Here is a 125,940-nt window from a genome sequence, read left to right on the forward strand (position 1 = left end):
TGAATATTCATTGGAAGGACTGATGCTGAAGCTGAAACTCCAATACTTTGGCCACCTGATATGAAGAACTGACTCATTGGAAAAGCCCCTGATGCTGGGAAAGATTGAAGGCAGGAGGAGAAGGGGATGACAGAGGATGAGATGGTTGGATGGCATTACCCACTCAATGGACATGAGTTTGAGCAAGATCCGGGAGTTGGCGATGGACAGGGAGGCCTGGCATGCTGCGATTCATGGGGTCGCAAAGAGTCGGATACGACTGAGTGACTGAACTGAACTAAACTGACCCTTCTGGTGCTGGAGGAGGCTGAAGTCTGTATGAACTGTATCAGCAGGCTTCTCAGCCCTCTACTCTCTGGGGGCATGGCCAATGGAAAGTACCAGTAGGAGATCTGAGAGAGGGAGGAGCATGAGGCAGAAGTACTTATTTCTCTGACTTTTTCTCCTCAAAGTCTTCTTGCGTTTGCTGATTCTTCTGACCAAAGCCATTGTCCTCTCAGAACAACCCTCTCCTGATTTCTGATAATTTCTGTCTTCTTCCAACCCTTTAAACCTACGGGGATTGTTCCACTGTTTTTTGCCCCCAGGGTACTCTACAATCCCGTTAGATTCCTGTATTGTATTAATAACTATCCCATTGTAAAGGATCCCTTCCTTGGATTAAACTAATGTGAGTGTGTCATCTATTTCCTACTGACTGACACACTCTTTCTCTCTAATGAATTCTTCTCATCAATATAGAAACAGGTTTAAGTATCTTAGCCTCACATCCTTAATCATTACTGTTATCTACTTTTTCTATCCTACATTCTTGATTACACCCCAGGTCTCATCAACAATTGGAATTGTTCTGTCTCTGAGCTTTTAAACTCCCATTATCTGAGCATCATCTTCTAACTTTATCAATGCATATTTTAAAATTGTATCAAAAGCACTAAGCCCCTTGACTCCTCCATCCCGCCTGCAATTTCTCAGTCTCGATTTGTTCTCACTACCTTCTCTAGGCAGTTTAAAAGACAAACATATATCCTTTCAGTCTCTCTCCTGCCCACTTAATACTCACAATTCTGTTTCTCCTCATTCTTTTACATATCCATCTAGGAAAAATCCCAGTCCTGGGTGAATTCAACTAACCACTTTCTCCACCCTATACTTAACACTGGTGGAGAGAAATTCCCATTTGTACTTATTGGAGTCACTATTATTTTAAGATCTCCAACCTCATTTCTGACCCTTCCAGGTGTCCATACTTAATATCTTCTCTTTTCTCCCCACAAAATGTAATTTCAAACCTTCTTAAACTGAAAGGAGGGATCTATGCTTGCCATTTTAACTTTCTCACTCCCTTTCTCTCCAATATCTTTCAGTCTCATACTGTCCACTGATGTTGCTTTTGCCATGGTCAACAATGCAATTCCTAATTTCTCAATACAATTGAATTTTCACTCTTTGCCTTATGTGGCATCTTGAAGAAAGTTGACCTTATTTTCAGTTTCCTTCTTGAAACTCTTCTCAGTCTTGCCTTCTCCTGCTCACCTCTTTTTCTTAAACGTTGACATGTTCCTAGGATTCCTTTTCCCTCTTCTCATCTCTCCAAGTATTCTTAGCCACTGCCAGTGTCACTAGCACAAGCAATCTGTACACTGATTGTTCCTAAGTCTAGAAATCAAATTTTGCTCCTAAATTCTAGATCTAATTGCTGAGGATTTTGACTGTATATCTGACCAGTACCCAGAACTTAATATACTACAAATTAAATGAGTAATATTTATCTCCATGTTACAGTCTGCTCAAGCCCTCCTTTATTGAATGTCACCACTTTCCATTGCAGAACTCAGCTTTCTGCAATCATCTTTGACTCCTAATACACCAATCCTTACTCATTCATTTGATCACCAAACCCTGATAGATCTTATTTCTTTCCCAATAGTTCTGAAATCCATTCTTCCTCTCTTTTCCTTTTGACCTCATTATTTCTTGCTCAGAATGTTACAGCAATCTTCTAGCCAATCTCTATAATTCTAATTTACCCATCTTCCATACCACCAAAAGAATGGTCATTCAAAAACAAAAGATTTATTATGTTACTTCCCTTCTCAGAAAGCTTCAGTGGTTATTCACTGTCTTGAGGGTAAAATCCAGACACAGTATCATGATATAATAATCTTTAATAGTACAAAGTCCTTTGGCTGCAAAGAATTTTATTTAAAATTTCTGTTAAGTCAACAAAAAAGGGGCTCCTTTATCGAAACAATATTGGAGAAGCTTGTGGAATGGGAGGATCTGAACAACCAAGTGCCAAGAAGAACCTGAACCAGGGATGCTCTGAGGATGTCAGCAGCAGAAGTTTGAAAACCTTAACCAGGGCTACAACTCATATTTGTGCACTGTTTATGGTAGCCCTTCTCTTTGCGGAACTGCCATTAACATGACTCAGCTTAAAGATTCCCAGCCTCTGTGTCCCTTGCTTCTAGTTTTAAAATTCCCACTAAAAATATTCTGATTAGCCCAGTATGGATGCATCAGTTAATCTCTATACTCTGAGAAGGAGCACACGCACAGGTATGACTCCTGCGGTTCCCACCTGTGTATAAGGCATTCACAAAGAACTGAGAATCACTGTGAGCTGAGAGAATATCTAATGGGTGTCTGTAATACTCTGTGTTTCTTACCTCTCAATTTTCTTTATCCACTATTCTTCAAATTGTACCTTACTTTCCCAATCATGGTGTGTGTTGTGGACTGAATGATTGTGCCTTCTCAAAATTCATATGTCGAAACCTTAACCCCAATGAAATTGTTAGAAAATAAATCACTGCTGTGTAAGCCACCGAGCCTGAGCTAAGACAGTGTGCTACTTGTCTCCTGGAACAAATCATGTTCTTTAAGACTATCCTGTCCTTGTGACCTGCCTAGCTTTTCACCTACTGTTCACTGGGGTTTGAATTAATTTCTCCTTCTCTCTACATGCCTTTGCTTCTTCATCTTGCAATACTCACTCATCTGTTAGGAATCAACTTAAGGATCACTTCCTGCAGAAAGGCTTCTTTGACTCTTTCAAACTGATTCCATATTCCTCCTCTATATACTTCCTGAGCTTAACTTTATCACAGCTCTTATTGTTTTCCTCCCTGGTGGCTCAGATGGTAAAGTGTCTGCCTGCAGTGCAGAAGACCTGGGTTTGATCCTTGGGTCGGGAAGATCCCCTGGAGAAGGAAATAGCAACCCACTCCAGTATTCTTGCCTGGAAAATCCCACTGATGGAGGAGCCTGGCAGGCTACAGTCCATGGGGTCGCAAAGAGTCAAACATGACTGAGCAACTTCACTCACTTATTGTTTTCAAATCTGTCTCTCCCACTAGCATAGAAGAGTGTTGAAGACTCTGAAGAGTGTTCAAATCCTATTCTGCCATCTTTCTCTTTCTCTTCTCTTTCATTCTTTACCAAGAATTAGCAAAATTGGATCATCACTTAAACCAATGGTTCCCAAACCTGTTGGATCACAGAAAGACCCATGGAACCTTTTTAGAAGGCTCCAGCACAGATCTAAATCAGACTTTTGGGGGTGGTAGGGCCTAAGAGTCTGTGTTTTTAAAGAGTTTCTTAGTGATTGTGATTATCTGCCAACTTTAGGAAGTAATAAGAGGCTTGTCAGGCTGTGGGTCACTATGATGTCTGCTTTTGGTAAAAGAACTGCACCTGGCCCTTAGATGATTTTGGCAATAGAGAGACAGAGTCAGATCCGTGCATCTCCTCCCCACCCTCAGGCCCCTCCCTCACATACGCCATCCTGTCATAGCTGCTGAGGAGTGCAAACCTATGCACCAAAGAATACTCCTTGGAGGGGCTGCAGTAACTGCATGTCCACCAACACAGCAGTCCTCAGCCATGATATCCCAGGGGGAAAAAACCCCCAGTAATGCTGACAACACTGCATACATAGCTCAGAACTGATTTTCACCAACCCTAACTGCTCTGTACAACACTTGTCGAAGAGTAGGCAGCTAGTCACTAGTTGATTTTATCCAGAACCCCCCTTTTTCCTTGAGTGCTTATAAGCAGAACCTGTGGCAGAAACCCATTTAAAAGGAAAGCCTGCGTGTGCATAATTCAGATTCTACATTCCCAGTGATAACACTATTATGTGTGATTGCAGTTCTCTAAATTCTTCCAGCTGATTTCCTGCCACCAGAGTGACGAATGCTTTGATACATTCCTGAATTTCTGTGATGCACTGCCGCGAAGTCCTGTAACTCATCTCACTGATGGTGTTGATCTCAGGGTTAGCTTTAAGTGCTGGGCTGTTTCCAGAAAGAGCAGCCTCTAACGTACCTCCTGCCTCGTCCTTGCCCAGAGAGATATGATACCACAGGGGCCTCAATTCCTTCCCTATCATGCTGTCATATTTGGCAAACATAAGGATTTAGGGTAACTTTAGAAAATTATAAATCTTTGCTTCAGAAAGTGTTTAAATGTGTATGCATATATATCTACATGAATATTTTGTGAATGTATATGTTTGGATACATGTGCATATGGGTGTGTAAATGTGCTATATGGTGCATGTGTATACTCATATAAGATTCAAATTTTCTGGGTTTTTTTTGTCTCTCAGAGAATAATACTATGACCATCTCTATATCTAATACTCACAGCAGAGTACAACTGTCAGCTGTGGAAATATGACTAACCCTTGAAGGGAGTTGAAATACTTCTATGTCACTGGAAGTCATTATTCAAAGTTGGGAAGTGATGCCTAGAAGTTCAGGATTGATGGAGGATGTGACACAGGAGATGGGAAGGGAGGACATCAGTGTTCTCTGCTTATCCTACTGCTATTCCATCTTTTAGGTAATTTGACAAAACCATCCCATCCTCCCAGTTAGGGAAGAGGAATGGGTAATGTAACTGCTGGAGACTGGATTGCAGTTTACGAAAAAGAGTCAAGATAAGCTCTAGGCTTTCTTTCTCTCCTTCCCAAAAAAACAACTCTCCTTCCGGCTAGTGCCTGCCCACCCCCAACCCCCACTGCCCCACCCACCCATCCCCTGTCACCGCTGCCACAAGTTGTCTTCTTTTATTCTTTAATTCCCTAACTTCAGCACAAAACATTTAGGGGAAAAATACAAATAACATAATATTTCTCATTGTAACCATTTGTAAGTATATAAATTCAGTGGCATTAAACTTAATGGTGAATTAAGTACGTGGTCATTGTACTTAATGACCATTGTACACAATGATCAGGCGTGCTCATTGTGATGAGTTTATATGACCCATGGGAGAGGTTAGCAAGAGTGTATAAGAACCATGGAAGCCTTCAACCTTCCCATATTCCTTTACAGATTCCTTAATGGTTTCTTCACTTTTCAATTCATGAGATTTCTTTTTTACTGTGGGAAAGTTACCTATAGAAGACAATGCCAAGTTGAGTCAGAAATACAACTTTGTAGACCATCTCCTGTCCTCCAAGAGCACCTCATTTGCTGAAGAAAGTAAACCAAAAAATTGATCATCAAACAAAACATAATTAAAAACAAACAAACCAAAAAAGACCCCCAGAAAAACAAGTGCTAAGAGGGAGAAGGAAAAATTAGGTCTAAGTAGGGGCAATTAGGGAATGAACAAAATTCCTAAAGGAGAAGGGTGGTCTTGGTCAAACACAGTAAGCAACAGTGCTTGGCATATGATAAGTACTTTTGCTGAATGAATAAATGAGATGCAAATCTATGTAAATGAATAATGTGAGTGAATAAGCGAATGAGGTCTAAATCTGAACCAAGGCTGGAAACTGTGAAACTGTAAGGGAACTTTGATGGATGGTGTGTAATAGCTGGATGTGGTCAAGATGTGTGGGAGAAGGTGGTATCAAAACGCTATGAGACAAAGTTAGAATCAAATTAGGGAAATCTTGACCAAAAGAGCAATTCTCACGAGACGTCCATCAGAATAAATGGAAAGAAAGACCCCCAAGGGAAAGACTACAAGTATAGTAGAAGTTCAAGTCAACACTACCCTTTAGCGTGCTCTCATGACACTGGGGTAGGAATGAGGGTGGAGGTTCAGTTTAGTTCAGTTCAGTTGCTCAGTCATGTCTGACTCTTCGAGACCCCATGGACCACAGCACACCAGGCCTCCCTGTCCATCACCAACTCCCAGAGTTTACTCAAACTCATCTCCATTGAGTCAGTGATGCCATCCAACCATCGCATCCTCTGTCGTCCCCTTCTCCTCTTGCCTTCAATCTTTCCCAGTATCAGGGTCTTTTCAAATGTGTCAGCTCTTCACATCAGATGGCCAAAGTATTGGAGTTTCAGCTTCAACAGGTGGAGGTGGGACCCAACAATTAAGAGAGAAATTTAGACCAGAGAAGAAATTCCATGAACACATTTACTGAGTGAGTCATAAACAATGAAGCAGTGGCATGCATTTGACAAGCATGGACTAAAGGCACAGGGCCCTGTGGACACAGAGGAAGATAGTCACTGACTCCCAGGCCTCCCATTCAACTTTTAAAGATAGGAAGGTTAGGGATTTTGTAAGTTCTAAAAGGTGCTATGAAAAGGTTATGTGTTGAAAGAAATGATGTAGAGTGGAAGGAGAAGTCTGTACCACTCCTCAAGGTCAGAAAAACCTCCTGGACAGGTGACATTCAACCCTAGTCTTTGAAGTACAGTGTAGAAGCTTATCAGTTAGACAAGCCAGTTAGGGCTCTCCAGGCAGAGGGTACAGCACAGTCAAAAGCAGGCATGAAATTGTATGGCAAGCAAAGCATTGCTTCATACCATAAGCAGCTGCCCACTAATCTTTGAAGAAATACTAAGACTGCTGGAGATTAGCCATCTGGAGGACCCTCACAGCTGCTCTTTGAGAGCAACAATGTTCAGACAAAAGGGAACCATAAGAAGCAGCAAACCTGGTCAAAACAATCAAAGAAGCTAGAAAGTAGGACACTATTGTCTGACACTCATAAGAATGTAGCTAGATTCATGACCTTGATTTCTTACAAATAAATGCACATTGTAATTAGTCTTCTTTGACTCCTTAACCAATATCACCACCATCTTATTCTCCTACGAGTTGGAGGTTAGTATTTCTCCTAATGCTCACATGTGCGCTTATCCAGTAAGACTACTGTCCTCATCACTTCCCTTCCTTTGAGGCCTGTAACAAACCCAGGCAGCCACAGAGTTTCTTCCAAGCAGGCAGCCTTCTGCTGTGGAGCTGCTAAGCATTTGCTTCTGTTTATTAACAGTCAGGTTGGTTCAAAACCCATCTTTCCAGGCTGGTATGTCTACTTAGCAATTAAAGTGAGGTTTTTATATGGCTTAAAATATTTTAATTTGACTGTGCCCACAGGGTCCTCAGCAAAGGGTTTGGTTTAATAAATTTAATGACTAATTAAGACACCCTTAATTTCAACCTCCATGAGGTTAATTTTTTAATGGGTTTCAGAATGTCTCTCAGAACTTTTCTCCCCTGGATGTGGTGAGAAACACATGCATGCACATGTGCCAGGCATGGTGGATTTTAGCCTTTGATGTACCAGGTACTAGCTGTGTAACCTTGGAAAGAATCACTGAACCTCTCTGGACTGCTTTTTCCTTATATAGAGAGAAAAACGTTAGGACAAGGTATTCAAAGTTCTTGGCTAGGAACGGAAATTAATAAACTATCTTTTATTAAGACAACAGTTGAATGGCTGTTCTCAGGACTTCATCTTTAGGGAGGCAGAGGATCCTAAATGGTACAAGATATACTGTGTGTGTGTGTGTGTGTGTGTGTGTGTGTGTGTGTGTGCGCTCATGCATGCTTCAGTGAATATCAAATAATCTGATGGCTTTGTGCAAGTAGAATTAGGACGGGGTATATTTTCAGTATGCAGAAAGATTTCTTGAAATATTTTATTAACTGGTTGATGTTCAGATAAAATTTGGAGACAATCTGGACTTACCAAGATATATTTATTGTCCCCAAACTACTTAATCTTTCCACTCCTGAGGGTTTGAATTGCTTTCCTTCTAGGAGATATATCCTGGAGGAAGACCCAGCAGCAATTGATGGAGAAGAAAAGCTCTAATCAACTTGTCTCCCTCCAGTAGGGATCTGATACTAAAAGCAAATCACCAGACTATTTTTTCTCTTTCTTTTCCCCTTCTTTTCCCTGTCACCATGTCAGGCAGCTCACACACTGTGCGATATTTACCTTAATCGCAGAAGGAGGAGAGGATTTCAGAGAAAAAGGAAGAAGAAAATTAAAATATTGACTATCTCATTGCTACAATGGAATTGTCCTTCTTCCCGGGTTGGGAAGTACAATCCCTTATTTTTTTCTCTTCCATTCTGAAGCAACACACACACACACACTCACACACACTCACACACACACTCACACACACGTACTCAGTTGCTAAGTCATGTCTGACTCTTTGCAACGGTATGGATGGTAGCCCACCAGGCTTCTCTGTTCATGACATTCTCTAGGCAAGAATACTGGAGTGGGTTGCCATGCCCTCCTCCAGGGGATCTTCAGAACCCAGGGATCGAACTGTGCCTTCTGTGGCTCTTGCATTTCAGGCAGATTCTTTACTGGTGAGCCCCTGGGGAAGCCCCTCTGCCCCCACAAGACCGAATCAAATGCTGAATTTGATCTACCTAGTGCCTACATAAATAATTGGTACTTTAAAAAAAACTATATTAATTGTTTAAAATCGTAGTCAAAATTAGCATTTTCTTCCACTTTGAGCAGTAATTTCCTCAGTAATCTGAGGAAAAACAAGGTCTGAATTGTCTCATTCAGTACAGTCAAATGTTGATGCCCTAAATCCATGACAAATCTGCCTTTCAGTTTCATTGTGACATTACTCCCTCCCCCTGCATATTTAACTCATCTTTAAGAATGAGAAGTTGGCTTGCTCTCCAGTTTCTTCAGAGCTGGATCTTCCCAGAAGGGCAACATTATTTTACTTAAAGTCCAGTGAATTCCCAGAATTCTAGAAACATCCCTATTCAAATGTTAGAATAAAAGCACATTCCAGAGTGAGATGAAAAACTGCACGCTGCTCCAAAGCATGGAAAATTAAGAGTTGACTATTTGGGAAAGTTCCTGCTGTGTCAAAACCGGATGAAAACATGTCTGTTTTCATTTTTCATATTCAAAAAGGCCGCAGTAACAACAATTTGGGGGCCATAGCTAAGACTCTTAAGACAATTATTCATTAAAGTTAGTTGGCTTTTTACAATGTCCAGGAGCAGCTTGACAAATATTACAAAAAAGAAGCTGAAAAGCATACCAGTTTTTTCCAATACATCAATAATAGGAACTACAATGACAACGTAGAATTCAGACTCATGAATTTCTAATACTTTTATGTTTAAAAATATCTAAAATTAGCTCTACACATGAACAATTAGAGCTTAATATGATCATTTGATGCCTTTATAAGCTTGTCCCTATGAGATTATATATTCACTATGTAAACAGTCTAACAAGATGCAATCTTCCCTATACACTCTGAAGAGACCAATGTTAAGTATTTAATGTCCACGATGTCTTCTAGAAATTTTTTTAGGTTGAAAACCCTCCTGCTGGGCTTGTGGCTTTGCTTCTACCCAAATGCTCTAATTTAAAATAGAAGCTTGGAATCCTAAGTCTTTGGAGTACCAGAAAACCCCAAACTCAATATTTGGACTAATGTTTAAAGCAGAATCAGGAAATAAAAGACTTTCTGAAAAAAAAAAAAAAAAAAAAGACTTTCTGCCACTCCAACATTGCTTTTCTTTCTCACTGCCTTCTAACACTCCCCTTCTTGTATGTTCCTTCTCCTCTACCCTTTTCGTTCCCCTGCTTTTAACTTTTGCCAACTGGCACTCATTGACCCTGTGGAACATTAAACCAATTTGGATGCTATTAACAAGACCTCTAATCTGGACCTGTCTAGAACCTGGAGGCAGGAAGAACCTTTCTTGTGCCTTACTGGGTTTGATTAAAACATAGGTGCTGCTTATTCACTATGTAAAGCATGCCTGAAATAAGCATGCAGGCACAATACATCCAAGATTCACATTTTCTCTGTAACCTAACAAAGAGGAACTCCTGGCCATTCTTCAGCATATTAGGGCGACAAAGTTGACTCCCACACAACAACCTATCACACAAACCACTGTCCCTATATGGCAGTGATAGGAAGGTAGAAACAGTGGTAAACATCCCCAAAACCAGTTAGAATTTTCCTTCCTTCTTGGTAGGATGTTTGTAAGGGTAGTCATGGCAATAAACACAGACTAGCTGGCTGGAAAGGTTAAGAGAAACTTTAGAAATCCGCCTGACCAGCAGTTTCCAAACATAGTTCATGCACATCAGAATCACTTGTGGCGCTTGTTCAAAGACTGGATTCTCAGACACTGAACCAAGACCTTCTAAGTCACAGTCTTTAGGGCCCTTGAAGTTTATTTCAAGTGAGTATTAATATCTTATAGATGGGCTTCCCAGGTGGTGCAGTGGTAAAGAGTCTACCTGCCAGCGCAGGAGACTCAAGAAATGTGGTTCGATCCCTAGGTCAGGAAGATTACCTGGAGAAGGAAATGGCAACCCAATCCAGTATTCTTGCCTGGAAAATTCCATAGACAGAGGAGCCTGGCGGACTGCAAAGACTTGGACATGACTGAGCTCTCTCTCCCTCCCTCTCTCTCTCTCTCTCTCTCTCTCTCTCTCTCACACACACACACACACACACACACACACATCTCATAGTCAAGAACCACTGGCAGGCCAATCCACAGCTGCCCATTTGGCTTATGTGCTATTCTCTGGGGAAGTGAACAACAACTGAGAGTGAGCACAAAGGCTTCTTAGGGTCAGGGTTCAAGGCAGCATTAGAGAAAACTAAGATCCTTAAAAATTAACTGGGGCTTCCTTTTACCTTCAGGTGATAATGTCAACCCCTAATGCATGGGACATTTATCCTCTGAAGAGCCTGAGACCACAGCAAACTAAAGCCGTGCTCCAGCTGTTTTATTCAAATAACCTTCACTCCTGGAGAATGGAGCTGAGTGGTGGGAGCATACAGATGGCGCTCTATTATTGGACCATTTTGCCAGAAGACCCCAATTCCCCAGGCCAGGTTAGTTGCCCTTCTTCTATAGTCCCTGGGGACCGTAATCACTGCCCCTATCACATAGTGCTTGTCACAGTCTATTAAAACAATAGTTGTCTATTTACTTGTCTTTTTCCCCCTGTACACTCCATCTAAGATATCACTGTATTACCAACGTCCCAACAGTAGCCACTTAGCAGGTATTTGCTGAATGAGTGGATTTATATTTTAGATAGCTTTAACTTGGTTAGAATTTTCTCTGCAAGACTCCAAATACATTTATTTTTAAAAACAATTGTGCCTCACAATTTTAAACACTGTTTCACCTGATAAAAAGAAACAACATTCACAGAGATTAGGCCCACCTGTCATATCCAGATGACCTTTTTCTGTAAAGTCCTACTGAAACACAGACATGCCCATTCATTTACATTGGCATTTATAGCCACTTTCATGAAGCAACAACAGAGCTGAGTAGTTGCAACAGAGAGACAGAGACTGTGTGGCCCACAAAGCCCCAAATATTTACCATCTGGCCCTTTACAGAAGGGTGTGCCAACTCCTGCTCTGGAGTTGTATAGATCTGATCGGACACATTGCTTAGTCTTTCTTAATTTCACTCTCATCTGACTACCGGGGTTTATCATGGAATTCTACCTTATAGGGTTCTTGTTTGGAATAAAAGGGACAATCCTTATAAACCTGCATGTAATAGGCATCCAGTAAATATTAGCTGTTATGTTTACAGCCTTAAAAAACTTGCCTATATTCACTCCTGTCCCTTTTCTGCTATTCCTCATCTACTTTTAAAAGTTTTAAATAAAAATAAAGCCAGAGCATTCTCTAGCTGTAACAGAGGCATTGCCATTTGAAAGAACTTTGGGTTCAACTACTTTTTTAGTGATAAACTACTCAGCTCCTGAGAACAAAGACTAAAATATTCATTAATTCTATAAAAAAAAAAATTCCAAGGCAAAATCATTGGCTGTTCAATAAACATGTTTTGATATGAGAGATTTGTTTTGAATAATTTTCAATCATAATAGACAGAGATGGGTCTTGTCTATCCCCTAATTTGGGATCTGTCCAACACATTTTTCCATTGCCTCTAAAACCAAACATTCACAGCCTTTCTATTAAATTTCTTCAAAAAGTGTGGAGGTGGGGGTGAGCAGTAAACATTATGAAAGGTTTTTTTTTTTTTTTTTTTTGCAGCAAGAAATGTTTGCAAGAATGATAAATAAAAGACCAAGCCAAGAATCCCCAAAGGCATCTTTTATTTAACTTGTAACCATCACTGCTGGAAAACCTGCTGACCACTCTTGTTAAAATAAATTGCTTAAGTCCTTTAATCAGACAGATGTCCTGCAGAGTGGATTATAGCTCATGCAAAGGAGGACAGCTCTCTGACTCAACCAACAACTTATTTATTAGTTTCTCTTTCTGATCATGAAGCTTGAATGGAATTTCAGTTTTTTCAGTTAGCAAGATTAGCAAGATTTCCAAAGTCTTGGCATTGACCAAGATTCTGCTCTACAGGAACTGACAACAACTGGACACTCCTCTCTTGACTCCAGTCAGTCAGTATAGTCATCTACCTGTCTGAGGAGTTACCTGCTTGGGCACTGTGTCCTAATCCCCATAGCAATGAGAATTTTACAGTTTTTGTTAATGTACAAATCTAAGCTCTGAAAGTTGGACTTGTATTTGGGACACTCACACATTGGATTAAAACTTCCCTAGATTAAGAAACTTATTTTTTAGAATTTTACCCAGAACCTGAAGGGATAAAGGTTTTCCTTGTGGCTCAGCTGGTAAAGAATCTGCCTGCAATGTGAGAGACCTGGGTTCAACTCCTGGGTTGGGAAGATCCTCTGGAGAAGGGAAAGGCTACCTACTCCAGTATTCTGGCTTGGAGAATTCCATGGGGTCTCAAAGAGTGGGACATGACAGAGTGACTTTCACAAGGGATAAAATCACTGCTCTGTGTCAGTCCTGGTGAGGACGTAGAAGAAACAGTCACTGAGAGGGAATTAGACATGTTCACAATCTCCTGAGGGCAAAGCCCATGAAGGATACAGGGGGCAAGAAAGAAGGAATAGGCAGGAAGAGACTTCAGACTAGGTTGTAGGTCTCTAACATAGGTGAAAGGAGAAAAGAAGAAGGAGAATTGGGTGGAAGGAACCTCCAACTGCAACATAACTCTGAGGAAGTCTCAGTCAGGCCAGTGGAGAGCTCAAGAGCTAAGACTATTCCTCGGAGGAGTCTCATGTTAGGTAGAAATAGCCCAGCTCCCGTACCCTGTCATCTCAGTCGCTGGTGGGGGACTGTGGCCTCAGAGTGAACACTGGAGTGCTTCCAAAGGCTGGAGTCTGCACTACACTCCTAGAACCTGGTTCTCTTAAAAAAGATCTGAGCCACCAAATTCCATGGTCACCACAGTCACCCCTCATGCCTCACAGACACACTTCTCCACACAAGGTCAAAGAATAGCTCCACCATGGTTCCCATAGTCCCCTCTTCCTGAGGAAAACTTAGAAGAAGAGGCTAGTGGGACAAACTGTAGTCACATCTCTGCAGTCAGTCTTAGAGTCAAAACTGGTACCCATCCTTTCCCATTTCTACTATCCATTCTGAATCTCCCTCATCCTCAGCCCTCATGCTGGCAGGTACTGATGGCTCTCACGTTGGTTGAATCCAAATCCCCATCCTTGAGGGATGTCCATATTCTTCCTGTGCCAGGGCTGCTCTATGTGACTGTTCACAGTTATAATCAGGTAACAGATTACCAAGAGGTGCCCAAGTGTATAATCTTAGTTCTACATCTGTTCATCCCTGCCCTCGTTGTGTAAAAGTAGCCATATCTTCTTGCTGATCAGGGTCAATTATTCCTGATTTTACTTTTTGTCTGTTGGTCTCCAGCTATAAGGGTTTCAAAGTGCCCAGGTGGGATCTATACCTTGAAATTCAATGGGACTCTTTGCTCTGTCCCCTGGCAAGAGGGCATTTCCTTTAAGGACCAGTACTTCTAACCTTGCAGAGCCTAGAATTACTAGGATGAGTCCTTGGGAGTAATGGTTAGTGAGACTATGCCTGCTTCTACTCTTTGTATTCTTTGTAGAGGGGATATAATCTCATTAAGAGGTCTCTAAAAGCTACTGTGTCCTGAAGAATGGCACTCCCACCTGTAGGGTATTGACACCAAATTGGCACTCCACTACATCTTCAGTAAGCCATTCAAATGCTTAGGTAGTTGTCCAGGAATCTATTGTGGAAAGCAATTTCTAAGAAGGCTCCTGATGATCTCCACCTATGGTATTCATGCCCTTATATAATCTCCTTTTGAGTGTGGGTAGGACATAGTGTGGGTAGGACACGTGGGGTGTGGGGGCGCTTCCCTGGTAGCTCAGTCAGTAAAGAATCTGCCTGCAGTACAGAAAATCTGGGTTCGATCCTTGGGTCGGGAAGATCCCACAGAGAAGGAAATGGCAACCCACTCCAGTATTCTTGCCTGGGAAATCCCATGAACAGAGGAGCCTGGTGGGCTACAGTCCACGGGATTACAAAAGTTGGACATGACTTAGCGACTAAATCACCACTACCAGGAGATAGTGACTTGCTTTTAGCAAACAGAACACAGCAAAAATGTGCTATCATTTCTAAGATGAATTTCAAAAATGCTGGTTTCCATGTTGCTAGCCTTCTCTTACTCTCTTACTTGCTCACCCTTATAGAAGCCGGCTGCCGTGTTGTTAATTATCTTGCAGAGAGACCCATGTGGCAAGGAACTGAGGGAATCTTCTGGCCAACAGGTGACCAGGACCCAAGGCCCTCTGTCTAACATCCTGTGAGAACCTGAGTCCTCTGAACAATCACGTGTGTGATCTTGGTTGTAGGTCCCTCTTCAGTCGAGTTTGGAGAGACTCAAGCTTGGCTGAAATGTTGGTTGGCACCATGTGGGAGACCCTAAGGCAAGGATCCAGCCAAACCACATCCCATTTCTAACCCACAAAACTGTGAGAGGTATGTTTTAAGTTGCTAAGTTTTAAAGTAATTTGTAATGTAGCAATAGATAACAAACATACTTTCTTATCTTGGGCCATTTCTTCTTCACAAAGTAGACAATTCAGGTGTGTTGTTTGCAGCTCAGCCTATTGGGAAGATTTTCTTTCTTCATTCTATTTGAAGTGTGTTCCTGAGGGTGGCTGTAATGTAGTTGCTGCCCATTTTCAGCTTGCTTCCATAAGCAAAGGGAACTCATCTATAACTCAAGCTCAAGATTTCCCCTCTACTTAAGCTGGTCATAGAGGGACCCCCCCCTCCCCTCTTAAGGCATAGGTAGGGGCACCTGGAGGAAGAAATGCTAGTATAACTGTGGTTGGTGACATGTGACTCTGGACTACCTGCTCAGGAAGCTTACTTGTATCTCATGGGGCTGCTTGGCCTTAATCCTGAATGCACCAGCCCTTTCTTTTAATGGACTACTCCCAGGTTTATCTGACTTTGTGACTTGGTGGGCCCCAAGTCATAAAGTCGGTATAGTCAAAGCTATGGTTTTTCCAGTAGTCATGTATGAATGTGAGAGTTAGATCATAAGGAAGGCTGAACATCAAAAAATTGATGCTTTTGAACTGTGGGGTTGGAGAAGACTCTTGAGAGTCCTTTGGACTGCAAGAAGATCCAATCAGTCAATCTGAAAGGAAATCAGTCCTGAATATTCATTGGAAGAACTAATGCTGAAGCTGAAGCTCCAATAATTTGGCCACCTGATGCAAAGAACAGACTCAGAAAAGACCCTAATGCTGGGAAAGACTGAAGGCAGGAGGAAAGAGAATGACAGAGGACGAATTGGTTGGATGGCATCACTGACTCAATGGACATGAGTTTGAGCAAGCTCTGGGAGGTGGTGAAGGACAGGGAAGCCTGGCATGCTGCAGTCCATCAGGTCACAAAGAGTCGGACACAACTGAGTGACTGAACAACAGCAACGACAAATAACCCAACTCATGGATAGTTCTGGTACCTGGTGTCCCAGGGTCAAGCGTTCTGTCCTCAGCAACATATCAAGACCTATTTTTTCAATTTTAAAAAGGTATATAATGTGTGGCTCCAGATGGCATGGCCATCTCCAGAACTCCAGGGGTCTGCACTGTGATTCTCCCACTGGGACTTAACCATAAACTCCTTTTTTCACCACTGACAACTTGACCAGCATGGGTTTGCTGGAGTGTACGGCCCAAGCAGCCAAGCTGCTTGCAGTGGACCTACTGCAGAGCCCCTTTACACTCAAAGCTGGTAATCTTCTGTGACACCAGTATATGGCCTGGCACAATATTTCTAGGTGGAGAATATGTTCCTTCCAGAATCCCAAAGGCTTCTTTCTTTGTAGTAGAGAATGTAAGATGCAGTAATGTTTCTTACTTTGGAGGCACATTCTAACACACTCTTGACCACTGGACCCTGAAAACTTTATTGATGTGGCAGATTTCTGAATCTTTGTAGGTTTTATTTCCCACCCTCTGGTGTGTATGTATCTGAACAAGATCTCCAGCATACTAACCATCTCTCTTTGTTGCCTTTTTTTTTTTTTGCCTGATCAGAATGACGTTATCAAGGTAATTATGTACTGAGAGAAGTCCAGCTCTCTTTTTCAGACCATATTATGACAAGTAGGGTAGTTAACAAAACGCTGGAGCAGAACTGTAACATTATGTTCATCCCCTTGACTTTCTTTATCTCCAACTTCCCTGTTTGTCAACATCAATCAAACACTTGAGGACAAGAGAAATGACCCTACTTAGATCCATGGATCCAACGGACCCACTGTAAACTGGGCTTCAGCTGTGACTTTAATTACAGTTATCTACCTATTATTTGTTCCTTTGTTTACGTCTCTGCTGTATCTCTTGTTGTTTATTCTGCAAAGAATATGAGCTCTTTGAGAGCCATGACTTTGCAGGCTTTAGTCTCTGTGGTATCTGCAGCACCTTTAACATGCCTGAAACACAGTAGGTACTCAATAATTGACTAAATCTATTGAATTATTATTTTAATTTGTATTGCTTTAATTATAGTAAGTTTTATTTCCTGTTCTGTAAACTGCCTTTTCTTCATAATTATCATTATCATTAAAAATGTAATATTACTAGTAATAGTAATAATGATAATAATAAAGTTTGCCCCCTCTATTCCCCGCCACAAGCAAATGCCATTCCAGAGCAGACAAACGGGCTGATCTAATCTCAAAATTTTGATTGTCTAAAGGTGAACTTGGCAGCAATCTGGGTTATTAGAGACTGTGAATATATCCTAACCTTTTGTGTTCCTTTAGCATCCTGTTTGTCAGCTGTACAGTGGCACTTATACTTCCTTATAACTGCCTTTTTAGCTGCCCGTTACTTTGCTTACATTATATTCCTTAAAGGAATGAACTGTCTCCTTTCATCATGTATTACATCATATATACATCATATATAACCAGGAACTAGCACAATGCCTGACCAATGGTGAGAATGAATAAGTTAATTAAATGAATGTTCATGAATAAATGAATCACTTTGGTCCACTAGGACTAAGCAGCAAGAAGCAGATTTATTTAGGTAAAAATCAATTCCTTCAGAGCTTTGCTCTAAAATGATGCTCCATACTCAAACACCAACATGGTAAATGATTCAGTTGTCTGACTGGATTATGGCCAAAACTGGACTCAATTCTGGGAGTTTTGCAAAGGAACTTTTTCTGAACTTTCACCCCAGGGTATTCATTGCTCTGTAGGATATTTGAAGAAATATCTATGTTTTTTGAAATAAACATTGCCTCAAAATAGAAAAAGAAAAAAAGAAAAAACAAATATACTCTGTTGCAGACTTAATAGTTACTGCAACAAAAATTATCTTCTTACATATGTGGATATGTGTGCATTTATGCATATCACCCATGCATACATATATGGGTTTCCCAGGTGGCGCTGGTGGTAAAGAATCTGCTTCCCTGGCTCGGGAAGATCCCCTGGAGTAGGAAATGGCAACCCACTCCAGTATTCTTGTCTGGAAAATCCCATGGACAGAGGAGCCTGGTGGGTTACAGTTCATGGGGTCTCGATGAGCTGGGCATGACTGAGCACACATGTACATGAAAAGACAAATAGAAATTAATGACTCAGGGATTTGTCTATATTTCTACTATAGAAGATAATCATTTGATAGTTTAAGTAGACCTACTTTAATTAAATATGCCAGTATATTTATTTAACAAACATTCAACTGATATTGCCTGTATTTGCTGATCATTTACTATATCCCAGGCACTGTTATAGGCACTTGGGACATATTAATGAGAGAGGGAACCCCCTATCCATGTGGAAACATACAATAAACATAGTTAAATTAAATAGTATGTTAGATGATAAGTGCTATGGAAAAATAATTGAGCAAGATAAAGTGGTGCGGGGTGGCCAGTGCATGTGTTGGTGGGAGGCGGGTGTGTGTGTGTGTGTGGCAGGATTGAGTGAAGGTGAAAACTTGCAGAATTAAATGCGATGATCAGGAAGTGCGCTCGGCGGCCCCGCGGATCTGTCTCTTGCTTCAGCAGTGCTTGGACGAACAGACCCAAGGACGCCCCTTGCTCCAGCCTCCGACTACCGTCCAACCTTTTTTCCAGTCTCAACCTCCAGAGTCACCCACTCAGCTGTCCGCGATCACCGGGACCAGCCACCATTTTTTAACTCCTTATTACCGACCAATCATGAGCTCCCAGATTCGTCAGAATTCTTCTACCGAGGTGGAGGCCGCCGTCAACCGCCTGGTTAACCTGCAACTGCAGGCCTCCTACACCTACCTCTCTCTGGGCTTCTATTTCCACCGCGACAATGTGGCTCTAGAGGGTGTGGGTCACTTTTTTCGCGAATTGGCCAAGGAGAAGCGCCAGGGCGCGGAGTCTCTTGAAACTGCAAAACCAGCGTGCCGGCCGCGCCCTCTTCCTGGACGTGCAGAAGCCATCTCAAGATGAGTGGGGTAAAACCCAGAACGCTATGGAAGCTGCTCTTCTCATAGAGAAGAACCTGAATCAAGCCTTGTTGGATCTGCATGGCCTGGCCTCTGCCCGCGGAGACCCCCACATCTGTGACTTCCTGGAGAACCACTTCCTAGATGAGGAAGTGAGGCTCATCAAGAAGATGGGTGACCACCTGACCAACCTCCGCAGGCTGGCCGGTCCCCAGGCTGGGTTGGGTGAGTATCTCTTCGAGAGGCTCACCCTCAAGCACGATTAGGAGCTTCTGGAGACCAGTGGCCTTTGAAGAACCCGCCTAGCATCAGGGCTGCCTGAAGCCCCTCTCTGCAGCCACTAGGCAGCTTTTTAACATCCTGGAGCCCTCTCTGAAGCCTTGGACCAGATGGAAACAATAAAGCTTTTTGCAGCATAAAATAAATAAATAAATAAATGGGATGATCAGAGTAAGCCCCGTTAATAAGGTGAGATTTGACCAGAAATTTAAAGAAAGGAGGGGAATTAGTAAAGTGGATATTTTTGAAATTAACATATCAAATGTTGCCTACAGGTCTTGCCATTTAATACAAATATTTTTAATTGAATTGAGAGTTTGAATGTTATATTCAAAATGAATATCTGAATTGATGGACATAACTAATTAAAAAAAACAAAGTATTAAACAAAACTATAATTTGTGAAATTTACTAATCATTCCTTTCTGTTTGTCAGAAGAATTTTATGTTTTACTGAAGCTTATACAGTGTAAAAATAATTAAAAGAGCTGGAGAAAGAAGGACAAAGTAACAGGACAAATATTAACATTGCCAATATGCCAAAGAAATGCAATGGTTTCATCTAATAACTTGAATTTTCAGGCTCTTATTGTATCATGAATTGAGGTAGTTTGAAGGAATACATTTTATTGGCCATACCCAGGGTTAATCCCTTTTCATGGATTATTTTTATAATTATTTCAAATAATACTTATTTTATGAAGAAGAAAATCAGATCCTGGAGAGATTATATAATTTACCCCAGGTCACACATTTAGTAAGTGGCCATGTCAAAATATAATCCCAGATTGGTTTGACTTCAGAATCCACCATTTCAGGCTTTACGCTGAACTGCCTCTCTACTACATTTAACTATTACATTCATGTCTATGATGGGAGATAAAAGGTAGGTGAGTTAAATATTCACAAGAAGAAGAAATGTACACAGGATTTGATAATCATACTGTACTTTTACCTCCTCCAAGAATTTAAGAAAGGGTTACTCAAGGTACATTGTAACCATAATCCACATTCAAGCACTGTGACATGACGGCCATTGGAAACCAAGGCTGTAGAGCTACAGCATAAGTGAGAACACACCAAAACACCCTTTACAGTTTGGGGATTATTAGCACAACCTTTCAGGATCTAAGATCCAGTCACAGACTTTAGCAGGCTTTATTCTGAGACCCCATTGCAGAAAGCCAGAAAGAAAATGCTAAACAGGCAACTGACCTATTTCTAAGCTATGGAAGTAATTTCAACTCAAGAGAGGGTTGTGTCAGCCAAAGATGAACAAAGTTTTAAGGAAGGCATGACAGCGTAATGGAAAGATTTCCTGGACTGAAGACAGAAGATCTGAGTTCTTGTCCTAGTTCTACCATTAACTCATGCAACCTTAGACAAGTCACATCACATTTATGAGACTCGGTTTCCTCATATGTTGGGTGCCCAGTGCTGTAAAGCCTAAAGGAGGCCGATGAGTGCACTTCCTCCAAGAGCTGATGATTGATTGTCACAAATAATTTATTTGTACATGTGTCTCTGGAACCACAAAGTTTGATTCAAAAAGCTTAGTATGGGAAACTCCACAGCATGGGAGGTTATGAATACTAAGAATAAGTTATTATGAACTTAGTAACTAAATGGCTAGCAGATACTCCATTGACTCCAAGAGTCCTCTTTTAAACCAGATTTATTTTATGGGAACGAGTTGGTTCTCCCAGACTGTTTTTGTGTTCTGTACCCTGAACCCCACCATAATGTAGATGAAAAGAAGCAAAGTCCGCAGCACTGAAGGGCACTCAGTCCATGAAGTGTGGAGGAGAGAAAAGTAGAGGGGAAAGAGAAGAGAGGCAAGGAGATATCATTAGCTCTTAGGTGGGCACAGTAAGCACAATATTCAGGAAAATTTAATCCCTCTCTAGCAGAAAGGATGAGAGACTCAGAATCCTATTTGAAGCTCTGATAATCCTCACCATAGTTTGGAAGGGAAAGAATATAAACTCTGTGGAGAGCAGTTTCTAGAGTAGCATGAGCTTCGGAAGTTCCTCGTCTCTGTATGGGGAGGAGGGAGCCCAGGAATAAGCATGCTGGAGAAGGAGGAGAATGACAATGACCAGTGTCCCTTTAGCCTGGCATTTGGGCCTGACTGACTTGCTCCCCTGGATGTGTCAGTCAATTTGCCTGAAGCCACTGCTCTGCTAGTTCACCTTAGAAGGGCCAACCCCTCCTCTTATTCCATTTGCCTGAACGCAGTAGGTTTTGGTTTCTTTTCATCAGAAGCAACTTGATCAGAGAGAATGCCACCATGTGCCTTTCCTGCGCTGTGCTTCGTTGCTCAGTCGTGTCCGACTCTTTGCAACCCCATGGACTGCAGCCCACCAGGCTCCTCTGTCCATGGGGATTCTCCAGGCAAGAATACTGGAGTGGGTTGCCATGCCCTCCTCCAGGGGATCTTCCCAACCAGGGATCGAACCCAGGTTTCCCACATAGCAGGTGGATTCTTTAATGACTTGAGCCTGCTGGCTCATAAAATAGGCCAGAAACAAGAACAATGATTCTCCCTAAAATCCCTACATGCACATTCCTGGTTCAGTGCCAAATCTCTAACAGCTGCTAGCATGGATAGAGAGGACCAGACTCTCCCCGTGGATTTGGATTTGGTTTCACAAACCAAGAGATATCACCCCAACCTCTTGGTTGAGGTGTTCCCCATTACTTCTGGTGAAACAGCCCGACTTGTTCCACTTACTAAGGACACCAGCCATTCCACCCCTGAAGCAGTGGAATTCAGTCAGTCTAAGGAAAGTCACTGTGACTTGGGGAACAGGCAGCAACAACAAGGAGAGGAGATGCCAGCTGTGTGCTGAAAGTGCTCTGGTAGCTCCCAGTAATTGATGATGTGGACTTGGGTAAGACTATCCCACAGGAGGATGATGAGGGCATTCTGGACAATGGCTGATGGTTGGTTTGTTAGAATTTCTTTAGATCTGAGGGGCTGCCCCTGTTTTCCACATTCCTTTCCAAGCCATGTCCCTGGAAAAGGTTTTCTATAAAAAAGCTGGTCTGAGCCTGAGCTGCCCATGGTCAAGTATTAGCCCTTAACTTTTAGGGAGGAAACTGAAGGGGTTAAAAGAGCCCATCTACATAACTTCGAGAGCAGGGTCAGAGCCAGGAAGAAGGCAGGGCCCTCAGGAATGCCAGGTCAGCCCTGCCCAGGCACCTTGTGAATACAGCCCATGGGGAAGCCAGACCAGGCCGGTAATGCCAAGGCAGGAGGGGAGAGCCAAGGAGGGAACAAGGATATCCTATGGTGGGCCAGGGGCCAGAGGGAAGGTTAACCAAGAAGCCGATGCCAGAGACAGACCTTTAACAAATGGGAGGCAGGAAGGACCACATAGAAGTTGAACAGGGAGGGGATAAGCCTGGGGAGCGAAATAAGGATTATTAAGAAGAAGCTGGCCAGCTGCCACAGCCCTTCAGTGCACATTTAGTACACTCCCTTAATATCCTGGAGCAAGGCCTTGAAGTGTCAGTTTCTCACTAGACTTGCAGTGCAAGGGCCAGAGCTTGCTGGAAACAGAGAAGAACCCCTGAGCCAAAGTGATAGAAAGTTGCCAGAGTCAGGGGCAAAAGTAGGGCAGAGGTGGCAATCCAGAGAAGATGATGGCAATAAGAGGCCAAGAGAGTATAAAAAATATTGCCCTACTTCCTAGAAGTCGAAGTCAAAGGGACAGCTAACACAGAAGGGCAGCTTAAGGGAATGGCCTCACAGGCTCCTGGCTGAGATCAGGAGTATGGAGGCGGGGAACAGAGGATTAGGGTTGGAGGACTGTGAGATGTAAAGCTAAAGCTTCAAGGGAAGTCTATCCAATAGAGGTAGAGAAGAGTGAGTGGCCCAGCCCCAGGAAATGGGACAGGCAAAACATAATGTAGGAGGAGTGGATCCCAGCTTGTTGGTGGGGTACAGGATGGGACTCCCTTGAGTGAACTCAAAAGCCCATGGGAAGCAAGTGGAAGGAACTACAGAGGGACATTAGGGAGAAACACTTCCCCAAACCCCTGAAGCCCCTGTATCACATGTTTCAGCCAGTAAGCCAAAGATCATTCCAGACCTCCACTGACTAGTCTAGCAAGGACCATTAATGTTCTTCCCAAATGGAGCCTTCTTAGTCTCGAGATGGAAGGGGTAGCTTTGGATGTCTGGGTACCAATTACAAATGTTGGAGATGAGATGAGGACGAGGATAGAACCTAACAAAGACAGACTCAGAGAGGAGCCAGCAAGAATTCCTGAGGCTCAAAGCAACTAATGTTAACACATGGGAGAAAGAACTCAAGGGCTGCTGTGGTAAGATGGCAATTCTGATATGCTGCTGCCAAGATTACGAACAGGTATATTCTTTCTGAAGCCCATTTGGCGATATGTAGAAAGATTCATAAAAATAGGCCCACCCTTTGACCCAAAACTCCACTTCTAGGGATTTACTCTAAGGAAAAGCTGATGTGGGCTCAGCTTTACATACAAGGATGTTCACCACTGTGACATTCATACTCAAGGAAAATTGGAAGAAATACAAACATTCAAAGATAGAGAACTGATCTGGCAAAAATAAAGAACTTCTGGAAAACGTACTATTATGTAGCCACACTACATCATGCTTCTGAGGAATCCAAAATGGCATGGGAAAATGAGTGTATTGTAAAATTTTAAGTGGAAAAATAAAAAACAAAATAAGTAAACAGACGTAGAAAGTTGTAAGTTTCTAGAACAGAGACCCACTTACCTTAGTTAATGGGGAGACTGGGGGTGGGGATACGAAGATGGTGTCTTCTAGGGATGTAGAATGTGAGAAAGGGAACACTCTTAACAGCGGCACAGCTGTGCTTCAGGGGCCAGACCGTCATCTAAGAACTCAAAGCCACTTTAGAATATAATGCGGTTTGGGTTATCCTATGTGCCTGCATACCTCTCAGCCTGACTCGAATGCTCTGCAAGCTTTAAAGTGATGCAGCTACTCTCGGTCTCTGTTTTTACTACTCCTGCCACATCCAACTTCCTGTTTTCTTTTCTTTGTCTCTTGGTTTCCGCTCACTAATGGCATCTGCTACCTCGTGGTTTCTGCTTTCTGTGTGTCTTTTCAACTTCTGTCCGTACTACCAACAGCAGGGCCTCTACAATGACCTCCTATTGAAACTATCCGACGTAGGTCTTCTTGGTGCTGTTGCTTACCTTTTCCCTCACTGGGTAGAGCTCACTTGCCAGATTGCTTTGTAGAACACTGATAGGCCTATGGATGGGCTGGTCTTGGATGAGACATCCAAATGTGGTTGAATCAGCTGAGATCAGGATGTAGGAGCTATGACTAGCTTTCCTCTGAAGGGAGCAATGGACATTTCAGTACTCAGAGTATAACAGTACTCTTATACTTCTTCCCAATGCAGAGAGTCCATCCAATTTGAGGTAGATCCCAGCCAGAGGTTAGAGTAAGGCAGAGATTTACCCTTGGAGAAATGAAAGCTGGTGATGTTGTCAGAATCCCAGGAGAGAAACTGAGTCAGACACCAATCAGATAAATAGAGTACACGTGGCAAAGAGTGGGAAGAGACTACTACATAATGCACATGCCAATGCCTGTGACTCACCTCAGCCATATCAGATTTCAGGCTAGCACAGTATGATTAATGGTATTAGATTGGTAGAGGGATTCCCTATCACAGCTAGTCTTGGTCAGGATTAGCTCAGAATTGAGCCATATTGAATCAACATACTGGACGCCTCTGGTCCTCTGTAGAAATTCCACAGATGCTTTTGCATTGTATAGGGAGGGAACTTTTACTCCCCGAATAGTTTGTTCTTTAACTAATAGTGAGTCATGAAATAGTTCTTGAACTTTTGACTTATGAACTCTGAATTTAAATATTCAACACAGATTCCTCCGTTGCATCCTGAAAGGGAATTACAGTATTCAAATAGTTTTCTTTATGTGTATTAGTTTCCTGTGGCTGTTGTAACAAATGACCACAAACTTGGATGGTTTAAAACAATAACTGTATTCTCTCACAGCTGCGGAGGCCAGAAGCCCCAAGTCAAGGCACTGGTGGGAACATGCTCTTTCTGAAAGCTCTAGAGAATAATTCTTCTTAGCCTTTTCCAGGGTCCGATGATTGCCTGAAGTCCTTGGTGTTCCATGGCTGACAGCTGCATTGCTCTAATTTCTACTTATCTTTATACAGCCACCTTCACTGTATATTAGTCTCTGTGTCTCTTTCTCTTCTTATGTGGATTCTAGTCATCAGATCAGGGTTCTCTCTAATCCAGTATGACCTCATTTTAACTAATTAGATCTGCAAATACCTTATTTCCAAATAAGGTCATGTTCTGAAGTTCCAAGCAGAAACGAATTTGGGGGAGGTGGTTATTCAATCCAGTATAACATATTAAGCATTTCCCAACCTCTGGTCAAATTAATAATGGAAAGAAAATCCTATGCTTTTCTTAGTCCCCATTAGATGAGGTCTGTTTGTTACTTGTATCTCTAAAATGGATACCAAATACAGAGATGACTGGGGTTATGAAACCTTAAAATCTTTGACCAGCTTCCTAGCACCACTATAGATTCTCAAAGGGTCTGAGTAGAAGGGCCATCTGGTAAATGAACAGTGCTTATGACTAAGTGGGACTTTGACTTTAAACTCCTTTGGGGTCCCCCATTCCCAGAGATTTTGGGTGAACCACTGGACCTCTGACCTAAAGCCCTAAATAAAAGCCAGAAATTGTCTTCTTACAAACCCAGTCAAGAGCATAATTTTCCATAGTGACAAGAGGTCAAAAAGGGTTTATTCAAATGAAAAATGTCCCAAGGGAAAGAGAAAGTTGATCTTTCCACCTTGGGAAAGCAGCAGACACAGAAAAAAGGCATGGCCTTTGGAGCTTCAGTGTTAAGTTTGTGAGAAGTTCAGACCCTGGTTTCACCACTTGCTAGTTGGGCGACCTTGTTCAGACTAGTCAGGCACTTAAGTCTCAGTTTCTTCATTAGAACAGTGGAGACAGTAGCATCTTCCTTACAGACTTACAGTAAGGAGTAAATGAGTAATGCATGCGGGGCTTCCTTGGTAGCTCAGTTGGCAAAGAATCTGCCTGCAATGCAAGAGACCCCAGTTTGATTCCTGGGTCAGGAAGATCCCCTGGAGAAGGGATAGGCTACCTACTCCAGTATTCTTGGGCTTCCCTGGTGGCTCAAATGGTAAAGAAGCTGCCTGCAATACAGGAAACCTGGGTTCTATCCCTGGGTTGGGAAGATCCGCTGGAGGAGGACATGGCAACCTACTCCAGTATTCTATCCTGGAGAATCCCCATGGACAAAGGAGCCTGGTGGGCTGAAGTCCATGGAGTCACAAAGTGTCAAACACAACTGAGCGACTAAGCATGCATGTAATGCCTATCAGTCAGTTCAGTTCAGTCGCTCAGTTGTGTCCGACTCTTTGCAACCCCATGAATTGCAGCACGCCAGGCCTCCCTGTCCATTACCAACTCCCAGAGCTTACTTAAACTCATGTCCATTGAGTCGGTGATGCCATCCAGCCATCTCATCCTCTGTTGTCCCCTTCTCCCCCTGCCCCTAATCCCTCCCAGCATCAGGGTTTTTCCAATGAGTCAACTCTTTGCATGAGTTGGCCAAAGTATTGGAGTTTCAGCTTCAGCATCAGTCCTTCCAATGAACATCCAGGACTGATCTCCTTCAGGATGGACTGGTTGGATCTCCTTGCAGTTCAAGGGACTCTCAAGAGTCTTTTCCAACACCACAGTTCAAAAGCATCAATTTTTCAGCACTCAGCTTTCTTCACAGTCCAACTCTCACATCCATACATGACCACTGGAAAAACCATAGCCTTGACTAGACAAACCTTTGTTGGCAAAAGTACAGGGGAAATGCTAGTTACAATCATTGCAAGGCCTAGAACAACAGATTTAAGGTGCTCACATCATATTTCCTGATCCCACACTGATTTCGATGGCCCTTCCTAGAGCAAGAAGGCCCTCTCTTGTGGGAAGCAACCTAAGACCATTTGTCACCAGCTGCAAGAGAGATATGTTCTCCAAATAGGCAAACCAAAGAACACTGTCATATCAGTCTGAGGTTTTAATCTAGAGGCTGCAAACTGGTAGCTCCCAGGTCAGATCCTGCTCCTAAGAAGTTTTCTTTGGTCTGAACAAAATGTTTAAACTTTTGGAATTTGTTGGCCACTTAAAAAAAAAAATCCAAAGATGTTCTTTAAAACGTAAATTTACGGCTTGAAAAATCAGAAGACCAGGCAATACTTTACCTAAATTTTCCTATGACCAGACTGCCCACATACTGTATTGCACAAACTGGCACATTTCTGATAGTGAGAAGAAGCTCTTTTAATAATTACAGCTGAATAACAGACATTGATTGAATCTGCCTGAGGCTTCCCTGGTGGCTCAGTTGGTAAAGAATCTGCCTGCAATGCAGGAGACTGCCTGCAAGAGACCTGGGTTTGATCCCTGGGTAGGAAGATCTCTTGGAGAAAATGGCAACCCACTCCAGTATTCTTGCCTGGGAAATCCCATGGACAAAGGAGCCTGGTGGGCTATAGCCCATGGGGTTGCAAGAGTCAGACATGACTTAGCCACTAAATCGTAGAGGCAAATCAGAATACAAGGTTGGTTACCCTACTTATGTAGGACCTCAGTGATCTGGAGCTAAGAGTGAATGCCTCTGTAGGGGATCTGTCTTTCTCAGTTGCCCCTACTTCTAGGGTTTTGAGTTTTAAAGTTTTATTTTAACTAACCTTTGTATATCACACCTAATAATTGGTTCAATATCTCTGACCTGGGCTTCTATCAACTTCCTTCTCTTTGAAGGAAAGAGTGTGGGGTGAGTCATCAGTCATTGTATATGCTGGACTTCATTCAGGTGCTATCATGGATTCTGAAAGAATTTCCAATAGCATAGCAACATCTATGTAATCTCATTTATGTCTTATCATCATCGGAAGTCTTATTAGTCAGTCCTCTGCATCTAAAGAGCATTTATCATTGGGGTATGGCACATGTGTCATAATAATCATTTGTAGACATTGTGAGATTCCTGAAATGTCTTCTGAATCATATAAGGAAATTCTTAATTTTCAAGGAGCTCCCATCTAAGGAATGGATTGCATTCCAAAAGTTTGCTTGTACATCTAGCATAAAGAATCAAAAGGTGCATCCTATAGAAACAATGTTGTTGCCCCCCACCTCACACACGTAAGCCCACCACCACGTGGATATCCCATGTGCCACAAGTGAGAACTGAACATAGCCAAAAAATAAATAAATAAATATTCTTTTAAAAAGTGCTCATTCTTTAGAAATTCTGAATCAAGGCCAATGGTGTGAGAAGTAACTTATAGGAAGTTTTGGTGACAGTCTCCTCTTATGCCCACTTACATGTGGCATGTAATTTAGTCATGTAGATTTGTAGGACAGGTACAATTTGTGTAAGAAATATCAAAAACTCTTTATTAACTAGAATACTTGATGAATACAGAATATGTCATTTTTTCAAATCAAAGTGGATTATTTGAAGCTTGCAGTGTGGAATAGGACTATTTAGAGCTGGTAGGGGTATTGGAAAGAGTCCTGCTTGAGGAGACAGGTGACCTCGCTTTGAGTTCAGTCTCTGCTCTTAGTTTGTGCAATTTTGGGTAAAAAGCTTACCTTTATTAAGATACAGCTTTCTTATGAGAAATCTGAATAAGAATGACAACAGTAACTCATATTTCACCAACTTATTTTGAAGATAAATTAAGATAATGTAGCTTTGTACACTGTGAAATGCTATAAACCAAAAACAATAGAAAAGTAAATGAACACTGATCAAGCTCTTTTTATGAACCAAGCATTGTGATGAAATTACTAGTATTAACTAGCCACTAACACTATCTACAGTGGCAGAAATCGTATCCTTAAAATTGTCACTCTCAAATCTTTCCCTACTGTATACAAATGAAGAGACCAGGGCAACCCTTCTACTCTGAGCTGAAACCAATCAGCTTCCTCCCACTGAAAATACTCACAAAACACCGGGCTTGTAAACATCCTGCCTTCTGATTTTAATGATAATATTACAATGGATAGGATGCTGCATCCTGGTCTACACCCCAGAGTAGGAGTGATATTGACTCATTGCATCTCTTGAGTATTACAAAGAAGATATGGCCCACTAAAAGAGTTAGATAATGGCAACTTCCAGCTAGACTTGGATTTGGTATTTCTATGGAGTAAAAGAAAGAAATGGTCTTGGGTCCAACTAGAATTCATTAATGGAATAATTAGTTAATTAATTAATTTCTAGAACTTTGTGTTGTCTTATATGTTGGTTATGGCTGCCATAACCAAGTACCCCAGACAGAGTGGCTTAACAGAAATATATTTTCTCACAATTCTGGAAACTAAAAGTCTGAGATCAAGGTGTTGGTATGATTGGGTTTTTTTTGAGATGCCTCTCAACTTGTAAATGACTGTCTTCTCTGTGTTTTTGCATGGTCTAGACCTGGTCTCCCTTCGTCTTCACATGGTCTGTGTCCTAATCTCTTACAAGGATGTAGTTATATTGGATTAGGGCCTAGACTAATGGCTTCATTGTTACTTAAATACTTCTTTGAAGACCCTATCTCCCAATACAGTCAGTTTCTGAAGTACTAGGGGTTAGGACTCCAACATATGAATTTTGAGAGGATAAAATTCAGCCTACAACTCTTTGATAAATCAGTGATCTACTCTGTTCTCAAGAAATTTCCCCAGTAATATCTCTATCTCCTTTATTTTTGCCTCCTTGGCACAGTCCTGCCTCACTCCCACTACCAGAGCCTCCTATCACCTACAAAACAATGAAAAGTCCCTTCAGTTTTCATTGTGCTTCAAACACTGCTTCACCAATACAACACTGCCATTGCCATTGGCAGCTCCATTTCACAGATGTGTTGGTGCTCCAGAAAGCTTGTGTAAATTGAAATACCAGTTCTCTGTGAAACACGTTCAAAGAGTCCTTCTAGAATCCACTGTTCCTTAGAATCCACATACTATGCTTCTAATTTTTTAGTCCCTAAGTAACTCCAAGTTTTATATCAAGACCTCTTGTCTATTGGTCTATTCACTTCCTTAGATTCCGGTCTCTTGGTAAACTTGTTTTATCTTTTCAAGAACTTTTTTTCCAGAATGGAACTCTCCCCCACCCCCCCACCCCCACTGATTCTTAGTTATTATCCAGATGGAAGATATTAGAAATCAGCCTGATACTGTTCATTCTAACCAAGAGGATTGTCTTCATCTATTTATAAGAGAGATCCAAACCATGTCTCACCTTGCAGCCCAGCTCGGGCTAATTCTTAAGCAAGGCAACTGGCTGTCTTGATGCTTGTTTGTCATTCCATCTGTTCTCCACCCTGCGTATGCTAAGCTAATGGTTTCAGTTATGTTACATAACAGATATTTCATCAGCTTTTTGGTTAGTAGGATATATGTTATGCTTGTGACCTCATGAAGTCTAATACCATGTAGCTCCTAGGAAAATTTAATTATACTGATGAACATCCTAAACTGAATATATCATTGAGCATAATAAGTATGTCAAATCTTATTATTTCTAATTTTTTAGTCCCTAAGTAACTCCAAGTTTTATATCAAGACCTCTTGTCTATTGGTCTATTCACTTCCTTAGATTCCGGTCTCTTGGTAAACTTGTTTTATCTTTTCAAGAACTTTTTTTTATTTATTTAAAAATTTATTTATTTAAAATATTAAATATTTAAATATGTTAAATGTTTAAATATTATTTATTTAAAAATTTATTTATTTAAAATAAATCTTATTATTTGACATACTTACCAGTGGCAAAGGATGCCAATCCATCAGTGATACTCAAGCACTATTTTTCAAAGTTTTTGACACAAAAGTTTACAGACATTTCGAGATGTAAATATTATAGGGTTAGTAAGTCATATAGTACTATTTTTCTCATATTTTATTTCTTCTAATTTAAGCCCTACCTGTCAGCTATTGAGATAGTTTCAAAATAAAATAATTTAAACCCAGATATCTACATGATTGGACAATAATAGTTCTTGTGATGCTATAGAATGTGAAAGTGTAACTAACCTGTTTTCAGCTTTTACAAGCAGTCCCTTCTCAATTCTCTGGCAAGCATGCCACAGGCAGTCACCCCTCTATAAATACGCAGTTAGAAAGATAAACACTCATTAAAGTCCCTAGTGGTTGCATTGTTTCTCAGGGTTCCGCAATATTTATTCAGTGTGTAGATAAAGAAAGAGATTAGCAATGTTTCCACTGGGCCCTACTCCTTCCTGAAGCCAGCCAGCCTTCTCCCCAGGAGAAAGGCAGTAATCTGTGCATGTGTTTCAGAATGCCTCAGGACAACTTTCTACTTCAAAAGCAAACTGAGCTCTTCATTGGTTCCATGCTAAGCCACCCACTTTTTCAAGGGACATAATTTTTAGTAACTTAATAAGCCAGACCTCTAAAATAATAGGAGTAAATTTGCAGAACAAATTTAATATTTAAACATGTGAGTATAGCTTAAATATTTACACATAAACTAAGAATGATTCAGGTAGGGGCTCTGATCTAATTTCATAGACTTACGGACATTTTAAAACCTTAATTTGTCAATTAGTGTAGAAAGAATCCTGGTCTTAGTTTCAGTCTAATTAGTCCAAGGACTAACCCTGTGATCTCTGGGAAAACTGAGCTGAGCTTTTTTTTTTTTTTAAAAAAAAAAAAAAAGCAAATAAAATTAAGGACAATGGAGTAGAGCTCTAACATCCTCTGACTCTGAAAATTACGATATTCTTTCAGGGAAAACAGATCTCATCTTCCCATCTCATAAAGGTTTTTGAGAATTGGATGACATGATCACTCCAAAGCACAGCATCATCCATTGAGTAGAATATGTAGATGAGGAGTAGCTGTATTTGTTTTCTTATCTAGCAAGCATTTAGGGGAATAGATGAAAGAAAAACAACTGCAGAAAAGGTTCACCCTTTCACTTTAAAGAAGGAAGGAAATAATTTAAGATTCTAGAGTTATTTATGGTTCTTTCAGACAAAGACTAGGTAAAATAATTAAACTTGGCATGTATTAGTATGTTGGATATAAGCAGCAAATGTAAAATCTTTGTCAAACAAAGTAATAAGGTCTTCTTATCTGATTAAAACTTTCAAAATGTTAAACTTATCTTTTTGAAAGATAAATCTAGTGTTTGGCCTGTTCAGTTCAGTTCAGTCACTTAGTCGTGTCTGACTCTTTGTGACCCCATGGACTGCACTGTTCTTTAAGCTATTTATTTATTGATTAATTCCAAGTACTTTTCCAAGGGCAAGAGATACAATGGTGAACAAAACAGTGTCCCTTTCATCACGGTGCTGACATTTCCACACTAGTGAGAGGAAATGAAAAATATACAAATAAGCTAATAAAGTTTACCAAATCAGTAGAGGGATATGTGCTATGGCATTTTCTAGTATTTAAAGCAGGGTAAGTGATGAGGTTGCCCCAATTCAAGAGACGTACAGACACCCTGTGCAACATCCAGAAGGACCTGAAGGACTGTGACTTCTGGCTGCTAGGCTGTAGAAACTTAAAAACTATAGTGTGATTAACCATGAGCCTTTAGTTTTCATCCATGTACATGGAGCGAAGTTTGCTTGTATCTTCCAAAGTATGTGCATCTTGGCTCCCAGAATTACAGCCCATGCTTGGTTTAATGCTTGCAAGATGAGTCCCTGAACAAATAAAGTTAACTACTGTAGTAATAAATAAGTAAATAAATAAAGCAGGGTAAGGAAGATAGGGAATGTCAAAGAAGGGAATGCTCTTTTCTATGAAATTGTCAGGGAACATGTCAATGATATGGAACATTTGAGGAGAGACTGAAAGAAAGCAAAGTCAGGTATATGGGGCAGGGGAGCCATTCCAGACAAAGGGAACAGCAGAGGCAAGAGGAGCTTGGGGTATCAGCGGAACAACAAAAACATCAGAGGAAGAATAGGAGGAGTGATTCCCCACCATCTTTTTCTAAGAAAAGTATGGTCAAATTTATCTTCATCCTAAGATCAGTTTTCATAAAATCCAATAAGAATCCTTTATGTAATCTCTTTTGTTCTGTGCCTCAATTTTTAATTGGAAAAATAGGGATGATAGTACCTCATAGGATTGTTGTAAGGACTAAATGAGTTACTAAATATAAAGAATAATTAAGACACTGTCTAGCACACAGTAAATCCTGCATGCTCATTCTCTAAGGTGTGTCTGACTCTTTGTGATCCCATGGGCTGTAGCCCACCAGACTCCTGTGTCCATGGGATTCTCCAGGCAAGAATGCTGTAATGGGTTGCCAGTTCCTACTCCAATGGATCTTCTCCACCCAGGGGTCAAACCCACATCTCCTGTGTCTCTAACATTGGCAGGCAGATTCTCTACCACTGAACCATGTAGAGCTACTTACTGCTATTATCATCATCATCATTATCTCTTATCCACAACTATATCAATAATTCAACTTCTTAGGCCAATAGTATAATTTTGCACCAGCCATTAATTATGTGGAGAGTTTCCTTACATATATCAGGATATTAGATAGGGTCATGGTACGTGGTGACTCAAGCACAGAGGTTTATGTCATCAAATGTCTTACAAAGAGCTTAAAATGACATAAACAAATTGGGGCTTGAAACTTAATACCTTAATCTAGACATAAAACAAGTATGGTATCATGTTCATGTACTTAAGTTTTATTTATTTATTTATTTATTTTGAGTCAGTCTTACTCAGTTCCCTCTCCTCACAACAACACAAAATTCTTGGATCTTTGCAATGTCTTTCACATTCATCTCCAGCATGTGGTCTGAATTGATTCCTTGTTTCTCAATTACAACCATCACAGAATCAAGATTAATAACCTGCTTGGTGAGTTTTGTCCACTTTGGAATCTGGGGCCTTTGTACTCACTGTGGCCCGGCGGGCTCTCCGTGGTTCTTTCTGAGGGCTCCCAGCAGTGAGGGGCAAAGACAGCTGCAGTGACTGGGAATCTGCCTGCCTTTGGACCACCCTGCCTGCTTCCACTATCTCCTTCCCTCTCCTAGGCGTTTAGCCATGATTGAGGAGAGTCTGAAGGTGGGTTCAAAGTTTACTAACATAATCCCTGTGCTTAACACAATGCCTGGCACAATGGAAGTACTCAGTAAGTGTTGTCTGTGGGTGATGTTGTGCTCCCCTAAACAGGTTGTCACTGAAGCATGACTGGCAGGAAAAGCACCTGGGCACTGGACTCTCCTTCGGGTTGGGCTCCCACCTCTATCACGTACCTGGAGCAGCTGCTTTCATTGTCAGCCCCTTCACCTCTGGCCACGGGGTACCTGCGACTGTCTTTGCTTTAGACATATGGTTTTTGTGGCCATTACACTTAACTTCACTAGTCATATCAGGCTGAATAGAATTTACAGTTAAAAAAAAAAAAACAAAACAGATCCTAGAATTTTTATTCCTGGGCCCATTGGTCAGTCCCTCAACAGTCCTCCAGAAAACACTTAGTACGGACCCATTGTGTACTGCACACAGACTAAGGTAACATAACACTGTAGACCTCTACAATCTAATTAGTATAAGTAAACATTGGTACTAGTATCCAATAAAAGAGGGCATGAGAATCACAAGTGCCCTAAGTATAGGGTTCCATGTACCATACTATGTTAAATAGGTTGACTGATTTTCAGTGAGAACAGGAAGGCTTCAGAGTAGAGGTTGTATCCTGTGTATCATAGAAAGAATGAAGCACACTTCAGTTGGCAGAATAGTCATGTGTTATTGATAAATTCTATAATTATAAATAGCAATACTACATCATCTGTCGTGTATGTTACATTATTGATCCAGCATCCTATTATGCCTCTGACTTGTGTTTGTCTCTGACTCCTTATGCTCCAAAGCAGTGACCCTGAGCCGCTTTAACCAAGAAACATTTAGAGATAAAAACTGATTGGCTTTAAAACAGCAAGTGCTGGGATACTGTTATCAAATTTGGTGGAGGTATTTGTTTCTTATTTTCTTTACCAAACATATGAACTACTTGTCCCAGATAACAGATTTTATTTCTTTTTTAAAAATTTATGCAAGTATAGTTGATTTACAGCAGATAACAGATTTTTGATGTTCACTCTTTCTGTTAATAGTTGTATTTATTTTATTGTGAAAGTGAATTACCATTTTTCTGAGAATGTTTTGGAATATATTACTCCCAACTAATGAAGAAGAGTGGAGATTATGGCAGATGCTTAATATATTTTGAAAAAGATTTAATGGGAGGAGGAGATTGAGGAACTTTTCCAAATTCCTTTCCCATAATTTTACTTATTTATTCAGTTAATATTCACAGAATGTCTGCTATGTCTTGGCATAGATGACAGGAAGGGTATTCTTGGTAGTTAAGTGTTACTAAGTATTTGAACTACTCAATAGAAACCCTGTATTTTTTCATTATGGTGTGTGATCCAAATCTAGATAAGTGGTTTAATTCTAGTTGTTCATTTTCCCTACAAGTGTTGATGAGTCCCATTAGTAAAGGAGCATTTAATGGTAAGAGCCAAGTAGAATGCTTAGGCAATCATGTATGTATTCAACTAGCATTTATTGAGCAACTTCCACGAGTCAGGTATTCTACATAATGGTTGATATTTTGTGTAGTTTTCCGAAAATGACAGTCAACAAAGAAAAGAGTGTGGCAATTTTAAAGTTAAACATAAAATGTATTTTTGTTCCTAAACGGATAAGGAGGATGTGAGAAGGAGTAGGATCAAACAAACTGAACACCAAATTTCTGACTGTAAATAATTCAGTGTCCACCTGAGAAATATGCACTTTAACAACAACAACCTGCTCCCTACTGGAGGGTGTAAAAGGTGACTGATTCCTAAGGTTCCTCCGTCCGTCCTGCCACAAGTCGCGCGGGGCTGCTAACACGTCCCACAGCTACTAAGACCGCCAGCAGGCCAAAGCGCGACTGACCGTCGGAGCCCGGCGCGCCAGAGCCGGAGGCCGCCCCCACCTGCCGCCCGCGTCCGGCCCCGCCCCCTGGGCACGCGGACCAATGAGCTGGGCCCCGGGGGGCGGGGGGCGCGAGGCCGGGGGCGGGGCGACCGGGGCCGGCGCGGTCGTGGCGGTAGCTGCAGGGGCGGCGGCGGCGACGGCGGCGGCTTGGCCGGGCGTCCGCGGGCCGTGGGGGATGGGGGCGGCGAGCTCCAGCCCTCGGCGGCGGCGGCGGCGGCCGTGAGTGTCCGGCGGGCGTCCGCGTTCGGGACGCGGGATGGAGCGCCGCGGTGAGTGTCGGGTGGCGGCGCTCTCACCAACCCTGGCGGCTGAGGCAGGGGTCTGGGGTCACCGGCGAGTTGCCGTCCAGGGTCCGGGCGGCCCAGGCGGCGGCCAGAACTGGAAGCGACTGCGGGCTGCGCTGAGGGTCGGCGGCGGCCCGGGCCGGTGTACCCAGAACTCCTGGTCCTCCGGGAGGGGTCCGAGCGGACGAGGGGCGCGGCAGGGGAAGGAGAGCGGGGAGAGCTAGAGAGGGCGTCTCGCGGACCCCGGTGCCCCCACTTAGGCCACGCCGTCCCAGTATCTGGGGAGAGATTCTCGGGGCGGACTTTCCTCCCTTTCCAGGTTCCCCTGGATGTCCTGCAGCCCCTCTCCCTTTTCTAACCACGTTCGCTCATCCGCCTTTAAGCGGAATTCTGGAAGGGGCTTCTTCACCCTTCCTGCCCCGCACTCTCTCTCCCCCCCGCACCCCCCACTTTTGGTTTCCTTAATCAGGTCTTCACTTTCGTGTTCCCTACTTGGGATCTTTTTGGAAGTTTAGTGCCTTCTTCTCAAATTTTTGTCTGACAAATACGAAAGCTGAGGTAAAATAACTAGACGTTTCGTGTTGCCTGTCCTGTCTTATCACATTTCGCCTCACCTAGGCCCGGCTGTTTATTTATTTATTTTTTGGCGTGGGGAGCGGTAATGAAAAGTAGAAAAACACTTCAGTTCCCGTCTACCCAAGTGCCCCGCTCCGGTGCGTCTCTGTCGCTCTTCACACTCCTCCCTCCCTCTCGCACCACTCCGACCCTTCTGTCACACCCCTGTAGCTGTTCCTTCGCACGCGCACACACGCACCCGCTATCCCAGCCTGGTCCTCGGGTGAGCCCTGTGCTTTGCAGAATAGGAGTTGACAGGCGGAGGCTTGCAGCTACCAGGAGGAGAGCAGGAGAGGGTATCCCTGTGAGTTTGTTTCCCGGGCTGTCGCAGGATCCCACAACCCAAACCTTGGCCCGAGGGAAGGCCTTCCTTTGCCTTGAACAAAGTAGCCAGGGAGTCTCCTTGTCTTTGAGCCCCTTCTGACATTTCCAGGGTCCATCTCTTTTTCATCACCACTCCTTTTTAGAGAGGAGGGTGAGGTTTGTTTACCAACTACCCTCATGGATTGTTTTCTTATTTTGTTTTTGGTCATTGACATCCTCTATCCACCTCTAATGGTGGATCTCTTAGGGAGTGTTAGGAGGTGAAAGCTGCAACACGGTAGTGGAGCCAAAATAACCAAAGAACTATTTGTTTGACATTTACATTTTCCTTTTCTTTTTGGGAATTAGCTTCGCCCCCTTGTTCAGTTTGAGGAATGGGGGGGGGGGGGTTGTAGTTTCCTGTTCAAGAAAAAGAATTCATAATTAAGTACCAAAGTGAATATTTAGAATGAGTAAAGAAATCGCAACAAATTATGGGTCTTGGAGATTTAAATCCCTTCAGAGATTTCTTTAGGCAGTTTGCCAGGAATGCATACTTAGAAATGCTTCCTGATTGTAGGACACTTAAGCTTCATTAGCTTTATGGTTCAAATAGCCTTAGTCTCCCGATTCTGAGAAAAAGTCTAGAGTGGATTTGAAGAGAAGTACGATAGGTCTGAATTGAATAATTTTCAGTTCCCAAATTGGCAGGAAGTAAAACTCTGGCTGAGATGAAGAAAGCACTGTTGGTGGAATCTATGGTGGCTGGTCATTCCTGCTCTACCCACCTCCCTAAAATAGAACATCCACTAAATTATCAGCACCTCTCTTCCCAGTGGTAAAAGCCCTTGATCTAGGAATGTGTGCTGCTTCAATCACTGCTGTTGGTCTCAGTCCTTAGTACTGCGTTGAACAAAGCTCATGACCAAAAGGTTCCCTGGAAAGATTTTCATTCCTGTACCATTGGTGATTGATTCAGCATTCGCTCAGAAACTTTAGTTTGAAACCACTTTATGTTACACAAGATCTTGTGGAAACTTTCAGTCTATTGGGTAGAAGCAGGTAATTTCAAATAAATAGGGCCCAAGGCATAAAATCTTGGGTTACCTGAGAAAAGTATGTTGAATGTCCTATGGGAAAGTAAAGGAATGACTTATTTTCAGTAGAGGAAATGAAAAGGCTTTTTGGAAGAAAGGATGTTTTTTGTGAGATTGAAGTCAATTAAGAGAATGATTTTCATAAGCACAGAAGGCCAAAGGATCTTTGGCAGAATTGCTGGTTATCCTAATGCACACATACAAGGATGTCATCAGTCAGCTTCATGATTCTGCTTTGAAGTCTACTTTCTTTGTTTTTGATTTCCCACCTCATCTCCAGTATAATGATGAGCCACAACACAGAAAGATACATCCCTGTATAAAGAAACAAGAAGGAGGGTTAGCAACACGTTTGGATATGATGAGGATTTTTGTGGACGGTTTGTACTTTCTGCTTTGTCTTTATCTTTTACTTTGATAAGCAGGAGCCCTTTGATGATACTGCCTCCCTGGGATAAGGTTTTTTCTTTTTCTTAAAAAATGCTCCAGTATTTATCCTTGAGAAAGTTTCCAAATACCATAGACTTTCTTTCTAAGGAAGAGTATGGAAAATATTTTGAAAAATATTAAGGGAGAGAGAAAGTTGAATTCAGGGATTATTTCAATAGAACTTCCTGCAATTTTGTGGGCTTCCCAGGTGGCGCTAGTGGAAAAGAATGCCTACCAATGCAGGAGATGTAAGATTCGTGGGTTCCATTCCTCGGTTAGGAAGATCCCCCGGAGGAGGGAATAGCAACCTTATAATTTTACTTTTAATTTATCTAATATTCCTTGAGTGCTAAAATAATAAGAGATTTTTATACACTGTGAGTGAGTTTTGACAATTGTATACACTCATGTAATCCCCATAATCAAGATATAGAACATTTCCATTATTTCAAAAAAGTTTCACATGCAGAACTCCCCCCATTTTCTACACTACAAGCTCAGTCACCAGGCAGCCATTCCTGCTTTTTTGTTACTAAGAATTAGGTTCATCTTTTCTAGAATTTCATGTAAAAGCAATCATACAGCATATATTCTTTTGTGCCTGACGTTCATTTAGCATGATGTTTTTGAGATTCACCCATGGTTTTTTGCTGTGTTATAGATATTTACTGTTGAGTAGTATTCCCTTGTAAGGCTGTTAGCATTTATCTGTTGACACTCGGATTGTTTCCAGTTTTTGACTATCATGAAAAAGGTTGTTGCATGCATTGGTGTAGTTTTTGGATGAATGTATTTTTCATTTTGGGGAGTTATATAAGGGAGTAGAGTTGCTAGGTTTTATGGTAAATGTATGTTCATGTGTATAAGGAACTGCCAGGCTGTTTTCCACAGTGGTGCGTACCTTATATAGTACCAATGTGTGGGAGTTTTAGTTGCTGTACATTCTTCTTATCCAGATTTCACTCTAGCTGAAATTGAGAATTCCAGTAGATATTTAGTGGTATCTCATTGTGGCTTAAATTTGTGTTTCCCTGATAATAATGATGTTGAGACTATTTCATGGGCTTATTCCCCAGTTGTGTATCTTCTTTTTTGAAGTATCTGTTCAGATCTTTTACTTATTAATTCCTTGTGCTGTTTGTTTTATTATTGAGCTAAGAGTTCTTGATGTAATTTGAATACAAGTCATTTGTCATGTATTTTCTCCCCATTTGTGGGCTTAACGATTGTCTTTCAAATAGCAGAAGCTTTAAATTTCAATGAAGTTTAGTTAACCAGTTGTTTGTTTGTTTGTTTGTTCCCTAGATTTTCTATCCAAGTTTTCTTAGAATAGAGATCCTCAAACATATTCTTAAAGGACCAGATCATAAATAGTTTAGACTTACAGGCTACAGTACCTCAACCACTCAACTTTGCTGTTGTAGGGCAAAAGCAGCTATTGACAGTACATAAACAATTGGGCGTGGCTGTGTTGCCCCATAATGTTTTCTTATAAAAACATGCAGTTGCCTCTTTCAGCTCCAGTATTTAAAAGGTTGATAGTTTTAGATTATGTATTTAGGTTTATGATACATGTTGAGTTAATTTTAGGGTATGCTCTGAAGTAAGGATCATTTTTTTTCTCATATGGCTATCAAGTTATTTCAGTACCATATATTGGAAAGAACACCTTTTCCCCTTTTGAATTACTTTAGCACCTTTTGAAAATATGTAGGTCTATCTGTAGACTATTCTGTTGGTCTATTTCACTCTCTGTAATAATATCATATTGTTTTGACGACTGTAGCTCTATAGTAAATCTTAAAATCAGACATTATGAATCTTCCAAATCTGTTCTTTTTTCAAAAATTTTTTGGCTGCTTAGATTTTTTACATATTATATACATTTCAGAGTCAGCCTATGAATTTCTACAAAAACCTAGGAGAGATTTTGTTTGGGATTGCTTGAAAGGACACATCGCTTTGAGGAAAATGAAAGTCTGTAACAGTTTTGAGTCTTCCAGTCTATGAGCATGGCATACTTACTGATCAAGTCACTTCTTTAATTTCTTGCCACTAAAGTTTTATAGTTTTAAATTTAGGATCTTAGACATATTTTGTTAAGTTTATTCCTAAAAATATCTTGTTTTTTGATGTTATTATAAATGGTATTTGTTTTTAAAATGTTACTGTCCAATTGTTTGTTGCTAGTATTTAGAAATAAAATTATAATATATTGACCCTACATTCTGTGGCCTTTCTAAATTCATTTATTAGTTGCAGTAACTCATTTGTAGGTTTCTTAGAGTTTTTGAGGTATGCAAACATGTCAATTTTTAATGAAGTGTTTTACTTCTTCCTTTTCAATCTGAATATGTTTTATGTTTTTTCTCTTGTTCTCTTGTACTGGCTAAGACCTTCAGTAGCAATAGTGTGTGTTAGTCCCTCAGTCATGTCCAACCCTTTGCGACTCCGTGGACTGTAGCCTGCCAGGCTCCTCTGTCCATGGAATTCTCCAGGCAAGAACATTGGAGTGGGTAGCCATTCCCATCTCCAGGGGATCTTCCTGACCCAGACATTGAACCCAGGTCTCCTGCATTGCAGACTGAGATTCTTTACCATCTGAGCCACTAGGGAAGCCTAGTAACAATATTGATCCTAATCTTAAAGTGGAAAACATAGATAGTCTTTCATTATTGACCAAGATGTTATCTGTAGATTTTTTGTAGATGCCTCTTAAAAGATTGAAAAAATTCCTTTCTATTCCTATTTTGCTGACTGCTTTAATCATGACAGTTTGCAGAATTTTGTCAGATGCTTTTTCTGCATCTATTAAGACAATCACATTTTTTTTTTTTGGTCTATTGACTATTAAACTAAGCTTGATTCTTGAGACAAACCTTTCTTGGTTCTAATGTGTTATTTCTTTTAAATATTGTTGGGTTTGACTTGCTAATACTGTGTTAGGAAATTTGATCTGTAGTTTTCTTGTTATATATTTGTCTGCTTTCAGCATCAGAGTAATACTGACCTCATAAAATGAGTTGGGAGGTTTTTCCAACTCTTCTATTTTATGAGAGTTTCTGTAGAACTATTTTATCTAGTTTGATACATTTCATTAGTGAGGCCATCTGGGTCTGCAGTTTTTTTTTGTGAGGTGTTTTAAATTATGAATCCATTTTTTTTTTAGTACATATAAAGTTACCCCAGATTTTCTATTTTGTGTGTTAGATCTGGTTATTTGTGTCTTTCAAGAAATTTTTCCATTTTATCAGAGTTGAATTTTTTGGCAAAGTTGTCTATAATAGTTTTGTTTCCCTTTTAATATCTGTAGGTTCTGTACTGATGTTGTTTATTTCACTCATGATATTAGTAATTTTGTGTTTTCTCACTTTATTTTTTGATCAGTTCAGCAAGATATATATCTATTTAATTGCTCTTTTCAAAGAACCAGCTTTTAGTTACATTGATTTTTCTGTTACCTGTCTTCCATATCACTGATTTCTTTTGTGTTCAGTTGCTCTGTTGTGTCCAACTCTTTGTGACCCTAGCTTTGACTATTCGGACCTTTGTTGGCAAAGCAATGTCTCTGCTTTTTAATACGCTGTCTAGGTTTGTCATTGCTTTTCTTCCAAGAAGCAAGCATCTTTTAATTTCATGGCTGTAGTCGCCGTCTACAGTGATCTTGGAGCCCAAGAAAATAAAGAAATTACTGATTTCTATTCTTACCATTATTTCCTTTGTTTTACTTACTTTCTGTTCAATTTGCACTTTGCTTTATAGCTTGAAGTAAAAGCTTAAATCACTGATTTTAGATCCTCCTTTCTTTATTATTCAAGTATTTTATTTATTTTTAAAAACCTTTTTATTTTATATTGGCATATAGCCAGTTAACAATGTTGTGATAGTTTCAGGTGGACAACGAGAGACTCAGCCATACAAATACATGTATCCATTCTCCCTCAAACTCTCCTCCTACCTAGCCTGCCACATAACATTGAGCAGAGTTCCATGTGCTATACAGTAGGACCTTGTTGATATCCATTTTAAATATAGCAGTGTGTACATGTGGATCCCAAGCTCGCTATCTCTTCCCCCCATCCTTCCTGCTTGCAGCCATAAGTTTGTTCTCTGTGAGTCTGATTCTGTTTTGTAAATAAGTTCAATTGTATCATTTCTTTTTAGATTCTGCATATAGGGGATGTCACAGGATAATTCTCCTCTGTCTGACTTTACTCAGTATGACAATCTCTAGATCCATCCATGTTGCTGCAGATGGACCCTCCTTTCTTTTTAATAAGATATCTAAAACAGTATATTTCTCTAACTACTGCTTTTACTGTGTAACTTACCCATTTTGAAATATTGTGTTTTCATTTTTATTCAGTTCAAACTATTTTCAGATTTGCCTTGTGAAAATGTGACCCATGGATTATTTTAAAATATATTTTATAATTTCCAAATATTTGGAGATTTTCCTACTGTTATTAATTCTATATTTAATTTTGTTTGGGTCAGAGAACATACACTGTATGATTTCAGGTCTCTTAAATTTATTGGGACTTGCTGTATGGTCCTACATATATCTTAGTGAATATTTTATGTGTATTTGAAAAGACTGCGTATTCTGTCATTTGGGTAGAATTTTCTATAAATGTGTGTCAGGCAAGTCAAGTTGATTGATAGTATTGTTTAAATTTTCTATATCCTTACAGATTTTCTCTTATTATTCTATCAGTTAATGAGAGAGAATTATTGAAATCTTAACTATCATTGGGACTTATCTATTTTTTCTTACATTTCTGTCAAGTTTTATCTTATATATTCTGACATATATTTTTCATCTATTTTTATGAAGCTCTATTTTTATGAGCATACACTTTAAGATCATGTCTTTAAGATGAATTGACTCTTACTATTATAAAATGTTACTCTTTATCCTTGTCTGATTAAAAACTACTTCTGCTTTCTTATGATTAGTATTTACTTGGTGTATCTTTTTGTGATGTTTTACTTTCAACCTACTTGTGTCTTTTGTATTTTAGGCAGTTTGTAATTGTGTGTGTGTGCTAAGTTACTTCAGTCATGTCCGACTCTTTGCGATCCTATGGGCTGCAGCCTGCCAGACTCCCCTCTGGTATTCTTCAGGCAAGAATACTGGAGTGGGTTGCCATGGGCTTCTCCAGGGGATCTTCCCCACCCAGGGATGGAAACCATGTCTCTTATGTCTCCTACATTGTCAGGCAGGTTCTTTACCACTAGTGCCACCTGGGAAGTTAGTATGTATTTGAGTCTTACTTTTTTAGAGATTGTCCAGTTGTCCAATTTGACCAGCTCTGCCTTTTTAATAGGGGTGTTTAGAGTATTTGTATTTAATGTAATTATTGATAGGATTGGGGTTTAAGCCTATTATCTTGCTGTTTGTCTTTAATTTTCCTCATCTGTTCTTTGTTTCTTTTCCTTCTTGTTCTGCCTTCTTTTGGATTGACTAACTTTTTGAAATTCCATTTATAACTACTGTTGGCTTATTAACTGTACCTCTGAAGATTTAATATACATTTTAAATTTATTATAATATGCCTTCAAATAATAATATGCTATTTCACATATAGTGTAAGAACCTTACTTGCATTTCCCTCCTCCCTTAGTTTTTGTTATTGTGATTCTTTTTGCTATTCTATGTATATTGTAAATGCCACACAAATTGCTATTACTTTTGTCAGTTTAAAAAAAAAAAAAAAGAAAAGAAATTTACAAAATAAGCCTTGTGTTGAAGCTTCATTTGAGGTGAGTCTAGAATATTATTTTATTAGGGCTGTTCTACATATACTACTAACACATGTCCTTCTGGAATCTCTCCTTAAGTATTCCATAGGTCTCTCTGCTCTGGCTGATGAAAACTCAGAGGTCTCCTAGCCTTGTGAGAGCCCTGGAAATTGTTCAGCTACAGCTCCTTGGAAATTCTTTGTCCATCCTTGTGGGGATTCACCTTATACATATACAGCTTTGAATTCAGCAAGAAAATTAAGGAGTTGCCTATGCAAATTTCTGGAGCTCTTTCTCTGCCTACCTTATAACTCTCTGGTACTCTGTTGTACAGATTCCAGAGCTATGATTGCTCTTTCCTCAACAAGAGCACCACACTCTGTTTGGCTTCCCTCTTCTGTTCCATGGTCTAGAATGTGCCTACAGGCAGAAAGTTGGGGTGACTGTAGGGATCACCTCATTTGTTAGTGATTCCATCTCTCCAGGATCATGGTCCTGTCCTGTTTATAGTCTGATGTCTGAAAATAATATAGTGGAAGGGCAAGTCTGATCTGTTATTCCTGCATTGATGTATTCAAAATTTTAAGACTTTTTTAAAATCTGGAAATTTTCTTTTCATCATTTTAGTGGCAATTTATTTAAGAAACTGTTGTTGCTCTATAAAATGGTGCACAGTCTAGACTTTACTGAGTGCATCCTGTGATATAATTTAACATATTCTGTTGTCTTCTATATTGCTTATAAAGTAATTGGATCTCGAGCAGAGTTTCTCAATCTTGACACTTTTTGACCATTTGGGGCTAGGTAATTCTTTGTTAGGGGTGGAGGTAGGAGGGTTGAGAGGTGCTCTCTTGTGCAGGTAGGATGTGTAGCGACATCCTTGGCCTCTATTCACTAGATGTCAGTACGATTCCTTCCCAGCTGTGAGAACCAGAGGTGTCTACAGACACTGTAAAACGTTTTTGGAACAATGTTCTGTTATGAAAAGTAGGCTACCTAAACTACAGAATCAATTTCAGGAATATGAAGATCCCTACCCAGCAAAAATAGGAACACTCATTATAAACGTTAACACTGGAGAGAAGGCATGGAAAAGATTTGAACAGTATGCAAGTTGAAGTTTCACAGAGCGACAGAAAAGCAACATCACAGAGGATAAGAATTTCTGTTTTAGAAGGGAAAAATACTTGAGACAATAATAATGTAAAATGGTAAAAACAATTTTAAGATATTGGACTTCTCCAATAAATATACAGATAGTTTTACTTTTTCTTTTTTTAAAAACAGTTTATGATTTAATTATAAACCAAAAATTTTGGAGTTGCAGAAAGGTATTGTTTCAATAGTGTACTTTTTCATACTAGAAACTCACTTGTGTGACATAAAATTTCTTTAAACAAAATGTAAATTAGGGGGAATTAATAAAATAACCCCTTTAATTTAAAAATGAACTACCATTTTCGCTAATGTTTCCAAATACCCTGTTCCTCCTTACTAAGGAAAAGGAGTAGAAAAGATGACAGATAATGAATTTATTTTTTAAAAAGATTTAAGAGAAGGATTGGGATTGAGAGACTTCTCAAAATTTCTCTCAGATAACAATACTTATAAGTTAATGGTCTAATATTCACTGAGGAGCCACTCTTTGTTGGTCCTGTGCACAATAGTTGGCTGTTTTGATATGGTTTAAAGGTAGATCTGGTGGGAAGGGTCTTGAGGTTAACCCAGAGCAGGTCCAGGGGGCAGACTTTGCTCTATTGAGCTCCCTAAGGGTTACCCTGCCTCTACCTTCCATGGCTTTAAAATGCTTTCCTATCTTCCCCATTGATGTCCTTCAGTTTAGTCCTCAGTGGTTTCCATAATGAGTGTCTGTGGTGCATCGTTCTCTTCCAGTAGGATTTGAAGGAACATTTGATTGTTAGATGTCCCCAGCATTGTTAATACTTTCTATCTTGACACAGTTATGTTTAAAGTTTAATGGGTATGTTTTCAAAAATTAAATCTGCAAATGATAGTAGGGCCCAAGTAATTGAGGATTCTGAGGTTCTTATATTTATCTTTTCCAGTAACAACCTAGGGGCTTAATTGGGATCACTTGCCCAGAATTGTTTGGGTGTGAGAAGTGTCTTTCTCCCCTTTCTTGCTAATGGGTAGTCCCCCTATTTCTCTTTTCGCTTTTTGTCTTCCCTATTTTGTCTCCATCTTATTTTTTCTGCCTTAACTTGTCCCTGAATCTTTCTTGGTCTTCTTTCTCTCCTCTCCACAATTGTTCCTCACCCTCCCACATCTCTCATGGCTTTTTTCCTCTCCCTCCCTCCCATGTGTTCCTTTCTGTCTTTTCACACTACTGCTTCTACCTCACACATAAGGACCTTGGGCACAACATTGTCAGTTCAACTTTAATAAGGAACGCAATCCTCTTTAAGGAAGTGGTGATAATGGAGTAAGAGAGTACAAAATTATTAATATACAGGTATTTTATTTTTTAAGTCAAAAAGCATTATATTAAGTATGATCCATATTTTGAAACCATGTATTATTGTTTAGTCCCTAAGTTGTGTCTGACTTTTTGTGACCCCATAGACTGTAGCCCTCCAGACTCTAGCCTTTCCCAGGCAAGAATACTGGAGTGGGTTGCCATTTCCTTCTGTATGCGGATATACAGGTATTTTAAAATAGATATAAAAGAGTGTTTGAGATTGAGTAACTTTCTATTTCTTCCCCAAACCTTTTCTTATGATTTAATTAGGGTTGCAATACTCCAGCCCCTTTTTGGCCTGGGATCCCTGACCATCTCATTAGTTTGTTTCAGTTCAGGGCATCATCAGTTTCCATGGTGAGAGTCCATGGCACATTGTTCTTTTTAAGTGTGGTCAGAAGGAGAGTTTAGATTTAGGATTTCCTTAGTATCTATGGCATGTCCTTGATACTGTTGTTTTTAAAGTTTGAAGGGGTAATTTTGTGTAAGTTGAGTCTGAAAATTCCAGTGTGGAGCTAAAGTAACCAAGAAGCTGAGCATTTTCAGATTTATCTTTTATAAAGTAGCACCTGAAGGGCCAAATTTGGTTTATTTCCCCAACATTGTTTTTAGTAAAAGAGTTCAAAGGTATGAGAGATGTTCCTCTTCTCTTTGCCAGTATTTTCTCGCTGTCTTGTTACTTCACTTGTTGGCTCTATCATGCTCACTTCCTTTTTCTGCTTCTGGAAGTAGGTGGTCGCTCTTTTCTCTTTTTTTCTCATTACCTTCTTTCTGCCCTCACTTATTTCTGTCTTCCTTGGTTTTGCCTTGTTCTATGAGTGCAGGCCCAGTTTCCTCCTACTCTTCTTCCTCACACTCACTTGTCTTTTTCTGCATTCTCCCCCTGTGGATCATTTTTTTTTTCTCTCTGTCTCCAACACTACCCATAGCCACCCTCCCCATGGGCCCTGTTTATCCATCAGTTCTTCATTTCTTTCTGAATGTTCCAGCATGAAAATAACTGATAAGGCATGTTTTCCTGAGTAGAATGATGTGGAAACCTATGTGCTTTCGGCCCCTGCTGCTTTCTTTAGTCATTCGATATTTCTCAGACAATTTTTTCTCATTCCAAGCGAGTTTGAGAGTGCAATTGAAGTAATATATAGGTCTAAGTGGAAAATAGGACCCTGTACAGAGGGTACAGTTAGTTGGTTGGTTTTGAAGAAGTTTATTTTTCTGAAAAGGAGTCAGGCTTGTGTTACACTTTTACCTGCTTTGGATCTTGTTTTTGTTTTCTTAAGAGTTGGAGAGAGAGGAACGAGGTCGTCAAAAGAAGTACCTCATAAAAAAACGTAGATTGCTCATCTAAGAAATTTCCGTTTGTCAGATGTAGTCATCAAGTGACCTATTCCTAAGGTTCCTCCGTCCGTTCTGCCGCAAGCCACACTGGGCTGCTAACACGTCCTGCAGCGCTCAGGACCGCCTGCCTGCTAAGTGCAGCTGACCGACAGTCCGAGCGCCGGAGCCAGAGGCCGCCCCCACCTGCCGCCCGCGTCCGGCCCCGCCCCCCCGGGCGTGCGGGCCAATGGGCTGGGCCCCGGGGGGCGGGAGGCGCGAGGCCGGGGGCTGGGCGGCCGGGGTTGGCGCGGTCGTGGCGGTAGCTGCTGGGGCCGCTGCGGCGGCGGCGGCTTTGGCCGGGCGTCCGCGAGCCGTGGGGGATGGGGGTGGCGGCGGCGGAGGCGGCCGCGGCCCTGAGTGTCGGGCGGTCGTCCGCGTCCGGCACGCGGGATGGAGCGCCGCGGTGAGTGTCGGGTGGCGGCGCTCGTTCCAGCTGCCGTGGCTGAGACTGGGGACTGGGGTCACCGGCGAGTTGTCGTCTACGGTCCAGGCGGCCCAGGTGGCGGCGGGGTGCGCTGATGACCGGCGGCGGCGGGCCGGGTCGGTGTCCCCAGGACTCCTGGTCCTCCGGGAGGGGTCGGACGGGTCGAGGGGCGCGGCAGCGGAGGGGGAGCCGGGAGGGCACGAGCGGCGGCCCTGAGCGGATGATGAAGATAATAAAAGCAAACACCTAGCGCATCCCACGTTCGGCATACTGTTTCCTAAGTGCGCTACACATTTTAACCTCCTGAGAGTTCCACGATTATTTAATTGATTTTTCAGATGGGAAAAAACTTGTCAGAACACACAGTAATTGGCAGTGTGACTTCAGCTCAGGCAGGTTTGCTCCAGAATCTGTGCTCTCTTTCGCTACAGAGTTGATCTGACCCCGTCCTACCCCACCTGCCCTGACAGCAGTCCTCTCTTCAGCTGGGTCTCATTCCCGATGTATTTTAGGATTTCCATGGTTGCATTGTTCTCGTCTCTCTCTTTTGGGCTGAGTGAGGGGTTTTTCGTTCCGAGGCCGCGTAAGCCTCAATGGTCTTTCCCAATTCTAGGGCTGGACTTCCCTCCACCCCTTTTGACGGCTGAATTTTTAAGCCTGAGACGTTTCATACTGCAACTGTAGTAATTCATGAACCTTGTGTCTCCATGTTCATCTTTCTTGACTTTCTTCCTCAAGAGGGAATTGGGCTTATAACTTTAAGGAGAGCAGGATTGTTAGTTGCTAAAGGCGGGAGCTGAGAGTGCACCTTCCACTTTGTCCAGGCGTCTCCGAGACGGTATCTCTTGTGCATCGCTGTCAATGCCGGCCACGCTTTTTGGTTGCTCCATTTTCCCACTCTATTTAAATCCTGGAATGGGGAACGTGGTCTTTGGCTTTGGGTAGTTTTGGCTTGTCTAGGGAGAGCCCTGCCCGTCAGGAATGCTAGACATTCTGGAGGCGTGGGAGGTTGGGCAGCTTCATCTTTAAACGTGCTGAGTTCTGACTGCACAGGAATGAAGTGTGTGAGTATTGCATGCCTTCCTTTAGAAATTAATTATTTGCATATTACTGATAAAAGTTTTCAACATTCCCCTCTTCTGTTTTAGTGAGGAGTGCATTTAAAAAACATAATCAAAGACCTCCAGGATGAATTTTACTGATTAAAAAAAAAAATCTCTTAAGTAGATTCTTACCAATCAGAAATTGTGTTGAAATAGCAGATTTCTAAAATATATAGCAATTTTTCCTAGGGTAGAAATAGTAAGATTGAGAATTAAATACAGATATTTGAGGTTGTTTCACTTTTCAATTAGGCAGCCCGGTGCCTGAAATGAAAATACTTCTGTAAGGAGACATTTGAGGCGGAGGAACATGGGGCAAGAACATTGGATAAACGCAGTCTACTGAAGTCTTGGAAAAAACACATTCCAGGGTACCAGAAGTTAGTATTCACATTTCTGATGCACATATTACTTAGAGTTTAGAACATACAGATAAAATAGTTTTGCACAGTAGTTTTCTCTTTGCTACACAGTTCTCTGTGAAGTGGATGACTTTATATTGATGACTTGGAGTTGGAAGAGATGCAAGAGACTTAGAAGAGTTTCACAAATATTTTGCTCAACAATCTGTTTGCACAGTTCAAACTTCACTTGGAAGTCATTTAGTAGGCTTCTACAAAGTCAGTGAAGTTTCTGGAATTGTTTCCAGTCCTGTATTTCATGGTCACAATTTACAGATATATTGTAATGAAGTCACATGTTGTTCATTACTTATGTATGTCTACAATCTCCTGCAGTAAAGTACTGCTAATGATAATGGCTAATAGTTATTGCATCTTCTTGATGAACCAAGCGTTGTGCTAAGTGTGCTTTCCGTATTAATATCTTGTGTAATTAATTTTACAATTACAGTATCTGGTAACTACATTTTATGTTCCCACCAACTAGAGGTTCATTTTGGGACATGAGAAAGTAATGTGGATGATCTTGGATCTTGGATCTCCAAACTTTCTCATGATCATAGTTCAGTTTTGTGAAAGTTTGGATTAACTTTATGTTAACTTTTTTTTCAAATGTATTGTTTCCTTTTTTTAGTTTTAAATATGAAAAGTAGTAAAGTTATATAGTAAAAGTAAAGTGTAGTACATTACTCACCATAATGCTGACTCCTCACATCACCGTCATTTTTGTTTGTTTACAGATAGTCTTGACTAAAAATGTTCAAGCATTTTTGAAACACTCTGTAACTTTGAGTTACTAATTTGACAGTTGAAGTAAATTAGTTTTACTGAGGTGGATGATTTGTTTTATTTGAAGCTTGTGACATACGCTTTAAACTTTATAACCATCTTTTTTACCAGTGACAATGACCAGTTTTCTAATTTGCTAAAGTAAAAACCATCAAAATTAATCAGAGTGGCTTTATTAAGTAAGCTGCAAAAGGTGATAAATTAGGCTAATAGTCTTCTAAATTAATGATTTGTAAAAGAGCTACCCAAACAAGACACTTGAGTGTTGTTTTGTTTTTTGTTGGAGGGGAGACTTCGGTATAATAGTGCCCCCTAAATTGTCCTAAGTTCATTTTAGAAGTTATTTAAACATTTAAGAATTAATGTTAGATAGGTTTGAAACTAGAGTAAATGTAGAAATTGTGTTTCCAGAAATGATTTGAGGATAACAATATAGAATGAAGGACTTTTAAATGTTATTAAAGAAGTGTCAGGACACCTTATTTAATAATCAGAAGTAGAGGAACAATAATAGAAATCCACCTTTGTACTCTTGTCTTTATGCAGCTTTATATGCCTTTTCTTGGAAAGATACTATTTTAGAGACAGATTGTTAAAAACAATTTCTATTTTCCATTCAAGACACTGCAGCAATCCAGGGTTAACCATTTTATTTCTATAAAAATTAATTGAAACTTTGTAAAATTATAAAATTTATAAATTCATTGTAAATTGCTTATTCATTATTATTCATTATCCATCCTGCAAAATCATTACTTATTCAGACAGTTTTGAGTTTTTCATCCCTCATACTGCTATAAGCAGAGAACACATGGTTAGCAAACATTGCTCATGATTTCCCTAAGATTATAGTCTGGATAGGGAAACATGAATCATCTATGGGAACTTGGATAAGTGCAGTGATGGAAAGCATAAGATGCTATAAAGCATCCAACAGGAAATTCTGTTCTAGTTTGGTGGCGGTGGTGGTTATGAGGCAGGGGAAGTCCAGGAAGGTTTCTTTGAACTGAGATCAGAGTGAGTAAACAAAGAGGAAGGACTAGTCCAGGCAAATAGAACTGTATAGACAGGACCCTGTTGAGTCCAACAATTGGTGTTTTTCAGGTTGTAGGGATAGAATCCATAGTAAGTATGAGAGCAATTTGATGGGTTGCAACTGGCATTTTAAAAAATGAAATGGAACAGGAAAGAAAACATCTGAGTACATCATCTGGCTCCTTAGCCAGAATCTGTTTTATGTTTACGCGTTCCTGCATGCGTACACCACACACAAACATAACATACTTAATGTGTATACTAGCTGCTGATATAAAATTATTTATCACTACAAGTCACGGTAAACAAATATTGGAAAAATGAGAAAGAGGTAAGTGGGTGGCCGGAGTGCTGAGAGTGTTGAGTAGGAATTTGACTTCAGATGACATTGCAGAGATAGGTAGGAGGCAGATCTCATGTTGAACCTTGTAATGCATGATAGCTTCTCATTGTCCTTTGGAAGAGTTTTGGGCAGAGAAATAACATGATGAGATTCATGTTTTGAAAATGAATACCTTTGTAGTGAGACACTACCTTTGGAATGAACAAGAATGAATGTGGAGAAATCATTAGGAAATTAACATCAGTAGCTCAGACAAGAAATCTCTGTTATTCACCTAGTGTGGTAGTAGAGATAGAATTAGATAGAGTAAAAGATGGGGGAGGGTAATCTATGGAGTTGGGCAATGTATAGGAAAGAGTAAATGATGCAATTTTATATCTTGCATGTAACCCAGAAATGAATATTACATAAAACTTTCTACTATAAATTTCACAGAAGTCCTTAGTCATTCTACCATTTTGAAAGTGTCCAAATATCCAAGACAAAACATTTGGTAAGTATTTCAGTGATAATGCTGGAGTTAATTTAATTCCTCTAGTCATTTCCTTTTAGATTTCAAGAGATAGAGACAAAATTAGGACTTTTAATTCCAGGAAGGTAAAATGTAAGGATGAAGCAGAAACATAGTAAGGTTTTCCCTGAGTTCCTGCTGTGTACCAGGTTTAGGCGTTTTAAGTGAAGTCTTTTAATTTTGTGTTCCCTTTTAATCTTCACACAGCCTGTAACCAAATTGTACAGGTTACTAAGTATTCAGCTAGGATTCAAATCTCAGTCTTTCTCATAACAAAGATTGTGTTTTTATTATAGCACCCTGAAATTACCAAAAATATTGCTCCAGTGATCATATATTTATTTGTTCAGTCCAAGTGTGTCATCATTGACTCCATGGACATGAGTTTGAATAAGCTCCTGGAGATGGTGAAGGACAGGGAAGCCTCGTGTGCTGCAGACCATGGGGTAGCAAAGAGGCGGACATGACTGAGCGACCAAATAACAACAAAATGTGTCAGATTTGTGGACATGCTTAGAACTTAATTTCAACAGAGAAATATTCTTGATGAAAAGTGATAATCCAGAGTGCATGTGTGTATTGTTGTTCAGTCCATGGAGTTGCAAAGAGTCAGACATGATTGAGCGACTAACACTTCACCAAAGTGAAGTAAGTAAGTGAAGTCGCTCAGTTGTGTCTGACTCTTTGTGACCCCATGGACTGTAGCCTGCCAGGCTTCTGCATCCATGGGATTTTCCAGGCAAGACTGCTGGAGTGGGCTGCCATTTCCTTTTCCAGGAGATCTTCCCAACCCAGGGATTGAACCTGGGTCTCCCACACTGCAGACAGACGCTTTACCATCTGAGCCACCAGGGAATCCCAGAAGAGATGATTAACAGTTTGTCAGGTCAAACATAGTAATGATGAAAGGGAGATTTTGAAAACAGGCCTTTCTATTTTCAAAGCTCATATTTCACCTTTATTTTTGAAGGTGATGTCATAGTGGGAAAATATGTTCTTCCACTAAGTGACATTTCAGAACAACTTTTATAGTTTAAAAAATTCTGTGCCCCAGAAACTAAGAGGAAGTTTATTAAGAGCATAGATTTTGGTCACAAGGCAGATGTGGTTTTAAGTACCAATTCATCTTGTATCAGCTGAAGTGAAGTGAAGTAAAGTGGCTCAGTTGTGTCTGACTCTGCAACGCCCATGGACTGTAGCCTACCAGGCTCCTCCCATGGGATTTTCCAGGCAAGAGTACTGGAGTGGGTTGTCACTGAGAGCTTAGACAAATCATTTAACCTCCAAATCACTTTCCTAACTTAGGAAATGAGAATTTGCATATCATAGACTTGTCGAGATTATTGGCACTTAATAAATGGAAGTTGCTATATTAGTAATACAGTTTGTTGTTGTTGTCTTAAATAGAATATTGAGGTGGGCTTTGAGCTGTTCGTGAACACCTGGTGTTATAATGTACCTTGGTTAATGAAATATTTGCGTTTCTCTCTTTTTTTCTTCCCCACTTAAGGAATTCCATTTTTTTGACTGTTATGTGAAAGGATGATTGCTTACAAACAGAAAAAGACAAAGAAAAAACGTGTTTTGTCAACAGGCCAGCTCTCAACTGATGTTACAACTTCTGAGATGGGGCTCAAGTCCATAAATTCCAACGCCATTTTGGATCCTGATTACATCAAGGAGTTGGTGCATGATATCAGGAAGTTCTCCCATATGTTACTATATTTGAAAGAAGCTATTCTTTCAGGTTTGTCAGCTCTTTTTCCCTTAACCTGCTTATTGGATGGTTTGTAGCATCTTAAATGCCAGCCTCGCTTTCATATAAGTATGTACACAGTAGCAGAAGCAGAATATTCTGCTTTAGATATTTTATATATGTTTTGCCAAATGTTTGATGTTTACAGTGTAAACTATGTTATAGTCAGATCCAATGCAATGCATAGTAAAAAGCTTGGGAAATGAGGGAACAAGACCTATTTGATATGGGAGATTTTTAGATATTTGGAATTTTAACCTTCTTGTTAATGGTAACAATGCACTGATTGGTCTTTAATAAGCACACTAATATTTTTAATTTATATTGTTAATACATCTGCCTAGATTCAGTTTTCTATGTTGTTCCTAAAACAGTCTAAAATCACTGATTTGAGTGAATTTTTTCCTCAGAAGTCAAACTTAATTCTGTTTTGCTGTTCTCTTCCTCAAAAGAGAGTCACAGAATTTATTTTCTGTCTAGTTAGAAATGGATACTGGAGCCTGAGACTTGATTGTCTTGAAATAAAGAGCTATATACATCTGTACTCCCTGATTTGATCTTAGTACCTGTCTTTCAACTTTCTGTGCTTTTTATATCTAATTTTGATGGCAGTGGTAATTAATAGTCATACAACTGATATTCTTTTGTAATAAGTAGCAGTTCAGTCTATATTCATAAAGGTATGTCTGGATGTAGAAAATTAAGTTTCCTGGTTATTTATATGAGACCTTCTGGGGTTTCATAGACATAAGATTTCAATAAATATTTTCTGTGAATATGTTAGATACTCATTTTCTGATAATGCATTCTGAAAAATAGAAACTAAAAAACCATGCCTTCTGTTTGTCATAAATACTGCTTTTAAGAGTTTATTTCTAACCTAACTGTAATTTTCCATTTGAAATGCCCAAAATACCTGGACTTGAATTGTAACCTCAAAATTTTAGTATTGGATTTACCCTTAAATGACAATCATGTAAGTCATTCTTTTGAGACTATATATATATTTTTAGAAGAGAATTTACCTACATTTCTGTTCATTTTAATAGCTTGATTTTGAAGTCTAACTTTGGATAATTAAATGGTAAAAAGTTACTTTGTTGTTGTGGAAAGATATTCTAAATACATTAAGCCTTATACCAGTAACAGATTCATTATTAAAATGACACATCTGCCATTTATTTAAAAAAGCATAGCTGTGTAATAAAGGTTTGTTCTTAACTGGGTTTTAATTTTTTTTTAGTTTATATATAGTAAAATTTTTTTATTTTTGATTTAACTGGGTTAACTTTTAACTCAAAATTTAAGATGATTTATTAATTGGCAATTCATTTACTTTAAGGTAAAATCTGATTTTATTTAATGTGTCAATTAAAATAGGTTTCATTAATATAAATAAAATTTTTAGTTAGAATATCTATTGTTTTTGTTTTCCATAGGAAATTTTACATCATTTGGAATCTTCATCTCGCATGTTTATCCCTTGTTTCACAGATTTAAAATGGCAGTAATTTAAAACAAGTTGGACCCACTCCTTATATCCATAATTTTTTTTAATGAGTTTTAATTTGTGAATAGACAGTTCATAGGTTAGGAAGGAAGAGGATTGAAAGTTGATCCTAAGTAAGAAGAAAAGAGGAAATTGGTAATAAGATAGCAAAAGGAAATGACCTTTTGAGGTAAAAAGATGTATATGGAAATATATTTTTTACAGAAATGTAATGTTAAAAATCTGTAAAGATGTTCTTTAAATAAGAAAACCAGTACTTCAAAATTTAGAACTTGAGTGTATTGCTAATAAAGTTTTCCGTTTATGGTTGGTAAATTAATGCAAAAAGCCATCTTTTGGGTAACCAGCTCTCATTAGTAAGCAGTAGCCAGAGAATTTCCATTAATTTATCTTTGGATTGATTTTAATGCTTGATTCTTTAGTCAGAGTTAAAAGGATTTACATATGCCATCTCAACATAAATCTTGGATTTAGCAAGAATTTATTTTCTCTGTCTTTGCATGGTTGTTATCACAATCTGGAAATATATTCTTTATGTGAATTGATAGAAACTTTTTGTTTGTTGTTTTCTTTAAAGGGAGTATGTATAAACAGTGTAAATCAACCTCATTATAAATGACAAATGCCATATAATAAAATGTTTGTTTAATTTTGATCATGATTTTCAACATGTTAGAGTGTCATACTATTTATTTAATAGAATTATTGCAAAAATCACATGAGATATAATCTTCAGGAAAGCAGGTTAAAAGTTTGAATTCTGTAGCTGTCTAAGGTGGTTTAATATATATATGTTAGTGGACATAGACATAGGTCACGCTTTTGTCTCTGAGCATTGAGAAATTTCCCTGGACTTCTGCTGTTCTGTATAGTTGTAAACTGGCCAGACAACAAAGAGCTGTTTCATGGTTTTCTTTTGGAGTGAAGAGACCATTGTCAGTATTTGATTGGTGGCTTTGCCACTCTTTTTTGTCTTTTGCCTCCTCAAGAGGAGGGATGCCAGATTTTTGGTGTTGTTTATTACCTTTCAGTTCATGTTGGTTAAGGCTATGAAAAAGCTAAAAAGTTGTCTTTTAAGAATGTAGCTGTGGGTATGCAGCTCACCTTTGGTGTTATCTGAATACCATTTTCTTTATGTACTTTACCTGTCGTGAAGCAGTGGTGTGCAAAATGATGTAACTGCTGCTTCAGGTGTTCTGTCATTGTTAAGGCTGGGTGTAAATCAATAGCTTTGTGATAGGTTTATAGCCACATTTGCCTTTCCTTGAACTAGTTATAGAGATTATTATAATTGTATATGATGCTTTACATTTTACAGAGTATTTTCACATGCAAACAGTATTTAATCACACAGTCCCACAAAGGCAAAGTTTAGCCCGTTTCATAGATGAGTTGTATGTATAATTTAGATTATGTGATTTCATCAACCTCTGATTGCTGATAAATAACTACTATTTTATTTGGAACCTAGAGATCATGAATGCAGAATGGTGTGTTCTTTTCTCATGCTTTATTAGCTGCTTCACATGGCAGTTTGATACTATAAAGACACTGCTCAGTTTTCATTATTTCTTTAACCAATTCTATTTCACGTGGTATTTATGTTGACCTACCCAATATGGTAGCCTCTAGAGATAGGGCTATTTAATTAGAATTTAAAATTCAGCTCCTCAGTTGCAGTAACTGCTTCAAGTGCTTATTACCCATCTCTGATTAGTTGCTACCATTTTGGATGGTGAAGATATAAAAATTACCATCATTACAGAGATTTCTATTGGACAGTGATGGTATTGACATTTGGTTTTCATCAATCTCTGGAATATTGAGATGAATTTTTAAGCTATAAGTATTTTTTATTTTTATAGCCTGAGAAGAAAACCTAGAAAAAGCTGTTATTAGAGCAAAATTTTACTTAGAAATAGGCATTCTAGGAATTCATTTGAATTCCCCTTCCTTGAATTGCCTTTGGAATGTCTAGCTTTCATGCAGTTCTTTGATTTGAACCAGCAGTTTCTAAGCAGTTTATACAAGTTGGTGAGATTGGTAATAAGGGATGGCAGAAAGAGCTCAGGAAAGAGAATCATACAATCTAAGTTCTAGACCCAGTTCTGCTATTGACTAGTTTTTTAATATGGCTTGAATCATTTAATAATTTGTTTAAAATGAGGTGCTTACACCAGATGCTATTGATATCATAATTCTGATTTTAAAATTGATTGGAGTTGGAAATTCTACATTGTTTGGAATATTGACAGTTCAGAGCTGAAGACACCTATATTCAAACTATATACAGCTGTATTCAAACTATATAACACATTTTAGAGGACATCTGACTCCCACCAATTTTTAGGGTTTTATAAAGTGAATTTTATGATAACTTTCTTAAGTGTGATGTTAATGAAAATTTCCCAAGTGAGGATGCTACGCTCATATTGCAGTAGGTATTGATGAACTGATTACAGAAAATTGTTGTTGTTAAGTCGCCAAGTTGTGTCTGACTCTTCACAGCCGTGTGGACTGCAGTACACTAGGCTTCCCTGTCCGTCACCATTTCTTGGAATTTGACCAAGTTCATGTAATGTCTGCCAAAGGACTCTTTGCCCCCTAACAGAGTTAAGATGTGTGTGCACTTTGTCTCTACTGTTTTTATTTACAAACAAAAGTAGAGAGCTTAATGTGGGAGATCATAGGACTGTGAACACACTTGCCTTTGATATAGGGTAAGTGATAGTTTATTGATTCTCTCTCCACTACTTATTTTCAAGAGGAGGTTACCCTGTGGGTTTTTTTTTTTTTGGCTGTGCCGGATCTTTGTTGCTACACAAGCTTTTATCTAGTTGACGTGAGTGGAGGCTACTCTCTAGTTGTGGTGCACAGGCTTCTCATTGCTGTGGCTTCTCTTGTTGCAGAGCGTGGGCTGTAGGGTGCTCAGGCTTCAGTAGTTGTGGCATGTGGCCTCAGTAATCATGGCTCCCGGGCTCTAGAGCACAGGCTCAATGGTTGTAGCACAGGGACTTAGTTGCGCCATGCATGTGGGATCTTCCTGGATCGGGGATCGAACCCATGTCTCCTGCATTGGCAGGCAAATTCTTTACCACTGAGCCATCAGGGAAGCCCCCATAGTCTTATGTAAGTAGCAGATGTGAAATTTGAAGTTTTAGATCTCTCTCCAGTGTCATTATGGTACATTATGAATAATTACAGGACAAAATTTGCATCTTACGTTAAAATGCTGAAGGCACACTGTTATACGTATATCCCCTGTGTTTAAATATAGCACTGCAGATTACTGTATGTGCAGGACCAATTCAGGTTTATGTTGCCCCATGGAGAAATAGTGTGTTCTGAATTCCAAAGATAAATGCTCTTCTAGTTTATACAGTAACCTTAAACTCTCCCTTTGTGATACACCTTCCCATTCCCAAGTGAACACCATGTGTGGAAGTTTGAAATCTGGAAATTTGAAAAAGTGAAAGGCTTATAATTGGGTTTGAAAGAATAGTGCACATTGCTTACTTTGTCTAGTACTTAGTGCTTGGAAGTGTCCATCGCCATTATAACATACATTTGAAGAAAAAAATTGGCAGTTAATTTAATACTTCTTATAGATTTTTGATTATATAACTTTTAAAAATGGATTTTAATAAAAGTTTACTGTTGTGACAACGGTGCCCTGTTTTTCTGTTTTGTTTAGGTTAGAAAGGAAGATAAAACTTCATCATCAGTTTCAGATAAAGTTCTCTAATTGTTAAAAATGATTTTTAGTTGAAGAGTGTATCACTTTTAATTTGTAAAAATGTAACTGATCTCATAAGTGACAGCTTTTGGTGAATTCTGAGTCCTAAATTTAACAGAACTGTAGTCAGAAGTGGTATGTTAACATTCTAAAGCAAACTTTACTGAAAGAAGGAATTAAGTAAAAATTTTAATGTCATTAAATACTATATTCTGTTGTGAGAGGGAAGTTCTGTATAAACTTCCAAAATCTGAATTGAAATCTTATCTTGTGGATTACCCCCATTTTTCACACAGGAGGATGTGTAAATTTATTTAGGCAAATTACAGTGAGTATTAATTTTACCATTGTTGGCTAGTATTTAACTTTCAACCTTTATAGTGTGCAAGAAATTTTGTGAAGTACTGGAAACATAAGTTGCTAGTCCTCCTATTGTGTTTTTCAGAAGTAAACCTCTCTAGAAGTGATTTCTAATCATTATCGTTTAGGAAAAGCTAATATGGATGTTAATAGGTTATGGCTTAGTGTCTAGAAGGTACAAAATGAATCTTTGAGGAATGAAGTATGAAATACAGGTAGCTCATTTATTACACACGTGTCAGCTTTAGGAGATTGCTTTCCTCTTCTGCACTTACTTAGTATGGCTTACTTAATTTAACCTCATTTGTAATAGTAACTGGCATATTCAACTGGAAGTTGAAGCCTGTTAAATCACAGATTGCAGAGTATACCTATCATTAAGCTATAACTTCTTTAACCATGTTGATTATCATGGTGACTAAGAACATAAATTCTAGAGCTAGAGCCCTGAGGTGGAATTCTCATTCTGCCACTATTTGTATATAACCCTGGGCAAGTTACAAGTATTCTCTTCCTCAGTTTCACATTTCCTGAAATAAGATAGTAGTACCTACATTACTGGGTCATTTTAAAAATTAAATGAGTTCATACTTCATATATGTAAGGCTCATAGAATAAGTCTTTCAAAATGTGAACTATAACTATTTTTACAATCCTCAAGTGATTGGATAATGAAAGTTGCTGTTAAAGCTTCACTTTTATCCTGTGCATTCAGAAGTCATTACAGAAAACACAAGTGAGTTTCCTTGTGATAAGTTTTGAAAACTTTTCCCCTCCTCCTTGTTTTCATTGCTTTCCCAGAGAGGTTAAACTGAATTAATAAGACTGAGTTAAAAAATTGTCAGTTTTTATTTTTTTAAATCAAGGAAAACACCATGGCCTTTTCACTTATTTATTTACCTAAGTATTTCCATGAAGTGTTTGCAATATAAACACTGTGGTATTGTGTTAATGTGTGAGAACCAAAAAGTGGAACTGGCTAATCTGTTCTCACTTGATAAGCTGAGTGAAGCAGAAAATAAATGGCACAAATGAAAGAAACAATAAATTAAAATTCAGATTACCATATAGGGATGGTAAATAAGCAAATGTTGGGATACAGGAATTTTACTCTTTTATATAGCTAGTATTAAAACTGATTGAACCTTATAGTATTTGCATATTTAATACCTTTGTACTGTAATTTAAATTTTATTACATTTACAATATGGCCACTATAAAACTTAAAAATTATCTTGTAATTATATGACTAAATTAAATACTATAATTTACTTGGTAGGTATAGAAATATTTTTATAAAATATATTCTTAATTATGATTTTATTTCTAAGTGGTTTACTAATTTAGATTTTACATATAAAATTAAATTGAAATTTAACTTTAATATCTCTTTTTCATTAACTAAAATATTGTGGAACCATACTGTAATTTGTTACTGAGTGTAATTCTGTGTGGGACAAATCTGTTTTCAAAGGTATTTAGTTAGAATGGCTTTCAGATTTAATAGTAATAATAGTTGCATATATTAAAACTATAAAGCACTTTTGTTTCTGTCAATTTATTTGATATTCACAACAAACTTATAAGGTAATTTGAATGAATTTTAAATGATGAATCTGAGGTTAGAGAAGCTGAGTTTTGTATATGGTCATTTCAAGGAAGTGGTAGATTAAGCATTGGAATGGAAGTTTCTTGATTTAAATCTATTGTTTTCTGCCACACCAATCAGCCGCATGCCTTTCTTCTGTATTGGAAAATAACTAAAGTAGTTCAGTCATGTCCAACTCTTTGCCATGGACTACCCATGGACTGTAGTCTGCCAGGCTCCTCTGTTGATGGAATTCTCCAGGCAAGAATACTGGAGTGGGTTGCCATTCCCTTCTCCAGAGGAATCTTCCCAACCCAGGGATCAAACTCAGGTCTCCCACATTGCAGGCAGATTCTTTTCCGTCTGAGCCACCAGGGAAGCCACTGGGGAAGAACAATTACTGTCTTTTTTTGCTTAGCTCATTGTTGCTGCTTTTGGTGGTTTGGAGATATTTAGTGTTGGTGAAGGAGCTGCCTAAACGTAAAACTTTATAAAAAAATAAAAGTTCAAGAAGCTTTTGCTTCATAAAAATAATTTGAGATAGCTTTATTCTTCTATAAGGAAAAAGAACATTGGAACATTTTTAAAATTATAAAACATAATTAAGGGCTTGCTATTTTATAATGTCCCAGCTGAAATATTATCAGAATATTCTGATGTCCTAGTAGTTAAACTTATCTACTCAAATACATAGGGGAGTTTATGAATCTTTGTACATAAGGCTTTTTAAATTATCGTGTTCATTTCTATTGATTTATATACTTCAGAGATGTGTTCCGTCACAGAAAATAGGAATTATTTATAGAGTCATTTGAGATATTTCTGAAATTTCTTACTAAATAACTCAGTTACTGTCTTTCAGTATTTTGCTTTAAAACAACTTCAGTGTCTGTTTATAAGGGCTTCCTTGTAGGAAAAAAGGAATTTCAAATTGGTAGAATGTTTATGTTGACAATTATTGGAATGTTCTGCAGTGATTTTTAAGAAAAACTATAGCCGTGATTCTCAGGACCCTCTATGCTGTTGAAGATTATTGAGAATCCTGAAGAGTTTCTGTTTCTGTGGGCTGTATCTGTTACTATATACTGTAAACTAAGAACATTGAAAAATATAAACACTAATAAATTTGAAATATATTAATAAACACATAATAATTTTGAAATATATTTATTTCCACATAGTTAATTTGCTTGACTCTGAGAAAGCCAGAATTTATTACCTTGGTTTATTTAGGCATTTAAACTATTAGTATTTTGTGCATACATGCTAAGTCGCCTCAGTTGTATCCAACTCTTTGCGACCCTATGGACTGTAGCCAACCAGGCTCCTCTGTCCATGGGCTTTCCTAGCAGGAATACTGGAGTGAGTTGCCATTTTCTTCTCTGGGGGATCTTCCTGACTTAGGGACAGAATTCGGATCTCCTGCATCGGCAGCAGGTTCTTTACCACTAGCGTCACCTGGGAAGCCTTCTTGTTTAATATCCAATATCCATTTTGAAAATTAAGGATTGTTGTTGACCCACAAAGATCAAGCTCTTTTTCCTGAGACCTCAAAATAAGACAAAGTATTTTTACCTCTATTTCCTAAGTATGTTAATATCTGTAGAAATTAATCTGAAACATCACAGTAGGAGATAGAAATGACTGGCTTTCCTTTCTCTCTTTTTTCCTGGGGTGGGGGGAGTGCCATGCTGGCTCCCACCATCCACCATCCAGTTATGCAGTTGTTCACTTTCAGGATACGTGTAGAGCAATATCAGCATTGTTAACCTGAAGTCTCATTGAAAACTTTATCAGCTAGAGTCCAGTGCTTATGTGCATTTCCTTTGCCGTTAACGTTATACACTCCACTCATTTCCAAAGCTACTTAAGCCAGCACCTAATCTCTTGGGTTTATCTGTTATTAAAATTTTTGGATGAATGAGTGGAATTTTTACTGAAGGCACTCTATTCTCTCTCCTCCCATCACTACCTGAACTATTCTTCTTCACCTCTACCTGGGATACTTTTTGCCCTAATATACCCAGCTCCCCACCTTGTCTACTCCTTTTATACTACTCATTTCTCGTTCTTGATAATGCTGTTAATGAATGGAATGTTTGATAGATAATAGTAGAATTTTCTTTTGTTTTTTCATCCTGTAGATTTTCTTTCTAGTGTCTGCCTTTTAATATTTCTGGGAAATTTGCATAAATATAAAACATGCCTTTAGAAATGTATTTTAAAGCTCTTAATATTTCAGTAGGGAGACAGTATAATGCTAAGAGCTTAGCTTTTAGAATTACACAACCTGGGTTCAAATTGTGACTTGGTTAACCTAGATGTGTCTCAGTTCTCTCATATGTACAATGGAAATTTTTAAAATTATCTATCTAATAGAATTGATATGAAAATTAAATGAGGTGATAGGCTTTAAGTGCTTTTAACAGTGCCTAGCACATAAGGACGGAGAAGGCAATGGCAACCCACTCCAGTACTCTTGCCTGGAAAATCCCATGGATGTAGGAGCCTGGTAGGCTGCAGTCCATGGGGTTGCTAAGAGTCAGACACGACTGGGTGACTTCACTTTCACTTTTCACTTTCATGCATTGGAGAAGGAAATGGCAACCCACTCCAGTGTTCTTGCCTGGAGAATCCCAGGGACGGGGGAGCCTGGTGGGCTGCCATCTCTGGGGTCACACAGAGTCGGACATGACTGAAGCGACTTAGCAGCAGCAGCACATGAAGAAGCATTTTATAAATGTGCCATTATTAAACACTAGTGCTATATATATATAAGGTTATAGAAATGAACATTACATCAGAGTATTGTATTTCAGGTGTTTGTCTTTTCAAAGTTTTGAGGATTACTTCAGGGGTTTTAAAGATTAGAGTATACTTTCTGGTTTGCCAGTAATGGTGATCCAGAAACATGTCTGTTTACTGGCAAGTGCCCCCCTTTTCACTTGCTAGAGTATTTCGGTTTGACAGATAAATTATATGGTCACCTTATTTCCAGGGGTTATAAAAGGTTGTCTCTATGTCTTTGACCAGGGCTACTATAAGTGTCAGAGCAGGCAGGTGGGTGCTGGGAAGGAAGCATGCCTAAAAGAGAGCAGTGCTGCTCTGTTTCAGCTGCTTGTGGCCAAGGAGGATGTGAGCCTGGTATAATCACAGTTTGATTTTTCAAGTGTAGGCATAAATCTGGAGTTTTTGTAATGATCCCCAAGTTTTTCATCATTGGCAGTTAATTCAGTTTTTCTAAAAGTATAAAATTTCATTGAACCATATAAATCTATGCATTTTATTGTATGTAAATTGTATCAGTTTTTAAAATATATAGGTGAAATGGTGGTACTTACATATATGCCTGTGAGTTGCTCATTTCTGATACCTGATAATAGCTTAATGATGAGTCAATTCTTATGTGGTAACTTAACATGTAAGTGCCATTTAATACGAGTTAATATTTCAGACATTTATAGGGCTTTAACTGTTACCGTATGTATTAAAAAGTATATTAATAGTAAAAACTGTAAGACAGGAAAAACTTATAAAGTTGCCTCAAGGGAAATCTGGAGAGTACATTTAGACTGAGAAAACTGCAAAAGGTAGTGCCTAAGTTGACTCTGACTATGAATGCCTTTGAAATCTTTAGTGAATTAAAATGATTATGGATTTTTTGAAAGCTAAATGAGTTACATGTAATTGCAATGGTGAAAATAAAAGTGACCATACTGTAGGCAAAAATTTTGGAGCCACTGCTTCTGCTTGAAATGTGCTACCAAAGGGTCTTTCATGGTTTATTTAGATTCTTGTAACATGGTTTGGGAAACAAATTAAAAAAATTTTTTTTCCTTTAAGAGTGTTTTAAAGAAGTCATTCATATACGTCTGGATGAACTTCTTCGTGTTTTAAAGTCTGTAATGAGTAAACATCAGAACCTCAATTCTGTCGATCTTCAAAATGCTGCAGAAATGCTTACCACAAAAGTGAAAGGTAAGGAAGACAATATTAACTGTGGGTTGGCATGAGTAAAAAGGATCCACATGATACATTTTGGTTCATAATGTCTGTGGAGCCGTCTCTCATGGCGCCTGTATGATGTGTATCAGTAGGAGTCATACACACTTTGATATTTAAATATTCCTACTAAGTCACCCTGGAGAAGGGAATGGCAATCCACTCCAGTGTTCTTGCCTGGAGAACTCCATGCACAGAAGAGCCTGGTGGGCTACAGTCCATGGAGTTGCAAAGAGTCAGACATGTCTGAGCAACTAACACACTAAGTCACACCTAAAACTCTCTTTGTCTTAAAAATCAAACTTTATTTGTCAGGAAACACTCTAAAAATACTAAGTGAAATTAACTAAACAACTGACGTTTAAAATTTTTGAGTTTTTTGAAAGTATGTATGCTCTTTTGAAATAAGTTACTGGTGCACAAAAAGTCTTTGTTATCTGAGGACAATTGATGCTGGAAAATGGCCATTTGTAGTGACTCCACTTAAAGGAGGGAAACAAATGGGAAAAAAGTAGACTTAATTGGTACCTTATTTTAAAATGTGAATAAATGAAACTAAAATTGTAGAATAAGTTATCATATATGTGTATATAAATATGTGTGTATATATTACATGTGCTAAAAGAAATAAGAATTAGGACATTATCCTTTGATGAAATAATTTGGACCAAAAATTGTTAAAATTGATTATTCTAGGCTGCATTATATAAATATTGAGAAAAATGACACCAGGGTCAAAGGAGTTCAGTTAGGAGATTATTGGAAATAATGGGCTAGATGAGGGTTGACGGTCTGAGCTAAGGCAGAAGCTGGGGTGTGGTAGAAGTAGAGTGTGGCTGTTACAGAAGAGGAGATGACTGTTGATTTGATGAAACATAGGACAGGTTGAGTGTAAGGGATTAAGCTGAAGTTTGAAGTTGAAGATGTAGTGGACTTGGATTGTTGTTGACCTGTGAGTGGTGATGGAAGAGGATGACACCAACTCAGAGTGTGCAGATTGAGTAGAGAGCTGAATGTGAGATCCCAGGGACAGAGAAGATGAGGTAGATTATCTGGTGAAAGATGTATGGAATTTTTAAAATGTTAGGTTCTAATCAGTGATTGTCAGTGTTAAATGTTAACCTGATAGGTAATGTGAACTCAAATAGTTTAACAGTTTAGTTTAACAATAGTTTAACTCACCGAAAGTGAGTCACCATAGGTTGAGTAATGAAATGAGAGGCTTTTTTGGGGAGAGGGATTACCTGTCCTGAGTCTCAAAGGTCAGGTGAATATTAACTGGTCTAGGGCAGGGATTGGAACTGCAATTCTGGATGCTTGTAGAACTCTGGATGTGAAGAACATGATGTGATTGATGTAGAGAGGGCAAAGGGCAAGTGTCAAGGGATTAGGCAGGAAGAGAAAATAAAAACATTGTCAGTACAATATAGTCCATGTACTTAAGAACTGCCTTCCCTACTTTTTATGTAGATTGATCCCATTTGCGTGGTTTTCTTTTCTCTATTTCAAGCACTGGAAAAATATAGATGGTTTCAAAGTGGATAGCTTCTGTTGTGACTCTTAAAAATGCATAGTAACCAAATATGTTTTTAAATAGATTGTTTATAAGCACAATTTAATGTAAGTTAGAGTAATTTGTGTCTATAGATAGTAAAATTTCCATGCTTGAAAATAACGACCACAGTTCATTCAATTGTTGTCAGTAGCTATTGTGTATAGTCAGGATGTCCTGGGGAAGGAGGGTGTCTGTGTATGGTTGATGTCCACATTCCAGAAACAGAAAGAAAGTGACCTCTCCACTGCTTTACAGATCTTTTTTCTTTGAGGTAAAGCAATTTTTTGAGTATTATTTCCAGCTAAGATTGTCTTTACCCTTGGAATTATTGTTACAGTCTTACTTTTGTGTTTGATGAAATTTAGAAGATTACTTTGTTGTTGGGGAATTTATTGTTTCAGTAGGACTCCACTTACTCTGTTTCAGTAGGACTCCATGAAGCTAGAAAACTAAAAATTGTGTTTTATTTGGTGTAAGTTTTAAGTTTCTAAATGACCCCCCTTATCTTATTGTTGAGGCCATCTAAAAATGTCATTGATAACTCAAATGAGAAATATTCAGTAACCTAGAAAATTGGTGTCATATTAGAGCTTATTTAATTCTTTCATTTAATCTTAATTTAGTTTTCAAACCCTGGAAAGGCCAGGGTTTGAAGTGTAGAAACCATTTTTTATTATTGTTGTTGTTGTTTAGTTGTTTAGTGGTCTCTGACTTGTTTATGACCCCATGAATTGTAGCATGCCAGGCTCCTCTCTTCATGGAATTTCCCAGGAAAGAATACTGGAGTGAGTTGCCATTTCCTCCTCCAGGGTATCTTCCCGATCCAGGAATTAACTCCAGTCTCCTGCTTGGCAGGAGGATTCTTCAGGTTTGAGCCACCTGGGAAGCCCTAAAGACAGTTAGATCAGGGAGGTATAATTTTGTTTGTGCTGCTCAGGGTGTGAATGCATGAAATCTATGCACTTCCTCTGCATAATAATAACAGTTGCATTGGAATAAAATTGAAATCCTTTAACTTCTCTTATTTTTTATTTTAAATGTGGAATTTACCTTTTAATAATCCTAAAAGAAAAATCCTTAGCTTTTCCCCATTCGTTCAAATAGTGGTTTGTATTTCCTGTGTCTTGTTTCCAAGCAGGAAGCTCAGTCTGACAAAATATTTGCAATATGGTAAGAGAGATACAGCTTATTTGTGAAGTAGATGAAGACATCGTATCACTCAGTAATTTATTGTGTATGTAGTAGTTGTGTTTTCATTTACAAGCATTTTGGTAAACCTCATTTGTAATATAAAAGGACCATTTTTAAGGTTTTTCATGATCTGTATTTTGCCCTGTATTTAAAAATTGGCAACAAAAGAAGAAAAATAAGTTTTAATTATGTATCCAAAATTGTAGAAGCCTCACATGTTTTCTTTGTTTTGAAACTTAATTTTTTAATAGGCAATTCATTCACATGATTCGTAGGGCAAACGTTATAAAAAGGTATTCAATCAGTGAAGTGTCTTTCCACCTCAGACCTTAGCTACCCATTCCTTTCCCTAGACAAGCAACAACTGTTACTGGTTTTTTATGTATCTTTCTGAAGACATATTACATATACAGAAGCAAATACAATATGTTCTCTTTATTATGCAAAGGGTAACATTCTGCTCTTTGCTTATTGTTCTGAGTTATCTGTATATAAAAGTCCTCTTTTGCTGTTATTTATTTTTTCAAAGCAACATGATATTCCATTATATTGATGTATTATAATTAATTTAACCAGTTCACTACTAATAGATGTTTGGATTGTTTCTAATTTTTTAATTACAAACAGTACTTCAATGAATAGCTTGTGTATATTCCTAGGTGAGTAGTTACTAGAACAGAGCACATGTGCATTTATGTTTTTTATATTGCTAACATCCTCCATAGAGTTTCTGTCTTTCTGATAGTCACGCTGAAGAAACTAATTTCATACACCTTTGCCAACAGAGCTGGTGACCAGACTTTATTATCCAATCTGATAGCAAAAACTGGTATCTCAGTATAGATTTGATTTGCTTTTCCCTCATTTTGGGTATAGTTGAGTATCTTTTCATATGTTTCAGAGCCATTTGCACATCATTTTATGTGACTTGACTATTGATTCAGATTTTTTTCTTGATGGTCGTTTTTTAGTACTGATTTACTACTGATTTATAGAAACTCTCTATAAGTGAAATTAGTCCTTAATCTTTGACATAAGTTGCAGGTTTTCTTCAGTTTGTTTTTATCTTTTAAGTTGCTTATTTTATTTTATTTTGCATCTATATCTCAATCTTTTGTATTTTTTTGAGTATAAGGGAAAGATTTCCCTGCTTGGAGATTATAATAGCATTCGCCATTGTTTTTTCTTCTAATGTTTTCATGGTGGTGTTTATTAAATTTAAATCTTTGGTACATTCCAGAATATCTATGTTTCTAGCTAGTTTATTGAATAATTCATATTTTCCCCATTGGTTTAAGATGCCATCTTTATCATAAATGTACTACATTGTCACCTATATTTAATACCTATTTCTAGAGTTTATTTTCTCCCCTTGATTTGTTTAGTTATGTGTCAATACCTTATTGTCTCCATTGTTTTATAGTATGTTTTAGTGTCTGGTAGGGGTAGCTCCTCTTTCCAGTACTCTTTTTGTTCAGGATTTTATTTTTCCATAAGCACTTTTGAATTGATTTGTCCTAGTTCCAAAAAATATGTGTTAATAGTTTGAAGGTGATTTGAATTAAATTTAAATTAATTTATAATTAAGTCTATAAACATAGATTATAGTTAATTTATAATTAACTTTATACATAAAATTAAGGAGCAATTTGTATACTTAGCATTTCTGAGAATATAGGATGCATGTAAGTTCTTCAAGTTGTCTTTTTGTTTCTCAGAAGCAATGTGAAGTTTTCATTTTATAAATCTTGTAGCTTTTGGTTTGTGTTTTTGCAATTTTCCCCATGCAACTGGTGAAAATTGTCTTCCATTGTATCTTTTAATTCAGCAGTTTTCAAACTTTGGCCTCTGATTTATGACATCACATTAATGAATCGTAGCCAGCATTTTTAAAATTTGAAAGAGAATAGAAAAGAAGTTTAAGGCTTAAGGATGTTTCAGAAACTTTAAAGGTGTTATATAACTGATGACTATTATATGTTTATGGTATACTTGGTCATGATGTGATGTGTATTTTTTACCAAAGGTTGGTTATTGTAAAATTGTTTCAGAGTTGCTGTTCTAGTAGAGTATATGTATGAAAATTATTCATGTGTTTTCTTAAAGAGATACTAAATGTGTTTTAGTGCTCCTTGTTGTGACTTAATAGGGAACTCAAGGGAGATATTTAAACTTTGCACAAAATTTTTTAAATTTGATTTTGAAGGTCAGCTAATAGGAGAGAGTGGAGACAGAGAGGCTAATTAGCAGGTTGTTAAATAGTCCAGACTGGAAGTAAAATGTCCTCTTTGAACTAAGTCAGTGTCAGTGGGAATGGGATGGAAGGAAAAAACTTCAGAGGCATTTTGGAAGCAAAACTAATGAGCTAGGAAATATATGGAAAAGAGTAGACTTGAGGGGCAGAGCATATGAGAAGATGAGGGTTTGGTTTCGTACATGCTGAGATCACAGTGCTGGTGGGTGAAGACTAGAAAGGAGGGGGAGGAACATATCAAACAGACCAGTGGAGCTCAGAGGAGAAACCTAGATAGGTAGTTTGAGGATTATTTCCTTAAAGATACTGAAAGTGGTGAGATTTTATGGGGATAATGTATAGAGAAGAAGGCCAAGATGAGAACTTTGGACTGAGTGTAAACAACTGTATGAAGCACAATTGTCTACAGATAGATGAAGAACATGAGGGTGCTCAGATTTACTAAATACCAAGTTCCACACCCTAGGTGCTTTACATTTGTTTTCTTAGTTCCTTTCAGTTTACACATGAGGAATTGTAACACACCATTTTAAATATGGAGAAATTGAAGTTAGGTGACATATCCAGAGTAAAACAGGAAGTGATATGGGTCAGATTTAAACTCAGGTTTGAACCTCTGAAGCTTTGCTTCCTCTAGTTAATTATAATGTATTGCTTCTAAGCGAAATGCTTCAAGACGATGAAAGTGGTTAATACTTATAGTAATAATAGCTGACATAATATATTGAGGATGTACATACTGTTAAGCTCTTTACATGGATTACCCATTAATCTCTATAGGAAATTATTATATCAGCTCCTGTTTTGCAGATAAGAAAGCTGAAACATAGAGAGATTTGTTCAGTTCCATATGTATTAAGTGGTAGGGTTGTTGAGAGTTGCAGAATGGTCAAATAGGATGAACACTTAAAAGGAAAAAAAGACTTCTAAGTTTGACTAATATAGTTGCAGATTACTGACAGTGTTGTTGAGTGGTATTGAGTGAGACATTGAGTATTTTCTATATAAAAAGCTCCCTTCTATGTTCATTCAGTCTTCACAGTGGTTCTCAAAATACGTATTATTATCCCCATTTTATAAATGAGGAAACTGAGGAACAGAGCAGTTAAGCTACCTGACCTCATAAGAGATGGACAGATTTAGGATTTAACCTAGGCATACTGGCTTTGGAACCCATCCTTTTAACCAGGGGTGCACAAACTATTAGTACTACCAGTGGGCCAAATCTGACCTGCTGCCAGTTTTTGTAAATAAAGTTTTATTAGAAACAACTACTCAAATTTATTTGTTTATGTTTGACTCCTTTATTGAATATAGTTGAATATAGTTGCAACAGATTGTATGGCCTGAAAAGTCTGAAATATTTACTATCTAGCCCCTTACAGAAAAAGTTTTCCAACCCCTGCTAACCATTAAACTGGATGAAAAGTCAAATCCTAGTGCATTCAGTCATTATCTATTTATAGAGGTTTGTCAGTAAAGAAATGCTGAATGAGGATGATAGCTTTAAGGAGAAATATGGTAAATTTAATTTTTCCCATAGAAAAGATTTGGGTGTGTTATTAGTATCATAAAAAGTGTCAGCTAGTGGGAACTAGGGGAGCCTTGAGGGAGGAGGACAGAGGAGCCTGGTGGACTACAGTCCATGGGGTTGCAAAGAGTTGGACGTGACTGAGCACAAGCAATGGTGGCCCAGGGTTTTGGAGAATGCAGGAGAGAATGGCAAGATTTATTTTTGGAAAGGAGCTGAAGATTATTCTTTGAAACCCTGGGCAGGAGCAAAAGAAGTTAAAGGAAATTAGATATAGAGCTGTTTTGAAGTGGAGGCAAAGGCAAGAAGAGGAATTTTCAGTAGATGGCTGTAACCTCATTTGAGTAGGGATGAAGATAAGGACTGAAGATGGTTTAAATAATTGTCTTTTCATTACTTACAATTATTTTTTGAAGTCTCCCAGTCCTGTTTTGTGATTTGAAAAATATATTTATAGGAAAGGAAGAATAATTACAGAATTCTGCCAAGTTTTATAGTTTTTTTTCTTTTCTTTAAAGTCTGAATGAATGAACGAAGTCGTTCAGTCGTTGCGACCCCGTGGACTGTAGCCTACCAGGCTCCTCGGTCCATGGGATTTTCCAGGCAAGAATACTGGAGTGGGTTGCCATTTCCTTCTCCAGATCTTCCCGACCCAGGGATTGAACCTAGGTCTCCCACATTGTAGGCAGATTCTTTACCGTCTAAGCCACCAGGGAAGTCCACCAGGAAGACTTCCACCAGGAAGTCTTTAAAGTCTAACATGTTAAAATTAGGAAATAGAAGTAGGTTTTACATTTTTTTCTGGTATTCCATTTTAAATTACGTTTGAAGTCTACTTTCCAGTGCAGTTTTTAAGACAGCATTATTGAGGTATAATTGACTTACAGTAAACTGCACATATTTAAATTAAGGGTACAATCTGATCAATTTTGGTATTCATATTCTTGTGGAACCATCACAGTCCAGGTGATGCATGCTCCTTGGTAATCCCTCCCTTCTGCACCTCTTTGCCCCCACCTTTACCAATATTGATACAGTGTCTTTTCATTGTGTTCAAAATACTTTCTAATTTCCCTTTTTCTTCTTTTACCCATGGGGTTAGTTAGAAGTGTGTTAGTTTCCTAATATTTGAGAATTTTTACAGAGATTTTTATTGTTTAATTCCATCTAGTCACAGAACATATTTTGCTGGCTAGAATCCCTTTAAACCCACTGAGACTGCTTTTATGGCCCATAATATGTTCCATCTTTGTAAATTTACATTGTATGCTTGAAAAGAATGTGTGTTTTGCTGTCATCGGGTAGAGGTTCCTTAAATGTCCATCTCATCCATGTGTCTGATAGTGTGGTTGAAGGCTTTCATATCCTCTACTGATTTTCTGTCTACAGGTTCTGTCAATTATTGAGAGAGGGTTTTTGAAATTTCTGACTATAGTTGTGAATTTGTCTATCTCTTTTCAGTTTTATTAATTTTTGTTTCATACATTTTGAAGCTGTTAATTGGGTACATAAATGTATAAAATTATGTCCTCCTGATGAACTGACTCCATCATTATAAAATGGCATTCTTTATCTCTGTTAGTTTCCTTTGCTCAGAAATCTGTGTGTGTTATGAGACAGTAAGCTTAGGGCAGTTGTAGAGCTTACCACGTTTGTTTATTGTTAAGTTTGGATTCTTCTTTGCTGCTTGATAGCTAGTGTCTTGAAAACTGTTGTTTCATATATTTTGTATGGATTTCTTTCAGCTGTTTAGGTTATGTAAGCTACAACCTAAATTTTGAGATATTTTAAAAATTATTTGTTGTGGTTCTTAAGTTTTTCTTCATCTTTGTATCAGGACTATTTAGAGGAATATGATGAAAGGTGTGGACCTTAGCCCCTCGTATCTATAAACTCTTGGTTGTAATTTCCTGAGGCTTCCAGGTTTGAGGTTTTAATTCATCCCTTCTTAGGAATCCTGGCTTTCTAGAAAGCATTTTCAATTCTTGTTGCACATTAGATTCACCTGGGAGAAATTTTGAATAAATATCTGTGCTTCCCCAGGCTTTTAAAATCTGAATCTTGGGTGGTGGGCCTCAGATTTTGTTTTTAAAGCTTCTAAAGTAAGTCTGATGTACAACCAAGCTTAAGAACAATTCTGTTTTTAAACAAAGTATAGCTTCGTCTCCACTTGGTTTCTCTTCTTCCAGTTATTGGCAGGGATCCTAGGAGGGTGATTGGCAGGGATCCTAGGGAGGGTGAATGGCAGGGATCCTAGGGAGGTTGATTGGAAGGGATCCTAGAGAGGGTGGGATACAAGGAGCCAGTTGCTCCTTAAACTCAGTCTGAGTAGAATGTGATGCTTCAAACAGTTTACCTATTCAACCCTCAAGTTTTGTCTCTGTAAATTGTATCTGGGCTTTTAACAAAGGTGTGTAAAGACAAAGTTATAATAAGAAACTTTTTCCAGTTATGTTTCATAATTTTCTTTAACAAAATGCAAAATGTTAGAATATCACTATGATAAACAAAAGACAGCTATATATCAATTTAAATGGACCTCAGAGCCTAAGGACCTTATAAGAAATAAGACTTTAAAAAGGAAGAAATAAGGAATTAAAATTTTTTAAAGTATTGGGTGTTGTTAATATGATAGACTTTGTGTATAGGTTTTATGCTAAGTCAGATGTATATATGACTTTAGATATTGGTAATTTGTAGTGGAAAATGTACTTCATATTGACTTAAGTGGGCCACGGTGCATTTAACTGTTTTTTAAAAATGCCATGAAGCAATAAGCAAGAGAAAATAGTACAGAGCTGTCTTACTGAGAGAGGGCTGATGTAACGTGGTCTCCATGACTCAAGATCCATTGATTTCACATTGAATCACTTTTTGGATGTGCCAAATAATGCAGTGTGTGGAGGAGTCAGTTTGGAATGCCAGCTACTTTTGTGCAAGGTGATTCTTTTGTATGATTTCTTTAATGAAGAACTTGAACATCATATTTATTTTGTTTATTAGGTTTTTTTAATTTCTGAATCTTCTAATGCTTCTAGAAAGTAATGGCGGATTTTTATGGGATTAAATGACTTTGTATAAATCTAGTTTATTTTCCCCCTCATTTATTGTAACCCCTTTTCCCTACAGCTGTGAACTTCACAGAAGTAAATGAAGAAAACAAAAATGATCTCTTCAGAGAAGTGTTTTCTTCTATTGAAACCTTGGCCTTTACCTTTGGAAATATGTAAGTAGAGGACTGTCATTTCAAGAATTTAGGGCCTGAGTGTCTCAGTGAGAGTATGTGTCACGATAATTCAGTATGTAAAGCAAAGTAAAGTATTAACCAACATAAAATATTATCACAGCTTTGGAAAAGCTATATCCTGTGTTGCTTTATTGCTGTATTTGGAAGTGTTTATGGCCATTCAGAAGCAGCATCCATTTGTGAGTGACTGCTTAGTTTATGTGGATAGAGTCTTAGGAGTTTATATCTAAGGCTCTTTTAATCTAGATGACATGTTGAATGTAAAGCTTGTAACAGAGCAATATAACGACTTGTGTTTTGTCTTTGTTTTTTTAATTTCTATTTCTTTTTTTTTAAACTTCCCCTGGATAGCTTGACAAACTTCCTTATGGGAGATGTAGGCAATGATTCATTATTGCGACTGCCTGTTTCTCAGGAAAGTAAGGTAGGCCAAGTTTGTATGAAAGCAAAGACTTTAATATTTTTAGCTTCCTATTTTAATAATATCCTAATCTTAATCTCAGCATTAGTCTTTGATAGTTTTTTAATGTAGCAAGAAAATGGCCAATTTGGGGGCCAAAAATTTAGTTGTACTTTTGAAGTGACACTATCATTTTAAAAGAATGTATCTGATAATTTTATAGTGTCTTATGTAATGAATCTATATGTCATATGATCCAAAATTTTAGTCAGTAGTTCTTAGCTGTTTTTCTTTCCTGACAGTGTCACAGGTCTTAAAGACTGGTGGAAACTTAGAAAAATGATACAGAAAGTGAAGAGGGTGTTAATCTTTTCACATACCCTACAGTTTGTTTGTTACCATGAAACACCTTATTAACAAAACTGTAGGTCTTAGTCCTCCCTAAGAGCATCCTTATAAGTATGTCAGAGAATTAGAGTTCTGATTCCTAGTTGCCGAAAAATGCCTATGAAATAATAGAATATTAGGAATGTATGTAGAATATTGCTTGAAAGATTTATAGTAATCGTAGTAGTAATATTTTCATTTGAGTAATATTTTTTCACCAAATTCAAGATATTTAAACAGACTGCATTAGGGACATATGTTGATCATTTCCTGTTAAGGATTTCCAGAAAGGATTGGAATTCCGATCCAAAAGGATTGCAGCACATATTTGGAAACATGCCAAGTACTTGTTATTATGTCAAAATAATAGAACTACAGGTCTTTCTTAAATAATACAAAATGTGAATGACCACTTAAAGGCCGTTTGTTATATGTACTACAGTATTTAGAAAAAAAATGTGACATTCTGAAGTCATCCATTTGATGACTGAAGGAGGACAGTGTAGAAACCATATCAGAATTATGAAGAATTTCAAGATCTTTAAATAATATGCTGTTATTTATGATTTTTCCTCAAATTATATGTTTCAAGCTTGCTGCTAATTTAGAAAGTGTAATAAAACATTCTGTTGGTGTAACAGGGGTGTAAACAGTTTAAATTTTAGGTGTGAATCATATGTCTTATTCACGTGCTCCTGTTGTGGCCCATGTTGCTGTGCGTGAGCGTCTCATTGCAGTGGCTCCTCTTACTTCGGAGCGCAGGCTCTAGGGCGTGCAGGCTACAGTAGTTGTGGGACACAGGCTTATTTGCTCCACATGGCATGTGGGATCCTCCTGGATTAGGAATCGAACGCATGTCTTCTGCATTGGCAGGTGGATTATTTACCACTGAGCCACCAAGGAAGCCCCAAACCTACATCATCTTAATCTTTAAAATAGTCTTATGAAGTGGTGTTCTTATCCTCATTTTATGAAGGGGCAAGCAAACTTAAGTGAGTATAAATATGTAGCTCAGTGTCATATAGCTACTAAGTGATAGAGCTTGACTTCAGATGTAGGTTTTACATGATTGCTTTTGCAGTGAATAATAAGCTCTCACAATTTTGATAGATAACCTTTTCCTGCACTGTCTATTAAGGTAGCTGCATGTCACATGCAGTGCATTAAATTAAAATTTTAATTCTCATTTACATTAGCCACTTTTTAAATGCCATTTTTCAAAGGTAGCTAGTAGCTACCTTATTGGACAGTGCAGCTATGGAACATTTCCATCATCATAGAAAATTCCACACTAAGCTGGACTTTGCATGAAATGCTTATCATATAATAAAACGGTAAAGGATGGCTGAAAGAGAGTGTCTTTGTCTTCTGTTTAGATAGCAGTCTATTTAGATTGTTTCTATAACTTGCTGACTAATATTTTTGAGATCTTCAGAATTTAAAATTTTGAATGGATTCATTAACGCTGTTAGTAAACAAAGAGGTTATTCATTCTTGGACCTTGAGAACTGCTGTTGTAAAAAGCTATATAGTTCTTATTAAATGTTCTGGCATTTAAACAGGCATCTCAGGCTCTTTGAGTTCTAAATGCTTGAAATTCTTTAGTAGGAATTATCTCAGAGTAACAAGTTAGAGTGAAAAAAGTTTGAAGCAAAGATCTGTTACCTTCTGCTGTAATCTTAAATTTGCTTTCTTCCTGTTTTAAAGTCTTTTGAAAGTGTTTCTGTGGAATCAGTGGACTCATCCAGTGAAAAAGGTAATGTTTGAGGTACTTAAAATTTTAGTCAGACATTTTGCAGTTACTTTTGATAAATGTTTTGGATTACTTAATCTTCTTGCTTAGTCGCCGAAAGTATTTATTTTAGACATAAGATGAATAATATGTAGTGTTACATATAAAACTTAAGGGAAAAAAACCTACTAGAGCAGATAGTGTGATGATAGAGACTGATCAACAATTATATAGGGTTTGTAACTTGATGAATAATAGAAATATGCATTGAGATTTTAAAAATGTAATTTGAAATTATTTTCAACTCAAACCGTGACCCTTTGTTTCTGAATTTGTCACATTTTTTTCAACCAGTTTTCATTGAAAAACATCTTAGGATTTTAATGCTCCTTTAAAGGTTTCATGTTATGAGCTCTTATTTAATATATACTTACCTTGACATTTTTTTATTTTCAGGAAATTTTTCTCCTATAGAATTAGACAGCATGCTGTTAAAAAACACTAATTCTGTAGAACTGGCTTTGTCATATGCTAAAACATGGTCAAAATATACCAAGAACATAGTCTCATGGGTTGAAAAGAAGCTGAATTTGGGTGAGTTGCCCTTTGGGGCATCTAATTAACTCTGGAACGTAAGAACTGAATTCTTTGTGATTCATTTTCTACAGACTGTAAATAATGATTCCAAATTAGTAGTGCTTTCATTGTAGTGAATAAAATCATTGTCCATTTTCTTTTCTTGAAATAGGGAAGGCTCTCCTTAAAGTAAATATACTTATTGAATATTGAACTGTGGACCAACCATTAGATATGGGGACACCATGACAGTGTACTGTCTTTGCCTTTAAAGAAGTCATACTCTAATGAACGAAAAGAAATGCAATCAGATAATATAGTTAAAGGAGATAAAAAACAACTATCAGATAAAATCTAGCTATCAGATCAGAAGGCAATGGAAACATATATAAGGAACATCTTAATAGCTAATATTTTCCCAGTGTTTTACATTAACAAAGTGTTTTCACATCCCTTATCTGATTTAATCCTTACCAAAATCCTGGGAAGTAGACAAGACAAAATTCTTATTCCTGTTTAACAGAGGAGGTGAATGAGACAGGGAATTTGCCTAAGGTCAGCAGATTTGCCTAAGATCATATTAGTAACTGGCAAAATACAGAATTTACCCCAAACCTGTGCTCATTCTGTTACATTATTTGCCTTTAATACTGGATGCCCATCAGATTCACCTAAATAGCCTTAGAAACAGATAATAAACAGGCCTAGGTCCCAGTCCCCCAGAGAGGTGAGATCTATGCAAGTATATTTTGAAAGTTTCCCAGTTAATTTTGATAAGTACTTTCAATTAAGAATCATAGCTTCATACCATGATGCAGACTAGTATTTGTGATCACTTTTCAATTGGGGGATTACAGATAATTTTAGAGTATGGAGGAGAAAAAGTTAAGTTGAACTTACCTTCTGATGCCTTCTTTGACCTTTTCAGAATTGGAGTCCACTAGAAATATTGTTAAGTTGGCAGAGGCAACTAGAACTAACATTGGACTACAGGTAAGTGGTCAGTGAACTACTAGGGTTCTATGCCAAGCGATTACTCAGCTCCTGATAATACCATGTAAAATCAGAAAATTTTGTCCTTAATACAGGAAGGAACTTGAATGCTAAGTAACCTTTTTATTGACAAGATAAAATCTTTTTAAACTTACAAAGATATTCATTATTGAAGAAGCTAGGAAATTTACAGTTTTGTATATATATATGAATATTAATTATCTTGTTAGCTACTTGCTGACTAGTTTAAGAATTACTTATAATTAATTTTCTTCAGTATTTTTTCATATGGTCATACTTATGAATAGTCATTTTTCTGAGAAAAATTTAAACTTAAAAATTTCTCTTTTTGAAGAAAGATAATGGGGGTGGATTTAGAACTCTAGTACATTTCTATTGGAAAATTTTCTTTTCAATTTTAAATTCTAGGAGTTTATGCCACTGCAGTCTTTATTTACCAATGCCCTTCTTAATGATATAGAAAATAGTCACCTTTTACAGCAAACAATTGCAGCTCTCCAAGCCAACAAATTTGTGCAGGTAAAAATTTATATATACACTGTACTTTTTTTTTTTTAATATACACTATACTTTTTTTTTTTTAAACAGCAGTGTACCTTTAGAAAACAGCTTTTTTCTCTCTCTTCTGTTTTTTTTTTGTTGTTGTTGTTGTTTTAAAATGCCCTTGGCAGCCTCTACTTGGGAGGAAAAATGAAATGGAAAAGCAAAGAAAAGAAATAAAAGAACTTTGGAAGCAGGAGCAAAATAAAATGGTTAGTATTATAATAGTTTCATCTATTTGTGAACATCTAAAAATCATGAGCAGTCTATCAGCATATATACCCTGGGAAGATGCATATCTTATTCTATAGTTTATCTAAAATTCAGTAGTAACTGTCTTGCTGAATGTGCTGAAGAGATTTGTACATTAGGATTTTTCTTATTTTGTATTTAATATTAATACTCTTTTTATTCTGTGTAGCTTGAAACAGAGACTGCTCTTAAAAAGGCAAAATTGTTGTGTATGCAGCGTCAAGATGAATATGAAAAAGCAAAATCTTCCATGTTTCGTGCAGAAGAAGAACATCTGAGCTCAAGTAGTGGATTAGTAAAAAATCTCAATAGGCAGCTAGAAAAGAAGCGAAGGCTGGAAGAGGAGGCTCTTCAAAAAGTAATCATCTTTTTTGTTATTTGTTACTATTGAGTTAGCAATAATCTGCTAAGGCTTCAGTTCTCAAATTTTAACCTGCATCAGGACCACCTGGAAGGCTTGTCAAAACAAACTGCTGGGCCGTGTCCTCAGTTTCTCATTTAGTAGGTCTGGAGTTGGCCCCAGACAACGTGGATCTCAAACAAGTGCCCAGGACTGCTGCTGCTGCTGCTGCTCGGGATCCACACTCTGAGAACCACTGTGCTAAGAGATTTTTGCTTATATCTTGAATTTTGGGGTTTATTTGTGAAGGAACTATCTTAGGGCAATCATTTAATATTTTCTGCTTGATTGTTCAGGAGGTTCACCATTTAGGTAACTGGGTATATATGTGTACTTATTCTAGTACCTGCTAGCAAGACTAGGCAGAAGCTTTGTGTTATTAATATTTATGAAATATAATTGATAAATTCTGTAAGAAGATTATAGGAAATGGTAAACATAAATAGAGAAGTCTATTAATGGACATTTATTTTATAGACAATGTACTAATTGTAAATTATACTTAACTATTCATAGAAGTCAGGTGTCCTTGAATTGCTAACCAAAACAAAATATTTATCTTTAGGAATATTCTATCTAAAACATAGAATGTTTCAGAACTTTCATGCATAAGCCATTTCAATCATTTAAGTTGAGCTTTACTAGAATAAGTATTTATTTTAAAATACAGATTCAGTGAACCAGCATCACTTTTTTCTCTGATAACTCCTAAAGGTAGAAGAAGCAAATGAACTCTACAAAGTGTGCGTGACAAATGTTGAAGAAAGACGAAATGATCTAGAAAATACCAAAAGAGAAATTTTAGCACAACTCCGTAAACTTGTTTTCCAGTGTGATCTTACCCTTAAAGCTGTAAGTAATTTCTTCAGTATTTTAAAGAGAAAAAAAAAAGTTTGTACATCTGTAGATATACAGACTGTGTAACCTCTAGAATACTTGATGAGTTGCAATTCTTACAGGATTTAATTTCTGAGATTCTAGGAAAGGTTAGAGTTTGAAACGACTCTGTTTTTAATTCTAGTATGTGATTTGAGCTTTTTTATCTATTCTCTTCTCCATGGATTGATGATTCGTTTGGTTAAAATTGAAGGGTGAGTGATTGAAATTGCCTCTAAGCCACTCTCTCTTGGCTTGACTAACAAAATGGATTTAATCACTGAAACTTCTATCAGCGCAATGAGATCTGTTCTCCAGAATTTGAGTAAACTAAATTTTGAAATTGAACCCAATGGTTTATTTAAAGACAAGGCATTTATGTATCTCTTTAAAATGGTTTTTATTAAAAATTTATGTACAAAATACAGTCAACTTTCCATATTCATGGGTTCTATATTAGTGGATTCAACCAACTGTGGATTGAGAGTATTCAGGGAAAAAAAGATTTCCAGAAACTTCCAAAAAAGCAAAACTTGAATGTGTCGGCATTGGTAACTATTTACATAGCATTTAATTGTACTTAATAGCTGTTTACATAGCATTAGGTATTATAAATAATCTAGAGGTGATTTAAAGTCTCTAGAAGGTTATGCCTAATTTACATGCAAATATAATGCCATTTTATATTTGTATCCACACCACTCCCTGGTATCCATGAGTGGTCCTGGAAACAATTCTCTTAGATACTGAGGGATGACTGTACTTCTTTTTGGTGTATGTTTCACAAGTTTTAAAGCATAAATAAATTTCTGTAATCACTACCATCACAATCAGGACTCGAAATAATTCTATCACTCCAATAAAATTTCCTCATGGTACCCGTTTGTAGTCACACTCTCCACCTATCTCTTATCCCCGGCAAATATTGATCTGTACTCTATCTCTGTAGTTTGATCTTTTCCACAGTGTCACATAAATTGAATTATAATATGTATCTTTTGAAGACTGGCTTCTTTTACTCAGCATAATGCTTTTGAGATTCATCAGTGTTATGCATGTATCAATAATTCATTTCTTTTTATTGCTGAGTAGTATTCCACTGTGTGAATATACTGCAGTGTTTATCCATTCACCAATTGGACAATTGCAGTTTGGGGTAATTAAGAATAGAGTTACTATGAATATTCATTTACAGTTTTTGTGTGGATAAAAGTTTTACATTTCTGGGGTAAACACCTAGGAGTGAGATTATTGGGTAGTATGGTAGATGTTTAATTTTGTAAGAAATTGCCAAACGGTTTTTTAGAGTTTTTTTCATTGTAACTAGCAATGTGCGAGAGTTCCAGTTCTGCTCAACAGAACATTTGTCAGCTGTTGGTTCAACAAGTGTCTGTTCAACACTTGTGAGTTGTTGGTTTTTATATTTTAGCTATTCTTAGATGTGTAGTGGTAGTGGTTTTGTGTTTTTAGAATGACTTATGACATAGAGCATCTTTTAAAGGGTAAGTTTGCAATCTATGTGTTGCCTGTTCTTTTGGATTGAGTTATTTTCTTATTGTTGAGCTTGCATATATTGTCTTCCAGTCTGAAACTTCTCTTTATTCTTTTAGCAGTGTCAGGGAACAAAAGTTTTAATTTTGATGGAATCTTACTTAATTTCTCCTTTATGAGTCATGCTCTTGGATGATACCTAAGAGTGCTTCATCTAACCCAAGATCTCAAATACTTCTGTGGTTTTCTATAAAAATTTTATAGTTTGATATTGAGAAATGATCCATTTTGAGTTAATTTTTTATTAAGTGAAGTATAAATTGAAGTTCATTTTTTGCATATGGATGTTACGTGAAAATTATACTCATGGAACTTTATTTTATAGTGGTGACTGAATGTTGGCTTGGAGAGGTCAGTGTCATTGAAAAATGAATTACCTAGATTTCCTTAGAGAAGGGATCACACTGTGCCATTTAGGGCCGTAAAGATATCAGGATTGGTGAAGCAGAAGCACGAGGGAGGGGAGAGGCAAATATGAAGCCTTTTTTGAGGTTTCTGAGGGAAAATCTAGGTAGGACAGGATAAGCAATATAGGATTGGCTAGTTTGAGTTATTCCAGTGAGCTTTGGGGAATAAGGATGGCCTGAAACAGGGAATAGGAATTGGTACCTGACCTGGGATGATTTAGGGCAGGGGAAAATACTGGCTTGATGTGTGAGAGTTAGAGATGGTTGGAGTTGCATGTAAAAGATATGTGTGTTCCCCAGCTAAGAATTGGCTAGCATTCAGAGGAGCAGAAGTCCCCAGTCAGCAAGTTTTTAAAGATAGTAAATCATCATGAAATACAGAAAATAAAAAAGGGTAATGAATACGTTTGCTTGTTCTAATACCATTTGTTGAAGACATTGTGTCATCACCACTGAATTGCCTTTGCATCTTTGTCAAAACTCAGTTGACCATATTTTTATAGTTCTATTTCTAGATTCTCTGTTTTGTTCTGTGGGTATGTAATATATATGTATCTGTCCTTTTGTCAGACACTACTATATTGATTACTGGTGTTGTCTAGCAAAGTCTTAAAATCAGGTACTGTAAGTCTTCCAATTTTATTATTTTCAGAGTTGTTTTGAGTATTTAAGATCCTTTAACTTTTATAAAAATGTTAGAATCAGTGTGTCTGTACCAAAGAAAATCTTGCTAACATTTAAATTGGAATTGCATTAAATTCAGCTTAGGGAGAATTGACTATATATGTATCATCCTAACTATGTATAGAGTTCTCCAATCCATCAACACAGTATGTGTCTCCATTTATTTAGGTGTATGTTACTTTTAATCAGCACTTTGTAGTTTTTAGCATTTCTTTTCCATGTTTTGTTAGATTTAAACCTATGTATGTATGTATGTATTTATTTGGGGGGTTCATTGTGAATCTGATATAAATAAATACATACACAGTATTTGTGTACATCTGTATATATATCTATGCATATACACATGCTTATTTTATTTCAAATTCAGTTTTTCATTGTTAGTGTTGAAAAATACAACTTATTTTCATATCTTGATCTTGTATTTTGCAACCATGCTAAACTCACTTATTACTTTTAGGAGCTTTTTTTTCTTGTAGAATCATAGGGTTTTCTTACATTAAAAAAATCACATTTCCTGCAAATAGGGACAGTTTTCTTTCTTTCCAAACTCTGTTCCTTTTTTTTTTTTTTTTTTCTTATTACACTGGCTAGATATTAAAATGCATTGTTGAATAGGAGTGGTGAGATAAGACATCTTTGCCTTAATCTTAGGAAGAAAGCACTTAGTCTTTCACCATTAAACTGGATGATAGCTATAGGGTTTTTTTAAATGCTTATTTTTAATTAATTTATTTGGCTGCACAGGGTCCTAGTTGCAGCATGAGGGATCCTCAGTCTTTTTTGTGGTGTGTTGCTCAGTTGCTAAGTCATGTCTGACTGTCTGTGACCGCATGGACTGTAGCACGCCAGGCTTCCCTGTCTTTCACTGTCTTCCCCCAGTTTGCTCAAATTCATGTCCATTAAGTCGGTGAGGCTGTCTAACTATCTCATCTTCTGCCACCCTCTTCTCCTTTTGCCTTTAATCATGAGGTATCTTTAGTTGTGGCATGTGAACTCTTAGTTGCGGCAGGTGGGAAATAGTTCCCCGACCAGGGAGCAGACCCAGGCCCCCTGCATTGGCAATGCAGAGTCTTAGCCACTGGACCACCAGAGAAGTCCCTGTAGGGTTTGTTATTTTTTGAAGATACCTTTTATCATGTTAAAGAATTTCCATTTTTTTCTAATTGTTGAGAATTTTGTCATGAAAATATTGGGTTTCTGTCTTTGATTTTTTTTTGCATCACTTGATGTGATAATAGAGTTTTTCTTCTTCAGTCTGTTAATATGATACTGATATAATACTGATACTGATATTTAAGTGTTGATCTATCCTTGCATTGTTGGGATAAGCCACTCTTATTTGTGACACATTGTTTCTTTTATAGATTGCTGGATTCAATTTGCTGGTATTTTTTTGAGTATTTTTTTCTTCTTTGTTTATGAAAGATATTGGTATTATGTTTTTGTTTACTTTTTTTCCTTATACTGCCTTTATCTGATTTTGGAATCAGGGTAATTCTGACCTCATAAAATAAGTTGGGAAGTGTTGCTTCCTATTTTATTTTCTGAAGAGATTGTATAGAATTGGTGTTATTTCTTTAAATGTTTTGTGGCATTTCCTGGTGAAAGCAGTTGGCTTGGAGTTTTCATTTTTTTGGAAAATCTTTCCCTGTGTATTCAATTTTTTTTGATACAGGCCTATTTGAATTAGTTCTTTTTATGTGAACTTTGGTAGTTTGTGGAATTAGTTCCACCCTTTCATCTAAGTTACTGTATTTATATGCATAGTGTTGTTTATAACTCTTAACCTTTCAGTGTCTCATTGAGCTGTAGTGATAGCCTCTCTTTCCTCCCTGATGTTGGTAATTTGTGCCTTCTCTCTCACTTCCCCTCTCTTTGGTTAGTCTGGCTAGAGGTTTATAATTTTTGTTGATCTTTTCTGAGACAGCTTTTGATTTCTTTGGTTTTTCTTTACTTTTTAAACTTTTTTTCTGCTTTTTATTGTTTCTTTCTGCTTACTTTAGGTTTATTTTGCTTTTCCTTTTAGTTTCTTAAAGGTAGAAACTTAGACTGTTCATCCAGACCTCTCTACTTTTTTAATATAAATAGTTAATGATTTTAATTTCTCTCTAAGCACTGCTTATCTCCATCCCACAAATTTTGAATTTGGATTTTCATTTTTATACAATTCAAAATATTTTCTAATTTTCCTCAAGACTTCGATTTTACCTGTGGATATTGTAGAAGCTTGTTTAATTTATAATTATTTGAGAATTTTCTGGACATTTTCCTGATACTGATCTCTAGTTTAATTCTGTTATATTGAAACAAATACTTTATATGATTTTAGTTTTCCTATATTTGTTGTGATTTGATTTTGTGACCCAGGATATGGTTTATCTTGGTGCTGTTCATGTGTTCAGTTGAAAGAATGTATATTCTGCTGTTGTTGGCTGGAGTAACCTATAAATGTAGATTAGTTACTCTTGGTTTGTGTTATTATTTATTTCTTCCATATCCTTGATGATTTACTTTTTGTTTCTGTCAATTACTGAGAAAGGAGTTTTGATGTTTTTAGCATACTATATATATTTAATTCTATCAGTTTTTCCTTTATATATTTTGAATGTCTCAATTGCTTATGTACATTAATGATTATTATATATTCTTGGTGTATTGATCCTTTTATCTTTATGAAATGTGTCTTTTTAGCCTTGTAGTTTTCCTTGCCTTTTACTCTACATTTAATATTGATAGAAGTAGTTAAGGTTTCTTTTGAGCATTTCTAGCATAGTATATCTTTTTCCATTCTTTTAACTTAACCATGTATTTTAAGTGAAGTTATTATGTAGCATAGTGTTCAGTGTTGATTTTTTAAAAATCTATTTTGATAATCTCCATCTTTTGAGTGGAATGGTTAGACCATTTATATTTAATGTAAATATATGTCAAATTTAGGTCTACTATTTTTTGTTTTCTGTTTGTACCTTATGTTTCCCTTTATCTGTTTCTCTTTTGATGCCTTTTTTGTATAAATCAATAATTCTTTAGAATTACATTTTAATTGATTATTTATTAAGGACTTAATGTTTTATTTGTATAAGAATTATATTTTAATTTATCTAAAATGATGGTCTAAAGTTTAATTTATTGTATATATTTTAATATATCTATTAGGTCTTTGATTATGTCTGTTCATTTGTATAGTGTTTTTTCTTTAAATGGCTGCACTAAGACTATAATGGCTGCATTTTTCAGTTTACTTTGAACTAATATTTTACCAAGTTCAAATGGAATGTAAGAACTATACCACCACATAAGTTACTTTATTCATTTTTGGTTGTAGTTGATATGTATCTTACCCCTGCATACATTGAAAACCTCACCAGACAAACTTACAATTTTGGTTTTCAAAAGTCTCATATTTTAGAGAGTTTAAGAGAATAAAACTAGTCTTTAAATTTACCCTGATATTTACCATTTCTGTTATTATTCTTTCACTCTGAGGTTCCATCTTCTCTACCATATAATTTCCCTTTTGTCCAAAGAACTTCTTTTACCATTTCTTTTATAGTTGGTTTATTGGTGATGAATTCTCTAGGTTATCTTTCGTCTGAGAATGTCTATTTCATCTTCATGCATGACGGATATTTTCACTGAATTTAGAATTCAGTTCTTTTACTACTTTATTTATAAAAATGTTATTCCACTGCCTCTGGCATCCAGAGTTTCTATGCATTTGAATCATTGTTCCCCTAATATGGAGCATGTTGTTTTTCTTTGGCTGCTTGCAAAAATTTTTCCTTGTCTTTGGGTTTCAGCAGTTTGATTACAATGTATTTGGATGTGGTTTTTGTTGAGTTTCTCCTGTTCTTGGATCTACAGATTTAACTCTTTCAATGTGTAAGAAGTATTTGGCTATTTTTTTGTAACAGTCCCTCCTCTTCCTCTAAGACCCTAAGGACTCAAATGACAGATCTTTTGTTATTATCCCACAAGAATGTACGACCTTTCTTTCACCAATCTTTTTCTCCTGGTTGTTTATGGTGTTCTACTGATCTTTCTTCAAGCTCACTAACTTTTTTTTGTTGTTATCTCCATTCTTCCATACAGTCAATCCACTGATTTTTTTGTTTTGGATATTTTTTTAGTAGTAAAATTTCCTTTTGTTTCTTTTTTATATCTTCAAATTCTCTGCTGAGACTTCAGTCTTTCCACATTTTAATATTGTTGGCCCTCATTTCTTGAAATGTAATAATATCTACTTTAAAGTTTATGAGAATTCAAATAGCTGAGTCATCTCAGTACTGGTATCTGTTTGTCTTTTTTCTTATGAGTTGTTGAGATTGTCCCAGTTCTTTGTGTGACAAGTAATTTGGGATGCTATCTTAGGCATTTTCAATATTACCTTATATGACTCTGGGTTTTCTTTATAACCTGTATTGAATGTTGATTCTTAAAAAATTTAGCAGGCTTTTGATCCAGGTAGGTTCACTCTTCAACTAAGGACTCCCTCTAGGCCTTCTGGCTGGGAAACTGAAGTCAACCTAGTCTGCTGCTTTGAGAACTGAGTTGAAGGATAAAGAGAAAGAAACAACAGGAATTTCAGACTCCTCACTCTTCAGACTACAGTTATAGAAAAGAATTCCCCTCAGGTTTAGATATCTGTTCTGCTGCCACTGTCATCACCCACTGCCACAGGACTTCATCTGAGGACTTGGGGCAAGAGAGAAAACAAACATACAAAAGAAACTAGAGGATTTCCCCAACTCTTTTAGTCACATATATTTGAGTAGGAGCAGTGTACTGACTGGGAAATACTAGCAGGAAAAAAAAAAATAACAGGAAGCATACCACAGATTGGTCATAACTTGATTTGTAGTTTGTTTCCACAATCTACTTGCTACCATTTACTTTTCAGAGCCCTCAGATAGCTAATCCATGCATTCTGTCCAAGGTTTTCAGGGAAATTGAGTGAGAGACTTTGTAAGTGAGCTTATTCCATTTGAATCACAAACCTTCCTTAAAATATTTCTGGGTGTTTAAAATTATATCGCATTTATTTATAAAATTCTGATTAATTAATATGTGGTTAATTTAAAGAGTCAATTTTAATAAAATATTTAAAAGAACTACAAAATCCCAGGAGTCAAAATTCCTGTGTAAGTTGTTTAAGCCAACTTTTTACCTTTCACAAGTCCTTTTACCTCAAACAATAGCTAATGATAATTAAGATTATGTGTTTGCCAGTGTATTAAGCTGTTTGTCTTCATTAACTCATTTAATTGTCACAAAATCATATTGGGTAACTCTAATTGTTTTAAGCTCCATTTTACTGATGAGAAAACTAAAGTTTAGAAATCCTTTCTTCTCCAACTGTATTCTTGTACCAGTCACATTCTTGTTACTTTGGAAGTCTGAGAAATGCAGAATTTGGGGTTTCAGCCTAGACTTTTGCTATCAGAATCTGTATTTTGAACAGGATCCCATACAAGATTTATTGCACATTAACTTTTTTGGAAACAAATGTTTAATGTAGTTATAAACAACTTAATATCAAAGTCACCCAGTATATAATTTGGAAAGTTAGACTTCAAGAATGACTTCAGAGCTCGTGCTTCTAAATACTATGCTATCTTGCTGTGAATGATTACCCAGCCTGGGTTTGAACAAGTCCAGAATTAGTATGATGTGTATATTGAGCTTTAAAAAAAAATCTGTTTTCTTGTAGACCTTTCAAGTTGTGCTGTATTGATATAATCCCTCTTCCACAAGATAGCGCTTTAAATATCTCTCCCTGGATTTTTTTTGTTGGAGAAGGAAATGGCAATCCATTCCAGTATTCTTGCCTGGAGAATCCCTTGGAGCCTGGCAGGCTCCAGTCTATGGGGTCAGACACGACTGAGTTGGACAAGATTTGGACAAGAGTTGGACATGACTGAGCAACTAAGCAAACAATTTTGTATATAACATTTGTATTTGTTAATGCCTGTTGTTCAGTTGCTAAGTTACGCTCAACTCTTTGTGACCCCGTGGACTGTAAATGCCAGCCTCATCTGTCCTCCAGTATCTCTTGAAGTTTGCTCAAATTCATGTCTATTGAGTCGGCGATGCTATCTAACCATCTCATCCTCTGCTGCATGCTTCTCTTTTGCCTTTAATCTTTCTCAGCATCAGGGTCTTTTCCAGTGAGCCACCTCTTTGCATTAGGTGGCCAGAGTTTTGGAGCTTCAGCTTCAGCATCAGTCCTTCCAATGAATATTCAGGGTTGATTTCCTTTAGGATTGACTGGTTTGATCTCCTTGGAATCCAAGGGACTCAGTAGGGTCCCTCCTCCAGCACCACACTTCAAAAGTATCAATTCTTTGGCGCTCAGCCTTCTTTATTGTCCTACTCTCAACATCCATACTTGACTACTGGAAAAACCATAGCTTTGATTATGTGGACCTTTGTCAGCATAGTGATGTCTCTACTTTTTGTATGCTGTCTAGATTTCTCATAACTTTGCTTCCAAGGAGCAAGCGTCTTTTAATTTCATGCCTGCAGTCACCATCTGCAGTGATTTTGGAGCCCAAGAAAGTAAAATCTGTCACCGTTTCCACTTCTTTTCCTTCTATTTGCCATGAAGTGTTGGGACCAAATGCCATACTTCTTAGTTTTTTGAATGTTGGCTTTCTAGCCAGCTTTTTCATTCTCCTCTTTCACCCTCATTAAGAGGTTTTTTAGTTCTTCTTCATTTGTGCCTTTAGAGTCATATCATATGCATGATGATACCACTATTGTTGTTGCCTACTATTTATTTAAAAGAAAGATAAGATAGATACCTGTTCTCAAGGAGTTTTAGCATTTATCTAGGGAGAAAGAATTAATACATCTGAAAAATTGTAGAGCAGTACTTATCTGTGTATGAAGTAGACTTTGAGGTACAAGTTCCCCAAACTTGAACAAATACACAAACTCCTGAAAATCACTACAGCAGATAATGTATAGACTGTTTATGGGGAGTTTCTCTATATATGTATTTGTGAGCAGAATTTCTTATTATGAAGGAGTTCTTTTGAACCAGTTTAATCAGTTTTAGTCCTTCTCTATGATATTATTCACATGCAGATCTAAGCAGATACCAAATCCAGCATTCAGTTCTTGAATGTAGATAGGTGCTTTTCCCCTCAAGGTAAGAGCCATAATTTTCTCAGATTTCTTTGTTTTCTTCTCCATCAAAGAAGAATTGGGGAATTTTTGGTGACTATTTTGCATCACCATCTCTCAGATTGTTTTCAAAAGAATTTTGTTCTCACTCTAGGATCTATTATTACATCTATCATTGAAAAGAAAACAAAGTCATCTGGAGTATAAAGATGCTGGACACTCAGTTATATTCACTATCTTAAGGAAGATACATAAATCAATCTCAGCAAAATTATAAGTTACATCATGAACATCAAGAATTACTCTGTATTAAATTAGGAAGTGTTGAAGGATATGGGATGTAGATCATAATTACATTACTAGGGCATTTCCAGGTGGTCGAGTGGCTAGGACTCCATGCTTTCACTGAGGAGGGAAGTGAGTTCAGTCCCTGGCCTAGGAACTAAGATCCTGGAATGTATGTATCTTGGCCCCAAAAAATTGCATTACTAAGTGAAAACAAGGAGAAATGACCAAACCAATTACCAAAGCCCTAATTAAATTAACGGACTTTAAAGGATGGGAAACATTAGGCCAAGAGGTTTTCCTTTCCTTTGAAAGAACATTCATGAAAAACTTATCTTTAAAAAATGTAGGACAGAAATATTGAACAAAAAATTTTAGATTATTGCTAATGTATATGAGAAAAACTTTTCCCATTGATTGGAAATTATGAAGTACTTTATTTCAGCAACTGTCAGAAAAATTTGTGCTAATCTGTGTGCCCATGGAGTAACTAAAGATTAAATGTAGATGATGAAAGCTGGGCATAGAGTTGAAAGTCCTCTGTTCTTGAGTGAGCAGTAACAGAAAACATGCAGCATTTCAGAATGACCTTGACTGATAACACTTTCTACTACTCTTCATTTGGTCATTTACCCTTTATGAAGCACTTAGGCCACTGTGCTGTTATTCATTGGGGACCTAGAAGAAAAGGACGAGGTCCCAGACCCAGCATGGGATCGGGGGACAAAAAGATCTTAGAGACGTGATGAGTTTTGAAGTACCTCTGAGCCACCCCAGTGAAGATTCCCAGCAAGTCCTGCAGGATCTACCCCATGGGGACCTCAGTCTTCAGTATTTCTGTTAGGTGAGGGAGAAGACTGAATAATTTAGGGGAAAGAGATTTTAAGATTGGACTTCCAATACATATAAAGCTTTATTTATAAGTACCCATAGGCAAACATTAAGCTGATGAGTTCATTGATTATGCCTGTGTATTCATTTGGCTTCTTTTAATTATTATTGTTTCTAACTAGATTCATAAAGTTTATTAAAAAGTATTAAAAATGGACATACAATTACCTTTAGGATCAAGAGAGTTCAGTTTGCCATTAACCAGAGAATTCCCAAGTATAGCTAGTTGTTGAACTTAAACTTTACCATCCACAATTTGAATTTCCTATGTTACATGAAGGAGGAACAAGTGATACTGTTATGTGCTCTTTTCAAATACTATTTATGCTGACTCTTAGTTATCTTTGGAGAATGCCTGTCTACCTTGGAAAGGACTTAGAGGCTAATCAAAAGTTCAACATATCATCTGGTAATCAAAAGAGATGAAGAGGAAACATGGCAGTCTTTGAAATAACATTAAGCTGATCGAAATTTGGCATTCATTCACATTTCCCACACAGAAGTGGGAGTGGCATTTAGAAGAATCAGATCATGTTACAAATCCTGTGCTGTGCTGTATGTTGTACTTAGTTGTTCAGTCGTGTCCGACTCTTTGCGACCCCATGGACTGCAGCCTTCCAGGCTCCTCTGACCATGGAGGATTCTCCAGCGAGAATACTGGAGTGGCTTGCCATGCCCTCCTCCAGGGGATCTTTCCAACCCCGGGATCGAACCCAGGTCTCCCACACTGCAGGTGGATTCTTTACTGACTGAGTCGCCAGGGAAGCCTCCACTGACTTCCTGTTGTACCTTACCTTGGTTTAGATGGCTTCTTCCCTGTTTGGCTTTATCTCAGACTGAAGCTCCACACTGACCTTTCATCCGTTTCTTGAGCATGACAGGTTCTTTCTTACTCACTTTTGCCCTCGGGTCTTTGCACTATCTCTTATTTGTATTGGTTTTCTCCCTGGAACTTCTCACTGGTTCTTTCTTATATCAGGTCTCAGTTCAGACATTACCTCCTCAAAGAGTCCTTCACCAAACTGTCATATCAAAAGTACCCTCTTGTAAACACATACCTGATCATATTCCATAACCTGACAATCTTGCATCATGTGTGTAGCAGTTTTCAGTACCAGAAATTATCTTACTTAATTTGTCCTCTGTTTTCAACCCCCACCCTCAGGAAAATGCAAACTCTTATGTAAGGACTGGGATTTCATCTATTTATTTGCTGTAATATACCCGAAACTTGGGTTTTTAGGCAGTGAAATAATTATTTTGAATAGATTCAAGATAGTACATAATTATAAAAACTGAGTGCTGTAGGACACATTATTAGTATAAAGCATTTCTATTTTTATAGGATTGAGGAAGTGAAATTCAAAATAATAGTGCTCTGATTGGAATTTTTCCTTCATGTTTTTCAGTGTAGACAGTTATGGTCAGACCATCAGAGTACAGAGCTGGGATCATCAGAAACACATCCATCTCCTAAAATTGTGAACCTGTAGGGGCATGGGTTGTGTTTTTAAACCTTTCAGATTAAAGCCAGCTTTGCTGGAAATAATTGCTCCTAGATGCTTGATTAAAACTACTTTCCACACCCCCCCCCCCCAATTTAGTCCTTGTACAAAGTCAGGTGACATAGTGTGCTCACAATGATATTCACTGTTGAATTCTTCACTGTGTGGCCTTTTTCTTGGTACTGTTAATTGAAATAAATGTGTATGTACATAGCATTCTCTGTAGCATGACTCTTTTACGCTTTTTTTTTTTTTGTCTGTGACCATAGGTAACAGTTAACCTCTTCCAGATGCAGCACCTGCAGGCTGCCTCCCTCTCAAGCAATTTACAGTCTCTCTGTGATAGTGCCAAACTCTATGACCCAGGCCAAGAGTACAGTGAGTTTGTCAGGGCCACAAATTCAGCTGAAGAGGAGAAAGTTGATGGGTGAGAATTAACATATAGAAGAAATTATTTCTAGATATAAAATCTTTATTGCTGAGTTTTCTATCTGGTGTCAGGTGGTGTCGTTTCTAACACTGACAGCATTGACTTTAAAACTTTATGAATTTTTAAAATATTTAAGATGTACTGACTTAGAGTAAAGCTTTCCATTTTGACACAGAGCTCAGTTATTTGAGATTTAGAAATCCACACAGGTTATACTTGAAAAGTTTAACCATGCTATGAATAATTGACTGTATTTTTGCTCCTCTTTTTCAAGTTTCAACTGTAATAAATAAAAATGATTAATAAGTTTTATTCACATATCTTTTAAGAAGTTCAACTGTATGATATGGTTCTTAATATTTAGTTTATTTAATTACTCTGTTCATTAAATTAACAAATATTTCTGAAAATAAAGTGGGCTAATTATTTGTCATTTTTCTGTATGAAGAGTTTTATTTGGGTTTTTTTTAGGAATGTAAATAAACAGTTAAGCAGTCCTCCCATTTCTGGATACGGACCTTCTGACTCTTTAGAAGACGTTGTACGCCTTCCTGACAACTCTAATAAGATTGAAGAGGACAGATGCTCTAACAGTGCAGACATAACAGGTAGTTTTTCACATTAAAAAGAGAACTAATTCCTGAAAGCTAAAATTGTTTAAATGTGATCATTAAATGGGTTGCAGGTCTAGAATTTAAAAATCAGACCTTGAATTATAACCTTATGAAGCTTTACTCATAGTTGTGAGCCTGTCTTATAGTCACTTGTGTCACACTGTTAAAGAAGTTTGACTTGTCTCATTTTAAATAATGTCAGTATTTTGCCATATGAAATTCATCAGTAGCCAAGTTTGACTTTAAATATTCTTTTCTTAAAGGTCCATCTTTTCTAAGGTCATGGACATTTGGAATGTTTAGTGATTCTGAGAGCACTGGAGGAAGCAGTGAATCTAGATCTCTGGATTCTGAATCTATAAGTCCAGGTACATAAGTATTAAGTCTAGAGTGAAAATTCAGTGAAAGGTGAAAATATTCCTTTTCGGGGATATCTCAGCTACTTTATTTTCCTTTTTCTTTTTTTTAAATTGAAGTATAGTTGATTTGCAATATCGTGTTAGTTTTAAATGTCCAGCAAAGTGAATAGGTTATACATATATTTAGGTATATTATCTATATACTTTTTGGATTCCTTTCCATTATAGTTTATTACAAGATACTGAATATAGTTCATTGTGCTATACAGTAAATCCTTGTTGTTTATAACTATCTTATTTTTACAATGAACTGTCTCATAGAAGTATGTACATGTATATGTGCAGTTTAAATAAAAATCATAGAACAAACCCATATATATTCAACACCTAGCCTAACAAAACATTATGAGTATATTAGAAGGCCCCTGTGTATACCTCCTTGATAACCTTGCCTTGTCACTCACCAGATGAACCATCATGCTGAATTTTGTTTATCTTTCCCTGGCTACTTTAAATATTTTGTACTCATGTAGTGAGCTTTGCCCTCTTTGGAATATTAGGCAGATGGAATCATATTGTTCTTTCATGACCTCTTTTATGAATTTTGAGATTCCTATTGATGTGTGAGAAGCTATCTTTTATTTTATGCTATATGCTGTATAGTTTTCCATTCTGTGGACATACTTTATTATCTATCTTTTGGATTGTTTTGTAGTTAATCACTGTAATGAGCCATAAAATGAATACCGATTCTTGTGCCTGTGATAACTTACTCATTTTTTATAAATGTGCTTTAAGGTACTTTGATAAAGATAATCTCATCCTCTTTAGAGAGGCAGAGTAGATGTTTTGAATTCTCCCTTAATGGCTTCAGAGAGAATGACTTGTAATACAGCTAGCAAGAGAAGAATGGGTCACTTGAACCCATGAGATTATTGCTTTCCATGTTCTTTCTCCTTCACTCTTCTACCAAAGACTGCTCCAATCCTGTTCTTCCTGGCTGTTTCTTTCTCCTAGGATCTTGGCATTCCAGGAGATATGTTATAGGATTTAACCTACCTCAAAATCAAAGACTAATGAGTTTTTTTTTTTGGTGTTCTACATAGTTCAGAAATTTTATTCATGTAAATATATCTTTGACTTTAAAGTTAGAAATGACTTCTGTGCAGCACTGAGGTTTACAGGCAGGTTGTCGCCAACTAGTTTGAGGCCTACTTTAAAATTATTGCTGTTCAGGAACACTTTGGAGATGTGAGACTAACTGTTTAACTGAATATTTATAACTAGCTTTGCAAAAAACAGGTTCTAGCTATTCCCATAAATTTACACTCACTCTAGAGCAAGCCCTAAATTATTTGGAATCCTGTAAGACTTCATGTGATAAAGATGAAAACTTGGAACCTGGTCACATGATAAATGGGTAAAGACCCAAGGATGCATATAGCCTTGTGACAGCCATCCTCAGACACTGGAAGTGGAAAGGGATGAGAGTCAGAGTGCTTTGTAAGGAGACATGTGACCGGGGCTGGGATTTCTAAGTGGCAGGTTTCTGCTCAGTAATCAAAGGAAGTCATTTTACAATTGCTGCTGCTGCAGCTGCTTAGTTGCTAAGTCATATCTGAGTCTTTGCCACCGCATGAATTACGTGTTTCCCACCGGGTTCCTCTGTCCATGGGATTTACCAGGCAAGAATACTGAAGTGGGTTGCCATTCCCTACTCCAGGGGATCTTCCCAACCCAGGCATCGAAACTCTATCTCCTGCTTGGCAGGGGGATTCTTTCCCACTGAGCCACCTTGGAAGCCCTTGTTTTACAGTTATAATAGTTTTACATGAACATGTGGCTTCATGATCTCTTAGTCATTTGGGGACACATTCAAAACAAAAACTAGATGACTACCTTTTAAGCATAATTTGAAGAGGGGAAGGAATCTTTTGAGAGAGAGGAAGTGGTTTAAATAATTAGTAAAGTACTTTGTAACTCTGAACTGAAGGCTCTTAAAGCCTTGAGTTAAGTGGAACCTTCCAGTTAGAGACAGCCCTGTTTGCAGGATCAGCACGGAGCAAATAAACCTCAGTACCTGATCGGGCTGTTCCCAAACATGCTTTGAGACAACTGGCAGAGTCCTTGGCTGACAACTTATGTCATGAACTCTTAGCTCCTGACCAGGATCATTGTTCCCTGGTTCCCAGGCTCCTGTCTTACTAGCAACATAAATGTGATGGTACTGTTATATTGCTGTGTTTGTAGATTTTTGTATATTGTATTATAGAAAGATTTAGGGTACACTATATTTCTTTATCACTTAATTCAATCATTGTAATTCTTTATCACTTAATCACAAACAAGTAATGACAGCTTTACTGTTCTGCCAGCTATTCTGTCAGATATTAGATACAAGGCTTGAATAGAAAATATTCTTTATTCTTGTAGAGTTTATAATCTCTAACACTATCAGAAGTTGATAATGAGTTCTCATTGGAATGTGTGATCCTCAGTTTATTTTAAATTTATTTGGAAAAGTCAGATTTGGCTCATTCTCTTTTGTTCCCAGGAATAAGTATTAGGATCCTGTGTATCCACAGTCTGAATGGAAGCAAATGTTGATATTGTAGCTAATAAAATAGCATGACTTGTGTTATTCAAAAAATGCTGTCATTACCCGTTTCTTAAACTCTCAGTGAATTTTCTTCTAGGAGACTTTCATCGAAAACTTCCACGAACTCCATCTAGTGGAACCATGTCTTCTGCAGATGATCTGGATGAAAGAGAACCACCCTCCCCTTCAGAAGCTGGTATTACACTCACCTGAATCACATTTCCACTAAACTAGCTGAATCAGTAGCACTGCATGATATTAGGAAGAAATAGTATGGTTTAAAGAATTACTTTACTGTGTATTAAACAAAAGGCATTATATTGACTTAGATATATCCCAACAAATTATTTATAAGTACGGGTTCATAGTGTATTAATCAAATGTTACAAATAAAAATATAAGAATAAGCAGGAAAACTACTAGAGCTAAAATGTATTGGTGTGATGCTCAAATAGGCTGGATATTTTTTTAAATATATATTTATTTATTTTTGGCTGCATTGGGTCTTAGTTGTGATATGTGGGCTTGGTAGTTGCCCCACAGCATGTGGGATCTTAGTTCCCCCAACCAGGGATCAAACCTGCGTCCCCTGCATTGGAACACAGATTCTTAATCATTGGACCACCAGAGAAGTCCGATAGGCTAGATATTTTTATCTTTCAGAAACTTAATTGTTTCTGAGTGTACAGTGACTTAATTGTTCAGAGTGTACAGAAGAAATTCTGTTCCTGAGAATTTCTATATGAGAAAATCCCCTTCAAAAGAAATAGTGTAAGAAGCTAGGCAGGAAAAGTAAATAAAATACATGTACTTTTTGAGGGCAGGGAAATCTATGGATCCTGAAGGACATAAAAGAGAAGTCAGTTACATTAATGGCTTCACTTGAGACTTCCAGATACTTGTTTTTGCATCATTTTCTAAAATAATGTAGAATATCTGACCTCTGGTAGGATATTTATAGATAACTACTATTATCTGTAATTTTGTAATAAATCAAGAATAGCTTTATCTTTAATGCAAATAATCCTGACACACTAAACTCATAGAGCTAGTTTTCTTCCAAACTTTTATAAGGTCCTTCTCTAAGAATGTGTGTATTAAACACCTGTGTAATGAAGGTCATGTTAATAATTGTAAATTTTCTAATTCTGGAAACCTTGTGCCATGGTATTTTAGAAGTACGTTATTGATTTGATGATGATTTTTACTCATAGCTTAAATGTTTGATGAATGTGTGCCGTATAAGGGATCTATACATTGGATGCTTATTTTGATGTTACAGACTAAAGTCATAACTTTTTGTAATCTTATTTAAAAATCTTTTAAAGTGTAGTATCATGTGGTATAATTTTTTCTGTTCTGCTAACAATTCTTGTATACTACTCTGCTTCTGTTGGAAGGACCCAATTCTCTTGGAACATTTAAGAAAACGTTGATGTCAAAGGCAGCTCTCACTCACAAATTTCGCAAACTGAGATCCCCCACCAAGTGCAGGGATTGTGAAGGCATTGTGGTATTCCAGGGTGTTGAATGTGAAGAGGTAAGATATTTCTGGAATTATTTTAGCCCTTTTATCCTTTTTGCTTTATACTTTTTTGTTATTACTTGTACCAATTAAGTTCTTTTGCAAATGTATTTTTAAAAAATTGAACCACAGTGTTCCTTCTATAATTTTATATTATTTTGCTATCAAATGCATTTCAAACCCAAGTAATGCCTTTTAAATTCATTTTTGTTATTTTATCACTCTACCTGTAGTTTGTCCTTTTCTGAGCAGATTTAAGGTGAGTTAACCATTTTAAACTTGTCATTTTCTTATAGTGTCTCCTTGTTTGTCACCGAAAGTGTTTGGAAAATTTAGTCATCATTTGTGGTCATCAGAAACTTATGGGGAAAATGCACTTATTTGGAGCAGAATTCACACAAGTTACAAAAAAGGAACTAGATGGCATCCCTTTTGTACTCAAAATGTGTGTCTCAGAGATCGAAAATAGAGCCTTGAGTCTACAGGTACATTATAACTTTTAAAGTTAATAATTTTAAAGCATAAATGTGATTTGTTCTAATCATAAGGATCTACTAAAGAACAATGCTCTCAGCTTTTACTAAGTAACTAATTTATTCAGATTTATTTGAAAAATATTACCTCATTTGGTCCTAGTTTTTTTCCTAAAATATTAGTAAGAATCAAAGTATATTTAGCTATATGCATTTAACCATTTGTACTGAAGCAGAATTTTTTGCAAATTTTTTTCTCTTTTCTTAAGGGAATTTATCGTGTATGTGGAAACAAAGTCAAAACTGACAAACTGTGTCAAGCCTTGGAAAATGGAATGCACTTGGTAGACATTTCAGAATTTAGTTCACATGATATCTGTGATGTCTTAAAATTATACCTTCGACAGGTAAAGTTTTTACCATTGAAACTTACCATTAAATAGATCAAAAATGTAATTTGCAATTTGTTGATGTTTGCTACACACATTTTTCATTGATATAAACCATATCAATATCTTTCCAATTATTAAAGTAAAGATCAAAGAGTATATAAAATGTATGTACAATTTAAAGACCCATGATAATAAAAATACTCATTTTTCATCACTTAGCTCTGTAAAGCAAAATATTCCTGTACTTTATAGAAGGCTGCTATATGCCACTCAACAGTTGTAGCCCACAGCTCTAACCAGGGGTGTTTCATAGCCATGTTAATATCTCCCTGTCTTGTCTTTTTTTTTTTTTTTCAATTTATTTTTATTAGTTGGAGGCTAATTACTTTACAATATTGTAGTGGTTTTCGTCATACATTGACATTAATCAGCGTGGATTTACATGTATTGCCCATCCTGATCCCCCCTCCCACCTCCCTCTCCACCCAATTCCTCTGGGTCTTCCCAGTGCACCAGGCCTGAGCACTTGTCTCATGCATCCAGCCTGGGCTGGTGATCTTTTTCACCCTAGATAATATACATGTTTCAATGCTATTCTCTCGAAACATCCCACCCTCACCTTCTCCCACAGAGTCCAAACTTCTGTTCTGTACATCTGTGTCTCTTTTTCTGTTTTGCATATAGGGTTATTGTTACCATCTTTCTAGATTCCATATATATGCGTTAGTATATTGTATTGGTGTTTTTCTGGCTTACTTCACTCTGTATGATGGGTTCCAGTTTCATCCATCTCATTAGAACTGATTCAAATGAATTCTTTTTAATGACTGAGTAATACTCCATGGTGTATATGTACCACAGCTTCCTTATCCATTTGTCTGCTGATGGGCATCTAGGTTGCTTCCATGTCCTGGCTATTATAAACAGTGCTGCAATGAACACTGGGGTGCACGTGTCTCTTTCAGATCTGGTTTCCTCTGTGTGTATGCCCAGAAGTGGGATTGCTGGGTCATGTGGCAGTTCTAATTCCAGTTTTTTAAGAGATCTCCACACTGGTCTCCATAGTGGCTGTACTAGTTTGCATTCCCACCAACAGTGTGAAAGGGTTCCCTTTTCTCCACACCCTCTCCAGCACTTATTGCTTGTAGACTTTTGGACAGCAGCCATCCTGACTGGTGTGGAATGGTACCTCATTGTGGTTTTGATTTGCATTTCTCTGATAATGAGTGATGTCGAGCATCTTTTCATGTGTTTGTTAGCCATCTAACAAACCGTCGTCATTGGAGAAGACGTCTTCTTAGCCGTCTTCTTTGGAGAAATGTCTGTTTAGTTCTTTGGCCCATTTTTTTATTGGGTCATTTATTTTTCTGGAATTGAGCTGCAGGAGTTGCTTGTATATTTTTGAGATTAATCCTTTTGTCTGTTGCTTCATTTGCTATTATTTTCTTCCAATCTGAGGGCTGTCTTTTCATCTTGCTTATAGTTTCCTTTGTTGTGCAAAAGCTTTTAAGTTTGATTAGGTCCCATTTGTGAATTTTTGCTTTTATTTCCAATATTCTGGGAGGTGGGTCATAGAGGATCCTGCTGTGATTTATGTCAGAGAGTGTTTTGCCTATGTTCTCCTCTAGGAGTTTTATAGTTTCTGGTCTTACATTTAGATCTTTAATACATTTCGAGCTTATTTTTGTGTATGGTGTTAGAAAGTGTTCTAGTTTCATTGTTTTACAAGTGGTTGACCAGTTTTCCCAGCACCACTTGTTAAAGAGGTTGTCTTTTTTCCATTGTATATCCTTGCCTCCTTTGTCGAAGATAAGGTGTCCATAGGTATGTGGATTTATCTCTGGGCTTTCTATTCTGTTCCATTGATCTATATTTCTCTTTGTGCCAGTACCATACTGTCTTGATGACTGTGGCTTTGTAGCAGAGCCTGAAGTCAGGCAGGTTGATTCCTCCAGTTCCATCCTTCTTTCTCAAAATTACTTTGGCTGTTTGAGGTTTTTTGTATTTCCATACAAATTGTGAAATTATTTGTTCTAGTTCTGTGAAAAATACCATTGGTAGCTTGATAGGGATTGCATTGAATCTATAGATTGCTTTGGGTAGTATAGCCATTTTGACAATATTGATTTTTCCACTCCATGAACATGGTATATTTCTCCATCTGTTTGTGTCCTCTTTGATTTCTTTCATCAGTGTTTTATAGTTTTCTATGTATGGGTCTTTTGTTTCTTTAGGTAGATTTACTCCTAAGTATTTTATTCTTTTTGTTGTAATGGTGAATGGTATTGTTTCCTTAATTTCTCTTTCTGTTTTCTCATTGTTAGTGTATAGGAATGCAAGGGATTTCTGTGTGTTAATTTTATATCCTGCAACTTTACTATATTCGTTGATTAGCTCTAGTAATTTTCTGGTAGAGTCTTTAGGGTTTTCTATGTAGAGGATCATGTCGTCTGCAAACAGCGAGAGTTTCACTTCTTCTTTTCCAATCTGGATTCCTTTTACTTCTTTTTCTGCTCTGATTGCTATGGCCAAAACTTCCAAAACTATGTTGAATAGTACTGGTGAGAGTGGGCACCCTTGTCTTGTTCGTGATTTTAGGGGAAATGCTTTCAATTTTTCACCATTGAGGGTAATGCTTGCTGTGGGTTTGTCATATATAGCTTTTATTATGTTGAGGTATGTTCCTTCTATTCCTGCTTTCTGGAGAGTTTTTATCATAAATGGATGTTGAATTTTGTCATAAGGCTTTTTCTGTATCTATTGAGATAATCATATGGTTTTTATCTTTCAATTTGTTTATGTGGTGTAGTACATTGATTGATTTGTGGATATTAAAGAATCGTTGCATTCCTGGGATAAAGCCCACTTGGTCATGATGTATGATTTTTTTAATATGTTGTTGGATTCTGTTTGCTAGAATTTTGTTGAGGATCTTTGCATCTATGTACATCAGTGATATTGGCCTGTAGTTTTCTACTTTGTGGCATCTTTGTCTGGTTTTGGAATTAGGGTGATGGTGGCCTCATAGAGTGAGTTTGGAAGTTTAACTTCTTCTGCAATTTTCTGGAAGAGTTTGAGTAAGATAGGTGTTAGCTCTTCTCTAAGATTTTTGGTAGAATTCAGCTGTGAAGCCATCTGGTCCTGGGCTTTTTTTTGCTGGAAGAGTTCTGATTACAGTTTGAATTTCCTTGCTTCTGACGGGTCTGTTAAGATCTTCTATTTCTTTGTGGCTCAGTTTTGGAAAGTTATACTTGTCTAAGAATTTGTCCATTTCTTCCAAGTTGTCCATTTTATTGGCATAGAGCTGCTGATAGTCTCTTATGATCCTTTGTATTTCAGAGTTGTCTGTTGTGATCTCTCCATTTTCATTTCTAATTTTGTTGATTTGGTTCTTCTCCCTTTGTTTCTTGATGAGTCTGGCTAACGGCTTGTCAATTTTATTTACCTTTTCAAAAAAACAGCTTTTAGCTTTGTTGATTTTTGCTATGGTCTCTTTTGTTTCTTTTGCATTTATTTCTGCCCTACTTTTTAACATTTCTTTCCTTCTACTAACCCTGGGGTTCTTCATTTCTTCCTTCTCTAGTTGCTTTAGGTGTAGAGTTAGGTTATTTATTTGACTTTTTCTTGTTTCTTGAGGTAAGCCTGTAATGCTATCAACCCATGCCCTTAGCACTGCTTTTACAGTGTCCCATAGGTTTTGGGTTGTTGTGTTTTCATTTTCATTTGTTTCTATGCATATTTTGATTTCTTTTTTGATTTCTTCTATGATTTGTTGGTTATTCAGAAGCGTGTTATTTAGCCTCCATATGTTTGAATTATAATAATTTTTTTCCTGTAATTGAGATCTAATCTTACTGCACTGTGGTCAGAAAAGATGACTGGAATGATTTCAATTTTTTTGAATTTACCAAGGCTAGATTTATGGCCCAGGATGTGATCTGTTCTGGAGAAGGTTCCATGTGCACTTGAGAAAAAGGTAAAATTGATTGTTTTGGGTGAAATGTCCTATAGATATCAATTAGGTCTAGCTGGTACATTGTGTCATTTAAAGTTTGTGTTTCCTTGTTAATTTTCTGTTTAGTTGATCTATCCATAGTTGTGAGTGGGGTATTAAAGTCTCCCGCTATTATTGTCTTATTGTTAATTTCCTCTTTCATACTCGTTAATGTTTGCCTTACATATTGCGGTGCTCCTATGTTGGGTGCATATATATATGTAATTGTTATATCTTCTTGGATTGATCCTTTGATCATTATGTAGCGTCCTTCTTTGTCTCTTTTCACAGCCTTTATTTTAAAGTCTATTTTATGTGATATGAGTATTGCGACTCCTGCTTTCTTTTGGTCTCCGTTTGCGTGAAATTTTTTTTTCAGCCCTTCACTTTCAGTCTGTATGTGTCCCTTGTTTTGAGGTTGGTCTCTTGCAGACAGCATATATAGGGGTCTTGTTTTTGTATCCATTCAGCCAGTCTTTGTCTTTTGGTTGGGGCATTCAACCCATTTACATTTAAGGTAATTATTGATAGGTATGGTCCCGTTGCCATTTACTTTGTTGTTTTGGGTTCACGTTTATACAACCTTTCTGTGTTTCCTGTCTAGAGAAGATCCTTCAGCATTTGTTGAAGAGCTGGTTTGGTGGTGGTGAATTCTCTCAGCTTTTGCTTGTCTGTAAAGCTTTTGAATTCTCCTTCATATCTGAATGAGATCCTTGCTGGGTACAGTAATCTGAGTTGTAGGTTATTCTTTTTCATTACTTGAAGTATGTCCTGCCATTCCCTTCTGGCCTGGAAGATTTCTATTGATAGATCAGCTGTTATCCTTATGGGAATCCCTTTGTGTGTTATTTGTTGTTTCTCCCTTGCTGCTTTTAATATTTGTTCTTCGTGTTTGATTTTTGTTAATTTGATTAATATGTGTCTTGGTGTGTTTCGCCTTGGGTTTATCCTGTTTGGGACTCTCTGGGTTTCTTGGACCTGTTTAACTATTTCCTTCCCCATTTTAGGGAAGTTTCCAGCTATTATCTCCTCGAGTATTTCCTCATGGCCTTTTTTTTTTGTCTTCTTCTTCTGGGACTCCTATGATTCAAATGTTGGGGCGTTTCACATTGTCCCAGAGGTCCCTGAGGTTGTCCTCATTTCTTTTGATTCTTGTTTCTTTTTTCCTCTCTGCTTCATTTATTTCCACCATTTTATCTTCTACCTCACTTATCCTATCTTCTGTCCCCATTATTCTACTGTTGGTTCCCTCCAGAGTGTTTTTGATCTCATTTATTGCATTATTCATTTTTAATTGACTCTTTTTTATTTCTTCTAGGTCATTACTAAACATTTCTTGCATCTTCTCAATTTTGTCTCCAGGCTATTTATCTGTAACTCCATTTTGTTTTTAAGATTTTGGATCATTTTTATTATCATTATTCTAAATTCTTTTTCAGGTAGATTCCCTATCTCCTTCTCTTTTGTTTGACTTGGTGGGCATTTTTCATGTTCCTTTACCTGTTGGGTATTTCTCTGCCTTTTCATCTTGTTTAAATTGCTGTGTCTGGAGTGGGCTTTCTGTATTCTGGAGGTCTGTGGTTTCTTTTTAATGTGGAGGTTTCACCCAGTGGGTGGGGTTGGACGATTGACTTGTCAAGGTTTCCTGTTTAGAGAAGCTTGCGTTGGTGTTCTGGTGCGTGGAACTGGATTTCTTCTCTCTGAAGTGCGATGGAGTGTCCAGTAATGAGTTTTGAGATGGGCCTATGTGTTAGGTGTGACTTTGGGCAGCCTGTATGTTGACGCTCAGGACTATGTTCCTGCATTGCTGGAGAATTTGCGTGGTATGTCTTGCTCTGGAACTTATTGGCTCTTGGGTGGTGGTTGGTTTCAGTGTAGGTATGGGGGCTTTTGGATGGTCTCTTATTACTTAATGTTTCGTGTAGTCAGGAGGTTTCTGGTGTTCTCAGGTTTTGGGCTTAAGTCTCCTGCCTCTGGGTTTCAGTTTTATTCTTCCAGTAGTCTCAAGGCTCCTCCAACTATACAGCACTGATAATAAAACTTCTAGGTTAATGGTGAAAAGATTTTCCACCATGAGGGACACCCAGAGAGGTTTACAGAGTTACATGAAGAAGAGGAGAGGGAAGAGGGAGATAGAGATGAGTAGGAGGAGAAAAAGGGGGACTCACGAGGAGAGAGACAGATCTCTGCCGTTCTCTGTTCTCAAAGTGTTCTCCATAGCCCAGACACCCACAGAGATTCACAGAATTGGATTGGGAAGAGAAGGGGAAGGGAGGAAATAGAGGTGATCTGAGGGAGAAAACGGAGAGTCAAAAGTGGGAGAGAGTAATCAACACACTCCTGAATAAAAATGGGAACTGAATATTGGATTCTTAAATGTCCAAAATTGATATCAAATACTGAAAAACAAAGATTAAAAATCTAGAGTAGAGGTTAGATTCTTAAAAATACAATATTAAAAACAAAAACAAAAAATTTTAGAAATATATATGAAGTTCGGTTTAAAAATATGGCTTCTCCTTTGTTTTTTTTTTTTTGCAAGGTTATAGTGAAATGAAAATTAAGGAGTAATAGAGGACTTTAAAAGAAAATAAGAGAAAAAAAATAGAAAAAAAATTTTTTTTCCTAAATAAAAATAATAGTAAAAATATATGAAAATGAAAGTTAAGAAGTAATGGATTAATCGGGAATTTTAAAAGAAAATAAAAGAAAAAATAAAAAAAGAAAAGAAAAAAAAAAGTAAAAATATATCTAGGAATTTCTCTGGAGCTGTTGAGGTCAGTTGGGTTCGGTTCAGTTTCAGATAGCTCCTAGTTCCAGCTTACACTTCTCGATATATATAGGCCCCTTCTGGTGTAGTCGGTGTCATCTACTGGGATTTTAGTCTGTTGCACCGGTCCCTTCTGAAGCGGTTCCCTTTGTTTATTTGGCTTCTGTTTGCCCGTCTCTTCAGTATCTAATTTCCGCCCTGACACAGGTTGGTGGAGGTGGTCTCTTGTTTAGGTTCGCTGGTTTAGTCATGCTGCGGGGAGGGAGGGGCGCTGCAGACAGATAGCGCTGTGTGTGGGGAGCACTCAGTGTTCCGACCACACTGGGTTTGCCCCCGCTCACGGGTGTGTGCTTTCCCCATCTACACAGCTCAGGCTCCCGGCTGCTCTACATGGAGCGGGCCCTGCGTTGCGTGTGGTTCCAGTTTTCGGGTATTCCACAAAAGCGCGGACTCGGTTGGGCCTGCGTCTGCGTTTTGTGCCTCCCCCGCCCGAGCAGCTCAGGCAGCCAGGAGCTTGACGGGCGCACTGTCCCCGGGTGCAGTGCGCTTTCTCCCCTCCATGATCCCAGCCTCAGTTTCCGCGCGCGCCAGTCCGGTTCATGCGCCTTGTGTCTATTCTTGGGAGCTGGCCTCTAGCCACAACCCTCCCGGCGGATGTCGACCATCCAGAATCTCAGGAAGTCTTTGGTTAGAAACTGGAGGCCTGTTTGCAGTTTGGTAGAGGGTGCTGTCTCTGGGGCCGAGTTTGCCCCTTTCCCCTCCCCCCTGCCTCCTGCCTCCGGTGGGGATGGGCTGGTCCGCAGCCGGCTAGCTCTTCTCTGGAATTGTTCAGTCCCTTTGTTCTGTGAAGGGCCGGCAGTGTGTTCTGGCCGGTTAATTTTCTCTCTCTCTCTTGCTATCCCACAGTTTAAGTTGCTATCTCACAGTTTAAGTTGCTATCTCACCTTAGCTCCCTCCCATTGCCCTCAGGGCATTCAGGCCCAGTCCTTACCCTAAGCAATGCCGCCCGCTCCTCACCGTTCCGCCCCCATTTGCTGGTGGCGGATGCGGGCGTCTGGGGTACTTTTCTGCTGGGAGTTGCTTTTAGGCATGTAATCTGTGGGTTTTATTAATTTTTCCTCCCAGTTAGGTTGCCCTCCGAGATTCGAAAACTTCCCCCAGACCCGCCCGTGAGAGGGTTTCCTGGTATTTGGAAACTTCCTCTATTATGACTCCCTTCCCGGGATGGGTCTCCGACCCTAGCTCTTTTGTCTCTCTTTTTATCTTTTATATTTTGTCCTACCTCCTTTCGAAGATGATGGGCTGCTTTTCTGGGCACCTGATGTCTTCTGCTAGCGGTCAGAAGTTGTTTTGTGAAGTTTGCTCAGCGTCCAAATGTTCTTTCGATGAATTTGTAGGGGAGAAAGTGGTCTCCCTGTCCTATTCCTCTGCCATCTTGGCTCCTACCCCCCCCAACCCCCCCACCCCCCGTCTTTTCTTAACTGTTTTAGTACCTGTTGTGTATTCCTAAATATTGTTCATATATTTAGGAATAGTGCTTTAGCCACTAAGTTGTGTCCAACTCTTGTGACCGCATGGACTATAGCCCTCCAGGCTGCTCTGCCCGTGGGATTTCCCAAGCAGGAATACTGGAGTGGGTTGCCATTTCTTTCTCCAGGGGAATCTTTCCAATCCAGGGATCAAACCCAGGTCTCCTGCATTGTAGGCAGATTCTTTACCAACTGAGCCACCAGGGAAGCCTCACAATATATATACAACAGAATATATCAAGTTCTAGAAAACTGAGTAGAAGGCATAAATCTAGCTGTTTAAGGAAAGTTTACTATTCACACTGTTATATGAAGGATCCAGTAGTGGTTTGGCTTTAGTTTCATTGGTATTTTAAAATAGATATTGGGGGAATTTAGTGATCAAGGTGTGAATGCATTCAGGGAACATGAAGTTCATTATGGTCAGGGCATCAGTCAGGGCTGTCCTATAAGCTGAGTACTGAAAGTTCAGCAGGAATGTGGTCAGCAGTGAAGTGCTCTATATTTTCTCTTTCTGTGCTCACTCTTCTGCGCGCATGTTGCAAGAGTAGGTCTGAAGAAAATGCTGCTTTGGGTGGATTAAGTGGCCATAGTGTCTCAGGCAGCAGCTCATGGAAGGGTTGTGGGAACAATCAGCACTTTGTCGTGATAAGCCAAGTTCAAAGATGTGGGCCAGGGCCAGCTGCATTCTGTCCTTGGGTAAAACTTTCTGTCCTTGAGTGAAAATGAAGACAATTGCAGAGAGCATGGCAATGTTGGTCCTCAGTGTGTCCATCTCAGGAGCTCTGTCTTCTGGGTCCTTTTTACTGTGGGAAGAGCTGTCATCCTGGGATCTCTCTTCTCCACTCTCTTCTGTGGGGAGCACCTGTCTTCTGTGTCATGTCTTCTTGTTTTTTATTTATTCTCCTGTTTTGGTCAGGGCCATCCTGGAGCAAAGTGGGCTAAGACTAAACATTTGAAACTGTTTTATCTGTAAATGTCTTTAGTTTGCTTCCTTGAATAAGAATGGAAGAGCGGGTAGTAAGGAAGGTTATAATATTCTAGGCTTGAAATTATTTTTCTTTGGAAATTTGAAGGCTTTTTTTTTTTTAATTGTTTAATTTGAAGCCTAAAATCCTTCTCATTCCTGATTATTTGTATGTAGCCTATTGTTTTCTCTCTGAAAACTTGTAGAATCTTTTGCTATCTACTATCCTCAAATTTCCAGAGAAGGCAATGGCAACCCACTCCAGTACTCTTGCCTGGAAAATCCCATGGACGGAGGAGCCTGGTAGGCTGCAGTCCATGGGGTCGCTAAGAGTCGGGCATGACTGAGTGACTTCACTTTCACTTTTCACTTTCATGCATTGGAGAAGGAAATGGCAACCCACTCCAGTATTCTTGCCTGGAGAATCCCAGGGATGAGGGAGCCTGGTGGGCTGCCGTCTGTGGGGTCGCATGGAGTCGGACCCGGCTGAAGTGACTTAGCAGCAGCAGCAGCATCCTCAAATTTCACAGCCTGTGCCTTGATGTGGGTGTATTTTCATCCACTCTTTCAGGCACTCCACAGATTCTGTCATTCTGCTTACTTGTCCTTTAGTTCTTGGAACTTTAATTTTCTTGCTCTATTTCTGCCCTCTATTTTCTCTGTGTTTTCTTTGTGGAATTTACATTTGGGTACAACTTGTATTGGTTCTCTAGCTTCCTTCCCTTTTCCCTATTATTTCTTTCTTTTGTTTTTGTTTCTTTTAATTCTGTCTAAAAATTCCCTCAGCTTTATCTTCCATTCCTACTGTAAACTATTTCATTTCTGAGATCATGTTTTAATTTCCAAGAATTCTAGTTTTTTGTCCCTTTTATATCATCCTTTTTATTTTATTGAATGCAGTATTTCTTCTACCTGAAATATTCATAGTTTTTTTTTAAAGAATTTTTTCTCTTCTCAGCTTCTAGCCCTTTCCTATAGAAATATAATGTGAGCTTTATATATATAATTTTCTAGTAGCCACATAAAAAGAAACAGTGAAGTTAAATTTTAATATTTCATGTAATAAATGGAAAGTATCTGAGCATCTAATCAGTAATTTTAAATAATTAATGAAATATTTACCTTTTGTGGGGTTTACTGGGTCTTTGAAATCTGGTGTGTATTTTTCACTTACAACACATGTCAGTTTGGAACAACCACATGTCCACTGCTCAGTAGCCTTATATGCTAGCAGTCACAATATTGACAGCAGAGTTGTAGGCCTTCATGTTGGTTTTTTCCTATTTATTTTCATTCTGTCTTCTGTAGTTATCTCCTTAAAATGAAAGCTTTGGGAATTGAAATCTCTCTGGAAGCTTTTTTAATTATAAACTATTTTTAAGATTTTATTGAAGTATCATTGATCTACAGTGTTGTATTAATTTCTGCAAAGTGATTCTGTTTTTACATATATATATATATATTCTTTTTATATTCTTTTCCATTATGGTTTATCACAGAATATTGAATATGGTTCCCTGTGCTGCTGTCTGAAAGCTCTTGAATACATGACAGCTTTGAATATTTTGAACTTTACTGTAGTGAGTGTAGTGTTATCTAAGAGGACTGTTTGGGAAACACCTGACATTCATATGTCTAGGTCTCTGCCTGTGGGCTAATCTAATAGCACAGAGAAGAGTCTTTCCCTGCCTACAGGTATGGTTCCAGAACTCTGGGAGCCTAGTTAGGTAAGAAGGCTTCAGCAGGCATACAGTCACTAAATCCTTATTTAAGATAGTTTTCCACCTGTTCCTTATGCTTGGCATTATCCTTCTAGAGACCCTCTGTTTTACACTGCCCAGAGAAGAAATTTCCAAATTTCTGAGGTTGTTCAGGAGCATGGACTAGAGATAAAGATCTAGAATTCTAATGCTTTTTGGATAGCTCACGCTTCCCCCAAATTACAGGACCTAGTCTGACAATCCCTGAGTCTCCTTCAGTTCAGCTCAGTTGTGTCTGACTCTTTGTGACCCCATGGACTGCAGCATGCCAGGCTTCCCTGTCCATCACCAACTCCCTGAGTTTACTGAAAATAATATCCATAGGGTCCATGATGCCATCCAGCCATCTCATCCTCTGTAGTCCCCTTCTTCTCCCACCTTCAGTCTTTCCCAGCATCAGGGTCTTTTCAAATGAGTCAGCTCTTCACATCAGGGGGCCAAAGTATTGGAGTTTCAGCTTCAGCATCAGTCCTCCCAATGAATATTCAGGACTGATTTCTTTTAGGATGGACTGGTTGGATCTCCTTGCAGTCCAAGGGACTCTCAAGAGTCTTCTCCATCACCACAGTTCAAAAGCATCAATTCTTTATCAATTCTCAGCTTTCTTTATAGTCCAACTCTCACATCCATACATGACTACTGGAAAAACCATAGCTTCAACTAGATGGACATTTGTTGGCAAAGTAATGTCCCTGCTTTTTAATACGCTGTCTAGGTTGGTCATGGCTTTTCTTCCAAGGAGCAAGTGTCTTCTAATTTCATGGCTGCAGTCACTATCTGCAGTGATTTTGGAACCCCAGAAAATAAAATCTGACACTGTTTCCACTGTTTTCCCAACTATTTGCCATGAAGTAATGAGATCAGATGCCATGATCTTAGTTTTCTGAATTTTAAGCCAACTTTTTCACTCTTCTTCACTTTCATCAAGAGGCTCTTTAGTTCTTCTTTACTTTCTGCCATAAGGGTGGTGTCATCTGCATATTTGAGGTTATTGATATTTTTCCCAGCAATCTTGACTCCATCTTGTGCTTCATCCAGCCCAGTGTTTCTCATGATGTGCTCTGCATATAATTTAAATAAGCAGGGTGACAATATACAGCCTTGACATATTCCTTTCCTGATTTGGAACCAGTCTATTGTTCCATGTCCAGTTCTAACTGTTGCTTCCTGACCTGCATACAGATTTCTCAAGAGGCAGAGTCACCTTAGGATCCAGTAAATCATGTTGATTCTCCGTTTAGAATTTTAGCTTTCTTAGGAGTGCTAAGTCAGCACATGGTTTATGTCCTCTTCAGCTTGTGAAATGTTTTTTGTCTCCATCCCTGTTCTCCCAGTCCTGTGGGCTTAACTGTATGTCAGTAAGATTGTAGAAAGGAAAGAAATTAGGTACAAATGTTGGATGTACCATGTTAGCCCAGGAAACTATTGATCTCTCTTTAACCACATTTTATATGATTCTCAACTGAGAAATGGAGACAGTATTTTCAAATAACTTTTAATCTCACAATGAATCATCCTTTATTTCTTCTAGTCAGTCAGGGAGAGGAAATAAATGGGGTCAAATACTACCAGCTTTTGGTCTTCCCGGGTGGCTCAGTGATAAAGAATCCACTTGCCAATGCAGAAGATGCCAGAGATATGGGTTCAGTCCCTGAGTCAAAAAGATCCCCTAGAGAAGGAAATGGCAACCCACCGCAATATTCTTGCCTGGGTAACCCCATGGATAGAAGAGCCTGGCTGGCTACAGTCCATGGGGATTGTAAAGAGTTGGACATAACTTGGCAACTAAACAGCAACATACCATCTCTTGTTCTGTACTAGGAATACTATGGGACCAAAGCTTTAGTGTGGAAAGTCATGCTCAGTTCTTGTGTTGAGAATAGCCTTTATTTTACTCAATACTATGTGGGAAATCTGAAGCTCCAAGAATGACCTTCTTCAGATCCCAAAATGGTAGAGGTAGGAATTGATCTTGATGCCCTCTTTGGGACCAACAGGGGAAGCTGGAAAAGTAGGTGCCAACCTCACCACAGGTAGTGTAAGACATCTAGCAAGAGAGATGTGTATATTTTATCACTGCGCAGTGCAATCATTGAAATCAGTTAAGCCAGTAGACAGATCAAGGTGGTATGCCTATTGACAGTTTGAGAGAGGAATTTTATCTTTTGACCTACTTATGGCAATTAAAGTGGTATTTAAAAATTAGATAACGAAATGTTGGCAGTGTCTTCTTGTTAAGTCATATTGTCTTTTCCTAATCTTTAGTCAGGTCCAGGTAAAACACAAGGACCTTATAGCATTTTGTTCTGTCTCCCATACAAACAGAAAATAAGTTTTTTTCTATTTAATTTGATTTATATTGTATATTATCCTGGATTTTCTTCAATAAGATAACTGAAGATCATGTTGACTTTGGGGCAGTATTGAAAGTAATTGGTATACAGTATCAGTTTTAAAATCCCATCATGGAGCTTTAGGTTTAGAGTTTTACTTGATTACTAGTTAACTCATTTTTAATATGGGTATACTTATGGTGATATCAGATTCACTTTATAGATCACACCTATCAAACATACGTACATTTCTTTTTTTCTTGTTCTGGAGTTTAATTTTTTTTCTTCTGGTTGTATTGAGATATAACTGACATATACAGCACTGTATAAGTTTAAGGTGTACAGCATAACAGTTTGACTTAACATACATCATGAGATGATTATCACAATAAGTTTAGTGAAATCCATCATATATAGATACAAGGTTAAAGAAATAGAAAAAATACTTTTCCTTGTGATGAGACATTACGTACATTTCTAACTGTGGATTGACCTTAAGTCCTGTTACTCTAAAAAGGATGTGCTAAACCACTCAGTAGCTATTCAGTAAATTATTAACAGTGAAAACATGAAAAGAATGATATTTCTATTGTAATTTTATTTCTTTAGCTCCCAGAGCCATTTATTTTATTTCGATTGTACAAGGAATTTATAGACCTTGCAATAGAAATCCAACATGTAAATGAAGAACAGGAGATGAAAAAGGATAACCCTGAGGACAAAAAATCGCCAAGTACATCTATAGAAATAAGCCGAATTCTCCTAAAAAGCAGGGACCTTCTAAGACAATTGCCAGCATCGAATTTTAACAGCCTTCATTACCTCATAGTTCATCTTAAGCGGTAAGAACTTTGAATAAGACAGGCATTGATTAATGGGTGGATAATGGGTCAGTTTTTTTGGTTTTGCTTTTATGGTTTTTTTTTTTTTAATTGTGGTAAAATATACATAACAAAAGTTTACCCTTTTAGCCATTTTTAAGTGTGCAGTTCAGTAGTATTAAGTACATTTCACAAATCTGTGGTATTGTTTTTAGATGGAATATTTCATTTCTAATAGGTATGAGGGAAAGGGAGACACTTAATATAGGTTCTTGGAGCCAACATCTTTCCGTCAGATGCCTGTTCTGTGCCAGACTCTGGCTGGGGAAATAAGGATGCAAATGTCAGGTTTCTTTCATGTGTTCTGCTGTGAGCTTGAGGGGCCGACCTGCACAGAAGTGCAGTGCAATGTCATTCTTATTCTGAGGGTACTTTGCTCAGCATGCAGAGGAACATGGGGGAGGGGGTCATGAATCAGAGACGGTAACCCTGAGTCAGACTTGAAGAATGGTTTGCTGACAGAGGATGTGCAAAAGGGTATTCCAGGCAGAAACACAGGAGATCACTTTGCTTTGGGGGACATAAAAGAAGTTTAGTTTGGCCAGTCTAGCAAGCAGTAGCACAAAATGAGCTAGGTGGAGGACCTGGTAAAGTCATACATGCCTGGCAGATGAGTTGACTGTCTTCTTTCTGTACTCACTAAAGGATTTGGGGCCAGGAATTTAACATGCTCAAGTTTGCCTGTTAGGTCTTTCTAGCAGCTATATTGAGAATGGCTTGGAGGGGAGGTACTTAACTACTTCAGTTCTGGTCTCCTTGAATAATCAGAGAAGTAAAAGGCGATGAGAACTTGAGGTAAGGCAGTGGGAGTGGCGTGGAGCAGCAGAGGTCTTTAGGGTCAACTGGGCTGGGAGACTGGCTGTGGGCAGTGAGACAGTTTCCACCATAGGTACCTTGGGAGATGTAATGCATATTTACTAAGATAGGAACAGCATTTAGGGGTATTTTTTTTTCCTGCTGGTAAAACTGTACTGATTCCTTTTACTTATTTATATTTAATCCTAATACTGTGAAACCCAGCTTGCTGTGTGGTCAGTATTTAAGCAAATAAATAGATCCTTTTCCTAGACTTCAGCCCATTTTTCCTCCACCTTTCCCAGCCTATAATAAATTGCCATCAAGGAAATCTAATACAGCTTTATGTGTTCTGCGTCACAGAGTTGTAGATCATGCGGAAGAAAACAAAATGAACTCCAGAAACTTGGGTGTGATATTTGGACCAAGTCTCCTTAGGCCAAGGCCCACAACAGCTCCTATCACTATCTCCTCTCTTGCTGACTATTCAAATCAAGCAAGGTTGGTAGAGTTCCTCATTACCTACTCACAGAAGATCTTCGATGGGTCCCTGCAGCCACAAGATGCAGCTGTATGTAGTGCAGGTGGCATCACACCTCAGGTTGACCAAGGCTATCTTCCGAAGTCTCTGTTATCACCAGAAGAAAGAGATCCAGAACATTCTATGAAGTCATTGTTTTTCTCTTCAAAAGAAGTGAGTTTTGTTCATATGGAATTCTGTTGGAACTTTGTAAAGTAATGTTATAAGTTGAAAATCTTTGAACTGTTTATTTTGAAGTGTGTTTTGCTTCTTCAAGTTTAAAAACTTTCTTTTATCAACAGGATATCCAAACTACAGATAGTGAAAGCAAAAGTTTTGAATCCACTCCATCATTTGAGGAATCAGAGCGAAAGCAAAATGCATTAGAAAAATGTGATGCATATCTCCTTGGTGAGTGGCCATGTAAAATGCATGCTTACTGACTTAAAACTGCCCCAGTAAACCATGATTAAAAGCCAAGGTGAGTGAAGTTGAAATAAGTCAGAGGAGGAAGGTTCTTTAGTAAGTGCATCTTTCCCAGACATTAAGAATGCCTTTTAGTGTACCTTGCATTTATATGAATGTCGTTCTTCTCAGTAATCCTGATAAAAGCACATCTTGGAGTTCATAGGTGTGTTTTGTGCTCTTTCTGAACATTTTTTTTTTATTTTTGCCATTAATGTATGTCAAGAATGCAGAAATATACTGAGTAGTCTGATGATTCATTAGCATCATCTGTAGCCATAGATCATTGTATTGATCTTACTACTCGTAAGGAGTCACCTAGACTCCTAAAATTCAAAAATTTTAGACTCAAAAAACTCAGAAAAATTTTTTTCAAATGCCTTTTCATATCACCTTTCATTAACACATTGAGCAAACATGTGTATTTTTTTTTTATTTCCTTGTCTGTAGTCCTTCACTGTATGTAATTTAAGTTGCAGTGATTGGTGGGCTATCCATTTGTGGAAAGGCTTTCATTTGTTACTGTAATTCTGTACATCACTAAAGTGAACTTGCAGGTTTTTTAAATGTAGTCATATATGTTAAATTTGATCTGTAATATTAATGATCACAGCCTGACAAGATCTGAAAAGCAAGGGAGCCTGCTTTGTGCTAGGCACTGTTCTTATTGTTTGATTCTGTTTATCCAATTTGATCTCAGAAACAGTTCTGTGCTGTAATATAGATAGTATTAAACCCTTTCGACCCATCACCTAATAATCTGAGAGAGGTTAAATGGTGCCAGAGGTCATGCCCCTAATTGATTGTTCAGTGTTTGAATCTATGTTCATGATAATTTCACTATTCTATTATCTAGGGCTCCCAGTTAGCAATAATAATAAAAACAAATGTCATTGTTTTTAGTACCTGTACCACTTCATTTAGATACCAGATAAATGAACACTTTTCATGATTAGATCATTTAGGCCACACATCATCAAAGATACAAGTATGATTCCTTCTGACAGGTGAAGACCCTGAGGGACTGCAAGATTGCCTTGCTCAGTGCACAAGGGGTAGCGCTAAGCTAAATCCAGACGCTGGGCTTCGGAGTCTGCACTCTTATCCATTACACTGTAGTTTTCTCCCTTAGAACTCAAGAATGCATTTTGGTGCCTGCAGTGGTTTGCAAAACATTCTTTAGGATGTTCTATATACCTGGGGGAAGGACCTGGGAAATCAAAATAAGAGCGCATTGCCCTGGAAGCCTAGGGAAGAGAGGTTCACAGTAAGGAGGTATGGAGGAAGGTCAGATGAGGTGATAACTGTTAAGTCATTCTGATGGGCTCCTGTCTGCAAACCACTCCTCAGAAGAGGAGCATGAGCAGAGGGCTGGAATTTACCAGAAACCGGGATATTTTAGGGGAGATGCTGCAACAAAAAAGGACAGGGTTTAGAAAAGTTCAGGATTCTAGTTTAAGAAAACATGGACCATGGGTCCAGACTTGATAGAAAAGAGAGGGAAGTACATCTGGAATTGAACAGTAAATAGGGAGAATGGCATTTTCCATTTAAAACTATTCAACTTTAATCAGGATGAATATTATAGTCCATTTATTAATTGATCATATAAGGGCCTCTAAGGCATTTAATGTAATATGTTCTCACTGTGGGTTGTATATAACTGTGAAAAGCAGATGGAGTTGGCAAAAGCCCTGGGATTCAGAGTATACTTATATTTGGTCGGCATGTAAATTGGTCTTACTTTTCTGAGGGTAACATAGCAATATTGGCCTGTTGAAATCGTGACAACCCTTTTAGGCAGCACTTACTTGTTCATGGACTTACCTTGTGGCTCAGCTGGTAAAGAATTCACCTGCAATGCAGAAGACCTGGGTTCAGTCTCTAGGTTGAAAAGATCCCCTGGAGAAGGGAAAGGCTCCCCACTCCAGTAGTCTGGCCTAGAGAATTCCATGGACTTTATAGTCCATGGAGTCACGAAGAGTCGGACACGACTGAGTGACTTTCACTTCACTTCACTTCAGTTCACTTCACTTACTTGTTCATACATAGCACATAAGCTATTGTACATCAGCAAGGGTGTTTTTTCCCACAACCTGCAATGAATTTTGTAGCTATTTATTATATTTATTTAAATAAATACAGACTTCTAACATTTTAAATCAAAGTGTACCTTTAATATTTTATGAGTATTTTACTCCTCTGCCTAGAAAACTAAAAAGTAACCTGGAGAAAGTACATGAAAACTCTTGTTTTGAGAGGGTGTTCATCTCTAACTCATTTTGATACTCTTGTTAACTGTGTACCATAAAGTTTGATTTTTAAATGAATCTCTTCCTTTACAGACAACAAAGTGCGTTTGCTTGTAGACCAAGAACTTGAGTCAGCATCAAGAAAGACAGAAGATGCTTGTAAAACCTCCAAGCTGCCTACTCTGAAGTCCGATAGGGACCTAAATGGTGTTGAGAGGCATCTTCCAAGGACCAGGATTAGACCTGTAAGTTTGCCTATAGACAGACTACTACTTCTTGCTGGCTCTCCTACTGAGAGAAATGGCAGAAATATGGGAAATGTAAATTCAGACAAGCTTTGCAAGAATCCTATCTTTGAAGGAGTTAATAGAAAAGACACCCCACCTGTTGTTTGTTCTAAATTTGATGGCTTTGATCAGCAGACTCTACAAAAAACTAGGGAGAAACAGTATGAACAAAATGACCTGACTGCAAAGACTGGAATGATTGTGCCCAGTGCATTCCAGGAAAGAGGTGTGACACTGAACATCAGGAGCAGTGGGGACCACCCAATCAGCATCACCCAGCCCAGTAAGCCAAACACAGAACCTATCAGGTCAGCAAGACAGGTGTCAGAGAGACGGTCCTCCGACTCCTGCCCTCCTGCTTCCGTCAGAGCACCCAGGACACTGCAGCCCCAGCACTGGACAACGTTTTATAAACCACCTGCTCCTGCTGCTAGTGGGAGAGGGGATGAGGAGAAACCAGTGACTCCCTCCGTAGCCGTGCCCCCTGGCACAACGCATGCTCCCCAGGAGCACGTGCTGAAATCAATTCCAGGGTCTGAAACTGCATCGGCTGGGCCTGTGAACCCAGTTAGTAAGCCTGAAGAGAAGGCTGAAGAGCGAGACCAGCCTGGTGTGCCCACGGCGTGTCAGAGACCAAGGCTAAAACGAATGCAGCAGTTTGAAGACCTTGAAGATGAAATCCCACAGTTTGTGTAGGGTTGTCAGAATTCAGTTTTTTCTCTTTTTGTTGTTTTGTTTTGTGGTATTGTGTTTGTCTTCTGAAAGAAATTTTTGACAGGGCCTCTCTTGTATAGGATTGCCAAATTGTGGAGTTAGCTTTTTGTCGTTGTATTGTGTTATCCTGTGTCGATTTTGTTGAATGGCAGAATGTTTTGATAGGGCCCACCTGCGCCTCACTGGAATTATATGTATTTTTGAAGTTGTGAATAAATAGACTCTAAAATTTTTTTGAAGTTCAGTTGATTCCCCATAAAATGGTCCATTTAAGTGCATCCCTAATATATGATATAGCTGTCAACTAATAGGTGCAATTGAGGGAAATCAGCTTTATTTTTTTGATGTTGAAACTACATGCTTATTTATAAAAGGAATGTTTCTGAGTGCAAGTGCTTGAAAGATCTGGGTTTGGTATGATTGTTTTTTCACACAATTTTATAGTGTGTCTTTGACCATTTATGTTTTTATGGTAAGTGTGTAACCTTGTATTTTCCAATTGGTGATTCACTTAACTTTTTCATATTTACATCATGGCCAAAAGGCTTGCAAATCTGTATTTAATTCCATTTTAATTAACTGCCAAATTTTGCATGTGATAGCCAGTTTAACTGTACAAAGAAAATGCATTTAAACAGGTTTCTAAATTATATAGTTCAGACATGTCTTATTTGGTTTTAGATAGTACACATTTAATAATTTTTCACTTTTTGGCTTTGTTCTGCATAAACATTTGTTCAACAGTTCTGAACCTTTTGGTATTTTATATAATAGTCCAAAACAATGTTTTAAAATTCAGTGTATTTCCTTTTAATATTATCTGGATTTTTTAAAAAACATTTCTTTTGTTTGAAGTGTTTTCACTTATGAATAATTTTATGTGCTTTTTCTACCTGGATTTATAACTGTTGACCATGTATGAGTCAGGTGAATCATACAGATATTTAAAGTTGATTCTAAGAGTATAATTCAATAAGTCCTCATTGTTTGGAATTTGAGAGGGAGTGTAGATGATTGGATATATTTCATTTATATTTCCCAGTTTTTTAGAACTAGCTCAGTTCTGTTAGTTTCTTGGTTTTGTCATTTTGCATAAAATAGGATATAAAAGGGACAAAAAATAAAATAGCCTCTTTTTGTATGTGTGAATTATATTTGTAACAAATGCTTTTTTATGACCATGTTATACTTGATAAAAATATATATATTAACCTGTTAAATTATTTCAAGTTCTCGTGGTTTCTGTGAAATTGTTGCCACTTGGGGTGTGAGACCTTGAGGTTTATTAGCCATTGGCTTAGTGGTAAACACTTGGAACGCATATGTCCTTTGACTGCAGCATGGAGTGCATTTTCTGGGAAGTTGTTTTATAGTTTTATATGACATTAAGGACTAGGGATAAAGAATTACCCACCCTTTTGTACTGGAGACTTGTTTGTAGTCCTAATTTTTTTTAAAATGTAGAATTGTGTTGGTACGAAAACCTGTAAAGAACATAAGAGCCAAAATTTATTGAGTTCTTTCTGCATGCCATGAACTCTGCTGAGTTCCATGTAAATTATTTCAAGTTTACAGCAGCTTATAATGGGTAGGTAAGTACTTTATTGTTCCCATGTTACAGATATGAAACTGATGCTTAAATAATGTACTCTGGGTTCCACAGACGTAAGAGTTGGAGTCAGGTCTCAAACACAGGGCAGTCAGATCCTGATGTAACATTGGCACTCTTGACTGCATAATTACTAAGTAATATCAGGTAGTGTTTAACAATAGAAAGTGCACCTTTGAAAATTTTTAATTGTGGTAGAATATGCATAACGTAGAATTTACCATTTTACCAAGTGTCAAGTGTACAGTCCAGTGGCATTAAGTACACACATGTTGTTCTGCAACCATGACCACTATCCATGTCTAGAATTTTCTCATCATTTCATCTCGAGACTTAGAAAATGTGCCTGGGTTGGGAGGATGCCCTGGAAAAGGAAATGGCAACCCACTGTAGTATTCTTGCCTGGGAAATACCACTGGCAAAGGAGCCTGATGGGATACAGTCCATGGGGTCACAAAAGAGTCAGACATGACTTGGTGCCTAGGCAACAGCACCACCACAGGATAAAGTCCTCAGGTGGGATCTCCCTTAGGCTAATCCTACTAGAAACTACTAGGAAAATCACATCCAGGTTTTCAAATCTTTTATCTTTTTTCCTAAGGAGCACAAAACAGATACAGCACACCAACTCTGGGAATGTAATGTCATGAGTGAGCTGTGCCTTCCGCCACATTTGTTTAAGGAATACCAGCTGGTGACCTTTCACTCAGTAGAAAATGTACTTTTTAAACTCTTGCTCAGTTGTGTCTGACTCTTGGAATTTTCCAGGCTTTCCAACCAGTGGGTTGCCATTTCCTCCTCCAGGGAAACTTCCTGGCTCAGGGATCAAACTCGGGCCTTGTGTCTCCGGCATTGTCAGGCTTATTCTTAATTACTGCATAAACTCTTAATTTTCTTTTAATCTACTGAGACAAGCCAAAGAGTATCTCATCAACAAGTGGCCTCTCTGTTTCCCCTCACTTTTTAAACCTCACAAGTTAGAGTTCCACTTCTGGCTCCTATCTGCCTAGAGGGCTCTCTGGCATCTTGTCCAGCTAAAGCTATCAGTCTGTAGATGTTTTGTGGTTTCCTAAGACATTAAGCAAGTATCTCTTGGGATGTTGCTGTTTCCAGAGCACCTACAACATCCACTATGCTCTGCTACCCAGTAATGTGGTGGCAGTCATTCATTAGAAGTTGTTTTATGTCACATGGAAACAATGTGAGCCTAGGGAAAGGGCAAGAGTTGAGAGTCCTTTAAAAGCTGCCAGACCACCAGAAAGCTTGTGGAAAGCATACTGTTTAAGATTCCAAGAAGTCATTTGTGAAGGGTTGATCATAACTTCCCTAGATAGACTTGTTTTACGATGGTGTGATCACTCGCCTAGAGCCAGACATCCTGGAATGCGAAGTCAAGTGGGCCTGAGGAAACATCACTAAAAATAAAGCTAGTGGAGGTGATGGAATTCCAGTTGATCTATTTCAGATCCTAAATGATGCTGTGAAAGTGGTGCACTCAATATGCCAGCAAATCTGGTAAACTCAGCAGTGGCCACAGGACTGGAAAAGGTCAGTTTTCATTCCAGTCCCAAAGAAAGGCAATGTCAAAGAATGTTCAAACGACCACACAATTGCACTCATCTCACACACTAGCAAAGTAATGCTCAAAATTATCTAAGCCAGGCTTCAACAGTACATGAACCATGAGCTTCCAGATGTTCAAGCTGGATTTAGAAAAGGCAGAGGAACCAGAGATCAAATTGCCAACATCTGTTGGATCATCGAAAAAGCAAGAGAGTTCCAGAAAAAACATCTGCTTTATTGGCTACGCCAAACCCTTTGACTATGTGGATCACCACAAACTGGAAAATTATTCAAGAGATGGGAATACCACACCACCTCACCTGCCTCCTGAGAAATCTGTATGCAGGTCAAGAAGCAACAGTTAGAACTGGACATGGAACAACAGACTGGTTCCAAATCGGGAAAGGAGTCCAACAAGGCTGTATATTGTCACCCTGCTTATTTAACTTATGCAGAGTACATCATGAGAAACGCTGGACTGGATGAAGCACAAGCTGGAATCAAGATTGCCAGGAGAAATATCAATAACCTCAGATATGCAGATGACACCACCCTTACGGCAGAAAGCGAAGAATTTAAGAGCCTCTTGATGCAAGTGAAAGAGGAGAGTGAAAAAGTTGGCTTAAACCTCAACATTCAGAGAATTAAGATCGTGGCATCTGGTCCCACCACTTCATGGGAAATAGATGGGGAAACAATGAAAACAGTGAGAGACTTTATTTTGGGGGGCTCCAAAATCACTGCAGATGGTGACTGCAGCCATGAAATTAGAAGACACTTGCTCCTTGGAAGAAAAGCTATGATCAACCTAGATGCATATTAAGAAGCAGGGACATTACTTTGCCAACAAAAGTCCATCTAGTTAAGGCTATGGTTTTTCCAGTAGTCATGTATGGATGTGAGAGTTGGACTGTAATGAAAGCTGAGTGCCAAAGAATTGATGCTTTTGAACTGTGGCGTTGGAGAAGACTCTTGAGAGTCCCTTGGACTGCAAGGAGATCAAACCAGTCATTCCTAAAGGAAATTAATCCTGAATATTCATTGGAAGGACTGATGCTGAAGCTGAAACTCCTATACTTTGGCCACCTGATGCGAAGAACTGACTCATTTGAAAAGACCCTGATGCTGGGGAAGATTGAAGGCAGGAATAGACGGGGCCAACAGAGGATGAGATGGTTGGATGGCATCACCGACTCTATGGACATGATTTTGAGTAAATTCTGGGAGTTGGTGATGGACAGGGAGGCCTGGCGTGCTGCTGTCCATAGGTTCACAAAGAGTCAGAGACGACTGAGCAACTGAACTGAACTTAATTAGAATTTATGTGTATTTAAAATTACTTTGCACATTTAAAATTAGTTTTGGCAAAAAGATGAAGATACCCTTGAAAGGGACTTGTTGCCTAGAGGTCTCAAAAGCAAATAGAATCATACATTCTTGATTTAAAAAATTTGAAGAATTAACAAAATATACAGAAGATCTTTGTGGAAAAAAATTTAGACTATCTCAAGAGGATATAGGAGATCTTAAGTGTTATAACATTTTATAACTACGTTATATATGGATTGGAAGTCACAATATTGTAAAGATGTTCATTTACCTTATTTATAGATTCATTGTCATCTCATCCAATATAATTTTTGAACCATCTGAAAGTTGTGTAATGATGCCCCATTAACACTACTTGAGTGATCTTTTCTTAAAACAAGAATACTCCTGCATAACCATAGGATGACCATCAAAATCAGATTAACTTCTTTGGAGAAATGTCTGTTTAGTTCTTTGGCCCATTTTTTGATTGGGTCATTTATTTTTCTGGAATTGAGCTGCAGGAGTTGCTTGTATATTTTTGAGATTAATCCTTTATCTGTTTCTTCATTTGCTATTATTTTCTCCCAATCTGAGGGCTGTCTTTTCACCTTACTTATAGTTACCTTTGTAGTGCAAAAGCTTTTAAGTTTCATTAGGTCCCATTTGTTTAGTTTTGCTTTTATTTCCAATATTCTGGGAGGTGGATCATAGAGGATCTTGCTGTGATTTATGTCGGAGAGTGTTTTGCCTATGTTCTCCTCTAGGAGTTTTATAGTTTCTGGTCTTACATTTAGATCTTTAATCCATTTTGAGTTTATTTTTGTGTATGGTGTTAGAAAGTGTTCTAGTTTCATTGTTTTACAAGTGGTTGACCAGTTTTCCCAGCACCACTTGTTAAAGAGGTTGTCTTTTTTCCATTGTATATCCTTGCCTCCTTTGCACTGGGAAAACCCAGAGGAATCGGGTGGAGAGGGAGGTGGGAGGGGGGGATCGGGATGGGGAATACGTGTAAATC

At 38.1% G+C, this 125,940-nt stretch overlaps 1 protein-coding gene and 1 pseudogene across 5 annotated transcripts; both read left to right on the forward strand.

Annotated features, from left to right (window-relative positions):
* The first annotated feature begins 18,554 nt into the window (after nt 1-18,554).
* Nucleotides 18,555-19,473, forward strand: LOC133040233 (ferritin light chain-like; annotated as a pseudogene).
* Nucleotides 19,474-36,644: 17,171 nt separating this feature from the next.
* On the forward strand, nt 36,645-121,665 carry ARHGAP29 (Rho GTPase activating protein 29). Of its 5 annotated transcripts, XM_061121337.1 has the most exons (24): nt 36,665-36,756; nt 53,347-53,404; nt 54,933-55,169; nt 66,216-66,350; nt 76,035-76,131; nt 76,504-76,576; nt 78,647-78,695; nt 79,128-79,265; nt 80,176-80,240; nt 80,670-80,780; nt 80,933-81,013; nt 81,223-81,411; nt 82,168-82,305; nt 95,053-95,210; nt 95,685-95,821; nt 96,091-96,195; nt 98,883-98,981; nt 100,186-100,325; nt 100,607-100,795; nt 101,053-101,190; nt 115,138-115,370; nt 116,568-116,898; nt 117,027-117,135; nt 119,535-121,665. In XM_061121337.1, the coding sequence occupies exons 3-24, from the start codon at nt 54,965-54,967 to the stop codon at nt 120,422-120,424; spliced, it is 3,810 nt and encodes a 1,269-aa protein (XP_060977320.1). In that variant the 5' UTR covers nt 36,665-36,756; nt 53,347-53,404; nt 54,933-54,964; the 3' UTR covers nt 120,425-121,665. The 5 variants fall into 5 exon arrangements, with proteins under 5 accessions (XP_060977319.1, XP_060977323.1, XP_060977320.1 ...); XM_061121336.1 differs by lacking the exon at nt 53,347-53,404 and having other exon boundaries at nt 36,645-36,756; XM_061121339.1 differs by lacking the exon at nt 53,347-53,404 and having other exon boundaries at nt 36,729-36,756; nt 55,017-55,169.
* Nucleotides 121,666-125,940: the final 4,275 nt, after the last annotated feature.

The sequence above is a fragment of the Dama dama genome, chromosome 20 (assembly GCF_033118175.1).
Source record: "Dama dama isolate Ldn47 chromosome 20, ASM3311817v1, whole genome shotgun sequence".
Classification (NCBI taxonomy): Eukaryota; Metazoa; Chordata; class Mammalia; order Artiodactyla; family Cervidae; genus Dama; species Dama dama.

Coding starts and splice junctions, on each gene's coding strand:
- ARHGAP29 (XM_061121336.1), top strand. CDS start 54,965: ATGATTGCTTACAAACAGAAAAAGACAAAGAAAAAACGTGTTTTGTCA. Junction 95,822..96,090: donor TAACAGTGCAGACATAACAG/GTAGTTTTTCAC, acceptor CTTTTCTTAAAG/GTCCATCTTTTCTAAGGTCA. Junction 117,136..119,534: donor ATGTGATGCATATCTCCTTG/GTGAGTGGCCAT, acceptor CTTCCTTTACAG/ACAACAAAGTGCGTTTGCTT.